At 34.0% G+C, this 140,771-nt stretch overlaps 1 protein-coding gene across 2 annotated transcripts; it reads right to left on the bottom strand.

The window, feature by feature from the left end:
- Positions 1–35,253: 35,253 nt before the first annotated feature.
- Positions 35,254–86,460, bottom strand: LOC145269853 (ATP-dependent RNA helicase DDX19A-like). Of its 2 annotated transcripts, none has more exons than XM_080125581.1 (12): positions 86,377–86,460; positions 76,512–76,568; positions 68,351–68,483; positions 59,034–59,175; positions 54,054–54,146; positions 51,165–51,267; positions 48,669–48,786; positions 45,476–45,644; positions 42,489–42,723; positions 41,833–41,995; positions 37,389–37,580; positions 35,254–35,384 (listed from the first exon to the last, which is right to left on the bottom strand). In XM_080125581.1, exons 1-12 carry the CDS (start codon positions 86,443–86,445, stop codon positions 35,320–35,322), a joined length of 1,539 nt encoding a protein of 512 aa, XP_079981707.1. In that variant the 5' UTR covers positions 86,446–86,460; the 3' UTR covers positions 35,254–35,319. The 2 variants fall into 2 exon arrangements, with proteins under 2 accessions (XP_079981707.1, XP_079981708.1); XM_080125582.1 differs by having other exon boundaries at positions 59,034–59,172; positions 86,377–86,417.
- Positions 86,461–140,771: the final 54,311 nt, after the last annotated feature.

Below are 140,771 nucleotides of genomic sequence, written 5' to 3'. Positions count from 1 at the left end.
AAAATATGTGGCTTCCCAATTAAAAAACTTTATAATTTCGCCCATATTTACTAACCATAAATGGAGTAAACATCCCCCATTGCAAGGTAATTTCCAGATCCGTACATATAAACAAGAAAGAACTATACTCAATGATGCGTCATCCCTGTTGGTAGTAAAATAATTCAATTCTATAGCCTTAGTTACACAACCCTACACTTCTCATCTTATTAATGATTAATTAGCAATGTAGGGGCTAAAAATTGGTTTTCTTTTTTATGATAATCGTAGTTATGTTACCTACACTGATTATTATTATAATTCATCGTATGACTATTGTTATACCTTCTTTATGTCTAAATCTATACATTTGTATATATGAGTGTATATGTAGGTATATATGGGTGTGTATGTATGGATATATTGTGTAAGTGTGCGCATTTGTGAGCATATGTAGTTGTACGGGTATATATATATATGTATGCGTGCATGTATGTGTACATGTGTGTGTACATATATGTATTCATATGTTTATATGTAAGTATGTGTGTATGTGAATACATGCGTAGAAAACTTTTCCCAGTTAAATATTATTAAATCGTATAATGTTGTGGATATTACTGATCTTTAGACACTTTTGAGTAAGGTATTATTATTACTTTATTATTTTTGTTTTAGTTTATTTAACAATGAACTATTACCGTAAGGTTAATAAAATAAAGATAAAACGTTCTATTAATACGCTTAGCCTTGGTTTTACAATTCACTCATAAACATTAGTATATTCTAAACCTTTATTTCAATACTCCGTTTTAAAGGGAAACTATAAATGCGTATAAAATTAACAAGAATAGCACCTTATGAATAGTATATATAATTTGAGTTGACTGAACAAATTCGATTTAAACTGACAAAGGAATTTAAAATGAAACTAGTATAAATTTTGAAAAAAAAACGCAATATTCCATTTGCGTTTTGGCCTCCTCTTTTTTTTTTTTTTTATTTATTTTTATATCTCTGTTTCTTCTTGTTCCCCTTTCCTTCCCTGGCCTGTCTCTATATTCAGTACACAACCTGACCTCAACAATTAAGCGACCGGTCAAACTTTTTTATGAGTCTTTGAACTTCATTTAAAGAGATATCTATTCTGCTATGTGTGTGTGTGTGCGTGCGTATGTATATATAGATATATATGCACATGTGTTCAACCGTGGCTACCGAGAAAGAAGGCCGATGCACATGACAGCGTAACGTCACTTCCTAATTAAGTTGTAGGTATAGACAACTTCCGGTATTCAACCACATGGTCATACTAACAGGCATAAAAAAAATATGGCTACCAATATGTGTTACCGATTGTCCATGTATGTTCTAAAGAAAAAGAACAATTCTCCATTCGGAAAATAATTATTATAATTGCACATTTGGGATAATTTTAATCAAAATATCGTAAGTGAATTTGTGTTTGAACTTTTACTTTTATTGGAGAAAGTCGAATGTTTTATTTTATTTATTTTTTTTTACTGCAAAACAAACAATTTTTGGGTTTGTATTACTGTACACATAGATTCGAAAAAGTTATCAAAAAACAAATATATAACAAATAAATGTTATGAAAGGCAAGATAAGTTACTTTTCTACCAAACTGGATATATTTTTTGTGTTTTTATTCAATGTAACATGTTTATTCAGCTCGAAAAACATACATTGTTTACCGATGTATTGGAAAATTCAAAATGGCGCCCGACTCTCTCTTTAACACGGTAAGTTCGGGAAAAGGTGTTATAAATAATAAACTAGACAAAATACTATTAAAAAAACCACCGAATATATGTCAACTTATGTCATGGTAACATATATTGAGCGAATTTCTAACAGTATTTTGTCTAGTTTATTATTTATAGCAGAATGACTGGGACTTAGATTGCTGGGCGCCAGAGCATACTCCACACGCCGGTGGATCCTGTATGCCGCAGCTGACAGGGCCTAAGCTCCTCTGGAGGTTTCTGTCAGGGTTTTTTTTTTTTTACATAGGCATAACCACTTATCAAGGCTCAGAGACCACTCGAGGATAAGGGTTAAGAGTGTAAAGTAGTCAATTGGACAATATAGTAGTCGTTAGTATGGAAATTCGATAAATTGTTAACTTAAGTGGAACGGCTCATCAAGAACTTGTTTATATTGGACTTGCGGACAACCATATTGTAGTCAGCTGGAAAGCAGGAAAATGGAAGACAGTGCCACAGGCGTGTAGTTCTAAGAAAGAAGCTTTGTTCATGGAATCTACGTTTAAGTTTACGCACAGATAAAGAGTGTGGGAAATTATTGATAGTGTTTTCAGCTAGACGAATGTTTCTTGTGAAAGTTTGGCGAGGAGGGACCATAGAGTGAAGCTCAGTCGAGCACTTTCCATGAAAATAACGATAAAGTATAGACAAACTCGAACATCTCTTCTGTGAGAAAGAGGTTACAAGGAAGAGAAAAGGACCTCCTATAAGGCTATGAAGTCTATTTTGAACTCTATCAAGGCAGGACAAGTCCTTTCTAGCAGCTCCTGCCCAAATGTGGCAACAGTACTCAATCCTTGGACGTACCTGGCTCTTATATAGATAGAGAATTGCATCAGCAGTCAGATATCTACTGGATCGATAGAAGGATCTGACCATTTTTCCAGCGCTTATATATATATAAGGGTTACCTCACCCTTAGCCTTTGGGTAAAAGAACCTTGGCCCACATATACATACACACACATATACACACACACACACATTTGCGTGTGTGTGTGTGTGTGTGTGTGTGTCTATATATATACAGGGTGCGCGAAAATAAGGGTCCTATCTTTAAATTTGAATAACTTCCACAAAATAAAAGTTAAACTCACCAAACGTTATGTGTGTGTAGACTGACCCTTCCGAGATTTTTTTTTGAAATAAACAAAACAAATTTTGGCCGAGAAACACTTTTTAAAACTTACAAAAACTAAAGTATTGTTTTTTTTTTTACACTGTTTTGAGTTTTTTAAGCAAAAATAATGTTTTCTAAATGGGCGCCGTTGGCGGCTTCACACTCTTCGGCTCTTTTTAAAACATTTTCCATAACAGTTTGCAACATCTGAGGACTTATGGCTCTTATTTCTGCTTCAATATTTGCTTTCAGTTCCTCAATATTGTTTGGTTTATTGGCATAAACCTTTTCTTTGAGGTAACCCCATAAAAAGAAGTCAGGAGCTGTAAGGTCGGGTGATCGTGGAGGCCATTGAATTTCGCAACTGCGAGAGATAATCTGATTTCCAAATATACCCTGTAAAAGTGTAAGGGTATCTCTCGCAGTGTGTGCTGTGGCTCCATCCTGTTGGAACCACATCCTGTCAGGTTTGGCGGCAACCCACGGTTGCAAGAAATTTTGCAGCATTTCTCGGTAGCGGTCACCCGTTACTGTTACCTGATTTCCGGCATCGTCTTCAAAGAAATAGGGGCCAATTATCTCTTCAGCAGTAACGCCACACCACACCGTGCACTTGAGTGGATGTAATGTGTGCTGCTGAATTATCCTTGGGTTCTCCGTACCCCATATTCGGCAATTTTGTTTATTGATGAACACATCAAGATGAAAATGGGCTTCATCCGACATTATTAGTTTTTTGAGGAAATCGGGATCATCATTGGCCAAATCCTGGAGTCGCATAGCGTACTCAAGTCTTTTTTCATTATCTCGAGGTTGAAGTTCTTGAACTAGCTGCACCTTATATGGAAAATATCCTCTTTCTCTTAGCATTCTCCGAAGTGAGGTTCGAGAAATGCCAAGTTCTTTTGATCTCCTCCTTGTGGATGTGGATGCATCCTCGTCCAAATTTCCCTCCAATTCCTCGAAATTTTGAGCTGTTCGTACAGTATGAGGCCTACCACTTCTCGCCATGTCGGATATTCCTTGTTGGTCCCTAAAACGAGCAATAATTCCTCGGATTGCTTTTGCCGAAGGAGAGTTTCTGGTGTTGTAATGACGCCGATAGATGAGTTGAGTCTCCGAAATCGACTCATTGGATTTAAAAGTACCACTCTATTATGAGGGTACGTTCCTTAGGGCTAATACGGCTCATGCCTGCTTCGGAAGGGGTCCTGAAAAAAATTTAAAAAATAAATCAATAAATAAAAAAGTTATGAATTTTTAAAAATAGGACCCTTATTTTGGCCCACGAGTGGGGTCACCAACAATTGTTATTTCATTCGTTGGAATCTTTTAACCCATATTGCACACACACACACACACACACACACACACACACACATACACATACACACACACATACACACACGCCCACATACACACACACACACACACATATATCTCGTCCATGTATGGAGTACTTTTGTCACATTTGGGCTGGTGCATGACAGGTTTCAAAAGAGAGTCGCCAACCTAATAGGTCCTGAAATGTCATCTAAGTGTCCGATAAACGTAATGTTGCATCCCCCTGCCTGTTCTACAATTATTTTAATGGTGAATACTCCGACGAACTACAAACCCTTGTACCCCATTGACGTAAATACCCCCCACCAAACCCAACAAGCAGCAAAGTCCCACCCCTACACAGTAGAGATCCTTAGATATAAGAGAGCCTTCTACTCTAATAGTTTCTTCCCCAGAACTGCTAGACTTTGGAATTCCCTTCCGAGTCCCTACTTTCCTAACTGTACTGACTTGCAGAAGTTCAAATGCAATATGAACAGATATCTTACTGCCCAACTCCCTACATAGTATCCTTGCGACTTATGTCTCTGATAGTAGTCCCCTACACCAAAGTGGCAATGTGCCTTGTTTGGAGTGAAAATATAATAAATATATATATATAAAGTTATGTATATATATATATATATATATATATATATATATATATATATATATATATATATATATCATAATTATTTTTTTGCTATAATAATTAAATACCTACAGACACTAGTGTTGCATCCTTTCGGGATTCTTCAGTGCAGGGTGTCACGATTAACACCAGCCGAACGATTCGAACCCCGCACCACGAGACATCTCTGGCTTGACTAGCGGAGACCGTATCCATTCGGCTACCATTAACCGTGTGAAATAGCGTTGAATTTAAACATTTTAATTTTTTTAAATGTTCATTTACGTCAGTCAGAGAGTGATCTAATCGTTATACGATGATCTATGCATAAGAGCTAAATTAATTCAACTTTAATTCAATATGTATATATATATATATATATATATATATATATATATATATATATATATAAAGTTAATTTTATGCATATTTTATGTATAAAGTTATATATATATATATATAATCCCAGCCCATGTTAGTAGTTCCAACCAAGTAATTAACAAACTAAACGATCCACCACACCATCTACTCAAACTATACAGATACCCATTTAGCCTAGACGTCGTTTCTTTATACACCTCCATTCCTGCACATCCAGCCATCAATCTCATGGCAGACATTATAGCATCTAAAAACCCACAATGCTTCGGAATTACTCCAGGAGATCTCTGACAACTCCTCCGTATTATAGTAGACAACACTTACTTTACTTTCCTACAAAACACGTTCAAACAAGTATCTGGACTACCCATGGGCTCCAGTCTATCCGGTATTCTTGCCATTGCTTATATGGACAAACTCGAAAGACACACCCTTTGTACCTGCTACTCTTATCTCCTTTTTACTAGATATATCGATGACATTTTAATTATCACATCCTCCCGCGAAGAAGCTATTAACATTTTCCACAAATTCAATAACGCCGACCCAAACTTAAAATTTACTATAGAACACCCAGACTCTTCTGAATCTCTTTCTCTACTTGATTTTAAAATACAAATAAAAAAATGGTGCCATATGCACTGAATTCTACAGAAAACCCACCAGCAAACGCCTCTTCATACATTTCAAATCTGCACTACCTCTCAAGGACAAACTAAACTACGCACATGCCGAAATCTCACGCATACAAGACAAATGCACTAACATCTCCGACAAACATACACACACTAACAATCTCCTACAGACCCTCTCACTAAACGGCTACCCTAATACGATCCTATCCTCACTTAAAAAGAAAAAACGCAACACCCGACCCTTCTCTAACAATTGTTTTCTAAAACTACCCTTCCTCAGTGACAAAATCTCATCTTCAATCCGAAAAGCCATCCGCAGCGAGGGACTCAACATTCAACTCATCCACACTGGATCTACTTTAAGACAACAGCTCAACCGAAAACATCCATCGCATACACCTTCCCCTTGTTCACTCTCTAATTGCCCAATATCACACATAGGTTTATGCTTTAAGAACCACGTTGTTTACGACCTACAATGCGCTAAATGCAGTGCATCTTACATTGGAAGCACTACCAGATTGCTTCACCACCGCATTAAAGAGCATTTAAACACTACTGCTTCATCGTTCTATAAACATATTCGCACTTGCATTAATTCAGAACCGGATTTTCACATCAACATTCTTGCTTCTTCAAGAAACGTAGGTCAACTTCGTATTCTCGAATCTTTAATTATTTCAAAAAATACTCCCACACTAAACAATAGACTGGAATTGAGCTCCGCTTTTATAATATAAGTTTAAAACATAATAAAAACAATAATTAAAATAATAAAAAGAAAGAAAAAAAAATTATTGTTTTAAAATAATTAAAAGATTAATAAAATCTCACAGAGTTGCCTCCCTTCAACCCTTGATTGAATAGTCATCTCCCTTGATTCACAGACGCAACAAGTATTTTAAACACCAACTGATTTATTTTAACGTTCTCCTAACGTCATTTTTTGTTCTATATTTCACGGTATCACGTGGCAAACTCTGTAGCTGCTTTTCCAATTTTGAACACTCTTCCGCTGTCTTCTCTTGAAAAAGGACTAATAGGTCTGAAATATATTGAGATTTATAACACCATTGAATACAACAGAAAAAAAAAATTACTGTTGTTTAGAGTTAAAATTTGTGTGAAAAAGAAAAAACAAACAACAAAAAAAAGAAATTTATTTCTTTTGTTTTCATTTAATTTTACTCTATATAAAAAAAAATCTCGCATTGTTCTTGGCTTTTAATTTTACCTTATAATATAAATATATATATAAATATATATATATATATATAAATATATATATGAATATATATATATATATAAATATATATATACTCGGGGTTTTTTTATTCAAAAGTAATGGACTAGTGAATTCACCGAGGTTGTTAGATAGTGCTACAAACAGCCACTTGTTTCAATCAAACAACAGATATCATCAGGCAGCGACTTGACTATTCAAATGTTCAATGAATAATGGATTTTTATTTTAGGTAGGAATTCTTTAAAAGTTCGAGTTATAAAACCTTAAAACATTTATATATATTTATATATATATATATATATTTTTCTCTTCCGAATCATTCTCTCTCCATTATATTTTTTTAGTTTTCTTTAGATTGCCCCTCCCTCTTTACATCTTATAATTAAAGTTCTGTGTTTTTAAGGCTTTTTAACTCCAACTTTTAAAGAATTCCTACCTAAAATAAAAATCCATTATTCAATGAACATTTGAATAGTCGTCGCTGCCTGATGATATCTGTTGATTGATTGAAACAAGTGGCTGTTTGTAGCAGCGGGATGTAAACATGTTTATATAACAATAAACAAGTATAAATATATATATATAAATATATATATATTTATATATATAAATATATATATATAAATATATATATATTCATATATATATAAATATATATATATATATTTATATATATATAAATATATATATATATCGATATATATATAAATATATATATATTGATATATATATAAATATATATATATAAATATATATATTTATATATATATATAAATATATATAAATATATATATAAATATATATGTATATAAATATATATGTATATAAATATATATATATAAATATATATATATAAATATATATAAATATATATATATATATATATATATATATATATATATATATATATAAATATATATATTATTTTTTAAATATAATTATCCACTGACACGTGTTTTATCATCTACGACTCATCAGAGTGGCTGAATCTAGCGAGAATCGAAATCGGAACCCCATAGTAAGACGCCTAAACCCTTACCCCTCGTCCACCTTGCTGACTGTTCGGATACATTACGATTTACGTATATATGATTAAATAACATATATATATATATATAGATAGATAGATAGATTTATAGATATATAGATATACATATACGTGTGTGTGTGTGTGTGTGTGTGTGTGTGTGTGTGTGTGTGTGTGTGTGTGTGTGCGTGTGTGTGTGTGTGGTCCTTTCTCATAGGTTCCGAAACGGCTGAGCCTGAACCTATCTTTTGCAAATTTCACGGAAAATTAATTTATATGTCTGGCAGTGTTCTTAGATGCGTTTTGTACAGAAATTCACCAGATAAGTATCGGGAAGCGAAAAATTCGAATTTAGAAATAGCATTATCATTATTGCGTTTTGATTTTTATCTTAATTTTTAAAAAATTTTTATATTTTTGCTTTTTTAATTTTTTAATTTCTTACTTTTTTTTTCATTTTTTTATTTATTCATTTATTTTTTATTTGTTTTTTTTTAATTCTATGTATTTATTTATTTTTAATTTTGTAATTTTTTCATTTTTATTTATTTTTTAAATTTTTTATTTATTTATTTATTTAAAATTTTTTTAATTTAAAAATATTTTTTTTAATTAATTTTTTAATTTCTTTTTTTTTTTTTCAGTAAAATTTAATTGAGAAATTTTTGAAAACTTTGAAGTGTCGAACACAATGATAAAATCATTGTTTATTGTTTTTTTTGTTTTGTTTTTTTTTGTAAGTCCTTTATTTCGCTAATACATAGCCTCATTAGGGTCGAAAGTCCGGTTCGTGAATTTCTTTTTCTTTTTCTTCATTTTGATGTTATGGCGAAGAGACAAGAATTTACGTGTTAGTCCGGTGGTTTCAAGTGTATAGTGCTCCAGTTTCGAGCGAGATTTAAAGTGTGGCCATCTTTTACTTTAAATCTCGCTCGAAATTGGAGCACTGTACACCGGACTAACACGTAGATTCTCGTCTCTTCGCCATAACACCAAAATGAAGAAAAAGAAATTCACGAACCGGACTTTCGACCCTAATGAGGCTATGTATTAGCGAAATAAAGGACTTACAAAAAAAAAAAAAAAAAAAAAAAAACAATAAACAATGATTTTATCATTGTGTTCGACACTTCAAAGTTTTCAAAAATTTCTCAATTAAATTTTACTTTTAAAAAGTGTCTTCAAAAAAGTGTGGCCATCTTTTACTTTCTTTTTTTTTATTTATTATTATTTTTTTTTTTATTTTTTTTTTTTTTTTGCGAATTAGTCCAAATTGTACAACCGGGCAACGCCGGGTTGCCAGTTCAATTATATTTCACCTTTTATTTATGCCAATCCTATAGTTTATGAAGCTCGATATAACTACAGAGCATATAACAAAATAAATGACAAAAGTCTACATTCCAAATTTCAAGATGTTGACCATCTTACCGTTTATTCATATGCAATGTACCACACATGTACCTGTTTAGAATATTAGGCATATATAATCTTTATAATTATATAAAATGAAACTTTCTGTGGCTGTGAGTTCGTTCCCTATAGACTCGGAAACGGCTGGGCCAATTTTTATGAAATTTGACATGAACGAAACTTAATGTGCCTGGCAGTGTTCTTAGATAGGGTTTGTATTGGAAAGTCTTCGATTAAGTATTGATAATCGATAATCGAAATAATCCGATGAAAGAAGGAACAGGCGATTTGAACCAAAGTTAACACCTTACACAGCCTAACATCACTAGTGAATTTGAGAAGTTTTATTGCTATACAAGCCGAAAGGCCTAACATATAAAATCAACAATAGGTTCTTTGATGTGACAGGAGCGCGTTCGAAATGAATGTTTCTGTTTGAGCACAATGGGAGCATGATACTTGACGTTTTTCGTTTTAAACTTAAATTTATAAAAAAATAAGTTTATAAAATCAACAGTAAGTTCTCTACAGTGCAATGTAGACTACAATGTATTGTGGACTACGTCACTGCGGGAAAGCATGTGAAGCTTCTTCCCAGTGCACTGTGATGGGTCCCTGACTAGAGCAGGTAATCAATTGATTTGACTAAAAAAATGTGCGATTTCGATTTCGATGACAATAAAAATATTGGAGTGTGAAACTTTCGTTGATCATCATTTAATCCCGGGCAACGTCGCGTCACCATGTTTGCCATTTATAATTTCAACCACATAAAGAAAAGGTAATAATTCAAATTAATTATGAATATTTTATCTTGCATGATAAAATATTATTTTATCTTGCCACCCCATGACAGAAAAAATGATGTTCGTATGTTAAAAGAGAAAAAGTCAATACAGAAAAATAAAATGTGAATATCTTGTCTGAACATGCTGTAAATATCAAAGCAGTAATGCCTCCTATTTTTTAGCACAAAAAAACTAAAAAGTTGAAGAGCTACAAAGACGAGAGTGGTACAATTAAAACGAGCTGCATTCTGTGTTCCAGAATTTTTTTTTTTCTACATAGTCACCAGCATTCTCCATGTGATTTTTTTGCCAGCGTAAAAGTCCAGAGCCTGCTTTGTCACTCACATCTCTGTTGACATTCTGAAATCAACGAACCCATCTCCTAACTGTTCTGACATCAATTGCATTGGCTTTGTAAATGTTCAACGCGCGTTCAGTGAATGTTTAACGGTTCAATTTTTTGCTGCATGAAGGAGTTCAATGACATATTTCTGCTTCTGACACAAATCCATGACAGGGGTTGCTTTCTTAGTCTCACACTGTCAATATCTACATGAGAGAGATGAAATTTTCAGACCATGTATGCATAAGTTCAGTCATCATAACAATGCAATTTGCAATCATCTCTGATCCATTCGGGCGGAATAAAAAATAGGAGCCATCACTTTTGGAACATTCCTCATTTTAACGCCAGAAATAATCTGCAAAAATAAAACAGTAAATTCGTATTATTTCGATTCATCGGACAAATGTTCTCGTCTTGAGTGTGATTTTCACGAAGTTTCAGATGATGTAACCTCCAACCTTCTTCAGGTGTATCTTGTCGAACTCACAAAAATTTCTGTTGAACTCGGGAATTTGAACAGAATTTTTAGTGGAACCCTTTATTTGCTTCATGGGAAAGCCTGCTCTTGTTCCATCAGTCACGACTGGATAGAGCCTGCAAGGATCCGTGGTGCAGTGTTTAGAGTACTTGGAAAAATCAATTGTAAAGTGATATTCTCTTGAAGGTTGAAGGTTCTATCCTCAGTGTGGGCGACCGAAAAATACAATTGCGAATTACTTAGGACCTCTATCTATTCATGGCTGACAGAACAAGAGCATGCTACCCCCGTGAAGTAAATAAAGGGTTCCACTCAAAATTCCATCCAAATTCCCGAGTTCGACAAGATACACCTGAAGAAAGTCGGAGGTTACATCGACCGAAACGTTGTAAAAATGACACTCAAGATGAGAACAGTAGTCCGATGAATCCAAATAATACGGATAACCAATCCTCATCTCAAAACTATCGACGTATATGTCTGTCTACATCTGTGTGTGAATATTTAACGGATAAACATAACACTAAAATAACTGTTACGTAGTCGGTCGAACACAAGAAAGTATTTGTTGGTTATTAATCTGTCCGTCAATCTATCTATTTATCTATATATGTATTATCGATATATCTATCGATCTAGTTATCTATCTGTTTTCTGTATCTATCCATCTCTATCTATCTATCTATCTATCTATCTAACTGGAGAGATAAACAAGAGATGAATATGAAGAATGTTGACAAAAACTGTCAAAATATGATAAAACCATACCATAGACAAGTTCACCAGAAGCATCTGATCAGCTGATGGAACTACGTGTATGTTACCATGTGATCAGGTTAGCTGGAGATCACATTGAAGTTGGAATATGGACGTTGAGCAGAGCAGATGGTTTAAGCAGGTCGTTCTCCCCTTCACTGGGGAGGGAGCTGATGTGTCTCAGAATGGAGACCTAGAATTAACCACTCAAGCAAAGATATTCACTTTCCATTCTTCTGCGATCGACACCGGGAAAGTGAATAAAAACTATATAAAATACAATCAGCGTTTTTGGAATTGAATGAATATTCGTCCAAACAGGTTTCCAACCTCCCCTCCAAGAACAAGATGAATTCCAGGTGGACAAGATCAACGACGCATGAAAATAAGGTATGTCCAAAAAACATGTATGACACACACACACACATATGAACGTTTAGACGATTATAACATTAGAACATAAATAGACTGCAGCAACATAACTTAGAGTGTAATGTTATGACCCTTTGGGCTGTGATCATAGCGTAGTATCTGTTAACTGTGGCAAGCAGGAGCAATGGTCAAAACATTATTATTATTGTATTCTTATTAATTGATTTGAGCGACGGATGGTTGCTGGATCAGTTATTATGATTAGAAGAATAAACAATTAAACTGGGGAATAAATGATTGACGTGTGAATCGCAAAAAAGAATGCGAAAATAGAAAATATATGTAAACATTATTTTGGATTTGGATAAACAAATAACTAGTTGTGGATTAGATTGGTATGAGACACGTAATTAGGTGACGTAAGAGAACACGTGATGTAGTTAGTTTTGGAGAGATTCAGGGAGTTGAGGATTGACCACCAGAGTGGACAGACGTCTAGACAAGGGTGGACCGACAGCTAGGAGCGGGCTGTATGAACAGAAAATGTAGAAACTGCAAATCCTGTGAAAAGCAATTGAGACAACTGTAATAAATTTATATTACAAAAATATCAAGAGTTCTTTTAATGGTTTCACAAATAAGAACAGTTGTCTCAATTATATGGTGCTGATCCCTTCATGGTTGTCACGGAGCAGCAGGAAGATACAGAAGAAATCTTCAAGAAGAAAAAGTATGAAGCATATATTATTCTTCTTACATATGAACTGTAAAAATATCTCGTGCGATAAGTCTGATACAACATGATTCAAGTTACACGTCAATATCATGTCCCCTGGCTAAACAACATACATACGATTTATACGTTTATTATCTGTCTGCTAAAAGAACAATATCTTGCATCCACTAGACAACACATGACACGTTTTAATATATCATCTCCTCCAATATAAACCAATATACAACACATATGGGTGACCATTTGGGAAGGCGAGGTTCTATATGTACCGTGAAGTAAAATACCAGGTTGAGAAACTGGCGCAGTTTATCCTTCTCTCGAGGGTAGATGGGACTCTTTTAAGCCGTGGTTAGCACTCCATCTAGTGATGGCGTCATGATAAAAAATACACTGGATAGCCCTGGTGAAACATCAAATATTCAACTACTGACAAGATTTGAATTACACTACAAACTCGTGTAGCAAGTTTAACCTCAGCTGCGGCCACGCTGGATGGATGGATAAGGAACAATGGTTGGAAAACAAATTTCATTTAATTATGGCTATTTACTTACAATTTTTCTGATTCCTGACTTCTATAAATCGTCCCAACAGTAATATATATATATATATATATATATATATATATATATATATATATATATATATATATATCCATTCACATGAAATCAACTTTTTTTTCTTCACCATATTACCTCTGCTTCACTTTTTGTTATCAAGTAAGATCTTTGACTTACTTGCAGTTTCATCAAATACTTTTGCAATCATTTTGCTAATTCCTACCCTCTGATGAGAAGGAAAGTATTTCTTTGAAACTCTGCGGATTAAGGACTATCCACTTATTTAGTGTTTCCTTTTAAAATTAAATATTTTTAAACTCTTTTTCAAAATGTTTTTAACATGTTTTATTAACTATTTGCTCTTATATATATATATATATCTGTGTGTGTGTGTGTGTGTATCAGCCGCTTTAATATATCATCTCCATTCCAATTTCAACCAATATACAACAAGAGTACAAATAGCGAAGAAGCACCATAGACATTTAGTGACACGTGCACACGTAATGATGAACCCTTCTGTTATAAGGGACATAACGACGTATCGAACCAGATACGAAACAGGATATAAAAGAGCTACCATTTTAAGGTGGAGGCGTCTTGTCTTGTTTTGCAGTCTCGCGTCGGACACTCTACAAGTGTATTCCGGTTAACCAAGCTTCTGTACTGACATGCAGAAGTTCAAGTGTAACGTGAACCAACATCTTGCTGCCCAACTCCCCACCTAGTACCCTTGTGTTCCTAATAGTAGCCCCCTACATCAAAGTGGCAATGTGCCTTGTTTGGGGTGAAAATGTAATAAAAAAAAATTTGGCAAATAACGTCAATCAAAATGGCCTTTGTGTTGGAAGAAGCCATGTATGAGATTTTCGGTGTATGACCAAGTGAAGTAGTCCAGCCGATTCAGGTCAGGAGAGAAGAGGGCACTGAGGAAAAGGGTACCGTTATAAGGCACATAACTACGTATCGAACCGGATACGAAACAGGATATAAAAGAGCTACCATGTTAAGGTGGGGGCGCCTTGTCTTGTTTACAGTCTAGTCTTACGTTTTAGTCTCGCAGTCTCACCCTGCAGCCTTGCGTCCTACCAGTCTCACGTCTTACACTCTACAAGTGTACTCCAGTTAACCAAACTTCCCAGGGACGAGCGTTTAGCTATCACACGCTAAGTTCCTTTTTCTTTGCCTTCATTCACATTTATCTAACTTCAAAAGCAAGTAGCCATTTTGTATTTGTATTATTACGAAGTACTAATAAATCTTATTTTTGTTACGCATCCGACTCGGCGTATTTTGTCATATTATAATATACCGTTGAAACAGGATATAACAGGTACAAAATCGTAACTCTCTTTCTGAAGCCAAGCCTGGGTCTCTTTGGACTTGGGGGCCGCCATGGAGTTCTGCTGCCACACCCAATATCTGCTAGCGGCCACCTGATTGCACCAGGGGGTCACCACACTTTTCAGCACATCCTTGTTCACTTTGCTATTGACTTTCAAGCTGACTTTGAAGATATGAAGCGGAATGATGAGGCCTTTACTTGAAACCACAACAAAGAACATAACCGCGCGTCGTCCTATGCGTTGAGCTGTGCTGTTGATGCCCTGATATCATAACTTTGATCCATAGAGAGCACGAGTTGTACAGCGGCGCACTTTCATTCTTGCTCGTTGAATATTGTATCACTTTCAGACATGATTAGAAAGCTCCTATCCCTCTTAAGTTTGTACAAAACTGGCCAACTAATAGATAGTCTGCAACAACAACAAAAGAAAAAACGATTTTCGATAAAAAAAGGAAATGGAATCATGTCGGCTTTTAAAGGGCGACAATTTTATCGTTCCACATGTCTTTATTTATTTTTTATTTATTTTTTTTACACGGTGGTCACCACTTATCAAGGCCCGGAAGCCACTCAGGGATAAGGGTTATTGCAAGTACAGTACGTTAGTGTGGAGATTTAATAAAGTGTTCACTTAAGGGAACGGTTCATCAGGAATTTGTTTACGTTGGACTTGAAGACATCCAGGTTGTAGTCAGGTGGGAAGCAGGCAGACGAAACAGAGTTCCACAGGCGTGCAGTTCTAAGAAAGAAGCTTTGTTCATGGAATCTACGTTTGATTTAGACACAGATAAAGAGTGGGGAAAATTTTTCACAGTGGATTCAGCTAGACGGGTGTTTTTCGTGAAAGATTGATGAGGGGGGACCAGAGATTGGAGTTCAGACGAGCACCTGCCATGGAAATAACGATAAAACAAGGATAGGCTCGCAACCTCTCTTCTGTGGGAGAGGGCTCGCAACCTCTCTTCTGTGGGAGAGGGCTCGCAACATCTTTTCTGTGGGAGAGAGGTTGCAGGATAAAGAAAAGGGCATCCCCCACTAAGATATGAAGTTTATTTTGTACTCTGTCAAGGCAGGATAGGCTGTTTTTAGCAGCTCCTGCCCAGATGTGGCAGCAGTATTCCATCCTTGGACGTACTTGGCTTTTATATGGATAGAAAATTGCATCAGTAGTGAGATATCTTCTGGAGCGGTAGAAGGATCCCACTATCTTTCCAGCAACCTTGGCAACAGACTTGATGTACGTGTTCCATTTCAGATCAGGAGTAAAGGACAAACCCAGAAGCTTATCAAGTTATCTAAGTATCAATTAATCCCTCTCCTAATTTTTCTCTGTTTCTTTTCTTCCGTTCTTCTACCGTTTTCAATAAGACTTTCTTTTGTGGCAAAACCTTTTTTTAAACCTTCTTTTTGTTGCGCATTCCACTCGGCGTATTTTGTCATATTATTATATACCATTGAAACAGGACATAACACCTTCGTCACAAGTACATATCACGGTATAATGTTGGTGCACCATTACCCACACATATTAGCTGTATGGTAATATGGGTACCCCATAACACAACAATAACGAGTAAAATCTTTGTTTGGATGAATAACACGTACAGAAATATGTCAGCAAGTTAAAATGCAAAACGTTCATTTCAACCGGCTGACATTTTTACTTCTTTTTGCGCATGCCCACATTCAATTCATTTCTTCTAGACGTTAAATATTAAATAGCATTCTTTGAAACTCCGTGGAATAAGGGCTTTGTAATTTGTTTTTTGGAGTATATATATATATATAGATATATATAATTAAATATTCAATTGAGGATTGACTTTTTAATAATAAATGCAAAATTTACGTAACTTAAGCATATTTTATGACCCGGCAAGACCGGACGCCCACCTCCAGCTATTTATTTTTAATTTGAAACACATAATGAAAAGATAATTCAACTTAATTACGAATATTTTATCTTGTATGATACTAAATGTCTTATCGACCGGAAAGTGGAAAATTATGTTTAAAAAAGAAAAAATAAGATTTAATTTTAATATTTTGCTATAAATATGAAAGCAGTAATCTATAATAGAAATTTTACCTGTCTGTTTAAATGTATGTATGTATGTTTGCCTAAAACTTTCGACAGAGGCGATGGATTTTCATGAGATCGGTATCGTTTTGAAGCTCGACCCTTCGGGCGACAAATATCGAAAAATTGCCCAAAAACATTAATTCGTTCACCCTCAACTGGGCACTTTTCTACAAGGAGGGGTCGCTTTTTTCGCCAATAGTTTCGAAAGTCATCTCCTCTTTTCGATTGACTAGCCTTAATTTAAACTTTCACCACTTGCGGTTTGGCGATGGGTGCAACGACGAAGACGTCATGTTTTTTTTTGTTTTTTTTTTCACGTTCTTTTCCTCCTTTGCAGTACGGGTTCGAGCCTGCCTGCCTACTACCACGCTTTTTTTTTTTTTTTTTTTTTTGCTCAACACACACCTCCAAACACCCAGTCAACGCCTGGCATCCAGACTAGTCTATTAAATAAAGGGCGCTTATCTGCGTGTGTGTGTGTGTGTGTGTTCAGCTAAAAGTAAAAAAACAAACTACAAAACAAACACCCACAAAGTGATTACATTCTTAATCAGCGTTGCCTGGGATGAACAATATCAAAACTTTTATTTAATCATTGGAATTTCTTTTTTAGATAAGTCCTTTGTATATTTTATGTACTTATGGACTATTATTCTCATCCCTTTTTAGTTGTTGTTTCACGACGTTTCGACCAACCATTCCCTTGGCCTTCATCAGGTTTTTAACCGCGACGAGGCTCGATAGAGATGTTGAATCTTTACAGTTTCAGGTGAGAATTGTCTGAAGATAGCGGTTTCAATCCTACCCGAAGTCGGCTAGAGGATTAGTCGACCAAAGCGTGGTGAGACGACAACTATGGAAGGCAGTACCTATTGAAGATATTGTTAAGAGATTAAGCATTTCTATCCCGTCGCGGTTAACCACCTGATGAAGGCCAGAGGAATAGTTGATCGAAGCGTCGTTAAACAACAACTATAAAAATGAGGATAATAGTCTACAAATAAATAAATAAAAATATTAAAAAAAAATGCTTTTTTAATTATTCATTCTTCAGGGGTCAACTGGATCAATTTCATCAGGTGGGGGTCGAGTTTTCAGCCATTTCCAAAGTTATCTATATATCTATAAGAGTAAGAATGTGTGTGTGTGTGTGTGTGGACACTTTTCAACACAGCTACTCAACGAATTTTTGATCTACAGACTTGAAATTTGGTATATAGGATATTCAGACATGTGGAAACCTTTTTTATCAGTTTTCTTCCAGAAAAAAAGGGCTGCTAAGGGATAAAAATTGAAAATTTTGTACTTGGGGGGGGGGGGAATCATCGGATTTTTATCTGTTTGTCAACTGTTTCATGAATGCACATGTGCGAATCGTTCACATGGCCGATTACTTATGTTCAGAATAAGTAGGTTTGAAAACTCTTTTTAAAGATCGTGTCAAGCTGGCCTAATGGTTATCCTACACAAATCACTCTCTTTAGGTTTTGGTTTCGATCTCAGCTGGAGTATTTTTTTTTTCTTTTTTTGCTTACAAGAAGTGAACTGTTTAGAAAAAAAATATAATACTCACATGCATAGTTTCTGTATCAATTAAAATATAATATTCATGCGCATTTTACAACGGGCGGCCTGCAAGTATATATATATATATATATATATATATATATATATATAAAAGTGACCTTGCCTGCCTGTTTGCAGAATATCTCTACCAAACTACTCTGTCAAGTTTTGGTCTGCAAACTTGAAACTTGATGTATGGGGTATTCAGACCTGTGGAACAAAATCGATTTCCTTTTAAGCCGAAAAAAAAGTAGCTGCTAATGTGTCGAAATTGAAAATTGCAACTTAGAGGTGTAATATGCATGCTCTATGCATGCGTAAATATACATTTATACGCTTAGCTGTATTAATTTGACTCTGATATATTTAGAGTCTCACACTATCAATATCTGCAACAGAGAGATGAAATTTTCAGGTCATGAATGCATAAGTTCAGTCATCATAACAATGAAGTTTGCAATCGCCTCGGAGTCGTTTGAGCGGAATGAAAATATGGGAGGCATTATTTTTGGAATGTCCCTCGTATTAAAACCAGAAATATTCATTTATAATTTCAAACACATAAAGAAAAGGTAATAATTCAAATTAATTATTAATACGTGTCTTACCGCCCCATTAAAAAAAAAAATATATTCGAATGCAAAAAAAAAAAAGAAAGAAAAATAAAATTTACTGTGCATTTCTTATCTGAACCTGCTGTAAACATAAAAGCAATAATCCAAATGTCTATAAAACAGAGAATGTGTGTGAGGACACTTCTCCACCTATATACTCGACAAATTTTGATCTACAGGCTTGAAATTTGGTATATAGGGTATTCAGACATGTGAAAAACATTTTAATTGGTTTTCATACGAAAAAAGTGCTATTAAGGGCTTAAAATTGAAAAGATAGTATGTGGGGGTGGTCATGAGATTTTTATCTGTTTGTCAACTGTTTCATGACTGCGCATGTGTGCATCGTTCACATGACAGATTACTTATGTTAAGAATAAGTAGGTTTGAAAACACTTTTTAAAGATCGTGCCAAATTGGCATAATGGTTATCGTACTTGACTCACTGTTTTTGAGTTTTGGTTTCGATCTCAGCTCAAGTATTCATTTTTTACTTACAAAAATGTGAACTGTATTGAAAAAACATAATACTTGCACATGTCTTCCTGTTTTTTTTTGTTTTTTTTTGTTTCGTTCTGTTTTGTTTTTATTTGTTTCTTCCTGTTTTTTTCTTTGTTCTTTTGTTTTTTGCTTTTTTCTTTGGTTTTTTTTGTTGTTGTTTTTGTTTCTAACCTGTTTTTTGTTTCTTCCTGTTTTTTGTTTTTTTTTTTGTTTTTGCTTCTTTCTGATTTTTTTCATTTTTGTTTTTTTTTGTTTTCTTTGTTGATCTTTGTTTTTTGTTTCTTCCTGTTTTTTGTTTTTCTTTTTTGTTTCTGTTTTTTTATTTTTGTTTTTTTGTTTTGTTTTTTGTTTCTTTCTGGGGTTTTTTGTTTCTTTGTTTCTTTCTGTTTTTTGTTTCTTTCTGTTTTTTCTTTTTTGTTTCTTGTTTTTTTTGTTTCTTTCTGTTTCTTTGTTATTTTGTTGTTTTTTGTTTTTGTTTCTTTCTGTTATTTTTGTTGTCTTTTTCTTTTGTTTCTTTCTGTTTTTTGTTGTTGTTTTGTTTTTTCTTTTTTGTTTCTTTCTGTTTTTTGTTTTTTCTTTTTTGTTTCTGTTTTTTATTGTTTTTTATTTTTACAACAAAAAAAACAGAAAGAAACAAAAAAGAAAAAACAACAAAAAAACAGAAAGAAACAAAAAAGATTTTTGTTTCTTTCTGTTTTTTTTTGTTGTTTTTTCTTTTTTGTTTCTTTCTGTTTTTTTTTGTTGTTTTTCTTTTTTCTTTTTTGTTTCTTTCTGTTTTTTTTTTGTTGTTTTTTCTTTTTTTTCTTTTCTCTTTTTTCTTTGTTTTTTTTTGTTTTTTTTGTTTTTTTGTTTTTTTTCATTATCTTTAAAATAAATTTAACATTATGTTTAATACCTATAGTATTTCTGGTTATAATAAATAAGAATTCTGCATTAATTAAAATATAATATTTATACGTATTTTACGACCAGGCAGTGCATTATATAAAGGACAGTACGAAAAATATTAGAATAATAATGGAAAGTATAAACAGAGGTTTTAGAGGTTAGGGATTCTCACTGTCTATGAACTTTTTAGAGTGATCGAAATCAGTTCTTGCTGTTTTTGTTTGTTGTCCAAGCCTTATTCTTCTTTTCGACTCTTCCGCCAATAATTTCCAGTTTTATGTCGTCTTTTTTTAACGTGTAAAACAAATCAATTACGACTTTTTTCATTTCACTTCTTTGAGTACTGTCATGGTAAGAACGGCATTCGGAATAGACACCACCAACCTCCCCATGTTAAGAACGGCATTCAGAATAGACACCGCCAACCTCCCCATGTTAGGAACGGCATTCGAGAGTAGATAACCTCCTTCTTTTGGGGGTTGTGGAAAAACAATTTCCCCAAATTTTACCATGATAATTGTTGTCATTATACAAACCCGCAAATGCTAAAAGAAAAAAGAAAGGGGGGGGCAGTATCAGGGAGGAGAAAAGTAGATTTTTTTTTATCACGCGTTCATACAAACTTGAAATCTAGTTAATCATAGGAAAATATTGAATTGAAAATAAATGTAAAAAAAAGTATAAAAACAAAAGAAAACAACGCCCTGTACTATTGTTGGGATGATTAATCGGAATTGGAATCAGAAAAATTTGAATATATTAGGGTATCGGAATCGGTATCGGAATTGGAAAAATTTTTAGTAATTTTCCAATGCCAAAACGATTCTTGTAATTGTTTTTTTTTATTTGATTTTACTTAAAGCAAAATCTTCAATTGCTGGTACTAATGATAAAATAATAAATATTTATTGATTTTTAACCACCAGTGAAGTTAAAATCGATAGGTCGCCCCCTCCCCCCACAATTATATTTTTACCCTTAGGAAAATATCTGCAGATTTAACATGTATGTTTTTATGGTAATCGGAGAAAAATACAACTACGCAGTTCAATATTTAGAGATTTATAAAGAATCCGAATTGGGAATTTAGTACAGAATCGGGAAAAATATTGGAATCGTCCCATCACTACTCTGTACACCCGACAAGCACGTACACTAGTATATATATGCACACATACAAGCTTTTATCGAAATATATACACCAATAAAATCAGAACTATTAGACCAGAACATTTTTGCATGCCGAATGGAGAGTTTTTTTCAATTTGAATTTTATTAATTTTCTTTTGTAGACTTTTTACATTCGGGTCAGTGTTTCTGATCCTGGGTAACTAGGTGTGATTTACTCATGACAAGAAAAAGGAAAGGCAGATATAGCACCATTTTCATGCATGGGGCAGCACCAGATTACCTTGCTTACGGGCTGAGGGTTAGGTGTGGTCGGGGGTGTTGACACTTGGCCAAATATGTCCCATAGGCCCAGAGGGATGATAGAATATGTTCTTATTGAGATATCGTAAGGAAAAATTAATTTATCTACGAAGTAAAATAGACATTTGGCGACACAGAGTCTGGACATGGAAATATTGGCGGTAAGCCATGTCTTTTATGTCAAACATAATTAAAACTAGCCTGGGTGCTCGGCATTGCCCGGATGTTTGGAGGTGTGTGTTGGACAGAAAAAAAAAAAAAAGAAGTGGTAGTAGGCAGGCAGGCTCAAACATGTACCTCAAAGGAAGAAAAGAATGTGAAAAAAAAAACATGACGTGTTTGCTGTTGCATCTACCGCCAAACCGGAAGTGGCGAAAGTTTAAATTAAGGCTATTCAATCGAAAAGACGGGGGTGACATTCGAAAATATCGGTGAAAAAAACGACCCCTCTCTGTAGATAAATGCCCAGTTGAGGGTGAAGGAATTAATGTTTTTGGTCAATTTTTCGATATTTATCAGCCGTAGGGTCGAGCTTCAAAATGATACCGATATCGTGAAAATCTGTCACTGCTGTCGAAAAAGTTTTAGGAAGATATACAAATATACATACATACATACATTTAAACAGACAGGTGAGATTTATATTATAGATTACTTGGATGACAAAAAGAGAGGGAAAATGAGTTCAGAAGGAAAAGAAAGAAAAAAAGGGAAAAGAAGAAGAAAGTGTAATCTCCAAACGGCAGAGGAGGAAATGCTGATCTCAATGAGATGGGGATCAGAATTAGGGTTTTCATAAAAGATCATTGTTTTTAAGAAGATAGGAGAGACTTGTTAGCTGGTTGTTAGACCAGGCTCATCAGACTTGGGTTAGAACCCAAATCTAGAGATCCTCAAAAGAGTTGGAAGACCACCTTTTTATCCTCCTCCCAAGAATCTGTTTGAAAGAATTCAAATTGAAAATCCTGCATTTAGAAAGAGTTAAGTCTAAAAGAACTCAAATAATTTAACTTTTCTTTGTACAATTCTATCAGAAATTATTTCATGCAATAATTATTTTCGTTTATAAGAAAGTGATCTCCGAAATTTTTATTAATCTTTGATTGCTTTGACTTTGGAAAATAACACAGTTGATTTCAGCGACAGGCTACAGCCGAGGGAAGAAGCCTGCCAGCAACGCCAGTGCACCTATGAGAGAACTCAACCCTGACGATTGACAATGAACAGCCAGCGTATTAAATGTATTGCAACACAGACTTAGGGTTATGCATGTTTTGTGCACTCAGAACATCTGAGTGGTAGTTTCCAGAGAGTGTCTGGTTACGTTTTGAAAAGAGTCCATCACCTAACAACGATAAAAGTTTAGCCACTGGGATTTTTCTTCTTTTTTTTTTTTTAAATTCAATTTTCACCCCAAACAAGGCACAGTGCCACTTTGAAGTAGGGGGCTACTATCGAGGACATAAGTTGCAGCAATATTATGAAGGGAGATGAGTGGCAAGATGTCTGTTCACATTACAATTGAACTTCTGCATGTCAGTACAGTTGAGAAAGCAGAATCCCGGAAGGGAGTTCCAAAGTCTAGCAGTTCTGGGGAAGAAACTATTGGAGTAAAAGGCTTTCTTACACCTAGGGATCTCTACTGTGTAGGGGTGGGATTTAACTGCTTGTCGGGTTTGTCGGGGGTATTTACGTTGAGGGGGCACAAGTGCTTATAGTTCATCAGAGCATTCACCATTAAAGTACTTGTGGAACAGGCAGAGGGGTGCAACATTTTGTCAATGGGACAGAGGCTGAAGCTTAGCTGACACATCAGGACCTATCAGATTGGCGACTCTTTTGAACCTTGTCTAGGAGGGAGAGACAAGTAGTTAGATGCACCAGCCCAAATGTGACAACAATACTCCATACATGGGCGAATGGTGGCCTTGTAGAGGTACAGGATAATTTCTAGCACAGTAGAGAGAGCTCACCTTCTTTGTAGCAGCCTTGGCAATGCTCTCAGTGTATCTGTTCCAACTGTTCAGCCGAGGAGTTTAAAGGAAGTTTAAAGGGTTAGAGCTCTTGTGCCAAGGTCCACAACAGAACTCCTCTGGTCAAGCTCAACCCTATACGATCAGAGTCTCCTACCTATCGAATTTCCTCCTAAGACCAAAAATACTCTGAGCAACATCCACATTCGTGATGTTGTCACATCAAAAAACCTTGATGCCAGCAAAGTAACTAATCCTGACAATATTTCAATTATAGTACTCAAAAATCTACAAACAGAACTAACACCCATTCTTGCAAAGCTGTTCATTCCATCTATATATAAAAGTGAAATTATCTGTCTGTGTGTACATTTCTCTACCAAACCACTCTGTCAATTTTCAGTTTACAGACTCGAGATTTGACATAAGGGATATTCAAATTTGGGAAAATCTTTTTAATCGGTTTTCGGCCAGAAATTTGGCTGTTAAGGGGTCAAAGTTCAACGATTTGACCTTTGAGAACTCTACCAAACTCCACCAATTTTGGGTTTAAACACTTGAAATTTCAGATGTAGGTTACTTGGATAAACCATTTTAAAATGTTAAGGGGTTAAAATTGGGGTCAAAGTTTAAAAATATTTGACCTCTGCAGTCTCTACCAAATTACTCAGTCAATTTTTGGTCTAAACATTTGAAATTTACATAAAGTGTATTCAGACATAGGGCAAGCATTTTAATCGGTTTTTGGCTGAAAATTTGGCTGCCAAGAGGTCAAAGTTCAAAAGATTTGACCTTTGCAGTCTCTAGCAAACTATTCAGCCAATTTGGGGTCTAAACATTTGAAATTGTACATAAAGAGAGCTATATGTACAAGAGAGCTATATGCCCAGTCTGTTAAATCCAAAATAGCTGATCAGCAGCTTGGTTCCCACGAGTTTTGGCAAATAACAAATAAGATCCTGAACAGAAGTGTGCGTTCTATCCCAACCATTATCAATGGACCAGAGGTCATCTCGTCAGCGTCAGACAAGGCCAAACTATTTGCAAAGAACTTTACAGCTAATTCTACCCTATGCGACGAAGGCCATCAACTCCCCATATTTCCTCCTATAACACAGAACACGCTAGGTAACATACAAATATCTGTGCATGAGGTCGCCAAGCTAATCAAGAACCTTGATTCCAGTAAAGCAACTGGCCCTGGCGGCATCCCAATTATAGTGTTAAAAAGCTTCAACCAGAACTGGCTCCCATACTTACAAAACTGTTTAAGCATTGCCTTAAGGAGAAGTGCTTTCCAACACCTTGGAAAACCTCATCAGTATGCCCTGTATTTAAGAATTCAGGTGATAAGTCCTTTCCCTCTCAGTACAGACCTATAAGTCTCCTGTGTGTCATGAGTAAGTTGCTAGAATCCATACTAAATAGAGAAGTAGTCAACCACCTCAGCAGAAATAACCTCCTTAGTGACACACAATATGGTTTCCATTCTGCAAGATCTACAGCAGATGTGCTAATGGTTATATCTCATAGGATTAGCGAATCTCTTGACAAAGGCTACCTTTCTAGGGCAATTGCACTTCACATATCAAAGGCCTTCGACAAGATATGGCATAAAGGCCTACTTCACAAGATTTCCAGCTACGGTATAACTGGAAATGTTTTCTCAATCATTAAATCATTTCTCTCCGATAGGCTCAGAAGAGTAGTGGTCGATGGATAAAAATCAGAGCCCGACAGTATTAATGCTGGAGTCCCTCAAGGGTCCATCCTGGGCCCAACTCTCTTCCAGATCTACATCAATGACCTCCCTAAACACATACTTAAATCATTCGTTGATATCTATGCTGATGACACGACCATCTACGGCAACACATCAAAGGCTGTAAATGACAAAGTTCTCTCTGATTCTCTCTCCTCTGATCTCGAGCGCATGGTTCAGTGGGGGAAGACGTGGCTGGTTACCTTTAATGCATCTAAAACCAAACTCCTATCTTTACATCATCAACGCTCTGATCCCCATCTGGCATCAATTGAAATGGATGGCTCTCATCTAGGAGAAGCCCCACGTTTTGACAAGCTTCTGGGCTTGTCCTTTACTCCTGATCTGAAATGGAACAGTTACATCAAGTCTGTTGCCAAGGTCGCTGGAAAGATGGTGGGATCCTTCTAACGCTCCAGAAGATATCTCATTACTGATGCAATTCTCTATCTATATAAAAGCCAAGTACGTTCAAGGATAGAATACTGCTGCCATATCTGGGCAGGAGCTGCTAAAAACAGCCTATCCTGCCTTGACAGAGTACAAAATAGACTTCGTGGGGATGCCCTTTTCTCTTCCCTGCAACCTCTCTCCCACAGAAGGGACATTGCAAGCCTATCTTTGTTTTATCCTTATTTCCATGACAGGTGCTCGTCTGAACTCCAATCTCTGGTTCCCCCTCGCCAATTTTTTATAAAAAACACCCGTCTAGCTGAATCCACTGTCAAAAACTTTCCCCACTCTTTATCTATGCCCAAATCAAAACATAGATTCCATGAACAAAGCTTCTTTCTTAGAACTGCACACCTGTGGAACTCTGTTCCGTCTGCCTGCTTCCCTCCTGACTACAACTTGGATGTCTTCAAGTCCAACGTAAACAAATTCCTGATGAACCGCCCCCTTAGGTAGACACTTTAAATATCCACACTAACGTACTATACTTACAATAACCCTTATCCCTGAGTGACTTCCGGGCCTTGATAAGTGGTGACCACCTTGTAAAAAAAAAATAAATAAAGGCTATTCAGACAGGCAGCAAGCTTTTTAATCAGGCTGCCAAGAGGTCAAAGTTGAAAGAGTTGTACTTTGCAGACTCTACCAAACTCCTCTGCCAAATTTGAATCTAAACACTTAAAATTTTAAATGTAGATTACCTGGACATGAGTCAAACTTTTTAATATATATATATATATATATATATATGCACATAGAGTTATGAACTTTTCGATTGACTAGCCTTAATTTTAAACGTCTGTAACTTAGGGTTTGACGATGGATGCAACAGCAAAGACGTCACTTTTTTTTTTTCACATTCTTTTCCTCCTTCGTGGTATGGGTTCAAACCTGCCTACCTACTCACACTTTTTTTTATTGCTCAACACACACCTCTAAACACCTGAGCAAAGCTGGGCACTCTGGCTAGTATATATATATATATATATATATATATATATATATATATATATATATATATGTATATATATAAATATTTGACAGGAAAAAAATCTTTTTTTCAATGAAGAAATTTTTTTTTCTTTTTTTACTTAAAAACAAAACAAAAAAAGACTTGAAACACATTTTATTTTTAAAAATTAAATTTATTTTTAAAAATAAAAAAAAAAACTTTTAATAAAAAAAAAAAAAAAATTTGTTATTTATATATTATGTGATTAAAGGCTGGGGTCTGTCATCAATGTATTCCACAAAATTGGCTTGAACGCAGCATCTTTCCCATAAGAAAAATAAATAATCTTTTTTTTTTTTTTGGAGAAAATTAAAAACAAAAAATTGTTGCAAGTTTAAAAATAAACATTAAAATCACCCCCACTCCAACCCGTTGTCAAACAGACTCTGCCAAGAATTTAAAATGTGACAATTTTAGAAAAAAAAAAGAAAAAAATGGATAGATTGATTCCAGAGACAGAATTTAATACAAGTCCTCAGATTTTCAGATATTTCAGTCTTTTTTTGGTGAGTGTGTCAATGGAAAATGAAGATTATAAAAAATAGGGTTCTTGTTCAGAACTGCCCCTGTATTAAAAAGTAAATATCTGTATACTGTATGTCACTGTAACAAACCGAAAATATCATCTTCCAAAAATCGCAAAAATTGATCAAGTAGTTAAATTTTTATAAAGAAAATAATTTTTAATCAATGGAAATTGGTAGTCATTACAAAAAAATATCAAGTTTAAATTATTGAGTTATCTCCCTTTGTTGTTCAAAATGGCAGACAAGACCGACGCTCATGGTTTACTCAGAGAATTGGATTTTCTTATTTAAAAATAAAACTATTCCATCAGTTTACATGATTTTTGGAATACATTTTCGTTTTTGACACTGGTACATACACCATACAGATTTTTGCTTTTCCTTTTTTTTTTTTAAAAGGAAAGGGAAATTCTGAACAAGAAAAATTAGATATAATTTTATAATAATATATGTGGTTTACTACAGTTTCATGGGTCATCCAATTGTTGAAAGTGCATTAATAAAACTATTGAACGTTATTATACATTTGAATAATTTTTTTATTCATATGTATAAACATTTGAAATTTATTTATGTACATTTGATGATTGAACAAGCCATATTTATTTTACATGTGTGTGTGTATGTATATATATATATATATATATATATATATATATATATATATATAAAATAAAGGTAAAATAGTTTGTGTGAAGCATTGCTGGTAAACAAATATATAAGAAGGCTGTTAGCAATGTAGAAAACCGGGATGCGACATAGCATATGAACAAAAACAGACAAACAAAGGTTTTGTTTAAATCAACAAAATCTTCAATCATTGGTCTTTTGTAAATATATCACTTCACCCCCAGCCTTCCTTATATATAAATCTCAGGTTGGTGCAAAAGTTTTTGTCAGTTTGCAGGTTAGGGTAATTTCAAGCTATAATAATTTATTTTACACATATGGTTATAATAATTTATTTTATGCATATGGTTATAATAATTTATTTTATGCATATGGTTATAATAATTTATTTTACGCATATGGTTATTAAACACATCAGCGTAATTAATAACTTTGTTTCAAATCATTAAAGCATGATCCATATTTTTCTGCAATATCTTTTAACGTCTATATTGACCCCAAAATGACTCGAGTCAATAAAAAAATGCGCTCCTCTTGCATCACGATAATACTTATCCTCACACAACCCTAACCATCCGAAGAGAATTTGGTTGGGAAATCTTGTCCCGATCCTGCATATTCTCCTGACTTAGCTCCCTTGGATTATCACTCATTTTCAGGATAACAAAACTATTTAGATGGCCTTTTGATATCACAAGGAAATTGAAAAAAGTTAGATTCATATTTAATATCAAAAACTAAATTGAACAATCGAAGCATTTATAAACTCATTAAATAAATAAATCAAGTTATAGAAAGAAAAAATCATTATTGTCATGAAGAAAAACTTTTAAAACAGGTTTTCATTTTAAAGTTGAAATTTTAATTTGGCAAAAACTTTCGCATCAACCTAATATATGTGTTATATATATATATATATATATATATATGTGTGTTATATATATATATATATATATATATGTTATATATATAGCTTATGTATACAAAGCAGAGTGAGATTTTCCCCAATACTGTTGACCACAATAGTTTTCAAATAAAATGCTAAATAAACAAATTATGTTTCATCAATAAACACGAGAAAATATTGGTTTAGATTTGTTTTTAAATTATTTCCAATTGACTTTTTTTTTTAATCTTTCATTTCCACTTTTGTTTTCCTTTATTTTGATTTTTTAGGAATGAAAAAAAAATGTGTGTGTGTGTGTATTTATACAAAGAAATGTTCGGATAAACTCACAAAAAAAAATGTAGAGTAAGTGGGAAAAAAAAAAACACGGATAGATCAACCATTACAATTGAACAAATGTTGCTGATGCAATATTTCATTTTCATCAGAAATGAGTGAAGACGTTTCCAAGTTAAAATAAAATCAGAATTTTTATTAGATATAACATAAGTAAAAAAAAGGGGAAGAGAATAAAAAGGAAAAAGTCATTTTTTTTTCTTTTTGTACCCGATCCCTTACCTTTATTCCAACATCTCTCATGTACAGAAGCAGAAAGGCTCAGGCTATTGTAGCATTAAATTTACAATATTTTATTCAAAACATAGTTCATCTATAATATAAATCTCATCTGTCTGTTTGAATGTATGTCTGCCTAAAACTTTTGACAAAGGTGACAGATTTTCACGCGATTGATATTGTTTTGAAGCTCGACCCTTCAGATGACAAATACCAAAAAATTGGCCAAAAACATTAATTCCCTCGCCTTCAAGTGGGCACTTTTCTACAGGGAGGGGTCACTTTTTCGCTGATATTTTTAAAAGTCGTCCCCTTTTTTCGATTGACTAGCCTTAATTTAAGCATTCAGTCATTTCCGTTTTGGCGATGGATGCAACAGCAAAGACGTCACATTTTTTCCCTCCTTCACAGTACAAGTTTGAGCCTGCTTGCCTACTACCAGTTTTTTTTGCTTAATAACACAAACCTCCAAACACTCTGGCAACGCCAGGCACTCAGGTTAGTATTATATATAGGGTGAAAGGTTCCTTATTCCATGGAGTTTTGAAGAAAGGTTCTTCTCCTCAGAGGGGAAAAAAAAAAAAAAAAAATTAGCAAAAGGTCAGTATAAATAAGTATCTATTTTTGCTGGTAAGCTCAATTTTTAAAAACACTTGAGAAAATTGACAGAAAATTATATCTATAAACTTACTTTTCTTTCTCGAATGTTTTAAAAAATTGAGCTAACCAGTAAAAATAGATATTTATTTATACTGACCTCTTTCTAACTTTTTTGTCCACTGAGGAGAAAAGCCTTTCTTTGAAACTCCATCGAATAAGGAACCTTTCACCTTTATTTTGTATTCCTTTTTTTGAACAAAATATTGTAAACTTCATTCTAAAATATCTTGACCTTTTTCTACTTATATTAGGCTGGTGCAAAAATAATGTTTTTTGACATTCAACTTCATGTCAAAAAAAAAAAACAACATTTTTGCACCAACCTATTAGGCTCTATCACTGACATTGAATTTTTTAATTTGGATAAGGTTGTTGTTCTATAAATATATATTCCTATATTTATATTTTTGCACTTTCAAATTTGAAGAGCTTTTTTAATAATCTTTTCTCTTGTAAATTTTGCCCCTATTACTATATATATATACATACATACATATATACTCGGGGGGGTTTTATTCAAAAGTAATGGACTAGTGAATTCAACGAGGTTGTTAGATAGTGCTCAATAAAAAGAGCTGATAATACTTGTTTATTGTTATATAAACATGCTCACATCCCGCTGCTACAAATAGCCACTTGTTTCAATCAAACAACAGATATCATCAGGCAGCGACTTGACTATTCAAAAGTTCAATGAATAACCAAGATTATTCATTGAACTTTTGAATAGTCAAGTCGCTGCCTGATGATATCTGTTGTTTGATTGAAATAAGTGGCTGTTTGTAGCAGCGGGATGTAAACATGTTTATACAACAATAAACAAGTATATATATATTCTAGGTTTATATTTTCTAGAGTTGAAGCAACCAATGAAGTTTTAACAAGGTTCATACAAGAGTGCTCAATGTGAAAGTAGGGCAAAATATACTTTTTATTTGTTTTATATATAAGCACTAATATGTCGCTACACATACATGAGCATGTTGCGGTCAGCCAGTTACAAGTAACCCTAACCTCTTCAGATGATATTGCTTACACAAAAGTTTAGTCTGTAGTCGTTAGACTAAACTTTTGTACAAGCAGTGTCACCTAGAGGTCTCTGGTTACTTGTAACCGGCTGACCGAAACATGCTCATGAATGTGTAACAACATAATGCTTATGTAGAACAAATAAAAATTACATATATAAAGTTCATGTATATTGTTAACATAAACTAAAAACAAATATTCTTTTTTTAAAGTGCTCAGTACATGCACAGAGCTTACAAAACAAACAAAATTAAACATTGTAAGGAGTTTATGCGGATTGATCATCATTTCAACATTTCCATTTCGACGAGATATGAAATGTTGAAACGTTGATCGAACCGCACTCTTTACAGTGTTTATATCATCTTTTAATTTAATTATAATATATATATATATATATATATATATATATCATCTAACTTTCTGAAAGTAAAAAAGATAAATAATATGCTCTTATTTTCAGAATTTTTTCCGTATAAAAGAGCATTTATAAGTGTGTGCATGTATATATATATATAATTATAGGTCAATATTTGCGAGAGGTGAAACAACCCATGAAAATGTTTGAAGGAGGTTTATATAAAAGTGCGTAATAGCAAAAAAAGACAAAATATACATTTTTATTTGTTCCACATGAGCATTCATGAACATGTTTTGGTCAATAACCGACATAGTGAGGCTTAAGTAAAACAAATAAAAAGTGTGTGTGTGTGTGTAATATATATATATATATATATATATGTATATATATACATATATACATACATACAGGGGTTGGGCAAAATAATGGAAATACCTTGCGAATTTTGTATCAATCGATAGATGTTTTAAACGTATAAAAATTGAAAAATTACCAAAATGGTTTCATGTTTTCAAAGGAGTCTCTTTGTCCTGATCCCAGGAATGTCTACACTGCATTAGAGAAGAAAAATGTGCTGGTGCAAGACACTTTTTGCCCCCCCCCCCCCCCCCGGCGGTCATAATCTAGTTGCATTACATTGTATGGTCTTATTAATCGAGAATATGGAGTTTACTTAGAATTACACTTGATTAAAAAACAAAAAATCCAGATAATTCTCTATGATGTACATACTAATCACAGAACAAATATGCCATGTTCCAAAAATCACGTAAATTGATCAAGTAAATTTTTATTAAGAAAATAAAATTTCACGCTTTTTAACAATTAAAAAGTTTAAATTATTTTGAATACAAACAAAATCTCTGTAGTCAAATTGAATTGTCACCTTTGAATTTTGGCAAAATGGCAAAATTTATAACAACATGGCCATTTCCGGCCTCCTTGTATAATGTGATTTTCTTAATTAAAAGAAAAAAAAATCACTGCTGGATCAATTTACATAATTTTTGGAATATGAAATTTTCGTTTTGTGACGAGTACGTACATCAAAGATTTTTCTGTATTTTTTTAAATCGATTGTAATATTCTAAATAAACACCATGAAAATTTTATTACTCAGAACATATAATTTAGTGCAAAGGAATTATCTAGATGTAACCAGTATTGGAAAAGGGCGGAGCAGAAAAGGTCTTGCACTAGCACATTTTTTTTTCTCAGGTGTCGTGACTTTTATCTTGCTGAATACATGAAACCAACATTTTCGTAATTTTTCAATTTTTATACGTTTAAAGTAACTATCGATCGATACCAAATTCACAAGGTGTTTTTATTATTTTCTCCGACACCTAGGTGATGGTTTATGTTTCAATAGAGCTACCAACTATCGACTCAGTGATTGATCCCAAGCTTAAGATAAGTGCAGCTCTAGACATACTGAAGAGCTGTGATACAGTGAAACAGTCTATGAATGACATAAGTATTTTTAAAATTGTGGTTTTGCAAATGTTATTCTAATGAAACCACAATGTTTATAAGACAGTTCTCAATAAGAGATTTATTATAAATTCATTTATTTATACAAACATTATTGGCTGCATATGTGCATACATGTTTCAGCCACAGCTTTATTTAAAATCCAGTATCCTAAAGGCAAATAAACCAAACTGAAATATATAGACACATTACATTTTTGTATATCGTTTGGATCAGAGTCAATGCTTTATAAATTTCATATATGCACAAAAATATTTTATGCATCAGTTTTTAATTAGAAGTAAGTTAGGAAAATATACGGAAATTAAGCTACGCAGAATTTTCCATGTTTTATTCACATATGGACTAGTCAATCTAAAATGGCTGACAATTCTCTATAGGGATAAAACGTGGAAAATCCTGTGTAGCTTAATTGCCATATATCGTTTCATAACACACACACACACACACACACAATTGCACTTAAGGGAACAAATAGGATACTAAAAAGAGCTCTTGGTTGGTTTCAATAAAAAGCAGGGCAATGTTGGCAGCTAGTTTGTAACGCTGGGTATGGGGCAGCCAATCTTCAAAGGAAGAAAATTTTAAAAATAAAAAAAATTTAAAAAAAAAACATAAAATGATTGTAATATTATTGTTGTTTCCTGGATGTTAATCTAATCTAAGTTTGATGCTTATAAAATAGTGCTCAATAACAAGCAGAGCTATATTATTGGCTACATATGTGCATACACGTTTCAATTGCATTCTCTTCTGAAATCCAGCTTTCTCGAGCCTCTTGTATAAACTCTGAGAGAGCTAGATCTTGAAAGAGATTGCAGCTGAAACATATATGCACATATGTAGCGAATAATATTTGTTGGAATTTCTGCCAGTTTGTTAACAAGCTCCTCCTAAAATTTGGAGCATATATATATATATATATATATTCTGAAGGTACATCACCAAGAGCAATTGGCTTAGTACATTTCATTTTGATGAAAGGGATTACAATCATTCTTGTTGGATCCGCATCCACGTTTGACATCAAAATGCAACATGTTGCTTTACTTTTCAACTTGAAAATTTTACAAATTCATTTTTAAAAATATATTTAAATGTTAATGAACGGTTCAGAGCTTAGAAAATAACAGTGTATGGGAGGGGGGGGGGGAATCACCACAGATTCTCACTGGATGCTGCACAAGAGTATAAAAGTCACTTAACCCGAACGCACCCAATGTCGAGTAGATCATTCGATTCACCCAAAAATTTTTTTAACAATTTAAAAATAAAAAAAATTTACGATGTACGTACTTGTCATTTAACGAAGATGCCATGTTCCAAAAATCATGTAAATTGATCAAATTTATATATATATATATATCATTGTTTGGCAATATTTGAGTAAACTGCATCCATTACAAGACCAATCTTGATAGTTTTGTCTCCCTTTATTTATTAAACATGGTCGATCAAAAATAGCATTTCATCGTAAAATTTCATTTTCTTAGTTACAAAAAAAAAAAAAACTATTTGATCAATTTACATAATTTTTGGAATATGATATTTTCATTCCATAATGTGTACATGCATCATAAAGATTTTTCTATATTTTTTTTTTTTAAATTTAAGTCAAATTCTAAATAGAAACGAAGCAAATAAAAAGGGACCATGGTGTTGTGGATATTGTGTTCCTTATTCAATACTGGGTAACGTCGGGTCTTTCTGCTAGATTGAAAATAAAATATTCTTTCTCATTTCTGATGCCGTCTATTGACACAAGCTGGTTCAATTGCAAGATCTATTTGCATGTTTCCATCTTTTTCTACAAATATATATATATATATATATATATATATATATATATATATATAATAAAATGCAGTATGTTTTTTCCATATTTTGGTTTGGCGCAGATATCAATGTGAAGCAACATTTAAAACAAAAGATTTATTAAAAGCAAAATTTATCCTTCGTTAATTTTTTCCAAGCCGTCGACATCATGGGCATCCAACTGTTCTATGGTGCGACCTAGAATAAATAAAAGTAAGCAAAAAAATTTTTTTTTCATTTTCGAAAACGAACAAATATCAGAAAAATAAATTTCTATTAAAAAAACTATCAATTTTATTTTTATGTAAATTTTAATTAAAAACAATGGCATCAACTTAATTGTCATGTCCAAATTAGTGACAATATTTTAAAAATTTGATGCTTCTTTGCCCCCTCCCCGACTTCCTTTTTCACTTCTGCATAAATCTTGGATACTTACATCATAGTTTTGTCTTTTTTTTTTTTTGCACTGACGTAGTATAGTTCTGCACAATCACTTGCCCCTATCCGCCAACACCAACCATCAGAACCCGTTCAGCCTCATTTACTCATTTTTAAGCAATTTTCAAAATCACAAATTGATGAAGTGGTTTTATTTTTCTATATGTTAAGAATGGCTTTAGAAAATCTTGCAAAGTCTGAACCATTTCAAATTATTTCCTTTCTATCAGACTATTTTTAAGATGCCATCACGATTAGACGACAATATTTTCTTTATGTTACAGTTATGTACATTATAAAAGTTTTTCATTTTTGTTTTTTTCATGGCGTGGCCAGGAAGGGTCCTGGACAAGCTTATTTATCCGCCAAGACCAAACATCATTTATCCATCCATTAAAACCAAAATAACAATTCTGAACAGGTTGAGGTTGTTCATAAAACGAAATTTTATACAATTAATCATAACAAGTCACATGTGCATGGTTTCCCCTCTGGCGCTGCATGTGAGATGACGCCACAAAAAATAGTGACGAAATGATGAACGTGAAAAGTGTGAAGGGCCAACGTTCACATTTTAGTCAAGTTTCAGAAAAATCTTATGAATGGGGCAAAAGTTATGAGGTAAAAAGTCTCATTTTTTGACATTTGGGGTCATTTGTAACCACTTTTGAGCTTCTGGGAATGCTGAATCCCAGTGAAATTGGACAAACAATGCAGTTTCACACCTTAAGACATGTATATTTGAATTCAGCGCCATGGAAAACTACTATTTAGACATACATATCAAGTTTTTGAGTAATATGAAAAAAGAGCCCCAAAAAGGCATATTTTTTTAGCTCTAAAAGTCCCAGACGGATGCGAACCAGAATTTTGCTAGGGTCACCCATACTGGATTAATATTAAGAACAATGGCCTCCACATTTTGGTCAAGTTTCAGAAAAATCTAATGGATGGATCAAAAGTTATGGGTCAAAACGTGTAATTTTTGGCCATTTTGGGACATTTTTTTACCTCTTTTGAACCTCTGGGGACGCAACGGGAATTTTCACACAAAAAAATAAATAAATAAAAAAAAATTTTTTTTACTGTGCACATCTATTTAATGAAATACAATTTGTGGCAAAATTTCAGGAAAAACTAATGGACGGTTATTTGGCAATCATCCGGACTAACGGACGCATAGATGGACACAGACACCACTGAAAACATAGGTCCCTTTCTGATAAATCGGGGGACCAAAAAAAATATAAAAGAAAAGAAAGCCATTTGTTGTTTAAAACTGTTGAACATATCATTTGGATTCATCGGACGACTGTTCTCATCTTGAGTGTCATTTTCACAATGTTTCGGTCGATGTAACATCCGAACTTCTTAGGTGTATCTTGTCAAACTCTGGACTATTTCTGTCAAACTCAGGAATTTGGATGGAATTTCAAACAGAACCCTTTATTTACTTCACAGGGATAACATGCTTTTGTTCCGTCAGCCTGCTTCCCCACCATGAAGGAAATAAAGTGTTCCATTCAAAATTCAGAGTTTGACAAGATACACCTGAAGAAGGTCGGAGGTTACATCGACCGAAACGTTGTGAAAATGACACTCAAGATGAGAACAGTCATCCGATGAATCGAAACGATACGAATACACAACAAATTCTATTTTTACTTGTAATTATTTTCTGCTTTATTTTTCTTTTGAAGTTTTACGAATTTCGACGACATGTAAACATGTTTTCACCTGAAATGCGATTATTGTACTTACCAAAATGCTTTTCTATTTCTCTGAGCACGTTATGAGAAGCCCTACTGTCCACCATGTTTACGGCAATGCCAGCTTTGCCAAAGCGTCCAGTTCGGCCAATACGATGAAGGTAGGTTTCAAAGTCGGGTTTACCATCAAGTAAAGTTGGTAGATCAAAATTCACAACAACTGTCACTTGGGCAACATCAATACCTGCGAAACAAAAGTGTGAAAAAGACATGAAATGATTTTAATACTAATCAAAATAAACATTATGAATGGGATCTATGGAAATTTCTTAGTTGCTTTTTTTTCATCCATATAAAAATAAATCCCCTGCAAAGAAGGTGGGCTCCCTCTACCAGGCTAGAAATTTACTCACACATGAGAGTATCCTCTCTATAAAGCCAATATTAGCCTGTGCATGGAGTATTGTTGCTACATCAGGGCTTGTGCATCTACTGCTAGTTTCTCGCTCTTAGACAAAGAAAGAGTCTCAAATAGAATAGGCCCCGCACTGTCAACTAAGCTTCAACCTCAATCCCATCGCCACAGTGCCAGTTTTACAAGTATTTTAATGAAATGTGTTGACGAACTCGTTACACTTATGCCCTCGGCATACATACGCTGGAAAAACCTGCTTAACAACAAAATCACACTCATTCGTTTTTAATTTTTGACAACAAAAATTATATCTTTTTTTTTTTTTTACACAGTGATCACCACTTATCAAGGCCCGGAAGCCACTCAGGGATAAGGGTTATTGCAAGTATGTTACGTTAGTGTGGAGATTTGATGAAGTGTTTACTTAAGGGGGTGGTTCATTAAGAATTTGTTAACGTTGGACTTGAACACATCCAAGTTGTAGTCCGGTGGGAAGCAGGCAGACAGAACAGAGTTCCACAGGCGTGCAGTTCTAAGAAAACAGCTTTGTTCATGGAATCCGCGTTTTGATTTAGGCACAGATATAGAGTGGGGGACATTTTTCACAGTGGATTCAGCTAGACGGGTGTTTTTCGTGAAAGATTGGCAAGGGGGGACCAGAGATTGGAGTTCAGACGAGCACCTGCCATGGAAATAATAATAAAATAAGGATAGGCTCGCAACGTCTCTTCTGTGGGAGAGAGGTTGCAGGGTAGAGAAAAGGGCATCCCCCACTAAGCCACGAAGTCTATTTTGTACTCTGACAAATCAAGTAAAAATTACAAAACGACAATTTTGACAAATTTTAATTTCAATCTGATTTAACTAGGAAGATTTGGATTCTTTATTAAAAAAAAAAAAAAAAAAAAAGAAACGATTCACTTAACAGATTTTAGTGTCAGCAATTCAAAGAAAGGATAATTTTGTACACGAAATCAAAACTTATTAGCAACAATCCATACGCGGCAACAATATTTCATGCATGGGCATACGGTGGCTTTGTAGAGATACGGTATACTAGCAGGCCACCCGGCGTTGCCTGGTCGTAAAATATGCATAAATATCATATTTTAATTAATGAAGAATTTCTAGTTTATTTAGCAGAAATACAGTAGGCATTAAACGTAATGTTAAATTACTTAAAAAAAGAAACTCAGACACATGCATGAAGGTATTATGTTTTTTCTAAACAGTTCACATCTTGTAAGTGAAAAAAATACGAGAGCTGAAATTGAAACCAAAAATTAAAGCGAGTAAAGTACGATAACCATTAGGCCAGTGTTTTCACACATACTTATTGACATAAGTAATCTCTCATGTGAACTATTCACGCAGGCACATTTGTGAAACAGTTGGCAGATAAAAATATTATGCCCCCCCCCCTCCCCACAAACCAATTTTTCAATTTGGACCCGTTAGCCCCTTTTCCCCAAATGAAAAAAGGAATTACATTTTCCACATGTCTGAATACCTTGTATACCAAATTGAAAGTCTGTAGATCAAAAATTCATTGAGTATATAGGTTGAGAAGTGTCCTCTCACACATTCTCACTTTTATAGATGTATAGATTAGCATGTGGAAGAATATTTCTAAAACACACCTTTTTTTGCAGCAGCCTTAACAATGTCTTCCATGAATTTATTCCAATTCATGTTATCAGTGAATTTTAGAAGAGTTTGAATGATTTTAAATCTCACGTGAATACACGAGTTGTTCCAAAGGTAAAGTCTTATTTTTTTTTAGTCTGAAAACTAAAACTTTCAAGAGCTACAAACACGGAAGTGGTACCATTAAAACGAGTGATCTTTTGTGCTCCAGAATCTATCTTTCTACATAGTCACTACCCATTCAATGCATGGATGGCTTTGCCAACCTCTTTTATTGCCTCAGTCGTACAAGTCTGGAGCATGCTTTTTTTTTTTTTTTTTTTTTTTTACAAAGGCATCACCACATTATCAAGGCCCAGAGGCCACTCAAGGATAAGGGTTAAAGAGTGTACAGTAGAAGTTGGTCAATATAGTAATCATTAGTAATGAAAATTTGGTAAATTTAATAACTTATATGGAACGGCTCATCAAGAACTTATTTACTTTAGACTTGAACAAAACCATATTGTAGTCAGCCGGAAAGCAGGAAAACGGAAGACAATTCCACAGGCGTGCAGTTCTAAGAAAGAAGCTTTGTTCATGGAATCTACGTTTAGGTTTAGGGACAGATAAAGAGTGGGGGAAATTATTGATAGTGTTTACAGCTAGACGAGTGTTTCTTGTGAAAGTTTGGCGAGGGGGGACCATAGATTGAAGCTCAGTTGAACACTTTCCATGAAAATAACGATACATCAGAGACAAACTCGCAACATCTCTTCTGTGAGATAGAGGTTGCAAGGAGGAGAAAAGGACATCTCCTACGAGGCTACGAAGTCTATTTTGAACTCTATCAAGGCAGGACAAGTTCTTTCTAGCAGCTCCTGCCCAGATGTGGCAACAGTATTCCATCCTTGGACGTACCTGGCTCTTATATAGATAGAGAATAGCATCAGCAGTGAGATATCTACTGGATCGATAGAAAGATCCCACCATTTTTCCAGCGGCCTTGGCAACAGATTTGATATACGTGTTCCATTTAAGATCAGGAGTAATGGTCAAGCCCAGAAGCTTGTCAAAACTTGAGGCCTCCTGAAGACGAGAGCCATTCATTTCAATTGATGACAAATGTGGATTAGAATGTTGATGATGTAAAGAGAGAAGCTTGGTTTTAGATGCATTAAAAGTAACCTGCCACTCCTTTCCCCATTGTACTACGTGCTCAAGATCAGAGGAGAGAGAATTGGAGAGAACTTGCTCGTTTACTGTCTTAGATGTGGTACCATAAATGGTAGTGTCGTCAGCATAAATGTCTACAAATGATGTAAGGATATGATTTGGAAGATCATTAATGTAGATCAGGAAAAGAGTTGGGCCCAGGATGGATCCCTGAGGGACACCGGCATTAATATTGTGAGCTTCTGATTTTTGCCCCTCAACTACTACTCTTATGAATCTATCAGAAAGAAATGATTTAATAATTGAGAAGACTTTTCCAGCTATACCATAGCTAGCGATCTTATGAAGTAAACCTTTATGCCATACCCTATCAAAGGCTTTAGATATGTCAAGAGCAATTGCCCTAGAAAGATTGCCACCGTCGAGAGATTTGCTAATCCTATGCGATATAACTGTAAGGACATCTGCTGTAGATCTAGCAGAACGGAAACCATATTGAGTGTCACTAAGAAGGTTATTTTTGTTGAGATGTTTGATTACTTCTGTATTTAATACAGATTCTAGCAACTTACTCATGACGCACAGGAGACTTATTGGCCTGTACTGAGAGGGGGATGAGCGATCACCTGAATTCTTAAATACAGGGCATACTGATGAGATTTTCCAGGGAGATGGGAAACTATTCTCCTTAAGACAACGTTTAAACAGTTTTGTAAGTATGGGCGCTAGTTCAGGTTGAAGTTTTTTGAGTACTATGATTGGAATACCATCAGGGCCAGTTGTTGTCACTCATATCTGTCACCACTCTGAAATCGATGAACCCATCTCCTAACTGTGCTGACATTAACAACATCAGCTTTGTAAACATTCAACAGGCACCGGTGAATGTTGATCAGTTCAATTTTTTTTTTCTGCATGGTGGAATTTAATGACACATATCTGCATCTGACGCATGACAGAGGTTGCTTTCTTAGAGGCTCACACTGTCAACAGAAAGATGAATCTTTCAGGTCATGGATGCATAAGTTTAGTCATCATAACAATTTGCAGTCCCCTATGATTCATTCAGGTGGAATTAAAAATAGGAGGCATTACTTTTGGGACGTCACTTGTAATAAAAAGTAAAACTGCATTTCAATTTCAATCAGAGTATTTCAATTATCGTAATTAGTTAGCCAACGTCCAGATGATCGGGGGAGAAAATGTCTACTTGGTCAATATTCGCCTCATTACCCCCAACATGATGCAACAAGACGTGTTTAGAACAAGATATACATACCTCTTGCTGCCACATTTGTCGTGATTAAAACTTTTTCTTTGCCTGCCTTAAAACGCCTAATGATATCGGCTCTTTGTAAAATGGTCAGTTCCCCACTGAGGAGACCGATTGCATGACCATCTCGACTCATACGCTCGGTAAGCCAGGAGGCAGCTTTTCTCGTCTGAAGAATAAAACAAAAATCATTAAAAAAAAAAAAAAAAAAAAAACTACAGCACTCAAAGAGAGCAAGCCTCCTCCACCAAGAGCAAAGAATGAGAGATAACTTAAACCTTAATGCAATTCTGAATTTTTGAGATGAAATGTGAATGCTTCAAAACATGCATGTTTTTAACACCCAAAGAAGGTCACAGGTCACAGCAACCGAAAAGTTGTGCTAATAACACCAAAGATGAAAATAATAGTCTGATTAATCAACATAACACAAACAATTTAAACGTTGTTTAAAAGATAAACTTTTTATTATATATTTAAAAAATTTTTTTATCAGTTTGTTCAAGATGGAGATGGGGCAGTTATCAGAAAAAAACTTTGTTAATAGAATTTTCATTTAGTTTTAGGCACAGATAGAAATTAGGGAAAATTATTGGCAGTGGTTGTAGCTAGACAAGTGTTTGTTGCGAAGAATATCGCCACACCCGCTGACATGTACTTACCCTGCAGAATATTACAGCTTGCCCAATGGATATCGAACCGTAGATGTTGGAGAGAGCCTCAAACTTATCTTCCAGGCTGTTGCACTCTATATAGAACTGCTTTATATTGTCTAATGATTCCTCTTCACGTCGAAGTCGAATCGTAACAGGATCAGGAATGATGTTTTGGGCAAATTCCATGACATCATCGTCATAAGTGGCGGAAAACAGCAATGTTTGACAATTTTTTAAATGCCTAAAAAGAATAGAAAAATTTTTTCTAGTAACACCTTTTTTCTTTCATAACGAAAAAAAATTGGCAATAATAATTAGGAAACAGAGTTTTGGTATGCACAACTTATGTTTGTCAGGCAGATAGTTCTTGGAAAGAAACTTTGCTCATGGGCATTCTACTCTATGTTAGCTACACAGAAATCAAAATAAAATTTTAAACATAAAAAAATGTATCCAATACATAATAGTCCTAAAATAGCTTTAAAATATTTAGAAAAAAAAACAAACTAATTTCAATAATTCTTAATTAAGTAAGACTGAAAAACTTTTCAATGATTAAAAAAAAAAAAAAAAAGATCAGAAAATCGTAATATAAAAAGAGTACATACACAGGGAAGATATAGACGCGAGAGAAAAAAGCAAAGGAATCGATTTGCCTTGTTACCACTTCCAGTAGCAGTCATGCTGGAAGTTAGGAAGTATGTTAACTGACTATAACCAAAGATTTCAACTGAAAATAACTCCTCATGTAGTAATATTTAACAAAAAAAAATTTTCTAATGCCTACATAGGATTATTTTCTATCAACTCAATATGGTATTCTGTGAGACGTTTCTGATTTTTTGAGATGAGGATTGTTCATTCATATTATTTGGATTCATTGGATTACCGTTCTCACAAGTGTGATTTTCGCAACCTATCAGCCGATGTAGTCTTCAACCTTCTCAGGCGTATCTTGTCAAACTCTGGAATGTTTCTGTCGAACTCAAGAATTTGGACGGAATTTCAAACAGAACCGTTTATTTACTTCACAGTGGCAGCATGCTCCGTCAAAGGTTCTAAATAAATCGCAATTGCATTTTTCGGTCACCCACACAGAGAATTGAACCTTCAACCTTGCACAGGAACCCGTGCACAATGGTTAGAGTACTTGGAAAAAGCAATTGCAAAAGGTGATATTCTCCTGAAAGTTGAAGGTCCAATTCTCAGTGTGGATAACCAAAAAATACAATTGCGAATTACTTAGGATCTCTACCCAGTCATGGCTGACGGAACAAGAGCATGCTACCCCCGTGTAGTAAATAAGAGGTTCCATCTGAGATTCCATCAAAATTCCCAAGTTTAACAAAATACACCTGAAGAAGGTCGAAAATTACATCGGCCAAAACATTGTGAAAATGACACTCAAGATGAGAACGTTAACACGAATGGTATTTAGTAACTTTACCAAGAAAATCACTCACAACAGCATGTACTTATATGTGCTAATAAAAATCAATCAATGGTTTCGAATACAAACACACAAAGTATAAATGTATCAGGGTTTGTGTTTCTTTTGTTTCTTTCAAATTTGTGTTGAGAGTTGATTTTATTTTCTTATACATGTGAACCACTCTGCTCACCCCTTTTGCAGTCGCCAATGTGTCCGCATGTTCCCGCTGGATCACCGAAGTTAAACAACATTGAACCTGGTCATTACTAAATGGGTGACCATTCGGGATTTCCAGGTGATGTATATGCTCTCCGCTTATCTCGGCATTGTTTCCAGTCGTCCTGGACTTCTCCTTGCCACTGGACTCAAGCAGTGCCGATTCAGGAGAGGTGTGGTTGTGATTGCGCAACCTTTGCCTCACAATTACACGTGCAGCTGCCCCTACAGGGAGTATCCTTTGTCTTTCAAGACTGAACGGAGGTATCAATATGAGACAATGACTCGGTCAGGAGAGATGAAAGAGAGGACCATGGTGCATCATATAATCACGTTGACACCTCAAAGTTACGCAACATTAAGCCTGGTCATTATCAGATGGGTGACGACCACTTGAGAAAACCAGATGCTGTATGTAGGAGGCTGCCTACACCTCCCTGCAAGAACTGCTAAAACCAAAACATCTTCATTTTCTCTGACAAGGATATAGATGAGACTGGGGATCACTTGTGAATTTGATATTCCCATAAAACTTTCTCCTTTGGAGGAAGCTAGCTTAATCTGCCTAGGTTAAGGGTTGATTCAGGGATTGGGAAGAGACTACGGCTAAAGGTTTATTTAAATAAGCAAAAAAAATCAATTAATGCCGGACTGGTTGGGATTGCTTTAATTATATATTCTGATACCAAATAGCTCAAATTAAGCTAATTATGTTCTGATAACAAAATAGCTCCAACTAAATATGTAAGAACATTTTTTTTTTTATTCATATTTTAAATTCGTTCTGGAATAAAAAATTAAAATCCATTTGTTTACAGGCATGCTATCATTGATAGTATTGCTGCTGATGATGATAGTTTTTTTTAGATACTTTTTAAAAATAGAACAATTTTTTTTTCCAGGTATCATGATTTTAAATTGCTTGATACCACAAGAGAAAGCCGGTTACAATTTTACTTTTAATGAATAAAAGTAGTAAAAAAGATTGATTTATTTAACAGTGGGTGTCTAAAGAAAATTTCCGATGCCAAAACCGATTCCTTAAATTACCTTTTTTTTTTTTGATTTTCGTTTAAAAAAAATCCTCCACTGCTGATAAGTAATGGTAAAAATATTAATTTTAAAATACCAGTAAAACGAAAATCTATTGATCACCCCCTCCCACAACAGTGTTTTTGCGTTTGAGAATGAACCTTAAACATGTGTCTTTATGGTAATCTGGAAAAATAATTTTTAAAAATTGGAATCAGTAATTGTATCAGAATCGGAAAAAATATTGAAATCGTCTCATCAGGAGTGCATACTTTCCAGAAAATGCTGAGCACGTAAAAAATTGACTTTTTACCTTTTGATCCGGATCGATTGATCTTTGTGGCCCTGCGTAGCAATCATCACATCTGCTTCATCCAAAACAAACACTGAGATTTTTTTCAGGTCGAAACCACCATATTTCATGCCCATATCCAAAGCCGTGCCGGGAGTGCCAATCACAATCTGTTCTGTAAATACCTTATCTGGAAAGACAAAAAAAAATTGGGGCATAAATGGTTTTGTAACAAAGCGATGCGCTCTTATTGTAATAGAGTGTCAACAAACGAGAAAAGCAGCAGCAGCACATTGGCAAGTTGGCACGCACTGATGTCATGGGCACAAGAATGAGAGAAAAATAAAATAAAAAATAGACCGCCGGGTCGGAAAAGTGGAGAGAGAAGTTGTTTAAAAAATAGACCATGTGGTCGGAAAAGTGGAGAAAAGTTGTTTGATGTGTGTTGAAGCGAGCAGACATGTATGCGATAATGTCAATGCAGGAAAAAAACAGGCAGAAAAAGGAATAGCATGTGGTCGAGCAAAGGACGCAATTGGACATGTTTTGACTTGTGTGTGGTGGTAGAAAAAAAATGCATTGCGGGAATAAAAAAAAAGCAGAAAAGCGATGACAAAGACATATGTGAAAGAGTATCTTAACAGACATGTTAGACACGTCAGTGATATTTTGAAATACTGACGTGCGTTGTCGGAAATTATTGGAATAAATACTTTTTGTATTTACCTTATGCGACCAGAGAAAAAAATGCACTGTGTGGTCGCAAAAGCAGAAAGGTAGGCGACGAAAAGGGCATCTGGACAGACATGTTGCACGCATGTCAAACGTTGCAGTGTTGTCAGAAATTACTGGAATATTTTTTGTATTCACCTAAAAAAATGTGGAGTCATATTTTTCATGTCCTTCCTTGTTTGTTCCTGTGACAGTACCAGACAACGTACGGGTCTGAGTAATTGAAATGTAATGACACGGTTTAAGTGTTACAGCCATGTTACAGTTGATAACATTTAATGCTACTAAGAGTAAGCTTCTTTCCTGTAGCTTCAAAAACTTTCTCAACCAATGATTGCCATGACAAATAACACACTACCCGAGAGCTCATCTTTCAAACTCATCAGGTTAATATTCACATCCGACATGAATTAGAATACATTGAGGACATTGCCAAGACTGCTGCAAAGAAGGTGAGCTATTTTAGAAGTACTTTAATTGAATGTACTCTGATGAATTCATAGCATTTGCGCCTCCTCAGCGTACATATTCCCGACTAACCAAACAAGCAGCAAAATCTCACCCCTTCATTGTAAAGGTCCTCAGATGCCAGAAAAACTTCTACTCTAATAGTTTCTTCCCTCAGACTGTGAGACTTTGTATTAACCTGCAAAAGTTTCAATGTAATGTGAACAAGCATAACTATTCAATTCCCCACTGTCCTCTGTTAGACACGATCCCAAATAGTAGCCCCTTACGATTCAAGTGACAATAGGTCTTGTTTGGTGTACGAGCGAAAAAAAACGTTTTAATTGTATTCATTAAACTACTGTCATCTCCGTGTTTCAGTTGGTGTAACCTCCAACCTATATCTTGTCGAACTCGGGAATTTGGTTGGAATTTCAAACGAAACCCTTTATTTACTTCACGGGGGTAGCATGCTCTAATTCCAATTCACAATTTTTTGGCTTCCCATACTGAGGATTAACCCTTCAATTCAAGAGAATATCACTTTACAGTGGATGTTTTCCAAAGACTCTAATCACTGCACCACAAATCCTTGCAGACAATTCCATTATGAAGTTTAACAGCTTTAATACTTTTATTTTTAGATGTAAATATCACTACATTTTTTATTTATATATATTATATATATATTTTATATACACACACACATTACTAATTACTGTATATATATATTATCTGTTCTTTCACGAGAAACACCCGTCTGGCTGAAACTACTGTCAAAAACTTTCCCCACTCTTTATCTGTGCCTAAATCCAAACATAGATTCCATGAGCACTTGCCTGTTTCCTACCCGACTACAACTTGGATGTCTTCAAGTCCAATATAAACAAATTCCTGACAAACCGCTCCCTTAAGTAAGACACTCTATCAAAACCCCCAATACTAATGATTACTACAATACTATCTCATTGATTACTGTACACGCAATAACCCTTATCCCTGAGTGGCCTTCGGGCCTTGATAAGTGGTGACCCCCATGTAAAAAAAAAAAAAAAAAAGGTAGCCATTTGGTGTTAAATTCTTAACTAGATCTACTTAAAAATTGATCGTCACGCATCATTTGTGCTGTTTTTTTTTTTTAGTCATCTTACCCCCACCATTTTTCTTTTTATAATTTTTACTTCGTCCCATAATAGTAAATGGTTTATTTTCTCCTTCCACATATGGTTAGCATATCCGATTTTTTAAATTTCTACGTACTACAGCTTTTCAATGTTCTTCTAAGCGTACTTTCAGTGGATGGCATGTCTCACCTTTGTATAGTTTCCCGCATTTACATGCGATTTCATATACACAGTTTTTAGTCATGATTTTTTCTTAAGGAGCTTGACTCTCACAAGCTGTTTCTGGAGATTTTAATCACTCCTGAATATGGTCCTATATCATATGGATTACATATCCGTTGAAGTTTTTCAGACAAGCCCAGCGTGCATATTATATAAACTGTGGTGAGTTTTCAGGTGACGTCTTTTAGTCCAAATTTATTAAAGCTGATGTTATGCTCTCCTGACAGTTGTCTTGGTAGAGAGTTTCTCTTAAACTGTCCATCTCCTCCTGATATGCATTGCTGTTAGGACATATTGCTTTTGCTCGGTGTTGTAGCCAGTACTGGCCAATGTATACATGGAATACTTTACGGAAATTACATTCGGAACGACACGATTTTGACAATATGGTTGCGATATGTGAATGGCAAGTTAATACCCTGGCCCTACCAGGAAGATGTACAAACATTACTGGACTATGTGAACTCTATCCGTCCATCTTTATGGTTCGCGATGGAAAAAGAACATAGATTATCATTCCTAGATGTGCTGATAACCCATACGGGTCAGGGGTTTAAGTCACATCTGTATACTGAAAGCAAACTTTCACTGGACAATACCTAAACTCGCAGCATCAATATAATGTAAAAAAAGGAACAACAATAAGAAAAAAGATTCAAGTTTTAAAAGAAGAAATGTTGCATACTTACCTCGATCCGTGCCGCGGACGGCATAACCGATGCTAACGTTATCCATATACTTTGCCATTTTCTCGGCTACTTCCCCAATCTGCAGAGCAAGTTCATATGTGGGAGCTAAACATAAGCACTGCAAAAAAAGATCAAAAAATCGATTAAAGCAAAATACCACGGAGATACGGCACAATCACGTTGACACAACTATTCTCGTTTGATCACTGAAGTAAGCAACATGGTGCCTGGTCAGTAACAGATGGGCGACCAATTTGGGATTTCTAGGTGTCGTATCTAGGGGAATGTTGATATCTCCCCTTATGGGGACATATACGTGACTGGAGATCACTTGTGAATTTCGTACTGCTATGAAACTTCCTCCTATAGAGAAGGCTGGTTAAACCCGCCTAGGGTTAGTGTCATAGTTTCATTATTTCAAAGTACCACCAAGATAAATATAAGTACGAAAGTGAAATGTGTCCAGTAAAGGTTGAGGACATGTGTTGCATGGCGAGAAATGATACGAGAATTATACGATGAATGTGTAATGCGAGTCGTAAAGACAGGCTTATTTTCTGATGACCTCAGAGGAAAAATTAATCTGGACAGCAACCAGAGATGTGTGCGATACAGTAGACTTTGTTAATTGGTCACATTAAAAGAATGACATCAATAGATGTCGACAACAGTTGAGAAAGTAAATTTAATTCATAGTTTGAGCCGAGCCAAACATAGGAGCACGTGAGAAAACGGGATAACTAAACACCTGGCCCGAAGTAAGTTAGTTTGTATAGCAATACACATGGAAAAAATTGGAATCCTAAGGTGGATGAAAACGTCGAATATTTAGTGTAGCTTAATCGCCATATATATTTTATAAATTACTAACTAGCTCTACCTACGCATTGAGCACTTTTGAAGTAAATACTTAGTTTACACATAAACCTATACTTTCGTATATTAACTTCATGTGAGTAAATGTAGTTATATATATATATATATATATATATATATATATATATATATATATATATATATATATCAAATATAGAAAGAGCTGGATGATTTAAGAATCTTTTTAAAATCCGATTAAAAGTTATGACTCTTTTTGTGCTTCACACATTTGGATATTTTTGCCTTTTAAGACAATATGCGTTTTGTAACATTCTTTTTCTTTTTTTTACACTACATTTTCAATAAAAATTTGTTAAAACACTAGATAAAAGTGATGAGACTTGCTATATAAATGATCCTTTGTGCAAGGAATCCGAATATGGCACTGAAACTTTTTCAAAAATTAATGGTTTTCAAATAATCTGCACATAAATATGCTGCAATAACATTAAACTACCATGCATCCATTAAAAAAAAAAAAAAAACGAAGTTGAATTGTAATGCATTTTATGTGCAAGAAACTGAAATCTAATATTAGGACTATTAGAAATGAAGTCAGAACACCAGAGTTGATTGGCCAAATAAAGAATTTCATGGATAAGGACCGTCGTGTGTCTATAGAGACAACAAGTGCACAGTTTGATGTCAGTGTGGGAACTGTACACACAATTATTCGTGAGGAACTGAAGATGCGGAAAATTTGCGCAAGTTTATCCCAAGGGTGCTCGGAGAAAGTCAGAAAGATGTCATGGGCATCAAGACAGTTCCTCATCCTCCCTATAGTCCAAACCTTTCTCTCTATGACTTTAGGTTATTCCTTAAGCTCAAGGAAAACCTTAGCTGTCATTATGAGATAATTGAGGAGATAAAAGAGGCTGTGACACGGATCATTGACACGCTCACACAAGAGGATTTCCATGGGGCCATCTGGAAGCTGTTGAAATGGTACGCAACAAGTGCATTGCAGCCAGAGGAGATTACTCTGAAGAGGACTAGAGTTTCAAGTGTGTACTATCAATAAAAGTGTCCATACCAAAAAAGTCTGGAAACTTATTGAAGGCACCTGATACTTGTGACCAAGTCTGGGACATGGCCAGACCAGTTGAGTTCTCAAAGCATTACAATAATCTTATCAATTTTGAATTTAATAAGTTTCATCATGCTGTTTGCTAATCTTCACTCCTTGTCACATTGCCGCAGAATTGCATCTTTGAGCTTGAATGTGCTACAATGAACCCGACTGTATTTGTATGGCTCCCTGCCACCACTAACATGAATATCCCCAATCCACCCAAACTACCAGCAAAGTTCTACCTCTTCATTATAGATGCTGGAAGATTTTCTATGGTAGCTTCTTTTCTCAGACTGCTTGCCTTCGGAATTCCCTCCCTACTCCCTCAACTGTACAAATATTTACAAAATTTAAACAGATGTCATAATTGTAAAAAGGATTAAAAAAAAAAAGTTTTCAGCGACTGATATGCTATCCGATTGCGTGTGTTTAAGACATTACGCTTGATATATACATGCATGCGTTCGTGACAAAGACTACAACATGGTTAGACTAGTAAAGTTATCAAGACATTACAAGAAACGTAACCGATAAAAAAGTTGAATTACCTGTGGAAAATTTTTGTTAGCATCAACTCGACTCAACATAGTCAGTACAAAGGCGGCAGTTTTTCCAGTTCCGCTCTGAGATTGAGCAATCATATTCACTGGCCTAGGAGAACAAAAAAAAAAAAAAAAGAAAAAAAAAAAGACATTTGAATTATTGTTATCTGCAGATTGTCGATTGTCAACCTCAGCAGCATGTGTTTTGGTATAAGTGCATATTTACCAAGACGAACATGTTCCTGCTTTGAAAGTCGTCTGAACTAAATGGTGTAGCCTATACCACGATTCATGCAGATTTTCAACGTCTATTTTCATACACAAACAATAATAAATTAAAAAAAACTTAGTAATTGACAACAGCAACAATCATGTTTATTTCTTGCATCAAGTTTTATGATAAAGGGACGTAACTCTTGCATCAACACTACCGGAAATAATGATGATGCAATATTCACTAGTGGGACCTGTGGAAATTCCACAGAGGACTCATTCATATGTAATATATTGATGTATTTCATATGTAATATATATTAATATATTGATGACATGACAGTCGTCAAAGTGTTATTCTTTCTTCTTTTGGCTTCAAATGACCTTTGCTCCCTAGCGATACAGCCTTTGGTGATCAGTGGCGGACAATTTGCCCTCCTGATCTTTGATAACACGGAAGGAGATGGTAATTTGTCGGACAGAACTTTTCACATCCAGGTTCTTTGTCAGAGTGACTGCCGAGAACAAACAGACTAATTGGGACCTAAAACAGCCAAATTCAGAGGTGCCATTCACTGAAGGTCATTGGAGATGTAGGAATACAGAAATACAATAAGGGGTGGGGGTGGCATCACCAGGACACACAAAAGCCAACTGAAATAGGATTGTTAATCACGGTTTGGTAGTAACTGAAACAAGGAGTGGACAATAGAGGCCAATATATTTAGAGTTAATTTACGGAGAGTTTTAGGAGTGAAGGACAGTTGACGGCAGGTTGCAACTTGGAACAGACAGAGAGAGCTTTAGGTCTAGACAGATTACTAAGATGTGGATGGCACACAAACACACATATAACTCCCAAAATACAACAAATATTTGCAGAATATGTCGGACTTCTTCGTTTCTCTTGATTTTGTTTGTTTTAATACTTGTGAACCAGTATTTGCCCCCTCGGCAGTCGCTAATGCGAGAGAGACAACAACGACAACACGGCCAGAAGAGGAAATGAAGAGGAGAATCATGGCGCACAGTGTTTGGTTGGTAATTGTTGATAGGAGTACCTGGTTCCATACCTTGTTTGGAGTTAATAAAAAAAATGTGTACATCTGTAGACATGGACAAATCAGTTCATTGGTATAGCAGTGAGAGGAAGACTCAGCAGAAAGGGGAGGTGATAATGCAGGGGATTCAAAAAGATGAAGGGAATAGTGTAGGCTGGAGGCGAAGAGGTAGGTTAATATTTGTTTTATGAAAATTTGCTCCAGGCAAGGTGTGAAGCCACAATGTAAGGAGTTAACAGAAACAAAAGACGATTATCGCATAGAACGGGGGCTCCTTTAGTCTTTGACAGACTATGGATACCTACGAAGGAGTGCCTGCACATGAAATTTTTGTGGTAGGAGGTACACAATCTCCAACCACACCTCTCCTGAGTCGACATTGTTAAATACTAGTGGCAAGTGAAGTATATGTATAGGATGACTGGAAACAAATGCTGAGATAAGCGGAGAGCACACACAGCGCCTAGAATTCCCAAATGATCACCCCATCTGGTACTAACCAGGCTCAACGTAGCTAAACTTCAAAGACAGGGTATGCCTATTAACCTGTCTTAAAAAGACTAAGGTTAAAAATAGGAGGAAAACAGTCAGCAGAAAGAGTTCCACAAGCTTGCAATTCTTAAAAAAAGCTGCTGGAATAAGCTGTATTACGATGAGATATTAAAACGGCACATTAATAAAGACCACTAGACCAACAAGTCAAACAAGCCGAAACAAAGGAAGCAGGGAAGAGATACAACAATTCTGAAGAACATATGTCGTAATAGTATTTACGGAAAAGACTGAGACTAACAACATCACATCTGTGAGAGTTTTCAGATAAGAAAAGATAGAATCAATCAAATTGCAAATACATGTCTACCCTTTATCAAGAATCCTTAAATGGGATAGCCATTCAGCAGACCAAATAGTAGATAATACAGTGGATGTGTTATCGGCAGCTCCAGTAACTCTCGCTTCTCCTATTTTGTCATCCAATCCTCATTCAATGAGTGATTTTTCTGACAAAGGGTGAAGAAAAAGCTGCTTAAAGGTCGGTAGTACTTGGTGACCAGTAGTCTGAGATGTCGGAAATTTTTCTGTCTCTATCTGTCCTTTTGGCCATGTCACTAGTAAGGGTGCTGGAGGTAAACGTTTGTCTGGGCTGACGTTATCCGCCTGATAGTCAGGGACCCGAACCTTGGATTAACCACTAAGGAGGTTGTCCTATCAGCAGGCGCAAAGTACTGGGACTGCTGTATTGCCATTTGGTGAGTGGATCTGGACCATGCAGTAGTCTCTGGTGGGGCCTCTCGATGCCATACTAGTGGGTAATTGTTACGGCTTTACCTTTTCGTGTGCTACAAAAAATAAATTTCCTGTCTTTTTCTCTCTTACTTTCCCTCTCTGTACTGCTCTAACCAAGTATGCCGACCTATTCCACAAATCCCCAAACCTCAACATGAAATATCTCCAGAATAAAAACTCGATTATGAACCGCCCCCTTAAGTAAACATTTCAGCAAATCTCCTCACTAACGTAATGTACTTGCAATAACCCTTATCCCTGAGTGGCTTCCGGGCCTTGATAAGTGGTGATCACTGTGTTAAAAACAAAAAAAAAAATGAGGAGAAAAACTTACGGATCGGCTAGAAGTGTTGGCAGGGCTGTTTCTTGAATTTTTGACGGAGCATTGAATCCCATGGCATATACACCTTTTTGAAGTTCAGGTTTGCTGGAAAGAAAAATGAAAAAATTATATATAAAAATTTTTTTAATATACCAGCTGACTTATCCAGCATTATCTAGGTGTCAAGCATGTTGAGTCTAAATTTGATAATATAATTATTATCATAACATAATATATATTATTTTATATATATTAATATATATGCTATATTGTTGGTTCCCGGAAAATGTTGGAAACTTACGAACAATCATGATTGTTTCGAAGTCTAGAGGTTTTGTCAGCAAAAATATGCATCTGGAATGTTGACTTTAGAATTTTAACATAAAACAAACAAAATTACGTGACAAACATGAGGTAATGAGTCTTGATGAAGATACACACACAGTTAGTTGGAATGATAAGATGGGACAGACAAGTTCGTGTCTGGGTGTGCAGTCGACAGCCATGGAAGTATTCAGTTGGAAAGATAGTAATATGTAACCACAAAAAAACAAAAAAAAAAAAAAGAGAGAGAGAGATGACGTGCAACCAGAGAACAAAGAGTCACAACCAGGAGTTGAATGCGGAAAAACAATTTTGTTTTCGGGGAAGAAAATGACTTACATTTTCAGAAGCATGTCTGGAACAATACAGTGATGGTTGGGTCAGACAAAGATGTTTATTCATTTCAGGAGAAACTGTTATTCGTCCTGTTTGTAAAACTGTTGTTGAAGGTATCTGTTTGTTAGATTTGTTCACACAACATATACACACACACAACAAACATTACATAGACAATCACAAAAACTAGACAAAAACAGACATGCACACATATATATACGTTATATAGACAATCATATAGCAAGTACATCTTTTAATTCGTGTTTATATATTTTTTTAAAAATGTAATTATCCACTGACACGTGTTTCGTCGTCTACGACTCATCAGAGTGGCTGAGCTGAATATAGCGAGATTCGAAATCGGGACCCCACAGTAATGAGCCTAAGCCCCTTACCTCTGACCCATCTCGCCAACTGTCTGGATATATCGTGATTTACTTAAATGTTGTAGATGACGAAACATGTGTCAGTGGATAATTACATTTTACAAAAAAAATAATATATATACCACTCCCCATGTGGGGGGTACCAAATTGGTGAAAGGGAAAATTATTCCCAGCTCGCATTTAGGTAAAAATACGCTTTCGTAAATAATTGAATTCATTCAAAACATATCGCTAAAACCAAAACAAACAACATATATATATATATATATATATATATATATATATATACACTCCATTTATATAACATTTTTGTTAATGATTATATCCGTCTCATTTGGACAGCCTCATAACTCTTTGTTTCCAAGAGGAAGGTTTCTGACAAAGGGGAAAGAATCATTTTTTCTTATCAACCCGACATTTATTGTCGGATAGTTTTTCATCTCGGAACAGTATAAACTAGCAGACCGACTGACATTACCCAGTCATAAAATACTCTTAAATACGATATTTTGATTAACGCAGATTTTGTATTGATTTTTATATCATATTGGATCCAATATATAGTAATGATTTTAAGTTTTTAAAAAATGACTCGTGCATCACCACCAAGAATTGAAACCAAAACATTTAGCTTACGATTTACTTTGACGTTAATGCCTGAGCTATGAACACATGTTTGCTGCAAGGCTAAAAATTAAAACATGAACCAATAGCTATTACGTTACGCATGCATATTCGACCTTCACCTGGCAAATTTTTTTTTTTTTTTTTTTTTAAATTTTCACCAGCTAAAAAACAAAAAAGTTTTGCATACCCTTGTTTCATGTCTACAGACCAAAAACTGACACAGGAGTTTGGTAGGCAAATTTTTTTAAATATATATGCACATATATAAACATATATAGAAAGTTTGTGTTTACTGTAACTTTTTTATGCAAACATTATGCAAGTATAAATCATGTAGAATATCTGCATTAATATAATTACACATAATAGTTAACTAAAGATGATCATCGCATGAGAAAAACCGAAAAAACTAATAAGAAATTAATTAAAATGAATGTTTAACAGAATATGCAAATTAGCTAAATCCTTTGCAGATAAATGCAATTCCACGACCCATATATAACAAAGTTGTATTTTTTTTTAATAAATTGAAAGAAGAGTTTTTAATATAAATATCAATACACAAAATATCCAGATTTATAGGAGTATATATATATATATATTGCTTTTAAAATATAATTATCCACTGACATGTTTCATTGTCTACAACTCCTAAAGTGGCTGAATCTAGAAAGATTCGAAATCGGGACCCCATGGAAAGAAGCCTAAACCTCTACAACTGCTGGATATCAAAATTTTTTTATGTAGATATTGTTTTTTTGTTTTTGTTTGCGATATTTTTTGAATGAATTCAATTATTTATACGAAAGTGCATTTTTACCTAAATGCGAGTTGAGAATGATTGAATTCATTCCAAAAACATTGCGAACAAAAACAACATCTATATAAGAAGCAAGACAAGGATACGTAATATCACCCGACCTATTTTCTTTGTACAGTGAAAATAACCTCAGCCATCTGGATAACTGTACTGGGATATCTGTGGGTGGACACCAACTAATTTACGTTATGCAGATGATACAGTTCTTCTTGCAACGTCTAAAGATCTCCAGAAACTTCTAGAAATAGTGATGAGTGAAAAGTTTGGTTTGAACCTGAATGCAAAGACGACTTTTAGTTTGGTGATATCTGGCAAAGAAGTTATACCTACACGTGATTTAATAATTGGAGCCGTGTCAGTTACTCAGAGGAATAAATTCAGTTACTTTGGATCTTGGATTACATTTACAGGACAATCGTGGTGTGATATAAGATCACGTATAGCTCAGAGTAAATAAGTATTTACCAAACTTAACTCAGTATTATGCTCCAACACCATCACGCTCAAGACTAGACAACGCATTCTTAAGGTGTATGTTTGGTCTGTCTTGTTATATGGTAGCGAAAGTTGCGACTATCTGGTCCAAAATGCAGAAATTTGGTTTGTGAGAAAAATGTTAGGGGTCATTCTAACGAGAAAATATGGACGAGATCTGGATGTACTAAAGGAATATTGATGGAAACTATCATGAAAAGACAAATAATGTTCTTAGGACATTTACCGTCAAAAAGGCATAGAACACATAGTACTGATTAAAAGAATGCCAGGATCAAAAAAGCAAAGTCAGTCACGACACACTTTGATAGATAACTTGATCGATTGGACGAGACTATTGTCAAAAGTTGAGCTGTTTCGGGTTATGGATAACTGTCTGCATTGGAGAGCCATGGTCGCCAACGCTGTCAAACGGCAGCGCCACTGATGATAAAACATGATTGGGTTTTTATTTCTTTAATTTCTTTACTAATATATAAAAGGCATTTTGTCTGTGTGTGTGTGTGTGTGTGTGTGTGTGTGTGTGTGGGTGAGAGAGACTTTGTTCCCTAGGGACTCCGAAATTTATGTAATTTCACACAAATGTACTGGGAAATGTTCTTAGATATGTTCTGTATCAGAATGTCTCTGATAAGTATCAAAAATCGTTAATCGAAAAATCCAATTAAAGTAACAGACCAATTTTGAACAAAGTTAACACCCTGATACAGCCTAACATCACAAGTGCATTTGAGGAGTTTTATCATTGCACAAGCATAAAAGATCAAGCATATAAAATCAACAATAAATTCTTTGATAAGACAGGGGTACATTCAAAATGAATGTTTCTGTATAAAACACAATTGAATCATGATAGTTGACTTTTGAATTTTAAACTTTAATTCAAATCCAAGCCATTATATAAAAATTTTATAAAATCAACCGTAGGTTCTGTACAGGCTACAATGCATTGTGAATTAAGTCTTGCAGAGACATGTGAAGTTTCCTCCTGGTGCACCTCAACTAGAGCAGGCAATCAATCAATTTGATTGAAAAATGGGCGATGCCAATAACAAATATGGTGTGAAGCATTCTTTGATCCTTGTTCAATCCCACGTATCAAAGGGGTTTCTCTGTCAATGACTTTTATATCTTTCTCGACGTGTATGTTGTACGAACCAATGACAGCATGAAAATATTGTCTTTCAAAAATAACAAATCGATCAAGAAGTTTTATTTTTAAATAAAAAAAAATCAAATTTTATGGCTAAATGAGGAGCAACAGTCTGACAAAACCATTTTGAAAACAACCTCAAGAAACAAGGGAGATAATTACAAATAATTAAAACTTGCAGGAGTTTAAAAAGCCATTTTTGACATGAGAAGCAGAGGGGGAGGGGCAACAGCTTCAGTAATGTCCTCAATGTATTTGTGTCAACGCACATTGCCTGTAAATGTTAAGGTGAGAAGTTTAAACGATGAGTTTTCAGGTGGGGCGTTATTTTGAAATGCATCACTTGTTAACTCCCCTTTAAAACCAAATGTAAATACTCAGGATCGTAAAAAAAATCCTCAGAATCCCATGAATACTTGGGATAACCGGGGAGGAAGTTAAGTATTTGGGTTAAATTCAAAAACTCAGTAAAGACGCAGAAAGTGGATTCGGTTTAGCTAAATTTGAAATGGAAGTCACCAAGCGTAAAGCAAAATACAAAAGCATATGGAAACACTCGTTTTATCGTGAAACAATAAAAAAAATAATAAACTTATTTTTTACATTTCTTTTTAATATTTTTTGAAATATCTAAAATATTCATATGGAAATATTTTATTTCAAAAAAGTAATTTAAACTTTCATAGTTTAAATTTCTATAATTTTGTAAATATCTAAACTATATTCATATGGAAATAATTTAAAATTTTCAAATTTCATCATAAATAATGTAGCATAAAACAAAATACCTTCAATTGAATTAAGAAACTGAACATTTTTTGAAAATTTAAAAAAACAACAACAATACTAACAGATTAAGGGCTTCAAATGTTTTGACAGAATAAAGAGGTGATCTGGGATCCTTTCGTAATACTTCAACATCCGTCTGGGTAGTGACCAATTTGGAACGGAGAAGCTTTCGCAGAAGGGATGCCTCTTCTTTGGACTCCGCTGCTGATGAAAGAAAAATAAATAAAAAATCTAATTAAAAATATTGAAAAAGTCAAAACCAGTTTTATAAATAAAATAATACTTAACCTATTTCAAAAAAAAAAAAAACATTCAAGAGTTTTTTTTTATTTTTTTTTTTTTTTTTATTCAATTTTCACCCCAAACAAGGCACAGTGCCACTTTGAAGCAGGGGGCTACTATTAGGGAATTAATTAGCGGGGTCATTATGAAGGGAGAAGAGTAGAAAGATGTTTGTTAACATTACACTTGAACTTCTGCATATCATTGCAGTTGGGAAAGCAGAATCCCGGAAGGGAGTTCCAAAGACCCGCAGTTCTGGGGAAGAAACTATTGGAGTAAAAGGCTTTCTTGCACCTAGGGATCTCCACTGTAAAGGGATGAGACTTAGTAGCTTGTCGGGTTTGTCGGGGGTAGTTACGTCGGGGAGGTACAAGTGTTTGCAGTTCGTCAGAGCATTCACCATTAAAGTATTTGTAGAACAGGCAGAGGGATGCAACATCTCGTCGATGGGACAGAGGTTGAAGCCCAGATGACAGTTCAGGACCTATCAGGTTTGCGACTCTTTTTTGAACCCTATCCAGGAGCGAGAGACAAGCAGCAGATGCACCAGCCCAGATGTGACAACAGTACTCCATACATGGGCGAATGGTTGCCTTATAGAGGTATAGGATACTGGCAGGCGTAAGTAGTTTTCTAGCACGGTAGAGGGAGCCAACCTTCCTTGCAGCAGCCTTGGCAATGCTCTCAATGTATCTATTCCAGTTCATATTCCCTGTAAACGTTAGGCCGAGGAGTTTAAAAGAAGTACTTTCAGGCAATGTGTTCTTGGCCATTGCTATTGGTGGTAGAGAAGGTTTCTTGTAGTTATTGAAGGAAACAAGCTTAGTCTTAGCAGCATTGAATGAGACCAACCATTTTTGTCCCCATTCCACTACGGATTGGAGGTCATCTTCTAGTGTTTCTGCCATTTTCTTGGATATGTGTTCATTTGTTTTCCCCTCATATCTGTTATAGAGAGTGGTGTCATCGGCAAATATACCCATCTCCGAAACAATATTATCAGGGAGGTCGTTTATGAATATCAGGAACAATAGAGGTCCAAGGATAGACCCCTGAGGCACTCCCGCATTTATGTCATATTGTTTGGATGTACGTCCGTCGAGGACAACTTTGATTTTTCTGTTACTTAAGAAGGATTTAATTACGTTATGAATTCTTCCAGTGATTCCATATGATCTAATTTTCCTTAGAAGACCATCGTGCCATACCCTGTCAAAAGCCTTAGATATATCAAGGGCCACCGCTCTACCCTCCCCTGTTTTATCCAATGAACGGTATATACGTTCAGAAACTACAGTTAAGATATCTGCTGTTGAACGGGCTTGCCTGAATCCATATTGTTTGTCAGTCAAGAGTTTAGCAGCTGTTAGGTGCTGGACTAGGGCTTTATTAACTAAGGACTCAAATATTTTGGCGAAAAGCGGGAGGAGGCTAATGGGGCGATAATTTAGTGGGTCAGTTCTTTCACCAGAATTCTTGAAGACTGGTACCACAGAGGCGGTTTTCCAGCAGTCGGGAAAACAAGATTCGTTAAGGCATTTATTGTAAAGTTTGGACAGAACTGGAGCAACCTCGGCAGAGCATTTTTTTAATAGCACAGCCGGGATGAGATCTGGTCCACATGCTTTAGAGGTGTCTAGGTTTTTTATAATAGCATGTACCTGAGAAGGGGTGATTTTCAAGTCGTCAAGTGTGGCGTCTGTTCGCAGAGGAAAATCAGGGAGTGAGTGGTGTACCGAGTTCAGTGTGGAGTTTGAGGCAAACCGACTGGCAAGCAGATTAGCCTTGTCAGTTGCCGTGCAAGCAACCTCATGATTGTTTGTTAGTGGGGGAATAATTGACTGTCCATTATTAACTACGCTGTTGTAGATTTTCCAAAAATCCCGGGTTCCTAATTTCTGTGCTTCGATGCGCTTTCTGGTGGTTTCAGAGTAATCTGACTTAGCTGTGTCTATCACTCTCTTACAATTATTTCTAGCTTCTATAAACTTCTGTTTATTTGAGCTGGACTTATGTCGGTTGAATCTGCGGAACGCATGCTGCCTTTGACAAATGGCAGCTGCACAAGCAGAAGTAAACCATTGGGGGGAGTGGGGCTTGCTATAGTATTTCCGTGCGGGAACATGTGCTTCAATAGCAGTTTTGAACCATTCAGTTGTCTCATTTGCACACTGTTCCGCTGGAAGAGTAAAGATATTTTGCCATGGGGCATCTCTGATGAGCTCCCTGATGGCTTCCCAATCAGCCTTTTTGTAATACCTCGTTGTTTTGAGTAGTGGGTCTTCAGTTTTAGGGCGAGAATTTAGGCTGATTTCTACCATTATCACAGCGTGATCAGCATTCCCGAGTGGGCTATGGGCATTTGTTGTACAGTCATTGGGAACTGTTGTCAGAAAGAGATCTAGAAGTGAGGCATGTTGATCGTGCTGGTCTGGGAAACGTGTCGGAAATGTAACCATCTGAGATAGGGAATGAGATATAGAGAAGCTATATGTGGCGCTACCAGTTACGTCTGTGTGATTTGAGAATCCTAGCCAGTTACTGTGGTGGACATTGAAGTCACCAAATACATGTATTTGTGCGCTAGTATCGAGGGAGAGTGCTATATCTATGCTGTCTGAGACTTTGTTTATTAGGGTACAGTCTTGGTTTGAGGGAGAGCGGTAGAGAAAATATAAGTAGCTAATATTGTGTTGCATATTTAGTCTGAAGCACATAAAGGCCTGGCCCTCTGATTCTAGTTTTATTTCTCTAGTTAGGGGGAGGGTGTTTCGAATATAGACTCCAAGTCCATGCATATGTCTGTCCGAGTCCTTACGGTAGAGTGGGAGATAACCAGGCATGTTAAAGTGGTTAGAGGGTATGGAGGAGTGAAGGTTAGTTTCACTTAATGCTAAGATATCCGGGGTGTTTACAAGGAGAAATGACTCAACATCATCTAAGTTAGTTCTAAGCCCGCGGATATTAGTAAATGCAAGCCTCAAGGGAGGAGGCAGGTTGGTTTTCTTTGAGTTTGGTCCTGGTTTAAACGTAACTTTTGCTTGAGCTGTCGTTTCATTTTATTTTATTTAAAAGTTTCAGTTAGGGTGGATGAGTGAGGGGGTGCTGGACAAGTAGTTGTGCAGAATACCAGACATGCAATACAAGTAGACCATCAGCTGTCCTCACCCACAGGATTGTGGCCTCAGGAAAGCCCACCGGGGATGAGTGCAGGGCCCCTTTCCATGCGCGACATGGCACTACAAACATCCCGATATTTTACAACTGTTGATGGAGCAGCCGCTCTAAGCGCTACCAAAGAGTTAGGGCTCCTGTACTATCAATCGGAAACAGCAGCCAGGAACTGTCAATCCGGTACCCTCAATCCATTAGGCAAAGCCAGCCCAGTCCAACTGCACTGACATATATGGCACTGAAGCACCCCACTGTGTCCAGTTTAGGGGGATGGGATGTGGCAGGAGTGGGGAAAAGCGGCGTTCATTACCCTAGTCAGGAAACAAGGTCAACCACTGGGTGATTCAAGCGAGTCCCTGTGATAGTACCTCTACGCCTGGCCAATAGGCAAAGAAGGAGTATGAAAGCCGAGCGATAGACAGAGTCTATCTCCTCCTTAAGCAGTTTAGGTTTGCCAACCGGTGATTTGTTTGAGTCACCAGCTCTAGGAAGGTTGTCGTCCAGGACTGAAGAGACCTCCCTCCCCTAGGTTTAGTTTCAGAGTTTTCCTTCTCCTAGACGGATGGCCTGGGAAGACCTACGGGTCCATCAGCTCCGAGGGGGTTCGCCCCGCGCCTGGGTCCTAATCCAGGTATTTCTGCGACCCCGCATGGGTAGTTAATATTTATTGGTTATTTAGGTTAATATCTCCTGGAAAAATCGGGCATTTAGGTTAGCTTCTACAGAAGATTTTCATTCCTCAAGTGTGGTTTAAAAAGGGCATTATTATGCTGTCACTTTTTCATTTATACTGAGAGAAGGTATACGTAAAAATTCATGCAGTGGAAGCAGTTAAATTTGCTACAGTATTGGATCGAGAGAGTCGAGTTGATGTATGGTTAGATATAGTTTTGTAAGTTTAGCAATGTATGGTTAGATATGGTTTAGTAGGTTTAGGAATGTATGGTTAGATATGGTTTAGTAGGTTTAGGATTAGGATAAAGTGTTAGAGTATGATCTACTTTCTATTAGAAATTCTGATTTGGTGCCCAAACCGGACATTTAGTAAGACTGAAAGATTAGATATGCTCAGTATAGAGACAAGAGAACATTTGATATGGATATTTTCCGTTTTAGTTTTTATCGTAAACCCAAGTTTAAAAAAGTTATCCCAGAAAATCCGTTGTAGCAAAAATTTGCTTTCACCATGATTAAAAAGGGTTCAAAGTGAAATAGATTATTTACTTTTTTACAACTAATTTGAGATTTCTAAGAAAAATAATAAATTTCTCCCATTTCTTACAAAAATCACAAAGGGTTTACGATAAAAACTAAAACGGAAAATATTTCTTCAATATATATGTATGTATATATATATATATATATATATATATATATATACTTCAAATGTGTTAAAAATTCAAATGTACATTAATTTTTTTGCAATTCTTAATTTGCAAGTTTAATTGGGGAGAGGGGGGGATTAATAGAAAAAAAAAAAAATCAAGTTCAAGAAAATTACTAACAAATATTTAAATTGAATAAACCTAAATTTTAAAAACATTTTCAAAAATTGCCTGTCACTCATATCTTTTGTATCTTGAAAATACTTAAATATATTGTAATTTATGCAAATTCCATATTTTTACACAGCCAATTTTCTATTGAATAATTGTACCTAACAAAGTACCGATTTAAAAAGTTAGAAAAAAAATATATACTTGTGTGTCATCAGCAAGAATTGAAACCAAAACATTTAGCACTCCAGCCATATTCACTACTGCTTGAGCTATTGACAGAAAAATAGGGTTTAAAATTAAACCACTTCAAGCTATGAGTGAATTAGCACATGCTCCAAAACTAATAGAAATATGTCTGCAAGTTGAAATGAACATATCGCAATTCAACTCAACATATTTCAGTATGCGTTATTCATCCAAACAAAGATTTTACTCGTTATAAACCATCGTTAGTATATGATTATCATTTCCTGTTAATTACAGTGTTATGTGACTCGTAGTTTAAGAGTTTATTGGTTAGATACACATACATCTGTTATCTATCTATAAATATAAAAGCGAAAATGTATGTATGTGTGTTCGCTTTTTCTGTATGTCTACAAAAGGCTTTTTTCAGAGAAGCAGTCGGTCGGTTCACAACTTTTTAAAACTTTTTATATCACATATAAATCGTAATATCTCACAGTTAACAACGAAGCTCGCCTGTCTATTTAATTTGCTCGATTTCGGGAAGATAAATATTCAACATTTGTCGCGCGCCGCATGTGGGTTAGTCTTTTTCCTATAACATCTTGGGAAAATAAAAATTTTAAAAAAAGCGTTCAGCAGTAAATGAAATACTATCCCGCAGTAAAACTTGACCTCATTAACTCGTTAAAACGGGCACCTGCCAAATCCAAGTAATTAAATCAATTCAAACGTGTTTCCATTAGCATCTCGCAGTGGGGCAATGGTTAATGTCGCATGTTTTTTTTTGTTTTTTTTTCACACTTTAATTTACACCTTTACCTCAACGGTTCCGGTTCCATCCTCATACTTACCTACCAAAACATTTTTTTTAACCCCAGGAGTTTCCACACACACCTCAAAACACCCGGGCAACGCCGGGTACCCCTCGCTAGTATATATATATATATATATATATATATAGGCATTGTTTTACAGTTTGTCACTGTCCAGAGGGAGGCAACTTTTGACTAAAAGATCCGTTCATTTTTTTTTTTCATCTCCTAATTTAGGATGCATTTTTTTTTTTTTATCAAAACATTAAAAAAAAAAAATTAAAAAAGGAAGCTGCAACGATTTTCTTTTAATGTAACAAAATGTCTTTTATTTTTAAATGTTTTCATCTAATGCAAATATTATTTGATCGTTGTTTTTAGCATTGTAAAAACATGAAAACAAAACGATTCACTTAAAAGTCGCGTAAAGACATTTTGTATTATTGTAATCAACTTTGTTGCATTTAAAAAAAAATGTTGTCTTTTTATAATGTCTTGATTTAATAAAAAATAACGCGTCCTAAATTAGGAGATCCCTCTGCACAGTGGCAAACTGTAAAACAGTGTCTTTATTTCATATCTGAAAACCGGCATTGATGGCTAGAAACTTAAAAGGTACATTTTGTGAATTAATCTGAAACCAACCTTTGTCGGCGTCTACCTGCAGCTACAGTCGGATGATACTCATGCCAATCAGATTGCAGCAGACAACAATTTGCAATTGCAAACTGTGTAAATCGTAAAATTCATTAATTAAAGACAAAGCCACAATGAATTTCAACATTTTAGGAGAAAATTCAGTTGAAAGACTAAACAATGTAAAAATAAGGGTTTTTTTTTGTTTTGTTTTTTTAAAATACTATATTTTTCACCTTAAAAATAAAAAAAAACTTTTTTTTTTTAACCTAATAACCTATTAGTAGCAGGTCTGGTTCAGAAGCTGTATCATCTGTAGAAAAAAAAATTATTAAAAAAACTTGTGAAAATACTTTATATATATATATATATATATATATATATATATACTAGCAAAAGTACCGTCGTTGACTGGGTTCAAAAACAGCCTACAGAAAATGGACTCTGATTTATGAAAGTATGATAGGTTATGAAAAGGAAGGGTTGTAATGAGATAGCCCCAAATTCGAAGCTATCAAAACCAAAGCAAAATATAATGAAAGTAAAAATAAAATAGATAAACCCCATAATTTATTATACCATACCTGTTCACACTGAAACACTTATCACAATATTCTGTGGATCTATATTAAAAAACCTTGTTAAACTTTGTGATATATTTCCATTCTATGGAGGTCAGATGCGAACGAACACCCCATAATTTTATTACACCATATTTCTTCAAACTGAAACATAATTATCAAAGTATACTTACGCAGATAGATATGAAAAGTCTTTATTAAAGTTTGTGCCTATTTCCATTCTATGGAGGCCAGGCGCGAATGCAGACCCACAATTTTATTATACCATCCCTATTTAAGTTAAAACATACTTATCAAAGTATTATTATGTACATCTATATCAAAAACACTTGTACACGTTTTTTTTTAATTTTTAAATTTTTTATTTCCATACTTTGTGGACCAGGCATGTACGCAGACCCCACAATTTTAATGAATCATCATTATGCCAGATCAAACATACACATTCCTGTGTCTCGATACAGTTTCTATCATTATATGTGATCAATTTTCTATAGTAGTCAACCATATAGGAACCTATTCATGACCAAACGCACAGACATTCAGCTTTATATTATATATATATATATATATATATATATATATATATATATATATATATATATAACAGTTTCATTATATTTTGTTTTATCTAAAAAAAATCAATATTTTGCTCTCTGAATAACATGTTCAGTGCAGGTGGGAGTGCAGAGGCAAGTTTCATAGCTCGTGTAAGATCAGGTTGGAAGAAATCTACAAAACTGCTGTCCCTCTTACCAAATCGTATTTACTATCACAAAGTGAAAGGAAAACTGCATGCGACCTGTTTTAAGAGTATATTGATGTATGATAGTCAGACTTGGTCGCTTAAAGAGAACATTAATACAATTCCTTAAACAGACACGCAGATGGTAAGGTGGACGTGTGGTGTAAGTGACAGCAAGTCACCAGAAGATTTGAGGAATGGATTACACATTCACAACAAATTTGATCTTTTGTGTCAAAATAAATTGAGATGGTATGGACCTGTCGAAAGGATGGATTATGCAAATCTAGTCAGCAAATGTAGGTTTATTGTGGTTGACGCATTTGGAAGAGGGAGGAAGGTGAGACCATGTAAGATATGGAGTTAGTTAAGTATTACCTTTCTACTCCAGTAGTTTCTTCCCCAGAACTGCTAGACTTTGGAATTCCATTCCAGGTCACTGCTTCCCCAACTGTACTGACATGCATAAGTTCAAGTGCAACGTGAACCAACATCTCGCTGCCCTAATCCCTACATAGTACCCCAGTAGATGTTTCCCCTGATAGTAGCCCCCTACATTAAAGTGGCAATGTGCCTTGTTTGGGGTGAAAATGTAATAAAAAAAAAAAAAAGTTGAGATTACAACCAGGCCTTATACAAAACTGGAGAAGAGCCATCAGGTGAAACTGCACGATTGATGCGTGGAAACATTAAACGATATAAAAATAATCATACGGTGAATGCTTTAAATTTTGTTTATTTTCCTGTTTCGTTGCATTGTCTTGTTTTGCTTTTACAGTATGCATTTTGGAATAATCGTTTTAAACTCATTGGTCGGCCTTTAAATATCAAGTTCGCCGATTCATCAAAATTTATTAAAAAAAAAAACAAAACAATTTTCATAAAAAAAAAAATAATGGTATCAATTTTTATGTCAATTGCAACTAAAACCAATTTTATGAACTTAATTGTCAGGTTTCAGTTAAATATTACTGCATTATGAAATAAAACAAGCATTTTCAACCTTTATCAAAAAAAAAAAAAAAATGCTCCGTCATATTTGTTTGGGACACATGACATAAAAAGGGGAAGTAACTCAGTTTGAAGCTGGCCTAAGATTTTCAAAGTTTTCAGGAAATAATTACCTCCTCCGTTACGATACAAATTCATTTGTTTATATTTTAACAAAACTTTCAATTTTCACTAATTATTTTCGAAAACTGTTTTTGTTATTAATTTTCTACATTATCGTTTTTCATAATTTTTGGATATGTTCATTACTGTGACACGACAAGTAAATACTATTAGTTTTACTTCAAACTCAACATTTTGATTTTCGCTCTAAAAAGAAACACTTCAATTTTTTTTCAACTAACTTACTTGAGGCGATACTAAAAAAAAAAATATAAAGTTTTGTAGATATACATCATTACGATAAGCTTTGGTAGACACACAGACTTGATCAAACAATGGTTTACTCACGCAAGACATCTTCATCTCCCTGCGGAACTTGTTCAGGCTTCTTTGGTGGTGGACAAGGTTGGGAAGAGTTGTTTTCATTTTGTTTTAAGACATTTATCGAATTCTCCTCCTTCTTCAGCGCCAACGCTCCAACCTAAAATAGACAAGTTTTAAACATTGTACAGGACGCCTTTTTTTTTTTTTTTTTGAGGTGGCAAACCTTAAATTGACAAATCTATATTTTTTAATTGTAGATTTGGCAACTATCAGTTATCTTGAGTTCAGCTTGGTTTGGCAATTCTTCATGAAAAGACTGACAAAGACTGACGCCCGAGCAGCATTTGCAAATTGTGTCAATATATTTTTAAACATTTCATGAACAAATAATTTCATAAAACTGACCTGTCAATTAGCCATCGCATTTATGCAATTATTTTCTTTGCGGATATGTAAAATCCTATGTATATGCTGATGAACCAGACACAATAGACCACTTGGAAGACAACATTTGACGTGTTATTGCCAAAATACATTCTGATTTAATGTGTAGAGATTGTGAAAATTGTACCTCAAGACCAGGGTTTTTGAAGGGTGCTCCACTGGCCTCTGTGGGTGAGGCTGAGGAGATGCTTTTTCTTAAAGAGGACAAAATGCTTTATATATCGAAAAAATAAATGGCTGCAGACATTTAATTTTTCATCTTTTTTTACTGGAAACAGATATGATACATAACTACAGGTGCAAAGAGTTTCTGGATGGTTCATGAAAATGAAAAAATAAATTAACAAAAAATGCAACAATTTTTGAGTAATCAAAAAAAAAAAAAAAAAGGTTGTAAACACGAAAATATAGTAAAAATGATGACAGTTATTTCCCTTGGACCAACCGGAAGCAGACAGGAGTTGTCTACCCTGAGGTCTATATAAACACAAGCACGTGGTTCATGACCCTCCCTTCAATTCAGCAATTTAAAGGAAACACTCTTTCAATTCTAAATTGGCCATCAAAATTATTTTGTGGAAATTCCATACTAACTATAGTGGCCTTCATGAAAATTTGCCTATCAGACCTTTTATAAAGTAGAAAAAAAAAAAAGTAACACGTTAACTCTGAAGACGCTAACAAATAGTTCTCAATGTTTAAAATTCCTGGCAAGTGCATGGATAGGTATTTATTTTTATAAAATACTAACCTGGGTGCTCGGCGTTGCCCAGGTATGTAGAGGTGTGTGTAAGGGTATTGGTTAAGCAAAAAAATTAGGAGTAGTAGGCAGGCTCAAACCCATAACGCGCAGGAGGAAAAGGAGGTGAAAAAAAACAAACGGTCTTATTGATGTGCCTACCGGGATGGTGACGTCACGGACGGTCGAAATAACATGTTTTATGGGACATCGTTGATGCAAGGTTAAGACTTGCAAAAATGTTGAGGAAAAAAAGTGACCCCTCCTTGTAAAAAAACGGCACAGTTGATGGTGAAAGAATTAATGTTTTTGGCCTATTTTTTGAGATTTGTCATCCGAGATGTCGAGCTTAAAAACGATATCGATCTCATCAGGATCCGGCGAGTGTGTCGAAAATTTTTGGCCGACATACAAACACACATTTTGCCTTTATATTATAGACTAGCTTGGGTGCTCGGCTTAAACCAAACCAAAAATTATCAATGAGTGTTCAAATTTGAAATTAATATTTTTCATATTTATTTTAGAAATTATCTTGTCAGTGCTCCGGGAAAAACCTTTGCCCTATTCAGAGACTCCATGGTGTCCTGAAGTTTGGAAAACCCTGCTCTAGATGATGCCATATATGTGGAGGCTATTTTGTTTATATACTAGCGGGGGTACCTGGCGTTGCCCGGGGTGTTTGGAGGTGTAAAAGAAAAAAAAAAGTTTTAGCAGAAAGGTAGGCTTGAACCCCGAACCTTTGACACGGAGGTGGAAGGGAAATGGAAAAAAACACCCTGCGACCTAACCATCTCGACCACAGGAACAGATGAATTGTTAAGTATGTTAAGTTAACGTTTATAAACCGAAATTAGCAGGTGCGAGAACGTCAAGTTTGACCAAGTTTTGCACTGGAAGCCAGTTTCTGTTTTCCCTGCTACGCAGCGATCAAAAAATATCGCAAAAATAGCTTGTAAAAGTCGGGTAAATCAAAGATAGCTGCGACCCGAGTTCCTTAGTCGAAGATATTATTATTTAGACAGCATATAAAAAGTTTTAAGAAGGAGCGAGCCAACCGAGAATGACGGCGAAAAAAAGCCTTTTGTAGACATACACAAAAAGCGAACACACATACACACATTTTCGCTTTTATATAGATGAAAAAACTTTGATGGACAAAGTAGAGAATAAGGACTCCAACCGACTTCACTTAAAAAGGACAGATTTTAGTTGAGACTTGTTTACCCTTCACCATGGAACGTTCGAGTGAATCTTACGAGTGGGTTTTTCATATATTTACACGAATTTAATTGATCTTTGGATTCATATTTTTATTTAAATAAATAGATAAAAATAAATAAATAATAACCAGTTATATTATTTATTCGTGACAAAGATTAATTTTTCTTATATGGAGAGTATGTTTACTTACAAAATTTTTTAAAAAACTATTTAAACCAAAATTTGGATTCATATTTTTATTAAAATAAATAAATAAAAATAAATAAATATTAACGAGTTATATTATTTTCCCTGACAAAGATTGATTTCTGGGGGAGAATGAATTTACTTATAAAACTTTTTAATAAAACTATATAAAGCAAAATTTTGATTGATATTTTTAACAAATGAAGACTTACAATTAAAAAGTAGACTTTTAGGAGTATTCAGATCTGCTTAGAACAAATATCACATTTTAAATTGTCACCCGCAAGTTGTTTACAAGGAAAAAAAACAAAAAAACTTATCTATATATTAATACGATAGCATGTGTGTTCTTTTGTGGGTCACACTTGCATCCGGGTCGTTTAATTGTTATGTTCTATTTCTTGTCATAAATAATTTTACCAAGAATTCTTCATAAGTTTTGGTTTCGACTTATAGCTGATGGCACTTAAATCGTCTATTTTTTTTTATAAATAATTTTATGAAGAATTTTTCATAAGTTTTGGTTTCGATTATGGCTGAAGGAACTCAAGTTACATTTTTTTTTTCATAAGTTTGGGTTTCGGTTTCGATTCAAGCTAATGCACCCAAGTCATATGGATATATTTTTTTATTTTTGAAACCGCAACTTTATAACATAAAAAAAATGATAGAACATTAACTTTAATAATATATACGAAATCTGCAAGAATTAAAATATCATATTTAAGCATACTTTACGACCAGGCTTTGCCGGGTGTTCATGCTAGCTTAGGTAAATGCTTTTGCAGTTTTAACAAAAAAGCTACAATAATATCAGAGCATCTCCATCTCCATTTACACTGAATATCTACAGAATGCCAACATCAATATTACATACGAGTCCTCTGTGGAATTTCCACAGGTCCCACTAGTTATTTATTTTTATCATTTTAATAAAAATATCCATCCAAAGATTAAAGTTGTGTAAATATATAAGACACACTCTTAGTTGCGAAAATCTGCTCGAACGTCCTATAGTGAAGGTTCATTGGTTCAACGTTTCGGTCGATGTAACCTCCAACGTTCTCCAGGTATTTCTTGTTGAACTTTATAATCTTTCTATTAAATTCAGGAATCTGCACACAAGTTTGAATAGAATTCTTTATTTAATCCGGGAGAGTGGCGGGGGGATAGCATGGGCTGATTCTCTCAGCTATGACTTGTTAGAAGTCCCCATTAATTTGCACTGATGACTGAACCTTCAATGTCACAACTAAATTTTACCAAGTACTTTATCCACTATCACATGGCAAGTGTTTCTTATTTTAAAAGAAAAAAAAAAAAGCAGAATTATGTTATTTCTGAATTACAAGCAGAGACCAGACATCATCGATTGATTTTTTTTATTTTTTTTTTATTACATTTTCACCCCAAACAAGGCACATTTCCACTTTAATGTAGGGGGCTACTATCAGGGACATAAGCTACAGGGGTACTATGTAGGGAGTTAGGCAGCAAGAAGTCTGTTCACATTACACTTGAACTTCTGCATGTCAGTACAGTTGGGGAAGCAGGAACTGGGAAGGGAGTTCTAAAGTCTAGCAGTTCTGGAGAAGAAACTACTAGAGTAGAAAGCTTTCTTACATCTAGGGATCTCTATTATGTAGGGGTGGGATTTAGCTACTAGGCGAGTTTGTTGGGGGTATTTATGTCAAGAGGCTACAAGTGCTTGCAGTTCATCAGAGCAAGCACCATTAAAATACTTGTAGAACAGGCAGAGGGATGCAACATTTTGTTGATGAGACAGAGACTGAAGCTTAGATGACAGTTCAGAACTTATCAGGTTGGCAACGCTCTTTTGAACCTTGTCTAGGAGTGAGAGACTAGTAGCAGATGCACCAGCCCAAATGTGACAACAATACTCCATATATGGGCGAATAATGGCCTTATAGAGGCACAAGATATTTTCCGGCATTAGTAGTTTTCTAGCACAGTAGAGAGAGCCTACCTTCCTCGCAGCAGTCTTGGCAATGCTCTCAATGTAATTGTTTCAACCCGTGTTCCTTGTGAACGTTAGGTCGAGGAGTTTAAAAGAAGTACTTTCAGGTAATGTGCTCTTGGCCATTGCTATTGGTGGTAAAAAAGGTTTCTTGTAATTATTGTAGGAAACAAGTTTAGTCTTAGCAGCATTGAATATGACCATCCATTTTTGTCCTCATTCCACTACAGATTGGAGGTCTTCCTCTAGTATTTCTGCCATTTTCTTAGATATGTGTTCATTTGTTTTCCTGTCATGTCTGTTATAGAGTGTGGTGTCATCAGCATATCTACCCATCTCACAGACAATCTTATCAGGGAGGTCATTTATGAATATTAGGAATAATAAAGGTCCAAGGATAGACCCCTGAGATACTCCTGCATTTATATTGTTTAGATGTACGACTGTCGAGGACAACCTGGATTTTTATCTTAAGGATTTAATTATGTTTAGTATTCGTCCAGTGATACCATACGATTTGATTTTCCTGAGAAGACCAATGTGCCATACTCTGTCAAAAGCCTTAGATATATTTAGGGCTCGCACTCTACGCTCTCCTGCTTTGTCTAGTGAATGGTATATACATTCAGAGATTACAGTTAGGATATCTGCTGTGGAACCGGCTTGCCTAAATCCATATTGTTGGTCAGTCAGAAGTTTAGCATCTGTAAGGTGATGGACTAGAACTTGGTTAATTATGGTAGAGGGCGGCAGTACTAGGGGTCTATCTTCAAAAACCATTTGCACCTAACTTAATCTCTTCATTAGGATGATAATAGATAGAGAAAAAAAGAATTTTTGAAAAAAAGTCATTTTTGGCATGTGGGGGGCTTTTTTTACGATATTGCCCCCCACCCCTGGGGGCCCAAAATCACCATTTGCAGCAAAAAATTTACATTATGCAAAATTGCATGCACCTAAACGTCCTAAATGGATACAAATTGGTATAGATAGTTGAGACTGATGATTTCTAGCCATTTTTGAGTTTATAGGATGAAAAGAAGGGCCAAAATGAGCCGAAATTTGCCCAAAATTACCCGAAACTTAAAAACCGGCTATTTGGCTACTATGTTACTCCTAAAACATTCCAATTGACTATGAGTGGACTTAGTTGGCTAAAACTTACATTACCCCATAATTTCTACCCATAAGTCGATTGGCATCCCTGCAGATGGACATGTGTCACCATTGATAGGCATCAAGTTTTAGAAAAATTGTGAGGTGGTAATAAAAGAGTAATAGTTAACAATTGGAATAGAACAATAAATCGTCTCAACAATTAATTGAAATACGTTATGAATGATTCAAATTCTTTATTGATCTCATCTTTGTTCTTCAGTGTGAATTTGTTTTTTCTTTCATAGTTCCAACTTCCCTTCACCTCGAGCAACTTCCCATTCTTATAGCGCAGAACCTGGTCACTGGTTACCTCCTCCAGAATGGGTGACGATGGATGAACCCACATCAGATCTGCACCTTTCTCAACTCGGACCAGCTGCTCCACAACAAATGTTTGATCATCCTTAATCGAAGTGAAGAAACCAATGTACCAGGTTGTCTGTTCACCCTCATACCATACACTCACACACATCTTGTTAGGCTGGTAGATTTGGTGCTCTCGTTTTTTTGGATCGTCTGACAGCACTTTCAAGGCATCGTCGTTGGTTGGCAATATCATTTCTGCGATGCTGCTTTGGCTTGCACTGTTGTCTTCGTTGGACAAGAGAACGGACAGATTTTCGAGCTGAGTGGACATGTCTATGTTGATCAGCCTAAATAACTCAGGTCGATGCAGTCGATCTGCTTTGTGAGTGTGAATGTAGAAGGAAAGCTCAGTTTTGACAATTTTCTTGCCAATGTCGCCATTCTTTCTCAATACCTCTTTCAGCTCGTCAACAGAACAACACGGACCACCCCATTGCTTGCAGGTTTTAGCCAGGTTGAGAACGTAATCAACATTCTTCTGTTTCTTGGACAATTTCTTCTCCATTACTTGATTCTGCAGTTCCTTCTGGGATGAGTACCAAGAAACATTCATTGCTGCCAACTCATTACGAATTTTGGAGGCTTTGCTACTCAAATCTTTCCTCTCCGCACTTTTATGTGAAATGGAACTAATTCCTTTCACAGTTTTGGGGTGGGGAGGACACTAAGAGAAATGAAGGACCCAGCAGAAATGAATTTCTGTTGAATAGAATAAGAATCTATTGCAGTGTTATTATGAAGCCATTGCAGTGTTGTTATCAAGAAGCCATTGCCATTGCAGTGTGTTCTAGCCAACTAAATCCACTCATAGTCATTTGGAATGTTTTAGGAGTAACATAGTAGCCAAATAGCTGATTTTTTAAGTTTCGGGTAATTTTGGGCAAATTTCGGCTCATTTTGGCCCTTCTTTTTATAAAGGAACCCAAAAATGCCTCAAAAATGGCTAGAAATTATGGGGTAATGTAAGTTTTAGCCAACTAAGTCCATTCATAGTCATTTCGGACGTTTTAGGAGTAACATAGTAGCCAAATAGCTGATTTTTTAAGATTTCGGGTAATTTTGAGCAAATTTCGGCTCATTTTGGCCCTTCTTTTCATCCTATAAACCCAAAAATGCCTCAAAAATGGCTAGAAATCATCAGTCTCAACTATCTATACCAATTTGTATCAATTTAGGACGTTTAGGTGCATGCAATTTTGCATAATGTAAATTTTTTGCTGCAAATGGTGATTTTGGGCCCCCAGGGGTGGGGGGCAATATCGTAAAAAAAGCCCCCCATATGCCAAAAATGACTTTTTTTCAAAAATTCTTTTTTTCTCTATCTATTATCATCCTAATGAAGAGATTAAGCTAGGTGCAAATGGTTTTTGAAGATAGACCCCTAGTACTGCCGCCCTCTAATTATGGACTCAAATATTTTGGCGAAAAGTGATGTGGAGGAGGCTAAGGGGGCGATAATTTAATCGGTTAGTTCTTTTGCCAGAATTCTTGAAAACTGGTACCAGAGAAGTCAGGAAAGAAAATAAAAAAAGAAAGAGAATAAAATAAGATTCTTAATTAGAATTCAACTTAATGAAAAAAAAGAAAAAAAATACAGAAAAATCTTGTCACAGAATGAAAATATCATATTCTAAAAATCACCTAAATTGATCAAGTATTTTTTTCTTTTTATTAAGAAAAATTAAAATTTATGATTTTTAGCCATTAAAAAAGTTTTATTTTGAATACAAACAAAATTTCGGCAGTAAAATTGAGTTTTAATCTGAGAATTTTAACATATTCTAAAAAAGAAAAAAAAAATTTTTAACATATTCTAAAAAAAAATTTTTTAACATATTCTAAAAACAAAAAATTTTTAACATATTCTAAAAAAAAAAAAAAAAAAAAAAAAAAAAAAACATGGCGACTTCCTGGCTTCTCTCTTGCCTGTTATAAAATTTGCTTTTCTTATAAAAAAAAAAAAAAATTATCAATTTATGCGATTTTTAGAATATGACATCTTTGTTCCATGATGGATAGGTACATCAGAAAGATTTGTCTTTTTTTAAAGTCAAATTCTAAACAATGACCTAAACGCAAACAACACTTACTCTTTTTGCGAGACCTTCTTCCTGGGCATTTACTTGCTCAGACCAATCGGACATTTTCTGTTCAAACAAAAACAAAAAGACATAAGTGTTGCAAAATACACACCATGCATTCTTAAAACTCGCATTGAAATTTTGTCAAAAAAAAAAAAAAAAAAAAAGAAATGCTATTTTTTAAAATATGCAAATTTCTAATATTCACTATTGATCAAGAAGCCAGCATCTTCAGACAAGTGATGAAGAGAAGACAAAATGGCACAGAACTGGTTTAGTTGTTTTGTTTTATGGCATATCAACCCTTTTTCAAGTTATATTACCCCTCTCCATGTTCGTAATCCGTCAAGCACGTTAAATGTATATACACCATGAACCGAAGGTCACGAGGCATCCATTTTTTGTTTAAAAATTAAAATATTTTAAAATGTTTCTTTTCAAAATATACAAAGTATTCACTATCAGTCTTTTTGGGCAATAAAATTTTTAACAAAGGAGTTACCACATAGCAAGGTGAAAAGCCCCTCAAGGATAATGAAAACTGAAAATGAATGGAATGAGCAAAATTTGTTGGGAAGTGCTGGTGGTCAAGTGGTCAACGACATGGACTGACGACTTCAGTGTCTCAAGTTCGAATATAGATTGTGCCACAAAAATCACTTTCACTTAGAATGTTGGCCAACGTTCATGTGGTCTGTCCTGTAAATACCCAATGTCTTTCTAGAAAGAATTCTGACAAGAAAAATATCAGGGAAACCAATGCCAACAATCAAATCTTCAGATTCATACGATATGATGAACAAAATTTGTTTTATGGCGTATCAACCCTTTTTAAATTATTTAATGTGGAATTCAGTCATTTTGAAAAATATTTTGCTGCTTGAAATTCCAAACATTTATTCATGGCGTTTGGTTGGATTTTGTTTTGTACAAGAAAATTGCTTCTTTTTTTTTTACTTTGCAGAACATGATTGAGTTTTACAAAGAGAAAGGAAACAAAATTAATGTTTGGTGCATTTTAGGCCAACTAGTTTCTATGTTTCTTTATATCTTCAAATATTTTTCCATGACGTTTGAGTTGATTTTGTAGAAGAAAATTGTTTTTTTTTTTTAGAACTTGCAAAACATGATTGAGTTTGTCAAAGAGAAAGTGGAAAAAAACTCAATAAATCAATGTTTGATGCATTTTAGATAAAAAAAACAGACATCTTCAGAAAGTCACAACTAGCAAGCAACCTAAACAAACTGGGGGTATTCGACCATCACTATATCTGCTGGCAAAGTTTATCTCCAACAGTACAGTTTGCACTCACTGCAAGATCCACTGCCTCCAAAAATCTCTCCTTGCAAGGCACCTTTGTTGGTTTAGCCACGTCCTTAGTCAACATCCAGGTGACTTCATCTGTGATGTCATTGATTCAGCATCACCACCATGCTGGGAAAACAGGACGCTGAATTGGCTCTGAGCACTCACCTGTAAGGGGTTCGTCGTTGGAACAACAAATGACTTGGACTCATAACAGAAGCAGCGTTAGATCGCCATACCTGGTAAGTCAAAGTTTGGAATGTGGTGAACTTGTTAGAAAGAGCCAGCCCAACCGACCCAAGGTGAATACCGTAACCATGACCTGATCAGGGGAGACGACAATTACTTATAATGATGGTTTCTGAGAAGCACTTGATGATATTGGATCTGAAGACGACCATGTTGTAGTCTGCATGGAAGAAGTTCTGCAGTAATGTGTTCACAAATGTTAATCTCTTGGGTAGAAACTCTGTTCATGGAAATTTTGTTTGATATTAAACATGCAAATGATGAAAGTTGTAAAAAAATGAGTTCTTGCTGTGAATATCTTACTCAAAGGAACCTAACTTATAAGTTTTGCCTAACAGGGAAGTTAGGGGAGTTGAACAACAGAGTATCTGTTGACATTACATTTAAACTTGTACAGTTTAGTAGTCAGGGAAGCAGGTAAGAGGGAAGGAATTCCAAAGTCTAGTAGTCTGAGGGAAGAAACTAGTAGAAGGCTTTCTGGCATCTAGGGACGTCAATAGTGAAGGGGTTGGACTTTGCTGCTTATCAGGTTAAGTCAGAAATATGCATATCAAGGACGCACAAGTGCTACGAGTTCATCAGAGCACATTCCATCGAAGTACTTGCAAAACGAGCATCTTAAATGATTGCAGTTTATTTTACGCATATTTTAGCACCATGATTTCTACGTGTATATAAAAGGCAGTGTTTGTTTGCGTGTCCATTTCCCGTGGACACCAAAACGACTGGACAAAACTAAGCTTAAATTGGCAGTTTAAAGGCTCCAAAATCACTTTCAAATATCAAAATAAAAGCCGGTTTTCGGCTATTTTTTTTGCACGCATTCTAATTTTATTTTAATAATGATAGTCATCATGACGATTTTTCTATGAATGTGCAAACCTGAAAGGGATTTTGAAGCTTTTAAACTGCTGAATCTAAAGAAATTTCTGTCTGAAATAAAGATCCTTAAGCATTTTATGTATTTCTTCATTTGTAAAATATATTTTCCTAATTTTACATATTAATTTAAGTGACAGTTCAGAAAAATACAATATATTTCCTAATAAAAATAAGATATATAATTTTACATATTAATTTAAGTGACAGTTCAGAAAAATACAATATATTTCCTAATAAGATATATAATTTTACATATTAATTTAAGTGACAATTCAGAATGGTTAACATAGCCCCCTCCTCCTACCTCCATGTTAAGAATTGTATTCTAAATAATAGCAGTATTAGTTCATTACTGACAGTTACTGGAATATTATTTATTGTGAGAAATTCCATATACAGTAGCCATCTTTCTTTTTGTTCAGCCGCCCACGCATTAGTAGACCGCCATCATTGGTTTAAATTTGAATGTGTCACGTGATTTGCTTGACACGCTTTTTGTATCAGGTTTCTTTTTTCAGTCTACACAGAAACTTGGCATCGGGATAGACTCAAATCCAGCAACTCCCACTGGGAGCTAAGACAATCGTGAACACCAAACAGTTGGTGAACGAGGGACCCATCTCTACAAGCAGAGACAACTTATCGTGCTAAATCTATCCAAATTAAGGATGGCATTCAAGAACTGTTCTTCATGTATATTTACCAAATATTGGATCTTATCTCAATTCATCTTGAGTCCTAAGTGGCTCACATTATGCCTAATTATAGGCGGCAACATTCCTGCCGAGTTTACCATGAACATTCATGGATCCTTCCGAGGAACAACGAACTAACATTCCGACAATAGGAATTCATATTAAAAAGGCAAATCAGGCCAGCGTTTTGCAAACGGACAAAACCAGAACCAAATAAACTTTCATTGCTGTTACTTGTGAATAAATTTTGAGTTTGAAAAAAGTATGGCTTTTGTATTCGTGGATTCTTTTGCTTCTACCGGGAGGAAATTGGGATGTGAGAATTTCTTACATTATTAAGCTATTCTTAACAAAAGCAATTGTCAAATCGTAAGGGTAGTCGGGGGTTATTCTGTTATGCATTAACATTTTTATTATTATTACTGTTAAATATTGTTACTATTTTTAGTTATAATACTATTTTAATTTTACTATTTTTAGTTATAATATATTTTAATTTTACTATTTTTAGTTATATATTTTAATTTTACTATTTTTAGTTATAATATATTTTAATTTTACTATTTTTAGTTATAATATATTTTAATTTTACTATTTTTAGTTATAATATATTTTGATTTAAAAATTTTTAGTTATACGATTTTAATTTTAAAATTTTTAGTTATAATACGATTTTAATTTTAAAATTTTTAGTTATAATACGATTTTAATTTTAAAATTTTTAGTTATAATACGATTTTAATTTCAAATTTTTTAGTTATAATACGATTTTAATTTCAAAATTTTTAGTTATACGATTTTAATTTTAAAATTTTTAGTTATAATACGATTTTAATTTTAAATTTTTTAGTTATAATATGATTTTAATTTTAAAATTTTTAGTTATAATACGATTTTAATTTTAAAATTTTTAGCTATAATACGATTTTAATTTTAAAATTTTTAGTTATAATACGACTTTAATTTTAAAATTTTTAGTTATAATACGATTTTAATTTTAAAATTTTTAGTTATAATACGATTTTAATTTTAAAATTTTTAGTTATAATACGATTTTAATTTTAAAATTTTTAGTTATAATACTATATTGATTTTAAAATTTTTAGTTATAATACGATTTTAATTTTAAAATTTTTAGTTATAATACTATTTTAATTTTAAAATTTTTAGTTATAATACTATTTTAATTTTCTAGATTTTTTTCTTCCCTTTTTTGGGTCCTGGATATGACCTTAAACTATATCTGATGGTGAATCCCCAGCTTGCGGGCTTTGGGAAGTGTGGAGCCACCCTTTAATTGCCATTACTCCCAGGTCCACTCCGACCCGGAGTGGTAGTACCTGTTAGGGTTTCAACTATGGGTTAAATAGAAACTGACTTGAAAAAAAAAAAAAACATATTCTATTAAAAAATTGTTCTTCAAAATCACTGGATTCACCATTAAATAACCTGAAAAGGGTTGATATGCCATAAAACAAAAACAACCGACTTTTTTGTTTTGACTTATTATTTGTAGTAGTAGTGGTATTCTTTGTCACAGACTATTTGACCAAGATGGGCATCGAAACAGTTCCTCGCCCTCCTTATAGCCCAAACCTTGCTCCCTGTGACTATTGGTTATTCCTTAAGCTCAAAGAAAACCTTAGAGACTGTCGTTATGAGACAACTTAGGAGATGAAAGAGGCTGTGATGAGGGTCACTGACACGCTCACACAAGACGCCTTCCATGGGGTCTTCCAGAAGTTGGTGGAACAATACAAGTGCATTGCAGTCGGAGGAGATTACTTCCAAGGGGAGTCAAGTTTCAGGTGTGTACTATCAATAAAAGTGCCCGTACAAAAATGCCTGGAAACTTATTGAAGTCACCTTGTATGTATTTCTGGTTTTAACTATATACTGCATTAACGCCATACATGCGTCTATTTATTAAATAAAAAGAAAAAGTTCCTTATTTTTTTAACCTTGGATTGGCATTGGCTCGTGTTGTTAGTCGTTCTTTTACAAATGGCCGAACACTTTTCATTTGAATACTAGTAGTTAATTTGTCCTGTTCTAAAAACAAAAGACAACACGACAAACTACTTGTCATTTCATTATCAATAGGATTGAGTCATTGTACGATTGAATTGGACATAAAAAAACACGAGTCACTCTCTTGTATTCAGTATGAACACATCACAGATTTATTGTTAGACAACAACGCAATATATTCAAATTAGCCAACAATTTTGACATTTATTAAAAAAAAAATACAATTGTAGCTTTACGTTTTGCTTTCTATTAATGGACGTGGAAGAGGAAGCTGCAGACCAGACAATCCTGTGGCACAATCTTTGTGAGCATTATGCAGCAGTCAGAATCATTCAACAGTGTGTGTGTATATATATATATATATATATATATATATATATAGCCCCTGTCCCATTGACGAAATGTTGCGTCCCTCTGCCTGTTTTGCAAGTATTTTAATGGTGGATGCTCTGATGAACTACAAGCACTTGTACCCCCTCGACGAAAATACCCCCGAAAAACAACAAAGTTCTACTCCTACACAGTTGAGATCCCTAGATGCAAGAAAGCCTTTTACTTCAATAGCTTCTCCCCCGGAACTGCAAGACTTTGGTATTCTCTTCCAGTTTCCTGCTTCCCCAACTGTACTGACATGCAGAAGTTCAAGTGTAATGTGAACAGACATCTTGCTGCTCAACTCCCTACATAATACCCCTGCAACTTAGGTCCCTGATAGTAGCCCCCTACATCAAAGTGGCAATATGCCTTGTTTGGGGTGAAAATGTAATAAAAAAAAATGTTTTTTTTAAATATATATAGGGATACCCGACACTGCCCGGGATTAAATGAGGATCAACAAACATTCCACACTTTCAATACTTTTATTGCAAATGAAATCGGTAAAATTGCCCATTTTTCAATCCAATCGATTGCCTGTTCTATTAGAGGATTCAGCAAGGTGCACGGATGACCATGTCCACAATACATTGCCCCTGTCTTATCAAAGAACCTACTGTTGATTTTATACAGCAGGTCCTTCTGCTTGTGCAGCAATAAAACTTTTAAAATGCACTTGTGATGTAAGGCTATTAAGATTGTTAACTTTGGTCAATATCCTTCTTTGAATCGGATTTTTTCCGATTATCGATTTTTGATACTTATCGGGGCATTCCAATACAAAACCTATTTAAAAACACTATTAAACACAAAGTACATTTGTGTAAAATATTTTAAAACCGGTCCAGCTGTTTCAGAGTTCATAGGAAATGAACTCACAAAGTGCCTTTTAAATATAAGCAGATATTTTTTTTATTACCATTTTATCTGCTTAGTTACACATGTTTCGGTTACTGAATCATGTGTAGCTAAGCAGAGAAAACGGTAATAAAAAATTATATTTAAATATTTCCTCTGCAATAGTATTGAGCACTCTCTTCATGTTTTTACTAATTACCATTTTGGTGCTAATGCAGAGAGTGATCCATGCTATTTTTTAAATCATATTTCCAAGTTTAATTAAAGTTTTATGATATGTTTTTTTTTATTCAATTGTAAGGTTAAAGTACAGAATAGGTACAAAACACCCTCCCCTCCCCATGTTTACATCATCAACGCTCTGACCCCCATCTGGCATCAATTGAAATGGATGACTCTTGTCTCGGGGAGGCTCCATGTTTTGACAAGCTTCTGGGCTTGACCTTTACTCCTGACCTGAAATGGAACACATACATCAAGTCTGTTGCCAAGATCGCTGGAAAAATGGTAGGATCCTTCTACCACTCCAGAAGATATCTCATTGCTGATGCAATTCTCTATCTATATAAAAGCTAAATATGCCCATGGATGGAGTACTGCTGCTATATCTGGGCAGGAGCTGCTAAAAACAGCCTATCCTGCCTTGACAGAATACAAAATAGGCTTTATGGCTTAGTGGGGGATGCCCTTTTCTCTTCCCTGCAACATCTCTCCCACAGGAGAGATGTTGCAAGCCTGTCTTTGTTTTATCGTTATTTCCATGGCAGGTGCTCGTCTGAACTCCAATACCTGGCCTCTCCCCTCGTCAATCTTTCACGAAAAATACCTGTCTAGCTGAAACCACTGTCATTAATTTCCCCCCCACTCTTTATCTATGCCTAAATCAAAACATAGATTCTATGAACAAAGCTTCTTTCTTAGAACTCTGTTCCATTTGCCTGTTTCTCATCTGACTATAACTTGGATGTTTTCAAGTCCAACAAACAAATTCCTGATGAACCGGCGGAACCGCCCCCTTAAGTAAGACACTTTATCAAATCTCAACACTAACGTACTGTACACGCAATAACCCTTATCCCCGGGTGGCTTCCGGGCCTTGATAATTGGTGACCACCTTGTCAAAAAAAAATAAATAAATAAATAAAAATATCCGGAAGGCATTGAAACCAAAAAATGTTTTGGGAGCCAAGTTTTGGCTCTTTTGGCTGTTTTTGGCCTAAATGGGAAACAAGATGGCCACCAGCAAAACAATAGTGATTACGTTGGCTACTGAATGCCTTCAAATATGAATAACTGCGTGTTTGCACAAAAAATAAATGCGATATTCGTTTTCAGCGTACCCGAAAACCAGGATAGGTCGACAAATTAAAGGTGAATGACGAGGAGTCGATAAACTAAAAAAAATACAATTTTTTTAATTTACAGAATTTAATTCCAAATGTTCATTTATAATATTGTTCTATATCGTATATTGAGCTTTTTTATCTGATTGGGATTGTCTTATAAATATTGATGCTAATATTTATATGGGCTTTAGTTTTACAAGCTGGAATTATTGAAAATTTTCAGTGTAAAAAAGGAGACGCACATTTCAAAAAGTGGAAGATCCGATTGAAAATAACGGTTTTCGCCATCACACGTGGGATTTGAACAAAAACACAAATTGGTTACAGAAGAAAATGACTTTGTTTTTCTTTTTTTTTTTTTTTTACAAGGGTGTCACCACTTATCAAGGCCCAGAGGCCACTCGAGGATAAGGGTTAATAGGTATACATTAGTCATTGTGATTTTAGCATAGTAAACAGTGGGAATTTTGAAACTTGGATTACTTAGGGGGACGATTCAATTAGAACTTGTTCACATTGGACTTTTTCTTTTTTTTTTTTTTTTTCATAGGTATCAACTCATTATCAAGGCCAAGAGGCAGCTCAAGGATAAGGGTTAAAGAGTGTACAGTAGAAATTGGACAATATAATAATCATTAGTAATGAAAATTTGTTAAATTTGATAACTTATATGGAACGGCTCATCAAGAACTTATTTACGGTAGTCAGCCGGAAAGCAGGAAAACGGAAGACAATTCCACAGGCGTGCAGAGTTCTAATAGTTCTAGTTTCTTTAAAATATAATAGATGCATAAAAATAGGCGACACGAAGTCGACAAATCAATGTTAGATTAAAAGAAAAATCGCAGTAAGCTAAATTTTTTGCATGATAAAATAAAAATGTTGGACGGACCTGAACGAGAATCAGCCCCAGCCCCATAATTTTTATATTATGTTTTAGTATGTTGTATAGTTTACGAGGTTGAAGGTTTTTATTCCGAAAGCCATTCTTAATATGTGAAGGTTGGGACGTAAAAAAATATCAACTGCAGAATACCAGTTAAAATTAGGGGGGGGGCAGGTCAGCCAAATGTTGTTTCACGGTTTCGAATTTGTTTAAAAAAAAAAAAAACGGTGCGTATTGTGGCGCGCTATTTTTTTTTTTTTTTTTAATAATATTTACACGTTGAATTCAATTTTTGCGATATTTTCGTTAATTAAACTGTTAGTTGAAAGTACAGAATAGTTACAAAACGCCTTCCCCATGTTAAGAATGGTTCTCTATATATATTTTTTGAAAGATGAAAATCTGACACTTTGCTGCGGACTTCGTGTCGCCTATTTTCTCGTACCGTCTATTTTGACATATTGCAAATCGGTGTGCGCGTAGAGGAAGGGCGGATGTTTTATTTATTTGGTACTCATGCACTTATTGATCCGTGCTGCAATAATAACATTATTTAAAAAGCCATTCTTAACATGGGGAGGGGAAGGTGTTTTGTACCTATTCTGTACTTTAACCTTACAATTCAATAAATAAAAAAATATATATATAAAACTTTAATTAAACTTGGAAATACGATTTTAAAAAATTAGAACGGATCAGTAAGCGCATTTACGCCACACACACACACACACACACACACACACATATATATATATTATATTATATACACACATATATATATTATATACATACACCCAAGAAAACACTAGACTTCAGGAAATCCTTATGTCAGTAAAAACAAAATCCTTATCTTGACAGTTTATTATTATTATATATATATGTGTGTGCGTGTGTGTGTGTGTGTGTGTGTGTGTGTGTGTGAACAGGAGAAAAAAGATACAGACATATATATAGAGAGAGATAGATAATTTTGTGTAAGTGCACTATAACGATTAATGGGAGTTTTTTTTTTTTTTAATAATTTCATTTATGTAAAACTTTTAACAAATTAACATATTAAAACAAGACAAAAAAAAAATATTTCCAACGGACAAAATTTTTAAATAGTGCAAGCAAATACGTTGCTATAAGTCGTTAATTATGAACGCTGCAAGAAAGAAAATAAATTTTGTTTCACATAAAGGAGGAAATAATAAAAAAGAAAAGTTTTGAAAAGAAAAGAAAAAAGAAGACGAAATCAACTCACGTTTCGTTTGTTCGCTTGTGGTGAATACCGGAAGCGGAAGTGTCGACCAACGGACAAAATGGTTGTCATCCCGCAGCAAATAAATGATCAAACTTTAAAAAATCATTTGGTAATTAAATTTGATGATTCCAGATGTTTTTTTCGTGTAGAAATTATTTTACATTTTTTTTCTTTAAAGACTGTTTTTTCTAGAACAATTAAACTTTTTTTTTCAAAATGAATTCTATTATTTGTAACAGGATTCAGTCGGTTTCCCCTTTTTTCAAAACACTCACAACAAACACTCGTCTAACTACAACAACAGCCAACAATTTCTCCCACTCTCTATTTGTGGTAAAATCTTAGCTCAAATTCCATTAACAAAATTCCTTCCCTAGAACTGCCCGCCTGTGAAACTCTGTACTGCAGGGTTGCCTTCCAGCTGACTACAACATGGTCGTCTTCTAGTCCAATGTAAACAAGTTTTTTGTTGCGCTGTCTTCTTGAATAATCAAATTCTACCCAATTTCCTCCACTAACAATCACTACACAGAATGCAATGAACTGATTATCATATGTTTATCAGAAGAAAAATATATTGAAATTCATTTAACTGGGTAAGAAATTTCTTTCTTACAAATCTCAATTTCCTCCCTGCAGAAGCAAATGAATTCCACAAACAAAAGCCATACCTTTAAACTCAAAATTTATTCACAATGTAACAGCAATGAAAGTTCTTTGGTTCTGGTAAATCCTTTTGCAAACGGTGGCCTGATTTACTACCATATGCATGGAGCCTTTAGTTCGAATTCCTATTGTCGGAATGTTAGTTCGTTGTTCCTTTGGAAGGATCCATGATGATCATGAAGAACCCGGCGGGAATGATGGCGCTTATAATCAGGCAAAATGTGAGCCCCTTGGGATTCAAGAAGAAATGAAATAAGATCCAATATTTGGATAATAACATGCCGAACACTTGTAGAATGTCATCCTGGATCTGAATAGGTCCAGCAAAATAAGTTGTCTCTGCTAGTAGAAATATGTCCTTCGTTCACCTACTGTTTGGTGTCCATGAAGGAATTGTCTTGGCTCCCTAGTGAGGGAACCGCTGGTTTGAGTCTGTATCGTTCCATGTTCTTTCTCGGACTGAAAAATAAACGCATTAATACAAAAAAAGCTAGGGTTTCAAATCCTGAGCTCGGATGTGTCTAACTGATGAGCCCAAATGAGGGCGAAACTCAAGTCTTGGACTCCCGGTTCATTGACTGTCATGGCTCTTGTGGGCTGCGACGTTGTTTGGCTGTGGAATTTATTATATATAATCTCTCAGATTCTGAAAATCCTATCATAAATTACTTGCTTGGTTAGCATTGCTGGATGGCATCATCCTTTCGAGTTAAAACTCCTACTTGTGAGACATCGACTTGGGGTTATTAGCTGGTTGGATGACCGCGTTCCTTGTTGAGACAAAGTAGGTTCATTTCACAGTCAGATTTCAGCGCAGTTTGCTTGATCTGTGTTGGTTAATAGAAATTCTTGTGTGCGAGGCGTTTGCTCAGTTGGTAAAGTGCTTGCCTCATATCAGGAGGCTCGGGTTCAAATCCTAAGTTCGGATGTGTCTAACCGATGAGCCCAAATGAGAGCGAAACTCGAGTCTTGGACTTCCAGTTCGTTGACTATCTTGGCTCTTGTGGGCTGCGACATTGTTTGGCGTTGGAATTTATTCTATATATATAAGAACAACTAGTTAATAAAACATGTTAAAAAACACTTTGAAAAAGAGTTAAAAACATATTTAATTTTAAAAAGGAAGCACAAAATAAGTGGATAGTTCTTAATCCAGGGAGTTTCGAAGAAATACTTTCCTTCTCCACAGAGGGTAGGATTTAGCAAAATGCGGGATCGGATTTTGCTTGCAAAAGTATTTGATGAAACTACAAGTAAGTCATAGATCTTACTTGATAACAAAAAGTGAAGCAGAGGGAATAGGGTGAATAAAAAAGTGATTTCACGTGAATGGATAGTCTGGTGAAGGGTAAAACATCCAATAACGGTGAAATCCAAAAATCAAAATCCAAAAATGTTGGTTAAGTTTCCATTTCCACAAGTAAAATCCAATTTTTTTGCGCTCGTATGAGTAGTCGCTGCTATTTTAAGTTATTTTAATTAATTGTTTTAGGGCTTTGGTTGCTCAAATAACCCCCTTACACATACTTCGACACACCTGGGCAATGCCGGGCACCCAGGCTAGTTAGGAATAAATTCTAATTTGGAATCATCCAGGGGTGTATCATAAATGCATATATATCTGGGTCATTTTGACATTGGCTTTTCTATTCTAAAATTAACTCAATCTCCACTCAATTTTGTTTTCTTCTTCTTCTTCTTCACTCATTCTAATAAAATTAGCCCAGCCTTGACAGTCGTTTTAAATTTCTTTTTTCTACGCACATCTTATCTTCCTTTTAATAATATTATTTGAACTCATTCCCTTTTCCTTGCCCCCATTTGTGAATTATTCCATGGATTTCTGCTTTTTGGATTACTTTGGATCATGTTCCAATTATGCGATTCCCTTCGATTTTACTTGTGGAAATGGAAATTTAACCAACTTTTTGATATAAACTTACCTGTTTATTCGTCGCTAATTCTTCAGATGTGAAAGGCCGAACTCTGAGGTAGACTTTCAGCCGTTCAAATTTGTCAGGAAGTCCCGAATTCTCAGCTGCAAATTCATGAGCCAATTTTTTACGAAGATCCCAAAACATGGTCGACTGATCTGCCGTTTCATCTTCAGGTACAAATACCTACGTCGTCCTGAACATCTTTGTGCAACTGAGATGGAGCGGAAACAAAAAAAAAAAATACAATAAAAAAATTTTTGATATAAAAACAAAAAAGGATTATATTTTAAATATAGTAAAACCTTGCGATACGGTGGCCCTAGGGTACATTTTTTTAAGATGTGGAATACAGTGTTTTTCCGGACCCTGGTTACGGTATTTTCCCCGCCTTACGGTGTTATTTATGTTATTTACTTATATACATGTGTATTATATACTGCACTATATTTTGTTACTAATTTGTAATGTCGTATCTCAGGGTCCTACTGTATTATTAGAATTGCAAGCACATGCTGTATTTCCGTAGACATCGGCAATATTACATTCCTAATGTGCTTCAACAAGTCATATCTTTTTTATTTGTGGGTCAATTTTTAAAAGAATTACATTGATGAAAAGAGAATAGAATTCCAATGATGTTAATTTATTTTTCTTTTATGCGTTCAATACTTTTATGCTCCAAGTTGAAAATGAAAACAGGTAAAAAATTACGACAGCAAAAAGGGAAACAGTTTTTTCAATGTTTACATTACATACGTTATGCTTGGATACATATGCACGGAGTCGAATTTGATTGGATATGGCTGAAATTTGACATTTTACAGACTATATAAGAAGTCCATCTCTACTGGTGTTTGATTTTTTTTTTTTCAATAAAAGGAGCAAAGACCAAATTTTAAAATAATAAAAGGTTTAATAGAAAAATATGCAATATTTTTTTTTAATCGGTTTTCTTTAAAAAAGATTTCAAGAAAATCAACGAATTGTAACTTTTTTTTTTTTTTACACAGTGATCACCACTTATCAAGGCCCGGAAGCCACTCAGGGATAAGGGTTATTGCAAGTACATTACGTTAGTGTGGAGATTTGATGAAGTGTTTACTTAAGGGGGCGGTTCATTAGGAATTTGTTAACGTTGGACTTGAAGACATCCAAGTTGTAGTCCAGTGGGAAGAAGGCAGATGGAACAGAGTTCCACAGGCGTGCAGTTCTAAGAAAGAAGCTTTGTTCATGGAATCCGCGTTTTGATTTAGGCACAGATATAGAGTGGGGGAAATTTTTCACAGTGGATTCAGCTAGACGGGTGTTTTTCGTGAAAGATTGGTGAGGAGGGGACCAGAGATTGGAGTTCAGACGAGCACCTGCCATGGAAATAACGATAAAACAAGGATAGGCTCGCAACATCTCCTCTGTGGGAGAGAGGTTGCAGGGTAGAGAAAAGGGCATCCCCCACTAAGCCACGAAGTCTATTTTGTACTCTGTCAAGGCAGGATAGGCTGTTTTTAGCAACTCCTGCCCAGATATGGCAGCAGTATTCCATCAACTTACTTCGAATATAAAAATATATATAAATGCCAAAAAATCACTTACCTTACCTATAAAAAATACTAATCAATGGGTGCTCCCATTCTTCATTGCTAAGAATTTATCCTTATTTATATTTTATATTCAATGTACTTTTTAAATAAAAGAATTTTTTTAAGCAAGGATTTATAGATGATAGTTTAAAAATTATTTTCATGTATGATATGCAAACATTTGATAATTATTAATTGTGCAGAAATTTCTTTAAAATGTTATCTTTTATAGAAATTCAAATCGCTTAAAGGGAAACGATGACAGTGATGCGCTAACCATCGCTGTCAGCATATTAACGAGTTTGTATTCTCTTAAAAATAGAAAATTGTTTTTTCTGCTTTCAAAACAAAAGCAGAAAAAAAGTTTCATTTTTTATTCTGGATTTGTCAATTTAAAAAAATTATCAAGTTTTTCAAATTTGATTCCAAACAATACTATTTTGTTGTTTTTAACGCTTGTAGTTCGCATGTACTAAAAGCGTTAAAAAACAAAATGTACTAAGTACATGCGTTTGTTTTTTAGTGGTAAAAAAACAAACAAGCAAACAAAAAAAAAACAAATATATAACAAATAAAAGGTACTTATGCATTTATGCTACCATGCTGAAATAATAACGTTATTATTTAGAAACCCATCCTTAACGTGGTGAAGGAAGGGTGTTTTGTTAACTATTCTGTATTTTCCCCAAACAATTAAATCAAATATATCGTGAAACTTGAATTTATTTTTAACTCATTGTCAAGACCATTTTTTTAAACCTGTAAAACAAACCCGTTTTTTTTAACTGAAGATATCTAAATAATAATAATAATAATAATAATAATAATAATAATAACAATAATAATAATAATAATAATTAGGCAGTTCGATAAAGAATTTCATTGTGATGCATTTTGTAAATTTTTACTTGTTTCCAGCTTAACATTTTTCTTTAAAATGACTATATTTTAAGGTTTCCGGGTATGCTGAAAACGAATATCGCATTTCAATTTTCCAAAGTAAGTAGCTTTCCGGATATTAAGCAATGTCATTTCTTATGTTATTGCTGGTGGCCATCTTGGTACGTGTGTTTGCGTATAGTTTCTCGGTGTCAGGTTTGCACGCTCACGCGTACCACGATGGCCACCAGTGATAACATAAGAAATGACATTGCTTAATATCCGGAAAACTACTTATTTGCAGAAAATTTAAATGCGATATTTCAAAATAATCCAAAAAGCCGAAAACCGTGGAATAATTCACAAATAGGTACAAGGAAAAGAGGAAAGAAATCCAATATTATTAAAAGAAAAATAAGATTTGCGTTAAACTCGGCTGCAAAAACAAGGCGTTAAACTTGGCTGTCAAGATATATATATATATATATATATATATACATATCTATATATATATATATATATATATATATATATATGCGTATATATATACATATCTATATATATATATACATGCGTATATATATACATATCTATATATATACATATCTATATATAAACATTATATATATATATATATATATACATACATATATATACATATACATATATATATATACATATCTATATATATATACATATCTATATATATATATATATATACATATCTATATATATATATATATATACATATCTATATATATATATATATATGCGTATATATATATACATATCTATATATATATATATATGCGTATATATATACATATCTATATATATATATATATATATATATATATATATATGTATATATATATATATATATATATATGCGTATATAAAAACGACAAACAACCACAAAATTCGCTCATAAGCTTGAAGAGTCCTAGAGTGAATGAAACACGGAATATTCAGTGTAGCTTAATCGCCATATATATTTTATAACTTACTATATATATATATATATATATATATATGTATATTTTTATTACACTTTTACCCCAAACAAGGCACGTTGCCACTTTGATGTAGGGAGCTACTATCAGAGACCTAAATTGCAGGGGTACTATGTAGGGAGTTTAGCAGCAAGATGTCTGTTCACATTACACTTGAACTTCTGCATGTCAGTACAGTTGGGGAAGCAGGAAACCGAAAGAGAATTTCAAAGTCCTGCAGTTCTGGGGAAGAAACTATTAGAGTAAAAGGCTTTCTTACATCTAGGGATCTCAACTGTATAGGGATGGGACTTCGTTGCTTGTCAGGTTTGTCGGGGATATTTTCATCGAGGGGGTACAAGGGCTTGTAGTTCATCAGAGCATCCACCATTAAAATATTTGTAGAACAGGCAGAGGGATGCAACATTTCGTCGGTGGGACAGGGGCTGAAGTTTAGATGACAGTCGGGACCTATTAGGTTGGTGACTCTCTTTTGAACCCTGTCCAGTAGCGAGAGATTAGTAGCAGATGCACCAGCCCAAATGTGATAGCAGTACTCCATACATGGGCTAACTGTGGCTTTGTAGAGGTACAGGATACTTTCAGGCATAAGTAACTTTCTAGCAGGGTAGAGAGAGCCCACTTTCTTTGCAGCAGCCTTAGCAATAATCTCGATGTATCTATTCCAACTCATGTTTCCTATGAACGTTAAGCCAAGGAGCTTGAACGAAGTGCTCTCAGGTAAAGTATCTCTAGCCATAGCTATTACTGGCTGGTAAGGTTTCATGTAATTATTAAAAAAACATGCTTTGTCTTGGCAGCGTTACCATCCATTTTTGACCCCATTCCACTACAGACTGAAGGTCTTCTTCTAGTGTTTCGGCCATTACCTTAGATATGTGTTCATTAGTTTTCCCCACATGCCTGCTATAGAGCGGGGTGTCGTCGGCAAATATACCCATCTCAGAGACAATTTTATCAGGCAAGTCATTTATGAATATCTGCAATAACAAAGGTCCAAGAATCGATATATAAGCATGTTGGTCCTTTATCCCATGCACTTATTTCCAAATTGAGTTAATTAGTGCATGTGACGAATTTAACAATTTTTCCACCACGGATTCTGTCATTCCATGCTTGCTTGTTGCGATGGTTGATTCAGAATAATCTTTTTTTTAATATTTTCTGCCCCGTATGGGTTCATTTGCACACCAACTTTATTTCAAACACCCTGCACTCCCTCTCTCATTATGAAATAGAAAGGAAGAATGAATATGGGAAGGGTAAGGGGATACAGAAATGTGTGACGTGTTGAGAAGGTATGAAGGGGCTGTCCATCTGTGCTATTTCCGTTAGTTACTTGACATGTGGTCGTTATGAATTTGTTGCTTTTTCCCCGCTCAAATAAAAACCTAATCAAAGAAGAAAGGGAACCTTTATCATCATGCATTTTAACTGACTCGTAACAGTATCACCACTTAACTGAACTCCAATCTCTGGTCCCCCCTCGCCAATCTTTTACAAAAAACACCCGTCTAGCTGAATCCACTGTCAAAAACTTTCCCCACTCTTCATTTATGCCTAAATCAAAACATAGATTCCATGAACAAAGCTTCTTTCTTAGAAGTGCACGCCAGTGGAACTCTGTTCCATCTGCCTGCTTCCCTCCTCACTACAACTTGGATGTCTTCAAGTCCAACGTAAACAAATTCCTGATGAACCGCCCCCTTAAGTAGACACTCTAGATATCCACACTAACGTACTGTATTACAATAACCCTTATCCCTAAGTGGCTTCCGGGTCTTGATAAGTGGTGACCACCTTGTAAAAAAAAAAAAAAAAAATTAATCGTGCTTATACGTAACAATATATATATATATATATATGTGTGTGTGTATATATATATATATATTAGGGATTTGACAATAGCATATTCTTTTCATTGTCTTGACTCTTGAGTATATATCTGACACAATTAATCAAATGAGGATCACATCACTCTACATAAAAACCTATAAGATTTCAATATATTTATACCTGAGAATCAAAACAAGGAAAAGAATATGCTGTTGTCATAGCCCTAATGTATATGTATTCTTATTGTCATTGAAATCAGTGAAATAACCCAGTTGCTAATCAAATCGATTGTCTGCTCGGGGGCACACTGCGACGCACCAGGAGGGAGATTCACATGCCTCCCCACAGTGACTTAGTCCACAGTACATTGTAGTCTACATTGCACTGTAGAGAACCTACTGTTGCATTTATAAAATTAGTTATTTATTTGCTTGAATTAAAGTTTAAAATTAAATGGTCAAGTATCATTATTACATTGTGCTCTAAACAGAAACATTAATCACGAACACAGTCCTGTCTTATCAAAGAATCTGCTGTTAGTTATATATTCTAGGCCTTTCTGCTTGTGCGGTTGTCGTGGTTGGCCAGCTAACCACTCCTCTGTTTGCAAGTAAAAGCACACTATCGGCTGAAGAGGAGTTCCAATATTTGGTGCTTTTTTTTTTTTTTTTTTACACAGTGATCACCACTTATCAAGGACCGGAAGCCACTCAGGGATAAGGGTTATTGCAAGTACATTACGTTAGTGTGGAGATTTGATGAAGTGTTTACTTAAGGGGGCGGTTCATTAGGAATTTGTTAACATTGGACTTGAACACATCCAAGTTGTAGTCCAGTGGGAAGCAGGCAGACGGAACAGAGTTCCACAGGTGTGCAGTTCTAAGAAAGAAGCTTTGTTCATGGAATCTGCGTTTTGATTTAGGCACAGATATAGAGGGGGGGGCCAGAGATTGGAGTTCAGCTGAGCACCTGTCATGGAAATAACGATAAAACAAATGCTTATACAAAGAGAGACGACGGATCAATTTTCTTTTAATAGTAAAACATCCCAAAATTACGAAAACTCAGCAAGTAAGAAAACAACTGCTAGTGTGCTTTTAATAAATAAATAAAAGTTTTTCAATATCAGCTATAAATGTAGGACGCCATTATGATATAATCTAAAATATGCTTTCTGAATTATGTCCTTTGTTTCTAAAATCTCCACAGTTTACTTTGGTGGGGACTTGTATAAATCCCCCGAAAAATCTAGTTCATGAAAGAGCATAAAAAAGTCCAAATTTGGCCTTAAAAAGGCCAGTCTATTCAACCTTAAAAAGGCCAAATTTAAAAAACAATATGCGGTCTCGATTGTCTTACATTTAGTCTAATAAAAAAATGTTGAAAAAATAATCAAAATGAATTTTTTTTTTTTTCGGGTTTTATTTCAATTTTAGGGTCTAATAATGAGTTTTATATAAAAATAAGTAGTTATTGTAATTTTTTCTGTCAAATAATTTACGCCGCTAAACTACACATTTGCCGACATTTCTCCCACTGGATGGCTTCCCGTTTATCAAATTTTCATTTTATTTATATCTTTTTATACATTTTTTTTTCTTTCGCTTATCTTCACTTTTTTCTTTCTGTAACTTGTTGGGGACGTGCATAAATCCCCTGAAATAAATAAATAAAAAGAAATATGCTACCAAATAATGTAAAATAAACTTAAAAAGGCCAGTGTATTCAACCTTAAAAAGGCCAAATTTAAAAAACAATATGGCGGTCTCGATTGTCTTACATTTAGTCTAATAAAAAAATCTAATAATGGTCTAATAATGAGTTTCCTGTCAAATAATTTACGCCGCTAAACTACACATTTGCCGAAATTTCTCCCACTGGATGGCTTCCCGTTTATCAAATTTTTATTTTATTTTATATCTTTTTATACATAATCCCCTGAAATAAAAAAAAATAAAAAAATATGCTACCAAATAATGTAAAATAAACTTTTGTTTATTTTCGTTAAAAGAAAAGAAATTAATTTTTAGTGTGCGCCAAGGTACCAGTCTCTATGAAAGAAGGAAGGGGGAAGAAGAAAATGAAGATTTGAGAGCGTGAGAGAAAAAGTCCGGCTTTGTGTTGTGGTGAAGTGAGAGAAAGAGAGAGTCAAGCAATGTTTTTTGACGGGCGAGAAAAGCTGTCATTTCAGCGACTGAATTTCACTCGACGAGCGTTGCTGTTAGTGTCGGTTATCCCTTTCTCTGACGAGAGAAGTTCTCCGTGCCTTTTATATTTCTTTAGCGGCTCCCAGAGGTTTGCAAAAATAAATTTTTTTTAAATCGAGCTCTGATTGGTCAAAAATTTATATTTTTGACAAAAAAAAGTGCTTTCAGCTATGTTGGCCATTTTTCAAGCATCCTGCTTTTTGACCCAAGAGGTTTGGTGCAGGTGAATGCTGTAATTCCCACACAAATGAATTTATAAATTTTAATGTGTGTGTGTGTGTGTGTGTGTGTGTGTGTGTGTGTGTGTGTGTGTGTGTGTGTGTGTGTGTGTGTGTGTGTGTGTGTGTGTGTTAGAAAAACAAAATAATAACTATTACTTTCTACAGAATGAATTTTCGTAATTTTTGGATATTATCCCTTCAATAAAGTGCCAAGCTGTTAACTTAAAACAACAACAAAAAAAAACAGTTCATATATATATATATATAAATATATATATATATATATATATATATATATATATATATATATATATATAATAATTAGATTTTTTTTTTAATTTTCACAGTTCAAATAATTAGAATTTAAAAAAATAAACAGTTGAAATAATTCGTATTTTTTACCCCCTTATAAATTCCACAAATAATTAGAATTTGTGTTATACCGAATTTTTTTAAATTCAACAGTTCAAATAATTAGAATTAAAAAAGATAAATAAAAACTTCTGTCGTCATGCGCACTCGGTTGTATTTTCTTTTCGTTACGGCACTGAATTTCATCTATCTCCACAATTATTCCGAGCCCCATAATTTTGTTGGGTTGCTAATAATTTCTTCATGTGAAGGGGTGAAGGACACCTCCAACAATAATTTTTATTGCTTTTTACTTCTGTCATTTGTCTTTGACAAATGACGCACATAGGTCCTCCTTTTCGTAAGATGTTATTTTCTCGTCAGAAAATTTTCGCCTCATTGTAGCAACTCCAGAAATCTGCTCATGCTTGTCAAATCCATGCTGAAGGGGTTTTAGGGTGAGGGTAATTTACTGGCTCGACACCTCTTACGTCAGACAGCTTTTCTCCAAACTCAGAACGAGGCGGGACGTCGGGACCATATCCGTACAGGTTAACCCATTTTTTTCGCATGCAGCGCCATGTTCACAGTCTTGCAAAGCAATAGGATGTCAAAGTAAAACAAAGCCTTTTCATTTCTAATCCAAATGCTTTCAAAGTTTTCCCATTTAGTTTTGTATAAGGCCGTGGCCCGGGCGACAAGATCAAAGTGTAGTATCTGTTCCGGCAGATACTGCAAGCAAAGACCATATGTGGGGGCAACTCCACATATAAGACCTTGGTCAATGTAGGGGCAACCCATCATACCAATTGTCACTATCCGGCTCCCCTGCTCCCCGGAGAGTTGGTCCCCATTTCCCCTTCACTCCTCACTTTAAAAATCGGCCTTGTGCCTAATTTGCTCAGTGGGGGAGCAAATAAATACCATCTGTTCCGGCAGATACTGCAAGCTATGACTAGCTATGACTAGCTATGACTAGCAAAGACCAGATGTGGGGGCAACCCCACATGCCTGACCTTTAACCAGCTCCCATTTCCCACCTCTCGGGAGCTGGTCCCCTTTTTCCCTTCCCCCTCCCTTCACTCCTCACATTAAAAATCGGCCTTGTGCCTAATTTGCTCGGTGGGGGAGCAAATAAATACCATCTGTTCCGGCAGATACTGCAAGCTATGACTAGCTATGACTAGCAAAGACCAGATGTGGGGGCAACCCCACATGCCTGACCTTTAACCAGCTCCCATTTCCACCCTCTCGGGAGCTGGTCCCCTTTTTCCCTTCCCCCTCCCTTCACTCCTCACATTAAAAATCGGCCTTGTGCCTAATTTGCTCGGTGGGGGAGCAAATAAATACCATCTGTTCCGGCAGATACTGCAAGCTATGACTAGCTATGACTAGCAAAGACCAGATGTGGGGGCAACCCCACATGCCTGACCTTTAACCAGCTCCCATTTCCACCCTCTCGGGAGCTGGTCCCCTTTTTCCCTTCCCCCTCCCTTCACTCCTCACATTAAAAATCGGCCTTGTGCCTAATTTGCTCGGTGGGGGAGCAAATAAATACCATCTGTTCCGGCAGATACTGCAAGCTATGACTAGCTATGACTAGCAAAGACCAGATGTGGGGGCAACCCCACATGCCTGACCTTTAACCAGCTCCCATTTCCCACCTCTCGGGAGCTGGTCCCCTTTTTCCCTTCCCCCTCCCTTCACTCCTCACATTAAAAATTGGCCTTGTGCCTAATTTGCTCGGTGGGGGAGCAAATAAATACCATCTGTTCCGGCAGTTACTGCAAGCAAAGACCATATGTGCGAGTAATCCCACATATCAGACCTTGGTCAAGTAGGGGCAACTCTTCATACAAATTGTCACTATCCAGCTCCCATTCCCCCCCCCCTCCGTCTCTCTACACATTACAAAACGGCCTTATGCCTAATTTGCTCAGTGGCGAAGCAAATAAATACTACTTTTGTATAAGGCCGGCCTTTTCTCCTCTTCTGACAAAAAGAATTTGGTGGCAATTTGTTCTAAGGGAGATAACTATATTGTTCTAAGGGAGGTAACTCTATTTTACTAAAGCTGTCGAAGGGGTGGGGAGCGAACCATTTTTTTTTCTTCTTACAATTACTTGAATGTTTACAATTTGGCCTTTTGGTCAAGATCAAAGTGTAGTATCTGTTCTTCAGATGCTGCACTTCATTTTCTTGTTCTCTTTCGGTGGAGGAGAAATCCTTCACGACTGAGACAATTTTTATTTTTGTACCTTTTCTCCACGTTAAAAAACGACCCTGGTGTCTAACTCTGCCCCGTGGGGAGGCGTAGTAAATAGGTACAATTACTTGAATGTTCTGATTAATAAAAATTAGGTAAATATTCAGATACGTTACAGCAGAACACCGACCACTCTAATTTGGTTTTTTAGAGGTAATCGAGGTCGCTGACAACGAATCTGATACTCAAACTAGGGCAAAGTTACCGTTTGCATGGTATTAACCCCTGAACCCACGAACTACTTTCCGCCATTTTACAGTTTCCATTTACGCTACGCGCGACCGCGCAGCAGCATAAACGATGGCTTGCTTCACCTAGCAAACTGCCTTCTCACATGGCGTACCAATCTTCCGTGGAAATTTTAAAATTAGATGAAAAAGAAATAAAGCAAGAAAAGAAAAGCACACCAAGTTGTGGGGGTGGGGGGGATGTAATTTAATTTAATTTTTAGAATTTTCTAATTTTCGAAAATACATTATAGCACTTTTTGGGTGGAAAATTTAAAATTAGCTGAAAAAGAAATAAAACAAGAAAAAGAAAGCACTCCAAGTTGGGGAGAGAGGGGGGGTAATTTAATTGCAAATGTGAGTCTTAGGCTGATAATATTAAGAAGGTATTGGAGCCACGGGGTTGCGTCGTTAAGGAAAGATGCAGAACCCTTGTTGTATCTTTCAAAAATGAACCGGAGAATGAAACTAATAGAGAAGGTGTTAATGACAGAAGGGGGGGATGGTACAAGAATTATAATTAGAAATAAAAAGAGGAACACAACTGCATTAGGTGATTGGGCCAGAGAACTTCATAGAAACAAAAAAGATTTTGAATTGAAATGGTCAATAGTCGATAAGGGTAGTAGGTATAGACCTGGTGAATCAAAAAGGTGCAATCTGTGTTTAATGGAAGCCTTCTAACGAAGACATATTAAATAAAAGGTTGGATGCTATACAGGGATGTCTTCATAGCAATAGATTTTTGCAATCACGTCTAAGACGTAGCTGAGAGAAAAAAAACGATTCTTGTGAAAAGAAAGGTTTTTGAGTGTAAGGCCAGAGTTAAAATGGAGTTAAATGGCTAATAATTGAGTAAATTAGATGTGATAAATGATTCAAACTTAGCAAGAAAATCTGGAATCTAATATTCTACACTAGGAACACATTTTTAGAAATAAAGACAATGGATTATTAGATAAGAAATTTAGATCTATAAAAAGGATTAACAAAGATTAGCAATATTGTTTCAAAACTGGGAATACAATTTTAGTCATATTGATGGTGAAATAGATGATACTGTTTCTAGATCAATAAAATAGCTTAACAAAAATTAGCAATATGAATTCAACAGTAATTAAAGAATGGGGATTAATTGATACTTCAGATCAGTAAAACTTGAAAAATCCTAGCTTTTTAAATAATACTCTTGTTCTAAACGGTTAAATCCCAAAAAAAAACAAGGTGAACCCCCACTTTCATTGGAGTAAAACGTACATGGAGCTAAAGATTAGATTTATTAATAGAATACTTATTAATGGAATATGTATTATTATTAGATAAGTATTTAAGAACTTAATTCCTAAATTGTTATTTTGTATTAAAGCCACGCATAACCTCAGAAAATTATGGTTGGATGGCAAACGTAGGTTAAATCTTTGGTAATAAAATTAGTATTATGGTAAAGATATGCATTACAAACTTATATTTTGAATAGGTTAGCCTAGTTTTAATTGGATTTGTTTTATTAATAAATAAATTATAAATGCATATTAGGAATTTTACCAAACCTAGAAACATCGAACAGTTTGAGTTACTTCCCTTCTATCGTTATGAAGACATATCAGGTTTTTGGTAACTTATAATATCAACTTAAAAATTTCGAACGTACAGAATTATCTCCCTTTCTAATTCTAAAATATCCGATAATCGTAAATCTTAATAGGAAAGAACGAAAGAAAATAAAAAATAGATAAAATATTAAACATAAATAGAGATCCTTAATTTTAAATGAAGAATGAGAATGAACTACGTATAAAGTATTGTTAAACTTTATTTCCTTATTGAATAAGTTTTAAACAAAAACTTTTCTTCAATCACATAAATAGGTTAGCCGATATTTTTGTAAATAAACAAAGCAAAGTTTAGATACGAAACTAACATAGAATCGCAGCTTAACTTAGTTGACTAGTCCGGATTAAAAAATAATTCAAATTAAATAAAGAAATAAAGAAATTTTATTTAAGAAATCAATGAATAGTATTAATACAACATATTAAATTAGTGGTAACATTGTCTGATATTTTGTTTGATTTTTTTTTTCAAAATGGAGATACGAAAATAGGCAAATATATAAATCGTTAAAAAAAACTTCGCAAGGATTGGATATAGGTAAAATATTTTCGCTTCTTTTCTTTTCCTTATAAGGGAAATGGTTTCTATAATGTTTTATTGTTAAAGTGTTTTTTATTCAATAAGTCTGAAGAAAGGCTGTTCTTGTGAAAATTTTCAAATGATATAATGTTTGAATTTGTCCGAATAGTCTTGAAACAATTTTAACTAACGATGGAATACACTATTTGCTGCTATCAACCCATTCTTTGAAGTCTTGGTTTGTGTTAAAACAGTATATATCTATAATATAAAGCTGAACATCTGTGTATGTGTCTGGTCACGAATAGGCTCCTATATGGTTGACTATTATAGAAAACTGATCACATATAATGATAGATGTATCGAGACACAGGAATGGGTATGTTTGATCTGGCATAATGATGATTCATTAAAATTGTGGGGTTAGCGTACGTGCCTGGTCCACAAAGTATGGAAATAAAAAAATTTAAAATTAAAAAAAAACGTTTACAAGTGTTTTTGATATAGATGTACATAATAATACTTTGATAATTATGTTTTAACTTAAATAGGGATGGTATAATAAAATTGTGGGGTCTGCGTTCGTGCCTGGCCTCCATAGAATGGAAATAGGCACAAACTTTAATAAAGACTTTTCATATCTATCTGTGTAAGTATACTTTGATAATTATGTTTCAGTTTGAAGAAATATGGTATAATAAAATTATGGGGTGTCGTTCGCGCCTGACCTCCATAGAATGGAAATATGTCACAAAGTTTAACAAGGTTTTTTAATATAGATCCACAGAATATTGTGATAAGTGTTTCAGTGTGAACCGGTATGGTATAATAAATTATGGGGTTTATCTATTTTATTTTTACTTTCATCATATTTTGCTTTGGTTTTGATACCCCCAAATTCGAAGCTATCTCTTTACAACCCTTCCTTTTGATAACCTATCATACTTTCATAAATCAGAGTCCATTTTCTGTAGGCTGTTTTTGAACCCAGTCAATGACGGGTACTTTTCTGAATGTGTGTGTGTGTGTGTGTGTGTGTGTGTGTGTGTTTGTGGTCACGAATAGGCTCCTATATGGTTGACTATTTTAAAAAACTGATTACATATAATGATAGAGGATGTATTGAGACACAGGAATGGTATGTTTGATCTGGCAGAATAGTGGTTCATTAAAATTGTGGGGTCTGAGTTCGTGCCTGGTCCACAAAGTATGGAAATAAAAAATTAAAAACTTAAAAAAAAAACGTTTACAAGTGTTTCTGATATAGATGTACATAAGAATACTTTGATAAGTATGTTTTAACTTAAATAGGGATGGTATAATAAAATTGTGGGGTCTGCGTTTGCACCTGGCCTCCATAGAATGGAAATAGGCACAAACTTTAATAAAGACTTTTCATATCTATCTGTGTAAGTATACTTTGATAATTATGTTTCAGTTTGGTATAATAAATTATGGGATTTATCTATTTTATTTTTACTTTCATCATATTTTACTTTGGTTTTCATACCCCCAAATTCAACCCAAATTTACAACTCTTCCTTTTCATAACCTATTATACTTTCATAAATAAGAGTCCATTTTCTGTAGGTTGTTTTTGAACCCAATCAACGATGGGTACTTTTGCTAGTATATATATATATATATATATATATATATATATATATATATATATATATATATATATATATATACAATATTTATTATGACACTATATATACATATTTCAAGGTTGTACCATTGGTTTCGATACACCGAAAAATCAATTTGCATTAGTTCCAGCTTTTTCTTTGTTGCTGAAGAGATTATACCGATTTTCCACAGTATATTATTCGGTGTATCGAAACCAATGGTACGACCTTGAAATATGTATATATAGTGCCATAATAAATATTGTATCTTCACCTCTCACATCTACGATCGAGCACTTTATTGGATTTTTTTCATCACCCCTGGACACGCTATATATATATATATATATATATATATATATATATATATATATATATATATATAGAGAGAGAGAGAGAGAGAGAGAGAGAGAGCAAAATTTTGTTGAAAATTCAAAGATTCACGTTTTCTTTTTTATAACCTTCGTTTATTTCCTGGATTTTTTCCATTACAGCTGTTTCATTGATGAGTTGGCAATTTTACGGTTTATGTTTCCATAAAAATATCCTGTCCCCATCAACTTCTTCAGATGTTTATCCATTAGAGTTTTACAACAATATTTATATATATAATGTATGATTTTTGTATAAAAAGAAAATTTTATTAACAAAAATGAGATAATTTAATTTTTAAATGAAAAAAGTCAATTTGGTATAACTTTTTTAGTATTTTTATTTTATTTTTTTTATTTTTTTATTTTTTTATTTTTTTTATTTTTTTATTTTTTTATTTTTTTAGTATTTTTATTTTATTTATTTTTTTTTTTATTTTTTTATTTTTTTATTTTTTTATTTTTTTTATTTTTTTATTTTTTTACTTTTTTATTTTTTTATTTTTTTATTTTTTTACTTTTACACATCTAACTCATCATTCACATTGGAAATCTTGACTTTTATAGGTTTTCGGGTATGCTTACAACAAATAAACACCTCAGCCTCCCTATGTTAAGAACGGCTTTTGGAATAGACACTTCCCAACATGCTAAAAAATTTATAAAAGTTGACATGTCGAATGTGAACGATGAGTTGGATGTAATGTAAAAATGTACCGAATTTAAAATGGAACAAAATTTAAATTTCAGTTCCATTTTTACAACAACCATAAAACAGAGCATTCTCCGCAAGTTTTACAGAGTGTTTTTTTTTAAGTTTTTTTTTTTTTTTTTTAAAGTTTTATTACTCACATTTACACCAAGAAAGGCATATCGCCATCTGGACGTAATGGACTACTATTTGGGACCATGCTTAGGAAAGATTAAAAAATGTTAGTTTATGCTACATTTAAACTTCTGCATATTAGTACAGTCAGGGAAGCAGGTAGCAGGAAGGGAATTCCAAAGCCTAGCTGTTCGAGGGAAGAAGCTATTTGAGTAGTAAGCTTTCCGGCATTTAGGGACATCAACAGTGAAGGGGTGAGATTTTGTTGCTAAGAGGGTTTGTCGGGGATATGTACATTGAGGGAGCACAATTGCAATGGGTTCATCAGAGCACATTCCATTAAAATATTCGTAAAACAGGTATAGAGATGCAACCTTGCAGAGATGGGATAGGGGTTGGAGGTTGGTTGATAAAAGTGGAGTATATACTCCTGTTTTGATCGGCCAGACCATTATGAAGTCAGTTAAAGATAGAGTTCATCAACATGCAATTGGTAAATTTTTAGTGAAAACAATTTGAAACAAATCCTGTATGAAGACAAAAGAGAAAAATTTGGAAGAAAATTTTTCATGGTTTACCATACCATCGATATACATTATACATTTTGCATGGTTTACCATACCATCGATACACATTCTACATTTTTCATGGTTTACCATACCATCGATATACATTCTACATTTTTCATGGTTTACCATACCATCGATATACATTCTACATTTTTCATGGTTTACCATACCATCGATACACATTATACATTTTTCATGGTTTACCATACCATCGATATACATTCTACATTTTTCATGGTTTACCATACCATCGATACACATTATACATTTTTCATGGTTTACCATACCATCGATATACATTCTACATTTTTCATGGTTTACCATACCATCGATATACATTCTACATTTTTCATGGTTTACCATACCATCGATATACATTATACATTTTTCATGGTTTACCATACCATCGATATACATTCTACATTTTTCATGGTTTACCATACCATCGATACACATTATACATTTTTCATGGTTTACCATACCATCGATATACATTCTACATTTTTCATGGTTTACCATACCATCGATATACATTATACATTTTTCATGGTTTACCATACCATCGATATACATTCTACATTTTTCATGGTTTACCATACCATCGATATACATTCTACATTTTTCATGGTTTACCATACCATCGATACACATTATACATTTTTCATGGTTTACCATACCATCGATACACATTATACATTTATTTTGCTAGTATATATATATATATATATATATATATATATATATATATATATATATATATACAATATTTATTATGACACTATATATACATATTTCAAGGTTGTACCATTGGTTTCGATACACCGAAAAATCATTTTCATGGTTTACCATACCATCGATATACATTTTCATGGTTTACCATACCATCGATACACATTATACATTTTTCATGGTTTACCATACCATCGATACACATTCTACATTTTTCATGGTTTACCATACCATCGATATACATTCTACATTTTTCCATACCATCGATACACATTATACATTTACCATACCATCGATACACATTATACATTTTTTATGGTTTACCATACCATCGATACACATTATACATTTTTCATGGTTTACCATACCATCGATATACATTATACATTTTTCATGGTTTACCATACCATCGATACACATTATACATTTTTCATGGTTTACCATACCATCGATACACATTATACATTTTTCATGGTTTACCATACCATCGATATACATTCTACATTTTTCATGGTTTACCATACCATCGATACACATTATACATTTTTCATGGTTTACCATACCATCGATATACATTCTACATTTTTCATGGTTTACCATACCATCGATACACATTATACATTTTTCATGGTTTACCATACCATCAATACACATTATACATTTTTCATGGTTTACCATACCATCGATACACATTATACATTTTTCATGGTTTACCATACCATCGATATACATTCTACATTTTTCATGGTTTACCATACCATCGATACACATTATACATTTTTCATGGTTTACCATACCATCGATATACATTCTACATTTTTCATGGTTTACCATACCATCGATACACATTCTACATTTTTCATGGTTTACCATACCATCGATATACATTCTACATTTTTCATGGTTTACCATACCATCGATACACATTCTACATTTTTCATGGTTTACCATACCATCGATACACATTCTACATTTTTCATGGTTTACCATACCATCGATACACATTCTACATTTTTCATGGTTTACCATACCATCGATACACATTATACATTTTTCATGGTTTACCATACCATCGATATACATTCTACATTTTTCATGGTTTACCATACCATCGATATACATTATACATTTTGCATGGTTTACCATACCATCGATATACATTATACATTTTTCATGGTTTACCATACCATCGATACACATTATACATTTTTCATGGTTTACCATACCATCGATACACATTATACATTTTTCATGGTTTACCATACCATCGATACACATTATACATTTTTCATGGTTTACCATACCATCGATATACATTATACATTTTTCATGGTTTACTACCATCGATACACAGTATACATCTTTCATGGTGTACCATACCATCGATACACATTATACATTTTTCATGGTTTACCATACCATCGATACACATTATACATTTTTCATGATTTACCATACCATCGATACACATTATACATTTTTCATGGTTTACCATACCATCGATATACATTATACATTTTTCATGGTTTACCATACCATCGATATACATTATGCATTTTTCATGGTTTACCATACCATCGATATACATTATACAAGTACCATTTCTAGCATTTTCTTTTTAAGTTTGAATCAAGTAATGGCGAGTTATTAACTTAGACAACAAGATGGTGGAAATTCCTGGTAAGGTTAGTCATCCACGTGCGTTAATTCTGGGGTGCGGCAAATCTATGGCTAAAACTTTTAACATCTTTTGATGGAGCTAGCAGCAAGTAAAGAAAGCTAACTCTCCACAGAGGAAAATCTAGGAGGGAGTGGTCTGCTGGGTTCAAAGTGAAGTTGCAGGCACACCAACGGGCAAGCATGTTAATTTTTTTACGCAAGCAACTTCAAGATTATTGGATAGTGGGGGAATTGTTGATTGCCATTTACCCTGTTGCAGACTTTCCAGAAGTCATGAGTTCCGAATTTCTGCGCTTTAGTATGTCTTCTGGTGGTTTCGGTATATTCTCTCTTTTTGCCTTTTTTTTCTTTTTTTTTTTTTTTTTACACAGTGGTCACCACTTATCAAGGCCCGGAAGCCACTCAGGGATAAGGGTTATTGCAAGTACAGTACGTTAGTGTGGAGATTTGATGAAGTGTTTACTTAAGGGGGCGGTTCATTAGGAATTTGTTAACATTGGACTTGAAGACATCCAGGTTGTAGTCAGGTGGGAAGCAGGCAGACGGAACAGAGTTCCACAGGCGTGCAGTTCTAAGAAAGAAGTTTTGTTCATGGAATCTATGTTTAAGTTTAGGCACAGATAAAGAGTGGGGGAAATTATTGATAGTGTTTACAATCAAACGAGTGTTTCTCGTGAATGTTTGGCGAGGGGGGATTATAGATTGGAGCTCAGGCGAGCACTTGCCATAGATATAACGATAAAACAGAGACAGGCTCGCAATGTCTCTTCTGTGAGAAAGAGGTTGCAGGGAAGAGAAAAGGGTATCCCCCACTATGTTACAACGTCTATTATGAACTTTGTCAAGGCAGGATAAGTTTTTAGTAAAAGAAAAAAAGTCCATTGCTATAGACAACAAACATTGCAGCCATGACACAAGTAATCTAAAACGCAGACGTTTAGTAAATTGACCCCTACCTCTAAATTCCACAATTTACACATTTTTTTTTCTTTAATATCATCGATTAAAAACTTAATTTTCAGATTAAAAAAAAAAAAAAAAAGAATTTGGAAAAAAATATTTATAACTTTTATCATCGGGGATCAGTTTTCAATTATAACGTTCTACTAAATTGAATGCGTACTTTGTGGCCATCACCGAGAAAAATATTGCGATTCTGTCATGTGGTCGGTGTTTATTACCATCTAAAAACAAGAGTTGGGTCAATTTTTACTTTCTTTCCAACTCGATAATGACTCTGACAGGTTTTAGAGTACGTTGCAAATGGAGCCGTAAATGGATGGTAACATTTAACGCTAGTAAAACTAGGCTGCTTTCCTTTAATAATTACAAGACTCCTCTCCAACCACCGATATTCATGACAAATAACACCCTACCTGAGAATTTTTCCTTCAAACTCCTCGGCCTAATATTTGCGGGCAATATGAACTGGAACAAATACACAGAGGACATTGCAAAGGCTGCTGCAAAGAAAGTGGGTTCCCTCTATCGAGCTAGAAGACTACTCACACCTGAGAGTGTCCTTTACCTTTACAAGGCGACCATTCACCCATGCATGGAGTATTGTTGCCATATTTGGGTTGCTGCATCTACCACTAGTCTCTCCCTCTTAGATAAGGTCCAAAAAAGAGTTTTCAATCTAATCGACCCCACTTTATCAACTAAGCTCCAGCCCCTGTCCCATCGCCACAATGTTGCATCACTGTTCCTGTTTTATAAATATTTTAATGGAATGTTTTCTGATGAACTCGTTTCCCTTGTACCCCCTCGACGTACATATCCCCAACAAACTCGCTTAGCAATAAGATCTCACCCCTTCACTGTTGTTGTCCCTAAATGCCAGAAAGTTTTCTATTCTAATAGTTTCTTCCCTTGAACAGCTAGACTTTGGAATTCCCTTCCTGCTGCCTGCTTCCCTGGCTGTACTGATATGCAGAAGTTTAAATGTAACATAAACAAATATCTTGTTAATCTTTCCTAGACATGGCCCCAAATAGTAGCCCCTTACGTCCAAGTGGCGATTTGCTTTGTAAGGATTGAACAGAAGTAAAAAAAAAATTTTTTTTTTTTTAAATTGCGTCGGAAAAAAAATTCGGAAAATTTTCAACTCAAACGAAATTGAATACAAACTTTAATTGCATATATAAAAAAAAAACATGTTATGAGTAAAAATATCTGACAATTCAACGGGTCAAACTTTACTGTAACTTTAATGTAACCCATTTTTTTGTGTAAAATTTTGTAAAAGGTCCATTCTTGAGGGTGGCTATTTTCTCATAGTTGAGATGCTTTCAAACGAGACAACGTGGATGAAATAGATGAGAGGGAGAGAGAGCGGGGCGTGGGATTTTAAAAAATCTTGGATTTAGGCACAGATAAAGAATGGGGAAAATTATTGACAGTAGTTTAGAATCAATCATCTGTTGTATGTTATATATTACGAGGAATAATTTGCAAAGAAAAAATAATAAATAATAATGATAATGTCGTTCATCAAATTCCATCTGTGTTTGTTTACAATATCACGTCAGCTGATATTTGAGATTAATGATGAATGCTCTGGAAAAGTCACTTCTGATTAATTTTTAGTTTTAAAATAAGCTAGCGAAGAAATGATTTGCAGTGATTTTAAATGGTACCTCTTTAATCATAAATTGAACTCAAAAGAAAAAATTAAAATAAAACGGTAAGGTACACCTGGGCTGGTACAGGGATCAATCCTAAGCTATATCTTCAGATTATAATAAATCTGTTTTTTTTTAAAGAAAAAATGATTTGCTGAAATTTTATTATCTCCCCTGGCCAGTGCAACATAAAATATTTCCCTATCAAAATTATTTTTTATCTGTAAGAAAGAAAGACTATTTTTAAGATCGAATTTTTTCAATTTCCGATACCTATCGGATTAATTTCTGCACAAAACATATCTAAGAACACTGCCAGACATATAAATTAGCTTCATGTGAAATTTGAAAAAGATAAGCTTAGCCGTTTCGGAACCTATAAGGAAGGAACTCACGCACACACACACACACATGCATGAATGCACACACTCTCACACGCACGCATGCACAAACATGCATGCATGCACACACGCGCGCACACATACGCATACACACACACACACACGCACGCATGCACACACACGCATACAAACACACGCATACACACACATGCATACACACACACGCATACACACACATGCATGCGTGCACACACATGCATGCATGCACACACACACACACGCATACACACACACACTCACGCATGCGCACACATGCATACACACACACTCACACATGCGCACACATGCATACACACACATACTCAAATACACACTCACACACATGCACAACAATATGCACACACACACACACTCACACACACGTACACATACACAAACTCACACACACACATGCACACACACATGCACACACACATGCCCACACTCATACACACATGCGCACACATGCATACACACACATACTCAAACACACACTCACACACATGCACAACCACATGCACACACACACTCACACACACACACACTCACACACACACGCACACACACATACTCATACACACACATTCACAAACATGCACACACACATGCACACACATACACACACATGCACAAATTCACACACATATACACGCACACATAAACCCACGCAGGCACGCATACACATAGCAGTGACTTTTTTATAATAGTAGATGAATAAAAAAAATTTTTAAAAAAACAATGATTAATTTTTTAAAAAAAAAGTTATATTGTTTCTGCGTTAAAAGTAAATATGTAGCTCATTGATTTTAAATGAAGGTGACGATGGTCAAGTGGTTACTGGCACCGACTGACAACCTGGATGTTCCAAGTTCGAATTCAGTTCATTACACAAAAATCACTTTCATTTAAGATGTTGATGTTGATAGGTACGAGCAAAACCGGTAGAATAAAGATGGGTTAGGGTTAGGGTTAGGGTTAGGGTAGAATAAAGATGGGAGGGGAACATAGTTTTGAAAGCTGGTTTATTATGATTTTTTGTAGGTTTTCGACTACTTTTTGATTGTATTTGAAAGATTAAAGCCTAAAGTTAATCTCTCTAAAACAAAAAAAGTTATAATGTAAAATGTTTTCACGGCGACATTCGGAAGCTGACGAATTCAGCTAAATTTTAAATTAAATAAATTCATTGTAAAAATCCTTTAAAAGATTAATATTATTTTCTGGGTTTATTTCAAAGATATTTAGTAAAGTAAAGTCCTAAAATATCAAATTAAATCTAAAAAAAACAAAAAAAAAAAACACCTTGTTTATACTAAAAAATAGCTTAATTAATCCTCAAAAGCGAGAGATTCTGGCTTTGCAGAATCACAACAAACAAAAAATCGTCCAAATCTGGATTCCATAGAAGCCCAAACTGTTAGAAAGTCAAAAGGCTGTCTGAAAATGACGCCAGGTAGTTAAAGAGAAGTAGGGGGTGCTGGTTTTTTTTTCTCCCCCCCCCCAGTCGTACACCCATACATTCCTATAGTGAACGTTTGTATAATTTTTACCATTTTTTAATTTAATTATTTTTATATGTTCCTGTTTTTACATTTAATTTTTTTAATTTTTCAAGATTATATAAAAATTATGTTATGCCTCATTCAAACAAGAATCTTACATATAAAAATTATACAAAAAAATTAATCTAAAAAAGAAGCAGAAATACTTTTAGCAATTATCATTTTTTGTGTGAAAATATTAAATAAACAATGCTTATTTCAATGGTATTATCAGTAGTTTGAGAAATTCATTTTTCTTCGAGTTATATCAAATTCATTAATATGGACTTTAGGGGCTTTTTTTGTCATGTTCCTGTAAAAATATTTTTTTTTAATAGTTACAAATTACAGTGCTTTATTTTCATAAAAACAGAAAAAATAAATTCATCCATTTTTTTTTTTTTTTACTATAGAAAACCATAACTTTAATTAAAGGTATTTTTTGTTTAAACAAAATAATACATTTCCACTAGGAATCAAATAAAAATGATGGGTTCATTTATATTCCATAAGTTGGTTATTTTCCTGATTTTGGGTGAATTTTTAAGTAAAGGAAGGGGTCAAAACGTTTATACATCACAAATCTAGATGTTGACAACCTTCACGTGGTCCCCCCCCCCCCCCGTAATCCTCACTGTTTGTCTAGAAAGAATTCTGACTAGAAAAACATGCTAACAATAGAATCTTTGGATTCATACGGTATGATTTTTTTTTTTTTTTTTTTTTTTTTTTTTTTACACAGTGATCACCACTTATCAAGGCCCGGAAGCCACTCAGGGATAAGGGTTATTGCAAGTACATTGAGTTAGTAAGGAGATTTGCTGAAGTGTTTACTTAAGGGGGCGGTTCATTAGGAATTTGTTAACATTGGACTTGAAGACATCCAAATTGTAGTCCGGAGGGAAGCAGGCAGACGGAACAGAGTTCCACAGGCGTGCAGTTCTAAGAAAGAAGCTTTGTTCATGGAATCCGCGTTTTGATTTAGGCACAGATATAGAGTGGGGGAAATTTTTCACAGTGGATTCAGCTAGACGGGTGTTTCTCGTGAAAGATTGGCGAGGGGGGACCAGAGATTGGAGTTCAGACGAGCATCTGCCATGGAAATAACGATAAAACAAGGACAGGCTGGAGTTTAAAGATGAAAATTCGTTTGTTATTTTGAAAACAATTTTTTTTTAATTTTTACATATTTACATGCAAAGTCAAGCACACCAACAAAACCATCAGTATCCTTTTTGAAATAGCAAACGATTACAAGATCAAAGATGAAATAATTTAAGATAGAAATCACAATCCTTGTGTTTCTTGCATTTAGTGTGTAAACGTCTTGTTTGTCTGCTTGTTATCAATTCATGAGGCACCCATTTATCAACTTTTTTTTGTCTTTCCAATCTCTATCAAGTGGGTTTTTTTTTTTTTTTACACAGGCATCACCACATTATCAAGGCCAAGAGGCCGCTCAAGGATAAGGGTTAAAGAGTGTAGAGTAGTCAAAAGGACAATATAGTAACCAATTCGGTAAATTTGTTAACTTATATGGAACGTCTCATCAAGAACTTGTTTACGTTAGACTTGAAGGCGATCATATTGTAGTCAGCCGGAAAGCAGAAAAACAGAAGACAATTCCACAGGCGTGCAGTTCTAAGAAAGAAGCTTTGTTTATGGAATCTACGTTTAGGTTTAGGCACAGATAAAGATTGGGGAGAATTATTGATAGTATTTTCAGCTAGACGAGTGTTTCTTGTGAAAGTTTGGAGAGGGGGGGACCATAGACTGAAGCTCAGTCAAACACTTTCCATGAAAATAACGATACATCAGAGACAAACTCGCAACATCTCTTCTGTGAGATAGAGGTTGCAGGGAAGAGAAAAGGACACCTCCTACGAGGCTACGAAGTCTATTTTGAACCCTATCAAGGCAGGACAAGTCCTTTCTAGCAGCTCCTGCCCATATGTGGCAACAGTATTCCATTCTTGGACGTACCTGGCTCTTATATAGATAGAGAATTGCATCAGCAGAGAGATATCTCGGAAATTATATATGTTACGTCTAATTCAGAAGCAAGTTCTCAAATATACACACACACACACACACACACACACATACACACGCACACACATCTTCAGGACAACTTATATTATGTATAAAAATTAAAAAAAAAAAATGTACACACACACATCTTCAGGACGACTGCAAACAATGGCGAGATAAGCAGAGAGCACATACTGCTTATAGAATTCTCAATTGGTCACCCATCTGGTACTAACCAAGTTCAACGTTGCTTAACTTCAGTGATCTAATGAGAACTGGTGTGTCAACGTGATTATGCCGAATATTCTTACTCAATAGACAACAACGAGTTGTACTGAATGAATCCAAGTCTTCTTGGACGGATGTGACCAGTGGGATTCCTCAAGGTTCAGTCTTCTGTTTTTGATCTTCATAAACAATATTAAAGGTTGTTAAGTGTGGCATGGAAATCTATGCAGATGACACTAAAATTTGCACCAAGATTGACTTGATGACAGACTGCCTGCAATTCCAACAAAATATTGTCAATCTTCTTCAGTGGTCACATCAGTGGCAGTTAATTTTCCACCCAAACAAATGCCAAATACTTCATCGCAGCAAGAAACGGGAGGATCAGTATGAGCACATGATGGGCAGAACCTCTTCAGCAACCACAGAGGTTTGTTGGTTGGCTTTGTTTTACGGCATATCAACCCTTTTCAGGTTATTTATTCTAGTTCATAATTCCCATGAATGTTAAGCCAGTGAAGAATTCTCAGGTAGGGAGTTGTTTGTCATAGTTATCGCCCTTTGTTCAGTAATGAATACGTATAACAAACATTTTTTGAAGAGATTGTTTTGTATTTTTATTTTGAAAATAGGTTTTATCCTAGATAAGCCCTCCTCCCTCCAATCTTTTATGATATATGTATTCATCACTGAATGAGGATGTCATATTCCAAAAATCACGTAAATTAAGTGTTTTTTTAACCAAGAAAATCAAATTTTATGACGAAGTGAGCCGTAGTGATTTAGTTCACCATTATGTATAACTAAAAGGGAGACAACTAAATTCGAACTATTGAGATCAAAATCAGCCTTGCACTAGATTGGATTAAATCCTTCCTAATCAATAAAAAGACTACGGAGATCCACTGTAAGGTTACCTATGCGTGAAAAAATTTTTGTGGCAGGAGGTGCACAATCCTCAACCACACCTCACCAGAGTTGACATTGTTAATATATATATATATATATATATATATATATATATATACACACACACACATACATACACACACACACACACACACACACACATATCTTCACGACGACTGCAAACAATGCCGAGATAAGCAGAGAGCACATACTGCTTATAGAATTCTCAATTGGTCACCCATCTGGTACTAACCAAGTTCAACGTTGCTTAACTTCAGTGATCTAATGAGAACTGGTGTGTCAACGTGATTATGCCGAATATTCTTACTCAATAGACAACAACGAGTTGTACTGAATGAATCCAAGTCTTCTTGGACGGATGTGGGATTCCTCAAGGTTCAGTCTTCTATTTTTGATCTTCATAAACAATCCTTGTCTGCATTTAGTGTGTAAACGTCTTGTTTATCTGCTTGGGTGTGAATTTTATTTATTTACTAGGGGGCACCCGGCTTTGCCCAGGCATAAAATACGCTTAAATATGATATTTCATTTGTCCAGATTTTGTATATATCATAGAGTATATTATTATTAGGGCTGTGACAACAGCATATTCTTTTCATTGTTTTGACTCTTGAGTGTGTATATCCATTAATATCTTATATGCTTTTATATAGACTGATGTGGTTCTCAGTTGATTAACTGTGTCGGATATATACTTCAAAAGAATGAAAAGAATATGCTGTTGTCACAGCCCTACATATTACAGAGTCGTGATTTCAAAAGTAAAAAAAACAACATTTAGGTGCCATCAGCTAGAATCGAAACCGAAACTGTAGCATTCACAGCTGGTGACGTTACCACTGTACCAACGTGACATGCATATGAATTGATTAAAAATAAAAAATAAATGAAGATGAATGTACAAAATGTATAACGATTTCTTTTCAATTTTGACCCATTTTTGACTCTTTAAAACTATTTTAACGGTTAAAGACCCATAAAAGAAAGGTTCGTAAAAAATCCAATCATTTGATGTCCCTAGCGCCGCTCTGCGACTTTTAGTTTCGGAGGAGATAGAGTTTGAAAAAATGGAGACAGACAGACAGACAGACATATAGCTGTTTATATATTAGATTTATTTATATATTTTTTTGAAATCAGAAACATACATCAAATCAGTAGCTAAGGTCGCTAGAAAAATAGTTGCATCACTCTATCGCTCCGGAAGATATTTCATTCCCAACGCAATCCTCTACCTGTATAAGAGCCAGATACATCCTAAAACAGAGCACTGATACCACATGTTGGCAGGAGCTGCTTGGAGCAATCTATCCTGCCTTGATAAAGTTCAAAACCAACTTTGAAATCTAGTAGGTGATGTTTTGTACTCCTCCCTAAAACCTCTTTTCCACAGGAGGGGGGGGGCATTGCAAGCCTGCCCCTGCTCTATCGTTATTTTCATGGTAAGTGCTTGTCTGCTTCACTCTATGATCTCCCCTGCCAAATTGTCACAATAAATACTCTACTAACTACAACCACTATCAACAATTCCTCCCCCCCACATTCTCCATTTGTGTCTAAATCTAAACGTGGATTCCATGAACAAAGTTTCTTTCCTAAAACTGCCTGTAGAATTCTATTCTGCTGACTTGCTTTCCAGCTTGCTTCAATCTGGTAGTCTTCAAGTCCAATGTAAACAAGTTCTTGTTGACATCTTTTAAATAATCAAATTCTGCCCAGTTTCCACTACTAACGATCAATACATTGGTTTCTCAGTGCCATCTTGCACTCATTAACGCTTGTCTTTGAGTGGCTTTTCAGCCTTGATAAGTGGTGACTCCCTTGTAAAAAAAAATTATTACCAACACCTCTGACGTCGGCAGATAAACGCGACTTCTTGGACAGGCCTGTGCTTTACGGCGGTTATGACTTGAACCTCTGCGAGATTTGACGAGATTTGACGAGATTTGTCTGCAATTGGCGAGACTTGCAGAATTCTTTGGCACCAAACAACATTTACCAATTTACCAAACAATACAAGAACCTTTCTTTCCTTTTTTTTTTTTCTTTTCCTCGGCATTAGCTTGGTTGGTTGTTGAAATTGGTACCATTGGCACTACTACTACTACTACTACTACGACTACTACTATTCACGAGATGCTTTAGTAGGAGTTGCAATAGTTGTCGAAGAACATTCACCGCGTTTGTTTCGAACTAATTCCTTCCAGTAAATGTCAAGGCAGACGGCGTAAACAGAATACGATTAAAAAAAAAATGTTTTCAGGCGATAAAATGGTTTTATTTTAGAATTAATAGCATTTTTTTTTTTATTGCTGTTGTTGTTGTTGTTGTTGTTGTTGAAATCAAGTTCCGTCCGTCTTTGGTTACATTTGCGTCAGCTGATGTTTGTATTTGACGATGGATGCCCTGGAAAAGTCACCTGATTAATGTTTACCAGTTTTTAAATATTATGTTATTCTAAAAAAAAAAAAAAAAAAAAAAAAAAAAGGTACTAGTGCAGAGAGTGATCCGTGCCGAAATAATAACGTTATTATTTAAAAAGACATTCTTAACATGGGGAGGAGAGGGTGTTTTGTACCTATTCTGTACTTTAATCTTACAATTGAATAATAATAATAATAATAAAAACATATCATAAAACTTTAATTAAACGTGGAAATACGATTTTAAAAAAATAGCGCGGACCACTCTCTGCATTAGCACCAAAAAATAAATAAATAAAAAATAAGAGTCAAAGTTCGTTTGCATATTTTAAAACTGGTAAACATTAATCAGAAGTGACTTTTCCAGGGCATTCATCGTTAAGCACAAATATCAGCAAACGATTTTTTTTATATATTATTAAATGCATGTGAGTAATCATTGTGTAATATTTTACTTAAAGACTAACATGACACGTATATAAAGTGATTAAAAATTAAAAAATAAACTTAGATGATGCACAAAATTTATAACCATTTTTGAAATTTTGACCCATGTTTGATCCCTTGAACGTTCGCATCGAAATATATATATATATATATATATATATATATATATATATATATATATATATATATATATATATATATATGTTTAAAGGAAAAAATAGAAAAAACCGAATGAAATTATTAAAAAATCAACGTTTCGTCCCTGTTTCAGAGGACATCTTCAGGATAATTAAAATAAAAATGTGATAAAAGAAAAAGTCATAGATCGTGCGAAAAAAGACAGTTTTTTAAAATCCAACCCATGTCGGGAAAGGACGAATATGTGTGCATGGGTTGGATTTTAAAAAACTGTCTTTTTTCGCACGATCTATGACTTTTTCTTTTATCACATTTTTATTTTAATTATCCTGAAGATGTCCTCTGAAACAGGGACAAAACGTTGATTTTTTAATAATTTCATTCGGTTTTTTCTATTTTTTCCTTTAAACATAACGTCAACCACCGCTGGTATATTTCTTTCCTTATACATATATATATATATATATATATATATATATATATATATATATATATATATATATATATATATTGTAGATTTTGGTGTGCTAAAAACGAATCTGCTAACCGTTTCCGTCGCAAAGAAATAGTTTTCATGATATGAAGAAATTACTTTTTCAAAGTTTTAATCGTTATTTCCATGGCAGGTGATCGTCTGAGCTCCAATCTCTGCCCCCCCCATAGCCAATTTTTCACGATAAACACTCGTCTAGCTGAAACCACTGTCAATAATTTTCCCCACCTTTTATCTGTGCCTCAACCAAAACGTAGATTCCATGAACAAAGCTTCTTTCTTAGAACTGCACGCCTGTGGAACTCTCTACCGCTTGCCTGTTTCCCTCCTGACTTCAACATGGATGTCTTCAAGTCCAACATAAACAAATTCCTGATGAACTGCCCCCTTAAGCAATGACACTTTATCAAATCTCCAATACTAATGAATACTGCAACATTATCCCATTGATTACTGTACACAAAATAACCCTTATCCCCGTGTGGCTTCTGGGCCTTGATAAGTGGTGACCTCCATGTAAAAAAAAAAAAAAAAAAAGTAGGTGATCACTTTTTCATGTAAATTTAACTTAAAATGACCACCCACTTTCTAGCCACCTAGTGAGGGGGGGGGCATGTTTTTGTTTATTGGCTGAAAAGTTTTTTGTTTGCTTGTTTTTTTCTGCTTTCGTTTTTCAATAAAAGCGCGAGGAAATTAAAAAATAAAGAAAAATCTGTATACAGATACATGTAATTCCTTATGTTATCAATGGTGACCATTTCTGTACGCGTAAGCGCACGAATATTTTTGTTGCAAACAAAAGTAGTTTTCCGGATATCAAACAATGTAATTCCTTATGTTATAAGTGGTGGCCATTTCTGCCTATACACGCCAAGCACGTGCATATTTTTGCCATAAACAAGTAGTTTTCCAGATATTAAGCCATGTAATTCTATATGTTATCAGTGGTGGCTATTTCTGTACGCGCAAGCGTGTGCGGCAAAAATATGCGTGCGCTTGCGCATGCAGAAATGGCTATCACTAATAACATATAGAATTACATGGCTTAATATCTGGAAAACTACTTGTTTTTCATCTAATTTTAAATTGTTTGCTAAATATTACTATGCTATGTGAGCAGGTAGTTTGGTACGTGAGTGCACATTTCATGGCCCTCATTTATGGTACTGCGCTGCGCGCTTGTGTGTAGCATAACTGAAGGCTGTGAAATGGCGGAAAATAGTCCCAGGGTTCAGGGGTTAATACCATGCAGACAGTAAATTTGCAATGGAAACGATTATCATATTCTTTTAAAGCACACCAAAATCTACAAAATAATATATTTTTCTATACGAATGTGAGACGGGCCTTAAAGTAAAATAATACCATCATTTCGAATTAAAATCTATTTAGTATTGCGCATGTAATCAGAAAAAAAAAACACGTTTGTAATTTGTAAATATATTAGAATAATCGAGATTTTAACAAAATAGAATCGAAAGTGCTTTATTTACTTTGTAGCACCATGATTTTTGGATCATTCATGTCATCTAGTTGAGCTTTTTTTTTGTGTGTGTATTGATATTCATATTAAAAACACTTTTTTCTATTAGTATTTATAAGCAAAATGTGACACAAGGTCGTTTTTAATGTGCGGGAAGACCAGCTCCCCAAAAGATGGGCAAAAAGAGACACTCTCGCAGTAGCCAAAAATAATAATTGTCTTAGTATAGAGGGTTTCCCCTCCATTGACGAAGGACAAATGAAGTGTAGCATCAGAACAGATACTACACTTTGAGTTATATATTTTTTTATTTACTCTGAAAAGTTGACAAAACAGTAATAAACAAAAAATTAGGTACAAGGCCACTCAGAAATTGGGGAGAGGATGTACCTTTGCTAGTTTATGTTTGATTCTAGCTAAAGTTCTTATTCACCACAATACCTCAAGCACACGGGAGGGTGTGGGGGGGGTCGTCCTTCTTAAGATTCTCAAATTATATTGTGTTTTTTGGGGGTTTTTTTTCCTTTATATGTATGAATATATTACAGACAACGAAATAAATTTGTAGACATAGAACTATATAAAAGTAGTCGTTTTGTTGTATTTCATTGCCTTAGGGTAGGGGAAAAAGAAAAAAAGTCCAAAAAATAAAATCAAAATGTTACCAAGACCCTCCCAACCCTCTCTGGATGATAGAACGCCCACTGTTTTCCGGTTCGGTGTGGGCCAAAAACAAGCAGGTTGCCCTCTATATGGGGCTGAAATTTTAGGCAAGATAAAAAGAAATGGGGTTAGGGGTATGTGAAATTTCTCCAAGATGACTTATTGGGGTAGCCGGGAACGAAAAAAAAAAAAAAGGATCAGGGTGTGGGTATCTTGGAGGTTTCCTATCGGGGATGGAGAGGATCATTCATTCGGCTAGCTAAAACCTAGTCTAAACACTTGTTTTAGGGTGCTGGAGTCTGGCAGCATTTGGAAACGTGTTCACCATACTTAGGTAGGGAACACGAACTCCATGTTGGCACTTTTGCACACACACAGACTCGCTATCTTTATCCATCTTCAGTCAAAGGCCTCGGAGTGTAATCTTTTCCTATCACATCTGATCTTTACCTTCAGCTGGTGCTTAAAGAAGGGAATCAGATTATGATCAGCAAAAGATGCACGCCCACGCTTCTCTTGCATTCTTGGATTCCATATCACTATTCTGGCCACATCTAGGATCGCAAAAACACCATCTGTCTCTCCCTGTCTCATGGCAGCTCTGTGCTGTGGATGACATAGGACACGTCCAACAGGTGAGGCTGCTCAAGATTGATGCAAGCCGTCACCTCATTGACATACGCCCAGTGCTGTCTGAGTCCACTGTAATCAAAGAACATGTGTTCCGGCATTTCCTCGACTGGGGTCCTGCAACAGAGACACCCTGAAAACTTCACTAGTCTGACACTTTTCAGTATGGCATTGAGGGGTAATGCGTTTCGAGCTAATTGCCAGGTCCAGGAAAACTCAAAGTTGTTGAGATGACTTGAACCTGGCGCCCAGCTCCACCAGGAGCAGATCTTCTCCTTTGATAGCCCCAGATGCTCGACGAGTGGGTCGTCAGCCCCCCCCCCACCTCACTAGTTCCTTATATAGTTCATTTCTAGTCAGCTGCAACCTTAAATTCTCTCAAAAACTGTGTGTCGTTTCATGGTTTTCAACATGCCTTGACCTTGTGGTCGAGGATGAGGTCAGGAAAAGCAGCCTCAACAGTGAGGTTCCATGCAGATTCTTCTGTCAAGGTTCAGCTCAGGAAGGCCAGCCTCTCAGCGTCTCGATAACACATCAAGTCGGACATTCCTAAGCCTTCCTCACATGGATGTCTGCAACCCAACTTGCTCGGTAGAGATTTTAGACAGTTCTCAATCAGGGGAAGTACAGTCAGTCAGTAAAGAATGAGTGAAAAGATGTAGGATAGTTTCCTTTGAACCCACGAGTCGACTGCAGCTTCAACCTTTGACTTTACCTCCGAATCTGACCAATTCTCTTTCAGTTGGCGGTCCATTCTGAATCACCACCGAGGATCTGAACCGAGCCATTGGTCCAGCTGAAGGGAGTAGGAAGGGAGTCGGAGCCCCTCCTGGTTCCCAGCTGCAGACCGGTCGACTTGCTGTGGTTGATTTTTACTCCCCCCCCCCCCCCCCGTGATCTTTTCGTACCCTGGGAGCGCCTCTGTCACCACCTTGATGTCTTAGAAGTTTGACACAAAGACGGTGATATCGGCAAACATGGAAACTGGCTCTCGATCCACCAGGCAGAGCGATCGTGTGCAGAACTGGACTTGCCTCCTCTCGCCTCAGCTTGCGAAGTAGCAGCTCCAATGCAAAGACATAAAGCAGAAGAGAGATAGCAAAGGATTTCAAACACTTTCCGTTTACCTGTACCACTGCTGTCGGCATGCGGTACAGTACGGAGATCCATTTTCGGAAGCTCGCTTGGAATCCATAGGAACAGAGTTCCACAGTCAGAAAGTTCTAGAAAAAAAAGCTTTGTTCATGGAATTTGCATTTAGATTTAGGCATAGTGGGAGAAATTGTTGATAGTGGCTCGATAAGAATTTGTTTACATTAGACTTGAAAACGACTTTATTGTAGTCAACTGGAAAGCAGTCCAATGGGACAGAGTTTCACAGGCGGACATGGTTTGTAAGAAGAAGTTTGTCATGGCTGGTTTTCATACACCCTATTTTAATTTAATTTGAAGGGAGTAGAAAATTGATCTTGGGTTTACTTCCAACAACCTCGTAATTCTAGCTTCCCTTATGTTGTCCTTTAGTCCTCACATTCCATAAGCGATGTTTCTGACAAAGGGGAAAGAACTTTATCTGTGCCTAAACCTAAACGTAGATTCCGTGAACAAAGCTTCTTTCTTAGCACGCCTGTGAATCTCTCTCCCATTTCCCTGCTTTCCGGCTGACTACAATATGGTTGTGTTCAAGTTCAATGTAAACAAATTTTTGATGAGCCGTCCCCTTAAGTAATCCAATTTACCAAATTTCTACTACTAACGATTACTACGATATTGTCCCATTGACTACCTACATTCATTAACCCTTATCCTCGAGTGGTCTCCGGGCCTTGATAAGTGGTGACTTTTTGTAAAAAAAAAGAAAAGAATAGATGTTTTCTGGATCAGGGTCTATTCCATCTAACACTTATTGTTAGCAAGTTTTTGATTTCCAAATATTTTTTCTAGCTCCTTACATCAAGTTGCTTCATGCCTCGTCTGGAGCGATTTCCATGAAAAAAATGAAGTTATCTGTCCTTTAAGCATTGTATGTTTAAAGTAAAACAGATGACACTGTTGTAATGTACTTTTGTCGTTGGATTTTGCACTTCAATAATTATAAGCGTGAAGCGAATCCGTAACAGGTGTCAGAAATTACCGTCGAAGTTGGCGTTTCGACCAAGTTGTAAAATTGGAGTAGAAACATAACAGGTTTCACTTTTCAAATACATTGTTGATGTTGAAGTTATCTGCCCTTGAATCAGTGATGTAAAGTGACACGTGGCACTGTTGGAATGCTATTTTGTAGTCGGAATTACCTGCCCTTAGATCATCTCCTGCTTGGAGTAAACAGGTCGATCGGAACAGGTGGCTCTTTTGAAAAATGGAATTATCTGCTTTTCATTCATTATACGTAATGTGGTCAATAGCCACAGGTGGCCATCTTGTCAAATCCGCACAGCTGTTATCCTACTAGGTAAACACCAATCATGATTTGCTTATTGGGTTATTCAACGATTGTCATGTGATACTGTGACGATATGTATCTCGGGTGAAATCGACCAACCCTGCTGGTGGATTCTCACAAATTATTATTGAAACAGGTAAAGCTCTGGTTCTTAGCGCTGGCATGAAATGGTAATGTAATGTCAAACACTTGTTACATACGGATTAACATGTTACTCGGGTGTGCCCAGCAAATGATGGGAATAACCGAAAATGGTCAATCGCAATGTAATGCGAGGAACACTTATGCCAATCTCAATGGTAGAAACGATTAACCAATGAGAAAACGATATCAAATTCTCTGTCTGGTTTTTAGCCAATAAGAATGTAAGCAGACGTTTTTTACATTTATATATATACTAGCGAGGGGTACCCGGCGTTGCCCGGGTGTTTGGAGGTGTGTGGGGGGGTTAAAAAAAAAAGTAAGTATGAGGATCGAACCCAAACCGTTGAGGCAAAGTTGTAAATTAAAGTGTGAAAAAAAAAAAGGTGCGACGTTAACCATTGACACACCGCGAGATGCTAACAGAAACACGTTTGAATTTATTTAATTAGTTGGATTTAGCAGGTGTCCATTTTAATGAGTTAATGAAGTCAAGTTTGACTGCGGGATAGTATTCATTTACTGCTGAACACTTTTTTTCCCCCCAAGATGTTATAGGAAAAAGACTAACCCACATGTGGCGAGCGACAAATGTTGAATATTTATCTTCCCGAAATTGAGCAAATTAAATAGACAGGCGAGCTTTGTTGTTAACCGTGAGATATTATGATTTATATGTGATATAAAAAGGTTTTAAAAGTTGTGAAGTGACCGACCGCTTCTCTGAAAGAAGCCTTTTGTAGACATACAGAAAAAGCGAACACACATACATACATTTTCGCTTTTATATATATAGATAAATTGGAAGAAAAATAAATTAAAAATTAATTAAGAAAACCAAGAAAACAAATAAAAGACAGTGTTCAATCACTGTGGGGATTCATAAAACTCCCAACCAGATGTTGACTCGTGGCCATCACAGACAAAATCTGTAAATACGTCACTAGACAGGCTTAATGCATCCAAAAAGAGAAAGATAATAAAAATTAATTAGCCAATGGGAGTGGGGCCCGATAAAATAAATTTAACAGCCAACTTGTCTGTGGGAGCCATCTAAAAAGAAATAAAACCTCACGATTTTTTGTAAACAAGAGAGAAGGGAACCAGACACAAAGGGGACAACACACAGGTGCAGTCAGGCAAGAAATCAGCCCACTTTCACTGTTGAAGCCTGCAAACACTTCTCTTATGACCGATACTTGATCAACAAAAAGAAACAAGGAATAAGTACTCTTTATGAACATTCTCATCCTTGTTATTTTATCGGCTAACTTCGTATTATTTTGAAAATTGACAACACATAAAAATTAACCTTTTTGAACACGCATATTCATTCTAGTCTTTCGTTGATGATACAAGTTATTCAAACCTTAAATGGAGTTTCTAGTTGATGCTTTTTTTATGTTGCGATACAAACAAATCAAGCTATACCACCAAAAAAAAACATTTCTGAAAAAAAAAAAATGCTTTCATTAAAACTTTTCTTCCATTTTTTTAAATCTGTTTTCGTACAAAAAAGAAGAAAAAAAACTACACAAAAAACTTTCTTTCTAAAAGTTTTATTCAAAAACTTTTGGTAAAAAAAAAAAAAAAAAAAAATCCCCAAAAACCATTGAAATAAAATAACATTTATTCAAAAAAAATTTTTTTCTTACAAGCAAAAGAAAAAAAAAATTTTCTTACGGTTCATATTATTTTTTTGTTGTATTTATTATGCTTCCATATTTTTCTGTTTAACAATATCAGTTGCTTGTATTGCTTTAACAGTTAAGGTAGGCTCATTTCTGGTTATTTGTGTCATCTGCGAGACACACCCGAGTAACTTTGTGGAAATTGTTGGTCAGTAAATTCAGTAAATATGGCAAAATCACATCGACACACTGGTTCCTGCCAGATCACCAAAGTTAAGCAATGATGAGCCTGGCCAGTACCAGATGGGTGACTATTTGGGAAGGCTAGGTGCTGTATGTGCCGCGCCAAGTCATAAAAAATTCCCGGGTTGGTATCTGGAGTCGCATTAATTCACTGGGAGAGGTATGCACCCCTAGACTTAATTAAGACATGCATCTAGGAGAAGATAACTCTGAGACTTATGCAGAATAGCTACCCACCAAAAACTTTTCATCTCCAGGACTTGTACAGAATAGTTACCCATCGAAACTCTTCTGAAATTAAACATGGCTTTCAATTCAATTTCAATTTGTTATTTTGTTTCTTTGGTAAATACTTGTTCTAGAAGTGTAAGCCATGTTTAGTTTCAGAACCATTTCTGATGGTTCGTTGTTCTAAACAAGTCCTGAGAGGTGACTGGTTTGCAGTAGAAAGAACAGTTTCCGATGGTTCATTGCTACACACAAGTCCTGAGAGGTGACTTGTTTGCAGTAGACAGTTCCACAGAGCAAAATATTCTTACCGTGACAGAAAAAACATGTGAAATTGCTATAGAAAAAGTTTAATATTTATGAAGCAGTTCTAGTTTCTGATTGGTTGGTAGCAGAACATGAATTAATTTGATTCGTCAGTTCCTAGCAGCATCGTTTCTAAATAGAATCGCTCGACTGTGTGGGGTCATACCCCATTACAAGTCCAAAACATTGCAACTTGTACTCAAACACAATGTTGTGAGCCTGTCTCTGCTCTATTGTTATTTTTATGGCAAGTGCTCGTCTGAGCTTCAATCTATAGTCCCCCTCTGTCTTAACTCTAATCAAGATAAAACCGGAGACTGAGCGAGCATTGCAGGTGCAGAGGGAGGGGGAAATCAAAGGATGATGTTGTGACATGAATCAAACTCTGTGACCAGAAAATATGCAAATGGGAACCGGATCTGATATGTCAGGGGTTCTGGTTTGAAGAAGCCCAGTTAATTTTAGTGAGTTCGTTCTTAGACGCCGGAGAGACAAGATGGGGTAAACAGGCTCCCCATAATGGGGCGATGATTTCCAAATAGAACCACAAGCAAAGACCGTCATTCACTCCAGTCTCTGCGACAAAACGCCTGGGAGTGAATAAAGAAAAAATATATAAAAACAGCCATTCATTTTGGGTTCCTGCCTTGCAGTGCGTCTTTCTTGTAACAGAACCAGCTCCACCAAGGCATTGGCGAATCTCCCAGAAGAAGGTACCAGCAGAAGACAGGTATGTTGTTATGTATATGTTGCTATATGTTCTGATACACACGCACTCACACTAAGAGACTAGACGAGCACAGCTGTTAAGACAGACAGTCGTAGCCTGATTAAAAAAGACCAGTAAAAATAAGTGTCAAATAAAAGATTAAAAAATATGCAAACAGATAATTAAGTTACAAACAGACCATTTTATAATACAGCATCACATATTTTTATAATAAAAATATTTTTCTGTGATTTATTTTGATATAAAGTTTGCACACTCTAAAAAGAAAAAAAAACGTCCTTTAGTTAGTGGCTTGTTGCTTCCAGATTAGACTGTTTGAAGAGCTTAACTGAAAATACACCAAACATTGATGTTATTTATTAATTTTATTTATTAATTTTTATTTATTAATTTTTATTTATTAATTTTTATTTATTAATTTTTATTTATTAATTGTTATTTATTAATTTTTATTTATTAATTTTTATTTATTAATTTTTATTTAATAATTTTTATTTATTAATTTTTATTTATTAATTTTATTTATTAATTTTTATTTATTAATTTTTATTTATTAATTTTTATTTATTAATTTTTATTTATTAATTTTTATTTATTAATTGTTATTTATTAATTTTATTTATTAATTTTTATTTATTAATTTTTATTTATTAATTTTTATTTATTAATTTTTATTTATTAATTTTATTCATTAATTTTTATTTATTAATTTTTATTTATTAATTTTTATTTATTAATTTTTATTTATTAATTTTATTTATTAATTTTTATTTATTAATTTTTATTTATTAATTTTTATTTATTAATTTTTATTTATTAATTTTTATTTATCAATTTTTATTTATCAATTTTTATTTATCAATTTTTATTTATCAATTTCTATTTATTAATTGTTATTTATTAATTTTGATTTATTAACTTTTATTTATTAATTTTTATTTATTAATTTTTATTTATTAATTTTTATTTATTAATTGTTGTTTATTAATTTTTATTTATTAATTTTTATTTATTAATTTTTATTTATTAATTTTTATTTATTAATTTTTATTTATTAATTTTATTTATTAATTTTTATTTATTAATTTTTATTTATTAATTTTTATTTATTAATTTTCATTTATTAATTGTTATTTATTAATTTTATTTATTAATTTTTATTTATTAATTTTTATTTATTAATTTTTATTTATTAATTTTTATTTATTAATTTTATTTATTAATTTTTATTTATTAATTTTTATTTATTAATTGTTATTTATTAATTTTATTTATTAATTTTTATTTATTAATTTTTATTTATTAATTTTTATTTATTAATTTTTATTTATTAATTTTATTTATTAATTTTTATTTATTAATTTTTATTTATTAATTTTTATTTATTAATTTTTATTTATTAATTTTTATTTATTAATTTTTATTTATTAATTTTTATTTATTAATTTTTATTTATTAATTTTATTTATTAATTTTTATTTATTAATTTTTATTTATTAATTTTTATTTATTAATTTTTATTTATTAATTTTATTTATTAATTTTTATTTATTAATTTTTATTTTTTAATTTTTATTTATTAATTTTTATTTATTAATTTTTATTTATTAATTTTTATTTATTAATTTTATTTATTAATTTTTATTTATTAATTTTTATTTTTTAATTTTTATTTATTAATTTTTATTTATTAATTTTTATTTTTTAATTTTTATTTATTAATTTTTATTTATTAATTTTTATTTATTAATTTTTATTTATTAATTTTATTTATTAATTTTTATTTATTAATTTTTATTTTTTAAATTTTATTTATTAATTTTTATTTATTAATTTTATTTATTAATTGTTATTTATTAATTTTTATTTATTAATTTTTATTTATTATTTTTATTTATTAATTTTTATTTATTAATTTTTATTTATTAATTTTTATTTATTAATTTTTATTTATTAATTTTTATTTATTAATTTTTATTTATTAATTTTTATTTATTAATTTTTATTTATTAATTTTATTTATTAATTTTTATTTATTAATTTTTATTTATTAATTTTTATTTATTAATTTTTATTTATTAATTTTTATTTATTAATTTTTATTTATTAATTTTTATTTATTAATTTTTATTTATTAATTTTTATTTATTAATTTTATTTATTAATTTTTATTTATTAATTTTTATTTTTTTATTTTTATTTATTAATTTTTATTTATTAATTTTTATTTATTAATTTTTATTTATTAATTTTTATTTATTAATTTTATTTATTAATTTTTATTTATTAATTTTTATTTTTTAATTTTTATTTATTAATTTTTATTTATTAATTTTTATTTTTTAATTTTTATTTATTAATTTTTATTTATTAATTTTTATTTATTAATTTTTATTTATTAATTTTATTTATTAATTTTTATTTATTAATTTTTATTTTTTTATTTTTATTTATTAATTTTTATTTATTAATTTTTATTTATTAATTTTATTTATTAATTTTTATTTATTAATTTTTATTTTTTAATTTTTATTTATTAATTTTTATTTATTAATTTTTATTTATTAATTTCTATTTATTAATTTTATTTATTAATTTTTATTTATTAATTTTTATTTATTAATTTTATTTATTAATTTTTATTTATTAATTTTTATTTTTTAAATTTTATTTATTAATTTTTATTTATTAATTTTTATTTATTAATTTTTATTTATTAATTTTTATTTATTAATTTTTATTTATTAATTTTTATTTATTAATTTTTATTTATTAATTGTTATTTATTAATTTTTATTTATTAATTTTTATTTATTATTTTTATTTATTAATTTTTATTTATTAATTTTTATTTATTAATTTTTATTTATTAATTTTTATTTATTAATTTTATTTATTAATTTTTATTTATTAATTTTTATTTATTAATTTTTATTTATTAATTTTTATTTATTAATTTTTATTTATTAATTTTTATTTATTAATTTTTATTTATTAATTTTATTTATTAATTGTTATTTATTAATTTTTATTTATTAATTTTTATTTATTAATTTTATTTATTAATTTTTATTTATTAATTTTTATTTATTAATTTTTATTTATTAATTTTATTTATTAATTTTTATTTATTAATTTTTATTTATTAATTTTTATTTTTTAATTTTTATTTATTAATTTTTATTTATTAATTTTTATTTATTAATTTTTATTTATTAATTTTATTTATTAATTTTTATTTATTAATTTTTATTTATTAATTTTTATTTATTAATTTTATTTATTAATTTTATTTATTAATTTTTATTTATTAATTTTTATTTTTTAATTTTTATTTATTAATTTTTATTTATTAATTTTTATTTATTAATTTTTATTTATTAATTTTTATTTATTAATTTTTATTTATTAATTTTATTTATTAATTTTTATTTATTAATTTTTATTTATTAATTTTTATTTTTTAATTTTTATTTATTAATTTTTATTTATTAATTTTTATTTATTAATTTTTATTTATTAATTTTATTTATTAATTTTTATTTATTAATTTTTATTTATTAATTTTTATTTATTAATTTTATTTATTAATTGTTATTTATTGCAGACTATTCTCCTCATCTTTTCTTAGTTGTTTCATGACGTTTCGGTCAACTATTCCTCTGGCCTTCGTCAGGTGGTATCCGTCACGGTTACGATCTGACAAAGGCCAGAGGAATTGTTGGCCGAAACGTCATGAAACAACATCTAAGAAAGATGAGGAGAATAGTCCGGAATAAATAAAATTAATAAAAATACTCATCTCAATAATGAATCCAATTAAATAATAAATTGATGTTATTATCATCACCCAATGAAATATCTGACAAGCTATGTGATTTAAATGGAATGGGGGAGGGGGGGGCACAATTATTCATGAAACACAGTCATCAACAAGTAACAAGTGTCGATAACTGTATATGTCTCAAACTTAAGAGTGTTGTGCATTATGTCCGTGTTTGCGCTGTATGCGAGCTAGGTTGAATCGACAAGCGTCTACATACATTAAATTAAAAAATGCAAGAAAACCTTATCAAAAAAAAAAAAAAATGCTAGAAAACCGGTAAAATTAAAAAAATAAACGCTAGAAAACCCAATTAAATAATAAAAAAAAAACACTAGACAACCCAATCAAATAAAAAAAAACACTAGAAAACCCAATAAAAAAAAAAACGACCAGAAAACCCGATTAATAAAAAACACTAAAAAACTCAATCAAATAAAAAAATCGCTAGGAAACAGAAAACGACATTTCTTGCGTAGTAATTACAATTTAAAACAAAAAAAAAAAAAAATGGAAAAGCAATTAAAATGTAACAACAATCTACCGTACATTTCATGAACGAGTGCATATCCTATCAAGGGAGGTAACTGCAATTTGCCTTGTTACATGTCAATGGTAGATCAATGAATCATAAAAGTACATTTTTTATCTAATCTAATCTAATCTCATCATCATCATCATCATCCTCATCATCATCATCATCATCATCATCATCAAATTCTTAACATAACAAATTATATTTTGGTCTAACCCCGACAATCGATGAAGAGTTTCGGAGTGCTCTACACAACAAGAGTATCGCTAAGCAAATTGTCTGCCCATCCCTCATCCAACATTCATATCTGTGGAGATTTCAATGTTGACAATGTTGAATGGCTCATCCACTCAAACAAAACCGGGGAAGCTTTGTCATGATGTCTCTCTTGCTTATGACCTAACATAGATCAGTAACCCATTTGGGTACCTTGTTCTGACAGACAATCACGTCTTCATGAACGTTTTCTAACAACATACCCCGAACTATGCTCATCCTGTCTCAGTCGTCTCAATAAAAATAAAAACAAAGTATAACAGAACCCCAAATATCTCTCTCCATCGAACAGCGTATTGATACCCAATGGCGGATTGGGATAGATTTTGATAGTTCATATCTGAACTACTTCTAGGGTCCATGTTAAAAAATATATGTCCTCAGTAGCATCCGTCTTAACTGATTGGTTAACTATTGGCCTAGAAAACTATACACACTCTAAGAAATTCCAACTGAAACTGAACAGCCAGTTATGGTACACCTCTGAATGTGCTGCCCCCATTGTTCATAGGTAATTTCGTCAGCATCAGACAAGGGGTTTCCTTCTCAAGAGCAATAGCTCTTGACATATCAAAGGCATTTCATAGGGTTTAGCATAAATTGATCTGCCATTATTACTTCTGAAATGTAACATAAACAAGGGCAGTAACTCATAGTTCGGATTCTGTTTATTATATATTATATTATATAAGTATAACTTGCTATTTTTATTAATACTTAAGTTTCTACTTTATTCTTTTTCATAATTTTTAGATATTTTACTAATTTCGACATGACAATTAAGTAGATAAGATTGCTTTTAATTGAAAAAGCATTATGAAAAGTTTCCAGTAAAAACCCGATTAAACCAAGATGTTCAACTTCCAACGTAGACACCCACTACCATTTCACCTTCTCCAACATCAGGGGTCTACGTTCCAACTTTCCAGAGGTTGAAGCCCAATTACAGGAGACAAAACCAGACCTATAATTACTAAGCAAAACTGGCATTGGACCGACTATTTCCCTAGAAGAGTTTGGAATTAAGGGATACTCTAACTTAACATCCAAATCTGACCCCCAAGATCGCCATGGGCACGGAATATGTGCCTACATTAAAGATGGCTTTCCATATGGAAAGGTCATCTCCAGAGAAGATCCTAAATTACCCTATATGTGCTTCCGGGTTGCACTTGCTCACACAACTGTATTTATATTTGCCTTCTGTCGCCCCCACCACAGTGGAGTTATTATCTTTAAGAGCATATCTGAGAAAATTTACCACATCCTGTGTGCTCATCCTTCGGCTAACATTCACGTCTTTGGCGACTTCAATATTCACAATGTGGAATGGTTAACCCACTCAAACAAGACAGATGATGAGGGGATGTTCTGTCACAATTACTCCATTGCTCACTCAGATTGTCCGTGAACCCACCCATATGGCCGATACTGACGGTCAGTATGCAAGTCTCCTAGACCTCTTTCTCACAACTTGCCCCGAACTGTGTTCATCTTCCGTTCTGTCTCCACTTGGATTTTCCGACCACTCTGTTGTATCAGTTAAAATAAAAACGAAATGTAATAAGTCCTCAGATGTACCTCTCCATCGTACAGTATATCGATACTCTATGGGTGACTGGGATAGCTTTCGTACATTTATATCAGATCTACCTCTGCATTCCATGTTTAAAAAGGATGTGTCCTCTATAGTATCAGACCTGATGGAATGGTTAATGGTAGGTATAGACCGTTTCATACTTCCAGCATAAACCTAACAGCCAGTCGTGATTCTCTCTGGAATGTGCTGCTGCCATTGCGCACAAAAGTCACTTTCTCCATTGCTTCCAACGTAACATATGCCCTAAGACTAAAGCCGCTTTCAGGACTGCCAGCAACCATTGTAAGAAAGTAAGAAAGAATGCAAGAGAGTTGTATGCTCAGTCCATCGATTCCAAAGTGGCTGAGCAACAGCTTGATTCCCACCAGTTTTGGCAAATAGCAAACAGGATCCTGAACAGAAGCATGTGCTCTATCCCAACTATCATCAATGGACCTGAGGTAATCTTGTCAGCATCAGACAAAGCCAAACTCTTTGCCAAGAACTTTGCAGCTAATTCTATCCTTTGCGACCAAGGCCGCCAACCCCCAATATTTCGTTCTGTATCAGAAAACATGCTATGCGACATACAAATATCTGTGCATGATGTTGCAAGGAAATTAAACACCTTGATTCCAGTGAAGCAACTGGCCCTGATGATATTCCAATTATAGTACTGAAAAAGCTCCGATACTTACAAAGCTGTTTAAACGTTGTCTTAAGGAGAATTGCTTCCCAACACCCAGGAAAATATCATCACTATGCCCTGTATTTAAGACTTCAGGTGATCGATCATTTCCCCCTCAGAACAGACAAATAAGTCTCCTGTGCGTCATGAGTAAGCTGCTGGAATCTGTGTTAAGTAGAGCAGTCAACCATCTAAGTAAAAATAACCTTCTTAGTGACATGCAATATGGTTTCCGTTCTGCTAGCTCTACAGCAGATGTCCTTACAGTTATATCTTAGAGGATTAGCGAATCTCTCAACAGAGGCTTTCTTTCTAGGGCAATTGCTCTTGACATATCAAAGGCCTTTGATAGAGTATGGCATAAAGATTTATTTCACAAGATCTCCAGCTAAGGTATAACTGGAAATGTTTTCTCTGTCATTAAATCATTTCTCCCTGATAGGCTCATAAGAGTAGTGGTTGATGGACAAAAATCAGAGGCCTGCAGTATAATGCTGGAGTCCCTCAGGGGTCCATCCTGGGCCCAACTCTCTTCCTGATCTACATCAATGATCTTTCAAATCACATCCTTAGATCATTCATAGGTATTTATGCTGATGACACGATCATCTATGACAGCACATCAAAGGCTGTAAATAACCAAGTTCTCTCTGATTCTCTCTCCTTTGATCTGGAGCATGTGGTACAATGGAGGAAAAAAGTGGCTGGTTAATTTTAATGCATCTAAAACCAAGCTTCTATCTTTACATCATCAACGCTCTGATCCCCACCTGTCATCAATTTAAATGAAAGGCTCTCGTCTTGGGAGACTCCATGTTTTGGCAACCTTCTGGGCTTGACCTTTACTCCTGGCCTGAAATGGAACATGTACATCGAATCCGTTGCCAAGGTCACTGGAAAAATAGTGGGATCCTTTTATCGATCCAGTAGATATCTATCTGCTGATGCAATTCTCTACCTATATAAAAGCCAAGTACATCTAAGGATGGAGTATTGCTGTCACATTTGGGCAGGAGCTGCTGGAAAGATTTTATCCTGCCTGGACAGAGTTCAAAATAGACTTTGTAGCTTAGTGGGGGGTGCCCTTTTCTCTTCCTTCCAACCTATTTCTTACAGAAGAGACGTTGCAAGCTTGTCTCTGTTTTATCATTATTTTCATGGCAAGTGCTCGTCTGAGCTCCAATCTATGGTCCCCCCCTTTGCCAAACATTCACGAGAAACACTCATCTGACTGAAAACACTATCAATACTTTCTCCCACTCTCTATCTTTGCCTAAACCTAAACATGGATTCCATGAACAAAGTTTCTTTCTTAAAACTGCACACCTGTGGAACTCTCTTCCGTTTTTCTGCTTTCCAGCTGACTACAATATGGTCATCTTCAAGTCCAATGTAAACAAGTTCTTGATGAACCGTTCCACTTAAGTAATCCAATTTACCAAATTTACACGTCTAACGATTACTTAAACTAATACGGACCGTATTATTATTATTATGATTATATATATATATATATTAGTTTAAGTACCAAAATTTATTTTGATAAACCATTAAGTCACGTATGACACAATGAAATTTGATTAATTAACGTGAAACGGTGTAAACCGAAAATGTACCTGATAAAATATAGTCCGTTAGAGATCACTGTATACGGTCCCACAACACCAATATGTGATACAAGGTCAGAAGGTGGCTATAGGCAATCTCCCCTAAAGGAGGGGCACTCTTGCAGTTACAAAAATTGCCTGAGCATCCCCGTCGGCATTCCTTGGTCGGGGCGTTTCAGACAACAAGCAATAAACTTGGGTGCTTCTACACTTTATTGCTAAAATTGGAGATACCATTTTTTTCACGCACTTGCTATCCAAATCTAGGGGAGACATCATTATGGCCGAACGATTGCTTCCGGAAAGGGAAAGAATAGATTTACCAAAATTAACATTTATTACTTCCGGAAACGTTAAATTAAATTAAAATTATAATTTATTACTTCCAGAAACTTGGTAACCTGATATTACTGGAGAAAATGAATTTTGACAATTCAAAAAAAAAATGTTTAAAATTATTTATTTGTTCGAAAAAAAAAAAAAAAAAAAGTACACACATAAACGAAAAAATAAACAAACAAAAAAAACCTAATAAATGTTTTGATTTTCAAATGGCGCTCGCCTAGTTTAAACTATTATGAATATGTCATTTCAATTTTCTGTTTTTAATAATAATAAAAAAAAAATGTTCCATGAAAAACATTTCCAATTAAACAATTACGGATATATGTTCTCTTTCATTTTCTTGGACTTTTATAAAAAAATTTTTTTTTTTTTTCGAACAAATAAATAATTTTAAACATTTTTTTGAATTGTCAAAATTCATTTTCTCCAGTAATATCGGTTTACCAAGTTTCTGGAAGTAATAAATGATAATTTAGTTTAATTTAACGTTTCCGGAAGGAATAAATGTTAATTTTGGTAAATTTATTCTTTCCCTTTCCGGAAGCAATCGTTTGGTCATATAATGATGTCTCCCCTAGATTTGGATAGCAAGTGCGTGAAAAAAAATGGCGCCTCCAATTTCGGCAATAAAGTGTAGAAGCACCTAAACTTGCCCCACCTGGAAGTCAGGTGGCAAGGCCTGGGAGGGTGGACCTTCTGTGTGATACCCAGGCGGTACAGGGTTAAGTGTCAAGAACGGATCCTTGACGAGTACTAAGCAGCAAGGAGAACGGTAGTGATTTATTGGATTAAGCTTTACATTTTGTAAAATAATATTACGGTGATCTTTTTTATTTTAACTGTAACTCAATTCACTTTAAATTGACGACTTAATAAAATGAAAACAGCAAACAATAAACTAAAAAAGAAAGAAAGTTCAATATCAAGCGGTGTTAATAGAAAAAGTCACCAGATAACTTTAGTCCGTTTTCTTAATTCTGTTATTAAATTAGTTTGGGCGTAACGGAAGCATGGACGACTCTAAATCTGGTCTACACCGGTGTCAGGTGAAAACCTCGAGTGGGAGCAATAATATTCCGGTTACCAAACCGGACTTCCGTTTTCATTTTAAAACAAATTAAAACAAATTTAAAAACAAATCATGAAAGAAAATGGGAAACATGTTTACGCATTTTTTTTTTTCAATGGTTTGAATCTGTTTTATTATAAAAAAAAAATATATTAATTATGGGAAAGGCAAAAAAGTACGTTTGCTTTTTTCCCCGTATTTTTATTTTGAAGCGATTTATTGAAATAACATATAAAAAAGGACGTTATTGAATATCGTCGTCGTCGTCGTCGTCATCATCATCATCATCATCGTCATGGTCGTCATCGCCATCATTATCATCATCATCATCGTCATCTATATATTAATACGATAGCGCGTGTGTTACTTCGTGTGTCATGTTTACATCTTTTTAATAATTGTTGTGCCTTTCCATTTCTTGTAATAAATAATTTTGCAAAGAATTCTTCAGAAGTTTCGGTTTCATTTTCGATTATAAATGATGGCACCACTCAACTCATCTATTTTTTTTTTTTAATATTTTTGCAATCACTACTGTATATTGTTTTTTAACGGTCATCATGCTTACATTATTAATTCATGTTTACATTATTAATTCATGTTTACATTATTAATTCATGTTTACATTATTAATTCATGTTTACATTATTAATTCATGTTTACATTATTAATTCATGTTTACATTATTAATTCATGTTTACATTATTAATTCATGTTTACATTATTAATTCATGTTTACATTATTGATTCATGTTTACATTATTGATTCATGTTTACATTATTAATTCATGTTTACATTATTAATTCATGTTTACATTATTAATTCATGTTTACATTATTAATTCATGCTTACATTATTAATTCATGTTTACATTATTGATTCATGTTTACATTATTAATTCATGTTTACATTATTAATTCATGTTTACATTATTAATTCATGTTTACATTATTGATTCATGTTTACATTATTGATTCATGTTTACATTATTAATTCATGCTTACATTATTAATTCATGTTTACATTATTAATTCATGTTTACATTATTAATTCATGTTTACATTATTAATTCATGTTTACATTATTAATTCATGTTTACATTATTGATTCATGTTTACATTATTAAATCATGCCTACATTATTAATTCATGTTTACATTATTGATTCATGTTTACATTATTAATTCATGTTTACATTATTAATTCATGTTTACATTATTGATTCATGTTTACATTATTGATTCATGTTTACATTATTAATTCATGTTTACATTATTAATTCATGTTTACATTATTAATTCATGTTTACATTATTAATTCATGCTTACATTATTAAATCATGCCTACATTATTAATTCATGTTTACATTATTAATTCATGTTTACATTATTAATTCATGTTTACATTATTAATTCATGTTTATATTATTAATTCATGCTTACATTATTAATTCATGTTTACATTATTAATTCATGTTTACATTATTAATTCATGTTTACATTATTAATTCATGCTTACATTATTAATTCATGTTTACATTATTAATTCATGTTTACATTATTAATTCATGCTTACATTATTGATTCATGTTTACATTATCGATTCATGTTTACATTATTAATTCATGTTTACATTATTAATTCATGTTTACATTATTAATTCATGTTTACATTATTAATTCATGTTTACATTATTGATTCATGTTTACATTATTGATTCATGTTTACATTATTAATTCATGTTTACATTATTAATTCATGCTTACATTATTAATTCATGTTTACATTATTGATTCATGTTTACATTATTGATTCATGTTTACATTATTAATTCATGTTACATTATTAATTCATGTTTACATTATTAATTCATGTTTACATTATTGATTCATGTTTACATTATTAATTCATGTTTACATTATTAATTCATGTTTACATTATTAATTCATGTTTACATTATTGATTGATGTTTACATTATTGATTCATGTTTACATTATTGATTCATGTTTACATTATTAATTCATGTTTACATTATTAATTCATGTTTATATTATTAATTCATGTTTACATTATTAATTCCTGTTTACATTATTAATTCATGTTTATATTATTAATTCATGCTTACATTATTAATTCATGTTTACATTATTAATTCATGTTTACATTATTAATTCATGTTTACATTATTAATTCATGTTTACATTATTAATTCATGTTTATATTATTAATTCATGTTTACATTATTAATTCATGTTTACATTATTAATTCATGTTTACATTATTAATTCATGTTTACATTATTAATTCATGTTTACATTATTAATTCATGTTTACATTATTAATTCATGTTTATATTATTAATTCATGCTTACATTATTAATTCATGTTTACATTATTAATTCATGTTTACATTATTAATTCATGTTTACATTATTAATTCATGCTTACATTATTAATTCATGTTTACATTATTAATTCATGTTTACATTATTAATTCATGCTTACATTATTGATTCATGTTTACATTATTAATTCATGTTTACATTATTGATTCATGTTTACATTATTAATTCATGTTTACATTATTAATTCATGTTTACATTATTGATTCATGTTTACATTATTAATTCATGTTTACATTATTAATTCATGTTTACATTATTAATTCATGTTTACATTATTAATTCATGTTTACATTATTAATTCATGTTTACATTATTAATTCATGTTTACATTATTAATTCATGTTTACATTATTGATTCATGCTTACATTATTAATTCATGTTTACATTATTGATTCATGTTTACATTATTAATTCATGTTTACATTATTAATTCATGTTTACATTATTGATTCATGCTTACATTATTAATTCATGTTTACATTATTAATTCATGCTTACATTATTAATTCATGTTTACATTATTAATTCATGTTTACATTATTAATTCATGTTTACATTATTGATTCATGCTTACATTATTAATTCATGTTTACATTATTAATTCATGCTTACATTATTAATTCATGTTTACATTATTAATTCATGTTTACATTATTAATTCATGTTTACATTATTAAATCGGGAAAAATAAATAACTCACCTCCTTTTTATTGTTCTACACACGTATTCACCAGGCTTCCTCCAGTCTTGACAGACTATGGATACCCACTGTCAGGGTGCCTACATGTGAAATTTTTGTGGAAGAGTTGCACAATCTCCAACCACACCTCTCCTAAGTCGACATTGTTGAATGCCAATGGCAAGTGAAGGTTCAGGACGACTGGAAACAAATGCTGAGATACGTGGAAAGCACACACAGCGCCTAGAAGTCCCAAATGGTCACCCATCTGGTACTGACTAGGCTCAACGTTGCTTAACTTCGGTGATTTGATGAGGACCAGTGTGTCAACGTGATTATGCTGTACATTGTTCTACATGCTATGGTATTAATATATAGACTTGCTTTTAACAAAAGGGCTAGAATAATATGATGGTGTCTTCAATCACGCTGAACCCCGACAAAATGCCCAGCAGCAATATATTACGTATGAAAGATTCTACTGTGGAATTTCCACAGGTCCTGCTAGTTATTATTATTATTATTATTATTATTAT

This window comes from Euprymna scolopes, chromosome 45 (genome assembly GCF_053919585.1).
Source record: "Euprymna scolopes isolate OS-2025 chromosome 45, ASM5391958v1, whole genome shotgun sequence".
NCBI lineage: Eukaryota > Metazoa > Mollusca > Cephalopoda > Sepiida > Sepiolidae > Euprymna > Euprymna scolopes.
This window is presented reverse-complemented; position numbering and strand designations above follow the sequence as displayed.

Coding starts and splice junctions, on each gene's coding strand:
- LOC145269853 (XM_080125581.1), bottom strand. CDS start 86,445: ATGACAACCATTTTGTCCGTTGGTCGACACTTCCGCTTCCGGTATTCA. Junction 41,996..42,488: donor AAGCTGTAATATTCTGCAGG/GTAAGTACATGT, acceptor TTTATTCTTCAG/ACGAGAAAAGCTGCCTCCTG. Junction 35,385..37,388: donor AGAAATAGAAAAGCATTTTG/GTAAGTACAATA, acceptor TATTTATTCTAG/GTCGCACCATAGAACAGTTG.